This window comes from Glandiceps talaboti, chromosome 5 (genome assembly GCF_964340395.1).
Source record: "Glandiceps talaboti chromosome 5, keGlaTala1.1, whole genome shotgun sequence".
Taxonomy (NCBI): Eukaryota; Metazoa; Hemichordata; class Enteropneusta; family Spengelidae; genus Glandiceps; species Glandiceps talaboti.
The window spans coordinates 20,789,815-20,933,993 of NC_135553.1; the positions used below are offsets into that span (position 1 = coordinate 20,789,815).

Sequence of the window (144,179 nt, forward strand, 5' to 3'; positions counted from 1 at the left end):
ATAATTTCGCGTTGCACGTCTTCTGTAATATCACAATCCAATTCCTGGTAAAAATCCGTGTTTAAAAGTTGTCTCTCTGCCTCAGCCACATACAGATCTTTATACCATACAACTACTGCTCCGCCTTTATCTGCAGGCTTAATAACAATATCATCGCGCTTTCTAAGGGATGAAATAGCATCGCGTTCTTCCTTAGTGATGTTACTGAAAGGGAACTTGTTATTAAATTTAATAGTATAAACCTCACGCCTGCAAACATTGATGTAATGGTCAAGAGTACTATTGCGACCAGCTTGAGGTGTCCAATGTGACTTAACAGGGAGGGCGCCAAACAACATACATACATCCATACATCCATACATACATACATACATACATACATACATACATACATACATACATACATACATACATACATACATGCACACATACTTAATCCATAGTGTAATACTTAATCCACATAGTCTAAAGCTTAATCCACATGGCCAATTATTCAATCCATAGCTTAATACTTAATCCACAGAGCCTATTGCTTAATCCTTTCAGCCTATAAATTAATCCATGTAGCTTATTACTTAATCCATAGTGTACAACTTAATCTATATAGCCTAATGCTTATTCCGATCAGCCTATAACTTAATCCATGTAGCTTATTACTTAATCCATAGTGTAATACTTAATCTACATAGCCTAATGCCTCATCTGATCAGCCTATAACTTAATCCATAGTGTAATACTTAATCTACATAGCCTATTGCTTAATCCGTTCAACCTATAACTTAATCCTTGTAGCTTATTACTTAATCCATAGTGTAATACTTTATCTACATAGCCTAATGCTTAATCCGATCAGCCTATAACTTAATCCATGTAGCTTTTTACTTAATCCATAGTGTAATACTTAATCTACATAGCCTAATGCTTCATCCGATCAGCCTATAACTTAATCCATGTAGCTTATTACTTAATCCATAGTGTAAAACTTAATCCACAGAGCATATTGCTTAATCCTTTCAGCCTATAACTTAATCCATGTAGCTTATTACTTAATCCATAGTGTACAACTTAATCTATATAGCCTAATGCTTATTCCGATCAGCCTATAACTTAATCCATGTAGCTTATTACTTAATCCATAGTGTAATACTTAATCTACATAGCCTAATGCCTCATCCGATCAGCCTATAACTTAATCCATGTAGCTTTTTACTTAATCCATAGTGTAATACTTAATCTACATAGCCTATTGGTTAATCCGTTCAACCTATAACTTAATCCTTGTAGCTTATTACTTAATCCATAGTGTAATACTTTATCTACATAGCCTAATGCCTCATCCGATCAGCCTATAACTTAATCCATGTAGCTTATTACTTAATCCATAGTGTAAAACTAAATCCACATAGCCTATTGCTTAATCCTTTCAGCCTATAACTTTATCCATGTAGCTTATTACTTAATCCATAGTGTAATACTTAATCTACATAGCCTATTGCTTAATCCTTTCAGCCTATAACTTAATCCTTGTAGCTTATTACTTAATCCATAGCCTAATGCTTAATCCGCTCAGCGTATAACTTAATCCATGTAGCTTTTTACTTAATCCATAGTGTAATACTTAATCTAGCTATATAGCCTAATGCTTCATCCGATCAGCCTATACATACATAACATAACATATATACAGTCAAGTGATGCGGAGACCACACACAAGTGGCATGGAGACCAAAACAGGTGACATGGAGACCACTTACAAGTGACGTAGAGGCCAGAGGGACCCTAACCCTAACCCTAACCCTAACCCTAGCCCTAACCCTAACCCTAACCCTAGCCCTAGCCCTAACCCTAATCCTAACCCTAACCCTAATCCAGATGGCAATGAGATTTGGAATCGGTGGTAGGAATGGGATGACAAAACAACCAAAATAATGCAATGTTAGACAATACAATGAGTTGAAGTAAAACGTGACCCTCCCCAATCCCATTTTCTAAACTAGATTTAAACTGAATGCCTTCCGTAAGGGTAATATTGAGTTTTTTGTTCCTACACATAATAATTGCTGGAATGCAACAATCTTTGTTATAGTACGATTAGTAGGCTATTAGTACATGACATACCACTGAATTGGCAAAAAGGTGTGCCAAAACTATAGAAATCTGAAAGTACTTTGTGATATCAATCTATGTATGTACATGTAGTGGAACAGGTGAAATGGCTTTTGAAATCAAAGTATTCAAATTTACAGGGATACACATACACCCGACATACATACATACATACATACATACATACATACATACATACATACATACATACATACATACATACATACAGACATACAGACATACGTACATTTGATGAATTTTAGCTCTATATCTGTGATTTTTGCAGACCTAGTGAAAGTTAGTTGTCGAAAAAGTTATTCAAATATCCGCTACCTATTCTCAATACAGGGGGGGAGGGGGTACCACTGGCCAGGTCTGGTAGGGGTGTGTGGCCAATGCTGTCAACCCCAAATCGCAGACCGCATTTTAGACCAATTTTGACCCAAAACCAATACCCCGTTTTAGACCGTTCAAGTCTTTAGAAGACCCTTTTAGACCTATGTTGGGCGCATGGTTGAACGATGGATGTTAACGTAACTAGTACTACAATACATCATGGGCGATATTTAATATAAAAAAAATTTTAGGGGGGTGTGCATGCTATCTCAACCAGTGAATTAGCGGGAGGGAAATTCCCGAACTCTTCGAGAATTTATTAAGTAGCTCCTTCCAGGACCCCATTTTAGACCAAACAAAATATAAAATTATGAAATGTGGACCCCATTTTAGACTCATTATCTCTCAAAAGACAGTACCCATGTTAGACCAGAGAGCGAAAAACCCTACCCCAAAGGGCGGCACATATGCATATATCCAATAGGTGGGAGTACCCCCCGGGACATGAGCTTCACTCGACTTAGAACACTCCGACGTTCGCGATCCCCTACATACCAGAGATATGTACATTCGTTTCCACGACAAATAATAAACAAAATTCAAACCGTCGTATTAAACATAGCTAGTACGCATCAGAAAGTTTACATACTTTATGGTAAGCATGATACCGCTCTATACTTTTATTCTCGTTTACGACAATATACCCTTATTTATGTAACACTCAGTTCAAGAATTTCGCGATGCACGCCACAATGAGGTGAATTTCCATGGCTCTCAAGTTCGCTTGGTTTCTCAAAATATAAAATTCAGATCTGAACAAAAACTTGTCGATATGTATTTCGATATAGGTACATTTCAATAAAAGCAACTGAATACTTTGAATGGTCTAGAACAAAGCCAATCAATGTCGGAAAATTGGGGAAAAATTGACCCAATTAAACCACTTTGAACACTGCCCAACATTGCAGCACAGTAACAGCGTTTACTTATCTCATTTGCATTGTTAATTTGTTGTGATAATGTGTTAATTTTTACGAATAAATGCACGCATTCTGGCAGCAAACTCGCCCTTAGTATCGAAAGATTTACATGTATATTAAAACAAAGAGAGAAGATTTTCAATCTTGTTCGAAGAGAAGATCGTACGGATATACCTTGGCCAAGAAATACTACGCGTCATATACCTCTATAGGTGACGTTGCTTCATTTATGTTGTCATTGTGTATTGTGCTTTTTGTACGTTCAGGGCCGGGTTGGTATATAAACTTCAGCAAAGCAAATGTCAAGGCCACTTCCGACATTGATTGGCTTTGTCAGCTGCGATTTCACTTAATATGCTCTGATATTATTGTACAACTGATGCAGTGGTGGAAGGTGACAATGGTGGTATGCGAAATACACAAAAACTATTCAAAGTAATTACATAGTAAAATTGGTCATAGTAAATTGTGACTGAACCGTCATTTCATTTTGAAATTCTTAAATGTGGCCCTCTCCAAATAACCTGTTTGTAAAATCTGACTGCTCCCAATTCCTACGGAGCTCCCTCACACGTAATTAATGAAGGCTCCATTTGTTAGTCTCAGCTTAGTCAGTAGTCTCACAATTGCTGAACTGAAAATTTCTTCTGATCTTGTCTCTTAATCTATAATATGCAACAAATTTGGCTACATTTTAGATTGAGTTGTCGGAAGTACATGACGCTAGAATTGAAATTGTGTTATGGTGGTGGTGGTGGTGGTGGTAGTAGTAGTAAGGCCGTCTATTTTAAAAGTGGCAAACTGAAAGTGTACTTTGTTTTCATGACCCGGTGAATGCAGGTACATACTCTTACAAACTGTAACCTTAAAAACAGGTCTTATTCATAGATTGCTGTGAAAAGAAGACATTTATAGGGCAGAAATAACGTTCCAATTAAAAAAATGATTAGATCATATACAGCATTTAATGTGTCTTTGACACTCAATAAAGGATAGGGTCATGTGGTACACTAGACTAAGTACAGCTGTACGTCATGCGAACCTCTAAAACTAATGTTAATGAAACATAGAAAGGTAAACTACTGACAAAAACAGCACACGATAATTGTGAGAATTGAAATAATGGGTCACTTACTTGTTTGAAAATCGTTTAACCGAAAACAGGTTCCGAGTCAAGATCCGAATGTGTCTAAAGTTATAGAACAGAATTCAAACTACAATTTGTATGACATCTGAATTCTCGAATTTAGTGTTGTGGAGGTCATTTGTCGGTAATCACGTGTTCGAATGTCCACGACAAAGCGAAATATTGGGTTCCATATGAAAGCAGACCCTCTCCGAGTTAATAGTCTTAGCAAAAACCCAAATGAATAGTCCCACCAAATCGAAGGCATGTGTTTGTAACAAGATCATAAATGAGGTTAGAATCTACTTTGATATTCTGAAACGACATTTTATTCCTTTTACTTTCTAGCTCCGCTGTCAGCGAAAGCTTCAAATCCAAATTCTGCACCCCTTCTACATAATCAGCCAGTCCGCAACATCCTCATTTGCATACTCTATCCTTCAGGTTTTTTTTGCGACTCGTATTATTACACTTTGAATGGCTGCTCACGGGCCTTATTTTTTGGTATTTTCAACTCGCCATAACTTTCACTAGAGTCCACCATTTTAGATACTGTAAACACCTAAACCTCAACTGACATCTCTTCTTTCGTACCAGCAACATAAAAACATGTGATGTGCATTTTCTGCGAGTAACAGTAGTCCTGAAAGTCTCCTTCATTTGAAGATAGCAAGTCGCAATTATAATATCAGCGAGTGAAACTCAAAAAAAAAGACGGAAAAAAGTCGTTCAACGTGAGGTCGCCTGCTATGCTGCATGCAGTGACTCCGAAGATGCGCTCGATCTCATTTACATCTTGTTCCTTATATATATTAAAACATTTCATACTGATAAACCGGTAGATCTCTTTTTGGAATATTTGTTGGCCCTGAAAAACTATTAAACTAGGTACGCAGTTTAAGATCCACTATTTGAAGATATTTCTTTCAATAATTGTGTTCGACGTTGTCTTTGGTTAAAATGTTGTTTGATATAATTATATCATTGCACACCGACACTAGCGTTATTCCGCAATTCATTTTGAAGCTTTAATTTCCTATGGAAAGAATGGCCCTGAATTTGTAAAGAGAGCTGTACCTTCGACATCAAAATACAAACTTCAGTTTCCATTATAATGATAATGACAAGGAGAATTCACTGAGTTCACCTTGGGTTCCAACATAAACGAGGCCATAACAGTTTTGGGAGTTGGGTAAAGAAAATAATCATTTTGTTGTTATTTGAGAAAGCACCATCCATTTTTTTTTTTACTTGGAATGTGACATCTTTTCGGCAACTACTTTGAAAGATACGACATTAGGCCAGAAAAAAAATGAAAAAAGCTGTTCAACCTACCCATATATGTTTTTCTGGTGATGGGCAATATATCCTCATGCGGGATTCGCATTTTTTTTTTTCAAAATTAAGAATATTTCTTTATATTTTCTGAATAGTACATGTAATAATATACATTTGAGTCTATTCCAACTTATTATATAATATCTTATACAGTGATTTACTTGGCTCTGATGTTGCATACAAGCATGAATTGAGATTAAATATCCAATGTGCACTAAAAAGAATTGAACAAAAGTTTACGACCATTAGGCCATCAAAAGTCTGAAAGTCTTGAATGTTTTGCTCTTTATTCGGGAAATTAAACTTCAGGAGAAGTCATTTACCATGTGCACATCTGCATAATATCGTTCAGCTTTGCCACAACAAAATACACTTTCAGATAATATGTAATACATAGCATAACTGTTTCAATTCTGGTATTTTATTATGTCTATGGTTTGATATTTTATGCCTCTAAATTGCCTCCTACACTGTCTTATTTTCAATTTTTTTCACCTTTGGAGTTGTCTCCTTCCAATGCATCATTGTACCATATGATTTTATATCTCCACTGTAGTGTAGGTGACAGAAGCCTGAGAAGGGGTGGCTAAAATAATGTTTGAGTTACAATTGGCGGGGCTTAACACTTTTTGAGAAGAGAGGGTGCGAGGAACTACACCATTTGTTTAACCGTAAATTGTGCACATTTCCTAACTGTAGCTATGCAGACAAATTGCATGAGATAGTATCAAGATGACTGAATAAGTTCTATCTAAACTGGACCTGAAATATTTTGCTGTCAATATATATAGTTTGTTTTATCCTTGTCAAGCATTGTGAAATCGACCTACTTACCCAATGTGATGGGTTAGGTTACCCGTTGACAAGCATTTTTTTTATTTTTTCTGACCTTACATATGATATTTAATTGCGTATGCTAAAATATATATTATGTAAATTGCACGCAAATTTATGTAAATTAGCACTTTTCTAAATTTTAAATGCATGATTGCACCAAGACAAAGTTCTGCCCCCCTTGCACTTTGGTCAGGCTACGGCCCTGAAGTCGTTCGTGCCTTTTTTTGCTACGCTTCATCTAAAACAAAGTCGTCGCCTCGCTCCGTAGCACTGAATACTAATGCCTACCGATAGGAACTGCGAGTGCCGAAGGCACGAACGGCACTCGCTGTTCAATCAGTACGTGGTTATAGTATTGCTCCGGATCGGAGCGAGGCGACGACTTTTAACCGTACGGTAGATAAAACGTAGCAAAAACGGCACGAACGACTGTCGACAGTCTAGCATGCTGTGTGTCAAATGATAAGTAAGGTATTTGGCTGCTAGAAATGTTTCCCTGGATTACACGGACGATCCCGGTAGTGAACCCCGTCACGCATCAGTTAGTATTTGTGAACTACTGATGCATCAGTAGTTCACAAATACTAACTCCAGCACTAAAATAGACGATGACAACAGTTGTAGCATCGAAATCGCAGGCGCCCATCTCCGTGAAAACAAAAGATAAAAAAGATGCGAATTATGAGGGCGCCATGACATTTCCTCCTTCAAGATGGCGACTGCCAGCACAGTTTTCTCAGGTTTCGTCGATAAAGTAGCTTTTATGAATAAGGTAAGATTTAAAAAAGTTCTAGACCCAGGGGAAATTAAAAGAGAAGAATGTTGGACTATGAACCGACTTTACAATGGATATGCATTTGTGTGGCGAGGGAGTTACTGTTAGCGTTAGGGTTACATACATAGAAATAGATAGCTTGCAACTTGCAAGTTGCAGACGGAGTCATTCGGAACTCGATTCTGACAATTGTCCTGAGGAACATAGTCAGTATCACACCCCGTACACCGTATGCAAGCAGGACTAATAGCGATACAATTAGGAAGGAATACAACAATATGATTATGAACGCTCAGGGGTCCTACTAATTACTGCCCGGGACTGCCCGGGAGCAAACTGGTGGCCAAGTGGCATTCAAAAGTCAATATTTATGTGCATTGGCCCACTTCGAATATATATTGACCAACATTTAGTGGATTCAAGCCCCTGATTGCTGCTTTTCCAGTCTTACATTTTCTAGCGTGTTACAGACATTGCATGGCTACCACACATATTACTGCCCGGGACACATAGTCCTGTTTGCAGACAGAGTAAGACGGGACTCTTTCTGACAACTCCCTTTCCCTCTTGTAAGTTCTAGGGACATTCTCGGAATCACGTCCGATACTCTGTCTGCAAGCAGGACTAAGCACTTGTGATATAGCTTCTCCTGCTTGCAGACGGATTAATTCGAGACTCAGTTCTCACAATTGTCCCCCCGGCCTGTTACGGTGTTGAGGGACACATATCAGTAACTAGTCCTGTACACATCGTCTGCAAGCAAGACTAGGATATAGCACAACCCTAGCCTGTTTTACTGTGCTGACTGTGACTCCGATAGCTATAGCTGTGAGAAGACAACAGCTATGGTAGTCACAGTCAGTGTCATAAACAGGCTAGAATGACACTAAAACTGCCTGAAGAATGTGTATCTTCTGCAATGAGCGTACATGTATTGTGTTCGGAAATGAAAAAAAAAACAATATATCTAAGCATAGTTCTCTCTATTTTATAGTTACCGTGTTGTATCATCACCCACAGGGGAAGATATGCTTCACTACATGCACTGTAGTATTTTCAAGGCAAAAAAAATCTGCTGTGGCTGGAACAAACACAGTATGATATATTCTCACATGTTTGCTGCATTCTAACATTCCAAGTACACCTCAATGGCTTGGAATTTGTCATTTTTGTTTACAAATATTTACATTTTTTTTTGTTTATTGTTTACTATTACAGGTTTTTTTTCTTCCTAATTTCCCTGCAAGGTTCCATGTAATAAAGTATTGAATTGAATAGCTGGTGGTTTTTTTTGTTGGTTTTGATAAATGCATCTCTTTTAATGGTAAGAGGGGAGAAGGAGGGGTCATCGGTTGAGGGCGCTCTGTACAACTAACTCATAAATAATTAATAAGGTAATGATAGCAAAGCTGGTTTATTCAAGCCAACAAAAGAACAGTTAAAATTGATTTAGAGAAAACCCCACAACACCAACCTTTTCAAATCATTACTTTATTACATGGCACCTTGTAGCACACAAAAAAGTAAAAGTAAACAATAAGAAAAAATATTTGTAAACAAATATGGCAAATTCCAATAGGGAACTTGCAAACCTGCCATGTTGAATGTTGTATCATGGGAAATGTGATAATAAATACTAGTCAATTAGCAATGTAAACAATGCTGATACATTGTAACCACAAATAATCAATTCATAGTCACACTGACCATTGTGGGAGGTTTATTTTATCGGTAGCTCCAGATTGGGTATTACGATAACCACAGATAGTCCCATAGTCCTTTGCGTCTGAGCGTGCTCAGTCTGGATTGCAAGTTCCCTATTGCCCCAAGCCTGTGTATCAACTTGAAAAAAGAGACCAAAGGGTGTGGTGTATGAAGGCATTCATTATTTTCCTCTTTTACTACACAGCTGCCTATATTACTGAAAGCAACTTCTGATGACAATAATCCAACTCCAGGCTACATGTACCAAGAGATTACGAGTATCCTTTATAGAGTGTGTAATATAGACTGCAAGATACGTCGAGTCGTTCCGCCCTCGCCGCCCTCCATGCCCTCCTCTCAGGAGGGGTTGACCCGATGTGTGAAGGTGCCCCCCGTCACGGCGTACCTTACAGACTAATCATAATACTGTAGACCTAGAAATTTTCACCACTAGAAAATTGTGTTGTTATATTACTACAATCTTCAACTAGTTCTCAAAGACTAATTTTTACTAATTACCAAAATGGGTACATTGTGTCAGGCTATATACAAAGAGGTATTTTAGTCACTACTTTTTTTTTTTTTTTGCATTTTTCTTTTCCAGCGAAATAAGCGAAAATAAGTCTTGAGTGTAAGTAAATGTCCAGCATTACGGTATTCCTTCCATGTTTTCCTTTATTTAGTTAAGAGTTTATAGAAAATATGACACAAGCATCAGTAACATTAGACAATATCATAAGAAGGTGAAACAAGTTATTAACCCATTTGGCATGCTGTTTTAGTGGAGATAACTATTATTATTTTCAGAGATAATGTTTTCAATGTAAGTTTGAAAGAGATGATAATTAAATGCAGATAGAGAGACCATTGGTGTTATTTGACATGGGGGAAAAATGAAAGTTAGGTACTGTACAATACAAATCTGTTTCTCAGTTAGGGTTCACAAGATTGACGAAGAGGTCTTCAGGTTTTTTTTAAATTATTTTTTTAAAGGGCCATGTTTCAATCCTAGGTCATCACATTAGGTTAGCGTAATAGAATTTACATTGGATTATTCTTTTGTTCCGTACCAACTTTTTCTATGTCTCTGCCAAACAACTGTTTTTCACACCTGGATTTTAATCGTAATCTGAACTGGGCCTTTAATGAGACATATTATTACATGTATATCAAATACTATTAAAGTAAATAGATGGTTAACAGTTAAGAAAACTACCATTCTAAAAAAAAAGTAAATAGGATCAACACACGTACAAACTGTGAAACACTAACACCCACCACAAATGCATACACACAAGTACACACTCACACGCATGCATGCACGCATGCATGCACGCACACGTGCACGCACACACACACACACACGTACACACACACACACACATACACACACACACACACACACACACACACACACACACACACACACACACACACACACACACACAGAGTTTCAAATATCTAGGGTAACTGGTCTTGACCTTAACAGTGTATTCATAGATATTTCCTTTGAGTCAAATGGATACTGTCAGTGTCTTCTTGACTACTTGGTTGACAGACTGGAAAAGAAATCATTTCATGTCAAATTGAAGGCAAGTGATAATTTCAGATAAACATATCATAGAACACAGTTCTCACAACTTACCATTGGCACACACACACACACACACACACACACACATACACACACACACACACATACACATACATACACACACATACACACACAGACACACACACATATACATACAGTTCTCACAAGTTACCATTGAGACACACAGTTCTCACATCTTACCATTGACACACACACACATACACACACAGTCACATACACACACACACACACATATACATACAGTTCTCACAAGTTACCATTGAGACACACAGTTCTCACAACTTATTGACTAAAGTGATGCTGTAAGAAGTTTGTTTGACATTGAAGTCATGTGCCGTTACACTGTAGATGTAAGCATCAAAATCATAACTGTCTTTTAAACATAATAAAAATACAGCTCACTGCATTCACTGTATGCAAAGTAGTGATTTGTTTGTGTCCATATCGAATGTACTCACAATTTGTACACTGACTTACTGGGCCCATATCATATGTATTGTCAGCGTTATACTTCATTTTGAATGTTCACTTTTTGTATAATATTAGGTACTAAGAATCATAAAACACGTTGTTGTTAATGGAAATCAGATGTTTACACTTGGCCTCAGAAGATCAGCCAAAGGAATCAAGGATGCAACCAGTAAGTTATTTTTCACACAATGTTATTGCAGATTTTTAGATAAGTCAATGTAAATGAGTCGGTAGTCGGCAAACATGTAGAACAGTGCATCATCTGTACAATATATAGACATTTGTATTCAAATTTAGGATTTAGGTCAGGGTTAGGATTAGGTCAGCTGTGATAGAAATGAGATTTAACCTTAGTGTAAACTTGCCGTGTATCGTCTGCAATGAGTAGACACATTTTGCATGGCAACAAAATAGCTCCACTGTTCATACAATTTGCAAGGAAACCATTCAAAATGAATCACATTGTCATGATATGTAGTCATGATATTTGAATGGTTTGAGTGGTTGGCTTGGAATCTTCAAGTTGCTGGTTTCAGCCTTGTCACTCCAATATATTTCTAAATGGATAAAAGTCCTTGGACAAGATGTTAACCACAATTGTACCCAAGTCAAAGCGGATATTCTTAAGTAAATGACAAGTGAGTCATTTATGCAATTATTTCATGTATTTGAATTACTTTGACAGACTTCACTGGTCCACCAGATCCATTACATGGCAACAGTCCATACATTGCTGTCAGGAAAGCCGCAGAGGTAACACAAAAAATTATCTTACAATTAGAATATGCAAAGTAATATGGATATTACACCTAACCCCCCCCCCAAAAAAAAAACAAAAAACAAACAAAACAAAAACAAAACAAAACAAAACAAAAAAAAAATACAAAAAAAAAACAAAGACAAAAAAACAAACAAAAAACATACACACAAACACAAACACACACACACACACACACACACACACACACACACACACACACACAATATTTTCTTCATTTGGCACTGATCCATCAACGCAGTCCAAACATTTGCATCATGTTGCTGCTTATATAAGTGTTACTGAATGATTGCCATATATAGTGTGAAAAGTTACTTTCCCTCAATATTCCATTATTCAAGTCACTGATCATAATCTACTAGTTGAGAAAAGACTAGTATCATTCTCGAGACTCATTCTAAGAAAAATTTATTTTCCCAGGAATTATCTGAGATTCTATTTGATACTGAAAGAAAAGGCAAACAAAGTCAGGATTCACAGACATCTCTTTCTGGTGAGTTTAATAACATTGTTGTCACTATAGTGGAATAGTTGGTTCTTTTTTCACTTGTGCTTCTATTTACTACTACATACTTGTTTGGGTTTACGAAATCCACCACTACAGAATATTACATTCATTTTAATTGTAGTGAGTAACGGAAGTTTACGCTAGGTGCTCTAGTCAGTAACTCATCAATGCTGGCAACGACTCCTGAGAGACCACAGCAAGTCTCACAAATGTATACACCATTACACCACACTGTATTTTGAACAACAGTGTCTGTGAGAATACATTGTTACCATCACACCACACTGCATTTTAACCAAACTCTCTGTGAGAATACAGTGTTGCCGTCACAGCACACTGCAATTTGACCAAAATGTTTGTGGGAGTAAGGTATTACCATTGCACCACACTACATGAAGGAGGCAATGTGCTTTAAAAAAATCAGTGTGTTGCTAAAAAGGAAAGGAGAAACATGTGACATCATCAAAACTTGAATTTTCCTTTTAATATGTGTCACATGATGAGGACTAACTATCACTGTAAATGGAGTTAGCATTGATACATACATTTTAATTCCTCAGTACCTGCAATAGCTTTTTACATCGTACTAGAGGGTCAAAATGGAACGAGAAGGTCGACTTCTTCTCACGCACACCTATACTATAGTAATGCATGTGAAGTGTGTGGAGCAGAAGTTATGGTGTCGACCAAGAAATCAAATGTTCGTTATTTTTATGATGCACCAAGGTAGTAATATTCTATTTCAGATACTGAGAATTTGTCAGTTGTTCACATATCCTATAAAAGATTTCAAAAAAGTTGATTTCTGCTAATTTTTTTTTTTTTTTTTTTTTTGGGGGGGGGGGGGGTTAGTCTGGCCAAAAAGCAAAGTATAACAGACTTGCATAGAGATATAATTTGAACTCTTCTAACTTTTTCTAAATCTTCTTTATTCATGATCAGTAGCTCCAGGCATTGGATCAAGTGGAAACTTATCAACAACAAGAATGGAAGGATTTGGTAATACAGTTGATGCTCCAAAAAGTAAGACTTACATTTATTAGCACAACTGAACTGGTTTCAAAGTTAGTCTCCAAGTTTACTTCACTTTAATACGGAAGTGTACAGTGAAGTACTCAACGGTTGGATACTGATCATAAGCAGTCAATGGATTTGTATGAATGAAGAGACATTCAACTTTACACAAGGAGTTGTCTGCTTTTCCGTGACTAAATCTTACTTTCTTTTCAGAGGTATATGATCACCAATTTTGTGGTTGAATAAGTCCTTGTAAATACCTGCAAATTGTGAAAGAATGCATATGTTCAAAGTAGAATTACTCATTTTTGTGGCAGCCATATTTTTCAAAAATATAATGGACTAGCTAGTATTTCCAGATAATACAACTACTAAATGTGTGCACATTGGTGTTTACTGCTGATATTATCTCTAAGTTTTAGTGTAACTTCAACAATGTCTGTCACTGTTGTAGCAAATGTAGACACAAAAATGGAAACCAAAACCATCGTCGCAAACCACGGCCTGTTTTACGGCAACGTTCTTAATGAGCCTCCCACATATTTGAAAATGTAGTGGTAGAAATAATAAATGGCTTGCGTGAATGGTAATCTATCGAAATCTGTGTAAACATGTTTGTTCTTGAATTTTGTCAAAAAAGCTGTAACGGTTTGTGTTAATAGTGATAGACTTTGTTATTTGAAATGGAAGAACTCATCACACAGGTAGGTAGTTTTAGTACAGCTTGTGATGGGAAAACTTAGTAGCTTGGTAGAATTGTGTTGTAAAGTTAAAAGTTATTTTTTTTACAACAGAAACATTCAGTGAATCAGTGCTTGAGAACATAAAAGATTTTGCTGAGAATATGATGGATCCCTATGCATTAGTAGCATCTAAGACCCAAGATGAGAAGTTAAGGGAATACCAACTCATAGAAGACATCGACAATGAAAGTAGTAATGTATCAACAGCACCAAAATACACATTGTCAAGTAAAGGAGAATATAAGGCTGTTGATGTCACCCAGACTTCAGTGCCAAGTAATCCAGATGTACAGAGAGTTCAACAAAGTGGAAAGCTGAGTTCAAGTAAATACACAAGAATTTGTTATTTGGGCAGAAAGATATACATTTTATATATTGTTGCTTTTGTGAGCACAAATCAGTGAAAAATATAACTCTGGTAGTGGAGCAAGTGGGTGATAGTGGTTCCTCTGTTGTGCAATTCTAATCACCCTGTGATCAAGATAGTGTAAACATTGGAAGTCCCAAAACAGCTACACTGCAAGTTCATGGAACTCTGTCAATGAAACTCTGCAATGCCTCCCTACTGAGACTATAATTACCACCAATGTCCATTCAATAGCTTATCACTGTTGTATCAACAAGTTGCAACAATAGTTTTAATTTGTGTTTATGTTAGAAAACCGACGGCTCAATTACCAGAGTAATAATAAGTGTATAACATGGATGAGTACAGTAATTGATTCTATTCAATTTAGATTACATACCAGGTAAAGGTTGAGGTAGACGATAAGATGAAACCTGTGTGTTACTGATAATTTATTCTTGTAAATTCAGATTTATTTACGACTAGATAGGATTCCATATATGTGATACTAAGTTGAGATTCTTGTAATTCAGATTACAAACCAGGTAAAGCTGGAGGTGGCTGGGAAGAAGAAAGAGATGGAAGCAATGGAAGAACATCGAATGGTAGTGAACAAAAGAGTAAAGATAGTACAGATCTAGCAGAAAAGTAAGTTTTCTTAAGTATTGATTTATATTATAGATGAGAAATAGTTTACACCAGGCAAACATAGCACATGCAGGCGCCGTGTGAGTAATCGCCCCCGACTATTCAAGTCATTACTCCAGGAGTCCCCCCAAATTCAGACTCGCAGTGTAAGGGAGACATGCCTGAGTGATACAGCCTACCCAACAAGTCTGTAGAACACTCATCTTGTGTTTTCGTCAGTCACAAAAAATACCCTGTCTACAGTGGGATTCGAACCCATGACCCCCCTGACTGCTAATCCTGAGCTCTAATGACGAGCCAGCCATATGTTTATTTGACCTTTTAACCTTCTGGGTCAAAGTTTAAAAATCAAATAAAGTACATCCATTTTATCCATGATTAGTTACACGAGCCCCCCCCCCCCCCTCCCCCCCCCCCCCCTTGTGTCTTCTATGGATATATTGTTGACATGATTGTATTGTTTTTTTCATAATCCCCTCATAGACTTGAATCTGTATCTGTCACCGATTGGTCTCAAGAAACACAGCTTGTCGAAGAGATCACTTCACCAGGGGGTGTCAAACCTATTCCATCAAGAGATGCTCTCACAAAATTTACAAAGAGGTATGGTGTCCTCAGTAATGTGCATTTTATCTACTTTACTTGACTTATATAAATACTGAGAAAGGGCATAAAGCAGGTAGTTCCATAGCATGTCATTTATGTCTTATCTCTCTCTCATGTTTTGTCACAGGAGTGCAACTCTCAACTGCGTTAAAATAGTGGAGTTACTAAATGACAAACTGACCGACCCATCAAGCCAAGTTCAGTTGGTAAGGAACTCCTAATATTACTACTCACTTAGTTGATACAATGATTCTTATTATTATTATCCCCCATTGGGCAAAGCCAGAAGGGGATACTTAGATAATATTATTCCCAATATTTTTCTTCCTTCAGCCAAGGAAAATATAAGTGACCTGAGAGGCCTTTGTCACTACAGGTTAGTAGACAAGTAGTGACAACCCTTAGGTCACAACGATTTTGGGGCATAGTGTAATTATACCATCGCCACTAACATTTTTAAAAGATTGGGCAAGTAATGGCAATTTTGAATATTTTGAGTCATATTTTGAACACAGCAGAACCAGCTGTGACATAGACACGTGTTGTTGTGACATAGACACGTGTTGTTGTGACATAGACACGTGTTTGTTGTGACATAGACACATGTTGTTGTGACATAGATGCGTGTTGTTGTGACATAGACACGCATTGTCGTGACATAGACACCATTTTTGTGACGTAGAACGAGAGTATACATTCCATATTTTTTGTTCAACTTGATTCGTACATGGTATAATTTGCTTATGGACAAAGCCAGAAGGGGATACTACAGAAGGTTCCTTGTGTCCATTCGTCCATTTTCAGCGTATCTCTGACATGTTTCATGGGTATCATGTGCTTTGTGATATTTGAATGTGGCTGATATCATTTACATAGGTAACATTAGAAGCATGAATTAACCTGAAGTACATTTAACTTTTGACTGAAGGATGGCCATATTTATGTGAAAAAATATGCTTTGATCATACACTATTTGTATGAGGACGTTTATGTCTTTGACAAAGACTTGTTTCTAACCAAATCCCATGGCTTCAAATTACTTGGCCGGGAAAAGTATGTCAAGCTGTTACTAGTGTAATTTAGATGTTCTTCCCCTATAATTATCTTTGTTCAGCCATGGAAAATACTGGTGACCTAAGGGGCCTTGTCACTTTGAGTCGCCAGGTGAGTAGTGATAAACCCCCTAAGGTCATGAGTATTTTCTGGTTGAATGAAGAAATATATTGGAGAATGACATAATTATACCACCACCACTAGTAATATCAAAGAAAAATTGGGGGAAATAATGGCAATTTTGAACGTTTTTGACTCATGATATTTTGGACACAGCAGAACCAGTGACGTAGGCATGTGTAGTCCTGACATGGACTTGCGTTGTCGTGGTGTAGATAGAATGACCATGAGTATATATTCCATATTTTTGGCTTATGCATGGTATAATATAGAATGCACTGTCAGTTATAGAAGATAACGTAGTGACAAGATTAATGTTTTCTTTTCTCTCACAATAGAAATCTCTGTGTGTTCTTGAATACCTACTGAAAGCAGACCTAGTCAGTACGGAGGACATGTCATCGTGTTTGAAGACTAACTTACAACGTCTAAGCCAAGGATCACAAGGTTCAGCACTAACTAAAGCTAAAAAGGTATAAGTGATTTTGGTTGAGTTGTTAAACAAACAGTCAAAGTTGCTTGTTGTATTGTTCTCATAAGCTCTGCCTAATCAATCAATCAATGAATCAATCAATCAAATCAAATCAATCAATCAATCAATCAATCAATCAAATGAATTTGTTTAGTGCCAAAATTCCAATACGATGTAATGTTCTATGGCGCTGAACAGGAACAATAGTAGATCAGTGTAAAAAGTTGGAGAAAGCTGTTGCAAACGGATGTGTCTTGATGTCCTTCTTGAATTTATCGACAGTTGACGAAGAACAAAGTTCAAGTGGTATATTGCCTAATATTGCCTTACGAAGGGAAACATTGAAAATGACATAATTACAATTTCCGGACTATGTTGAAAAAAATAAACCTGTTAACATCTGATATATCATGAAAATGAGAACATATCACGAAAAAGACTTGTACCAGGTGCATGTACTTTGTTACAAATTCTTATGTCTGTGTACGTGTGCCATTGAATACCTAAGGAAAATTTTGTATGGTAAAATTTGACGATAGAGAAAGACTTCTATATGTAATAAATTGTCCTTTTTCTTTCTCATTAACTTGTTCTAACAATCTGATTAAAATCCGATGTGGTAAAAGCAGCCGATTCCTTTAGTTACCTCTATTTCCATCGCTTAATTTGTTTTCGATTTTGCTGTCCTGGGTGATCAACGTCCGTGGGAAGGTGGCAATCATTCCTGGAACTAAATCGAAAAACAAATGACACTAAGCAATGGAAATAGAGGTAAGTAAAGCAATTGAGCCACTTTCACCACATCGTATTTTAATCAGACTGCCTAACAATGTGCAACATATTCTTTCTTCCATAAGATTCTTCGTCAACTCGAGAGCATGGAGAAGACAGCTGTATCTGTTCCCTGTGCTATACATAGTCAAAGCAGTAATGGAATATTTGTACCAGATTTATGTACTCCCTGTACAATACCACTTAATACACATAATGATGACATACTGGTACCAGATTTATCAAGTCAAGAATTTGATGCTTCAAGTCGCAGTACATCAAGTGAATCTTTTGTTACCTTGGCAACAGATCATACGGAAACAGAGGCACAGTATATGTCGATGCCAGTAGTGCCTGACAGTACTGTTCAAATTTCTACAAAACTTTTCAGTGGAATGAATTTGCAAAACTCTGCTAAAACAGAGCATGTACCTGTTAATGATCAATGCAGAAATTTGTCACAATCAACTGACTTTTCACTTTTAGGTAATACTTTTGAGACTGCGTATGTTGACGAAAATAACAGACCTGCGAAACAGGTAAATAAAGATGCTATGCCAGTAACTGTAGAAAAACACTCGGATATGCACACGTACAAAAACATGAAATGTCTATCTAAAGAGGATGAAACAAACAGGACACAAAATCAGAACCCTCTGATGTCTCGAACTGCTAATATGAATGATTTATTAACATCTATGGGTATGATAGACATTGTTGAGAGTAGTTCATCGTTATACAAAGGACAAAAGAAAACTTCAACGTCATCCATACAAAGTCAGTCTCAAATGACAACACCACAACCACCAAGTGTGACTGAAGCAAGACCACAGAATCATCAAATATTAGCTGTAAGTACCCATATTATTTGATACAAAGTATTTGCTTGAAGGACTGCACTGTGGTTATTTGTTCTTACTTTTTTGTTTTATTTTGTTGCCATTTAAACTAGTACATGTTGAACAATGCATAACAACATTCATCATGTACCAGTACCTGTCATTAATTTCTTGATGGCATGCATTGGGAAATATCACTTCTGATACGAGACGTTAAACGTCATGATATTCACGTGAGATGTCATAAATTGCTTATTACCCGATATCACCTCTTTGTTTAGTATTGCCATTTATGAATCATGCCATTTTCATGGACATTGGCACTCACAGTGATATGATGAATAAAGAGGTGATAATTAATAACTTCATAAACATGCTCTTACTAAAAGTTCGCATATGACCTGTTAATGACATGATGACATAATTTGCACCAAAAAATTCAAAGTTTCATTTAACCAAGCCCCCCACCCCCCTCCCCTTGTGTCAAACTGAAATGTTCATGACATATGGCATAATTGACCCCAGCAACTACGAACACAGCTTTTAGTAACATCCAAGTGGCATTACACTTCGTAAAGATAACTATTATTGGATAGGCAAGTGAATAACATTCAAAAATGTATGCAAATATGCCTAGCAACAAGACCACCCCCCATAGTATTAGCCAAATGATGGGTGTATGTCGTGAAGACAACAACATGGATGGGTAGGCAAGTGGATAAAAATTCCAAAAATGTAAGCAAATATGCCTAGCAACAAAAACTACCCCACAGCATATAGCCAAATAATGGATGTATGTTGTGAAGACAACAACAGGGATGGGTAGGCAAGTGGTTAATATTCCAAAAATAGACATGTACACATACCAAGCAACAACTCCATACCCACTGATCAAACCCTTGGAAAAATACATCTCCAATCATTGCACTACAGTGCCATTTTTTTTTAGTTTTTAAGTCTGATTTTTGGCTTTGCACAAAGATATTTACATGTCAGGAAATCTGTGCAAAGACTTTCGATCAAGTAATAAAAAAAAGTAATCTTACTGACCACTTTTATTTTGCAGGCCTATCCACAATTGTCAAATGCCAAGCTGAGTGCCAATTCTACAATACCAGTAAGACCACAACAATGCCAGAAAGGATCATTCTCATTTATGACTTCCGAGACTGACAAAACAACAAAGAGTTCAGATGCCTTCAATTTTGTACAGGATGCCATGAAAGCCAGTAAAAAGTAAATTAACATGAGGTGCGATGATGTGACGGAAATGTCATTGTGAACTAGCTGTCCAGCGTTGTTTAATTCCACTTGCGAATTTTGAAAACACTGTGGTGATTTTCATGTGTGTGGTAATATGCTCCGATGTCACCAATAAATACAATTATCCTACAGTTTATTTTCCAATCAGAAATGTCCTTTTATACCAGTCACTTTGGAGTACAAGAAAATATATAACAGTAAATTTACTGTATCTTAATAGCCATGCCAGGCAGACAAACAAGAATGTGCGACTGGTTAATCAAGTGGTTCACTGCAGCTCAACAGAGTAATTACAAATGCCTACATCAGACCGTGGAGCACGGAATCTGACACAAAAACAAATGAATTGGATTAATAACACTTTGTTCAACATGTTAGAAGTACAGAAACTTGTATTACATTTCATGGTTTGATAAGTATAGTTTTATGGCCTCTTTATGTGTACATGAAATGCCAGAGAACTGGAGATTTGTTTGTGAATGTGAACTATTATGTAAAGTGGTCATAAAACTGTTATCAAATGATGGAATGAAATACAAGTCTCTGTACTTCTAACATGCTGTGCCAAGTGTTATTAATCCAATTAATTTGGTTACTTTCCCTGTTCGTATCACCTTCCGTTCATCCAAGGTCTGATGTCAGCAGTTGTCATAACAATATACACACAGCTGAAGCAGATAAAATTGAATGATGTAAGATTACAAGATTTGACATATAAAACATAATTGAGTTTGCCAAGGCCCAATAAGCTACATCCTACTAAGGATGTGCCAGTCACCTGCACTTTGGGGCTTCTATACTCAGCACGTACAAATGTTCACAGACTCCATGCACAAACTAGATACAGTATACTCAGCTCTCCATAATCAGGCACGAAGACAATTAAACAAAGTTAGGGCGTGGACATAAGGTAACAATGCATACTCGCATTAAAAATTTCCCCAACAAACTACATAAACAACAAATAGACACTGCCATGTTGAATCTTGAAATGGAAGCCCACATAACAATAAATCATGGTATTGGGAAATGTGTTGAAGACCCAGTCAGATTTAGGCAAGCTACAAAATAATTTTAGTGTCTTCAATTGTCATGATTCAAGATGGCTATCTTCATAATGGAATGTTGTCCTCAGCTCAGAGCCAGTTCTTTAGAATTACTTGATATAATTATGAAACATTAATGCCTCATCAACTCCCATTGGCCTTTGTTTTTGCACACTAAGGTCTGTGTGACACACACACACACACATTTACCTGCTGTTATTGGCATTTACTAGTAAGTGATATAATTTGGTGTAGAATGTATGTATAAAGATATTGCCTGCTGTTAACATTCACACATTCACACCAAAATTTTACCCAGTGTAAGTGTCATTAATAAGTGAATACAATTAAATGTATATACCAAGATATTACTTAGGCGTGTTGTGCATGCCATACAGTTCTAGGTGAATATACCAAGATATTACCTGTTGTGCATGCCATACAGTTAGGTGAATATACTAAGATATTACCTGTTGTTCATGCCATACAGTTCTAGGTGAATATACCAAGATATTACCTGTTGTGCATGCCATACAGTTAGGTGAATATACTAAGATATTACCTGTTGTTCATGCCATACAGTTAGGTGAATATACCAAGATATTACCTGTTGTTCATGCCATACAGTTAGGTGAATATACCAAGATATTACCTGTTGTTCATGCCATACAGTTAGGTGAATATACTAAGATATTACCTGTTGTTCATGCCATACAGTTAGGTGAATATACCAAGATATTACCTGTTGTGCATGCCATACAGTTAGGTGAATATACTAAGATATTACCTGTTGTTCATGCCATACAGTTGGGTGAATATACTAAGATATTACCTGTTGTTCATGCCATACAGTTCTAGGTGAATATACCAAGATATTACCTGTTGTGCATGCCATACAGTTAGGTGAATATACTAAGATATTACCTGTTGTTCATGCCATACAGTTAGGTGAATATACTAAGATATTACCTGTTGTTCATGCCATACAGTTAGGTGAATATACTAAGATATTACCTGTTGTTCATGCCATACAGTTAGGTGAATATACCAAGATATTACCTGTTGTTCATGCCATACAGTTAGGTGAATATACCAAGATATTACCTGTTGTTCATGCCATACAGTTAGGTGAATATACTAAGATATTACCTGTTGTGCATGCCATACAGTTCTAGGTGAATATACCAAGATATTACCTGTTGTGCATGCCATACAGTTAGGTGAATATACCAAGATATTACCTGTTGTTCATGCCATACAGTTAGGTGAATATACCAAGATATTACCTGTTGTGCATGCCATACAGTTAGGTGAATATACCAAGATATTACCTGTTGTTCATGCCATACAGTTAGGTGAATATATCAAGATATTACCTAGACCTGCCATATAGTTAGGTGAATATACTAAGATATTACCTGCTGTTAACGTCATTTTAAGCAAAATGTTGAACAGATGTAGATATCGATTTGCAAGATATTACCTGTTGTCAATATAATTTCAAATATAATTTGGTACATGTACCAAGATAATACCTGCTAATATCATTCAGATGGAGCAATCAATGTAACCAATATTAAGGGATATACACTGCATTGTGTATGTTATTTTGCATTCTGATAATATGTGTTAGCCTTGAATCCAGGCAATCTGGGATTTTGAATTCTCTCGGCAAAATTCTAAATCTCTGATCGCCTGGTTTCTAGGCAGGAACAACAATCTGAATGTTTACTATTTTGTACTTTCAGAAGGATTTCAGCTTACCCCTAGAATTTATATAATGCACTGTCAATCTTTCTGAATGTGAAACTAATATCTGTTTTGTTACTAGGCAAGGCATATCTGTACATTCTTTGTTTCATTTTGATATCTAGCTGTATTTACATTTCATGTGTTGTCCTTGGTCTTCACAGGAGGATCATTTTCAATATCTTCAGCTGATTTTTTTTTATTCATCACAGAATAATATGTACATAATATTGGTTTATTGTTCTATTACTGTTGTCCAAATGAACTTTCTATGCATGTTTTGCAGCAATAAATGTTTAACATTATGAAATGCTGATTTTACTCTGGACATTTTACGATTCAATATTCCATCATGAAGTTAGATTGCAGTGTCCACCGTTTTGTGAAGAGAATCTATGTCACTAAGGGACGATCACACAATGTCACACAAACTCAAGAAGTGATCTTCATTCATGTGTCTTCCAACCGGGCTCACAACTGTATGCCATTGTTTGCGATGTTAAGTTTAATAGGACGGTATGATGTCATGCATTCTCAGAATGACCACAAGAGGGCAGGTCAAAATCAGCAATTATATGGCGATCTACACGAACTTGAAAAATTGAACATTAACATAAATCAAAAGTTATACATATGATAATTACATGTAATAAGTGGTATAAATCAGTAGTCAAAACATTTCATCAATCAGAACAAGTCAACTTGTTCTTTTGGTGGCCTTTACATTGTAAACACATACATCATTAGCTATTCATACACCTCCTCGCCCTCACATCCTCAGCTTGTTTTGAGACCATTTTCAAAACAGATAACATATTGAAAATTCTCGCCCAATAGCCTTGTTCATCAGTGTGCAGTCCTCTCAACCATGGCAACTAGTCAGACTATTATTATTCAAATGAAGTCATTACATGTATGTAAATGTACACAAGTTACCGAGATGCAACACAGGAAGTTTATGTGTAATAATTTACATGTTATTAACATATATTTATGTGAAATTAACATATGGAGGTTTTGATAACGACTTTTAAGGGTGTGGCTACCTGAATCGTTTTGAAAATGGTCGTGAGACTAGCTGACGATGGAGGGCTAGGAGGTACGACCAGCTAACAATGTATCCCACCCAACAGCATAGGGTACACGCATACACAAACTTCACCATGCCTAGAGCTCTACTGTAGCCTCAGTTCAGTTATTCTAACAAGAATGATTATCAGACAACTGTATGGTTGTTGTTAAAGATTTAATTCAATATCACCACTCTCTGCTTTACAATCATTTATAACAATACATACTAGGGAAATAAACAAGAAATGGGAATCCCATGCACAACAAATTGTTAAGAAACACAGCAATACAGTATAATCCATGTCTGTCGTGGGGGCGACAGAGATGTTATGTCACTCCACTAGGACAGTTGTCAATCATTCATGGACTTCTTTATCATATAACACAAATCCATACCAAATTACTACCAATGATATACTCGGTTACGCTCATGTTCTGAAATGAAACATTTACAAGCTTGTTAGCACTTGTCCAGGCAATTACAGGATTGGCCAAACAGAATAAATGTATATTGAATGTTTACTGTAGATAGATGGAGCTGAAGCTGAAAAAAAAGATGTTTATGATGAGTGATAAATATCTCTCTCCCCCTCCCTCCCCCCCCCTCTCTCTCTCTCTCTCTCTCTCTCTCTCTCTCTCTCTCTCTCTCTCTCTGTCTCTCTCTCTCTCTCTCTCTCTCTCTCTCTCTCTCTCTCTCTCTCTCTCTCTCTCTCTCTCTCTCTCTCTCTCTCTCTCTCTCTCTCTAATTCATTATGTGAATCTATAGGAAAGTATGTGCCACCATTGCCATAAAAGTCAAAGGAAATACACATGTCCAACATTGTGTGTTACCTTTGCACCAAGTATGGTTGAAATTGGCTGATATAAGTCAGGGGAATAAGGGTGCCCTAATGGACGGATGCACAGACAGAACTCAATATAATAGCCACCTCTGGCTGTTGCCCAATTGGAGGTAAATATATAGATGAATTTCTATCCCCTGAATAGCATGGACATTTTCCCACATATTAAAAAAAGGTAGTCCATTACAATCTGGGTATTAATGTAGCACTACTGCTTGACCACTACTGTAACCCATTAGTATCACACAGCAGTGGCTCAAATGTAGTGCATGCTATACAGTATATGTTTCTGCTGCAGCTAGCTAAAGAGGCTGAATTTTACTACCGGCAAATTTATATTTGCAGTGATCACGTTGTGAAAAGATTAAACAAAAATAGAGACTATTACAGTGTCATCATCTCAGACCACAATAACAGGTCATAGCGCAGATAACAGAATTTCTACCTGAATGATGAAAAAATATTACTTACTATATTACAAACTAAATCTCAGAAAAAAAAAACATGATTCTATTAAAATCAGTGTGTTGAGGTATGAACTGATGCACAGATAAAAGTACAATTTCTATCCGATACATATAAATATTGGTATTCCTATGAATAATTATCAAGTCAAACTACACTCATAACGGTAACTAATGACCAACGGGATGTATATAATTTTATATGTAGTGTAAGCTTTTCATTTCAGTTTGTTAGAACTGTGAAAATAAGAAAAAGTTAAACACAATAAAAAAACAAGAGCAAAATCTGTTTTGTTGGACGAGAACTGAAATGGTTCAATCCCCTCCCTCCATAAGCACACGTTTTTTTTAATTCAACATTGGGAGAACTGTTAACTTACTTGCTTCCTCGTATCTCCAGGTGTAACTATACAGTGTGTATGCTGCTATAAACATTCCCAGTGGTGCTACACCTCCTCTCCTGACATTGACATATTTCAATACAAATCTAGTATGAGCTGTAGGAAGATGAGATGGTTTCGTTAAAAGAGGAACACCACTCCCAGAAAATAAAACACATTTTTGTAACCATTTGGTTCTGGAGTCATCTCAGGATTTCGCACAAGGTAAGTCATGCAAACAGACTAGCTCAGTATTGCACATGCACACAACCTTGTGTATGCTTATGTTGTGGTCATGTCATGCATTTTGTGGCACGAGCTGATGTCAGACAAAAATTATAGACAAGTCATAGGTTGAATTTAGTGACTTAAAGTTCATTTCTGTATATTTTAGTCATTAGCAAGGGTATGGGTGTTTTTTTTTATTACTAAAAATTTGTATGCATGAAATCTGTATGCAATCTCATTGTTTTATCTCTGAGGAACCACACTGAGCTAGGGTGGATATTACTGCTAAGTAAAATCTTTGTTGTCAGTTGTACAACAGTGGTTTTCAAGTGTACTTACCCCTGCCAACAGCAGCACCAATAGCCTTTGGTGTAAAAGAGCAGCTACTTAGCCAGGCTGGCAGCTGACCCAGCTTGACCTCAGTAAGTTTGACTGGAACTGTATATATGTATAGAATGTAAATAAGTAATTTGTATATTATCGTGACACGAGGTATTAAATTTATACATCCCTTTAGTACAATCTCGCAAGAAAGTGAATATGAAACCTCCCAGCCCAATGCCATGGACTTTATATCATGTCACTTTTAAACGTGAACTAACAGAAAAATACAGAGTGATACAAAGAGAAAGGTGATAGTGCAGAATGCAATTTGTGGGAAGTGTGTTGCTGGGGGTACTTTAAACGTAACAGTTGAGCAGAACTGGGTGTCCTGACATTTACCAGGGAAAAATTTTATCAGATCTCATTAGTATGCAAATATCTCTTTCCTGATCAGCAAAGATGATAAAATCAGTGTACGTTTTGGTCAAGATATATTGGCGCTGATCAGATGAATATATTATATCAAACTGTAACAGTTTTGGAACGCTAGTTTTATCTAAGGTAGACTACGGTCTCGAGCAAACGGGCCCAGATTTGGTCTTTGAAGTTCGAGGGTGTTAGGTCATGTGGCTTAATATGTAGCTTTTACATATTTCAGGAGACTGAAGTTTTGAGTTACAAAGGAATATTTTACGTCTGATCTATGGTGTCCCTACATTTCGTTATTAAAACTACCACATCGGCTTCCACACAGACGTTCTGGTACATAATGAAACTTAGATTTCTAGTCAAGCGTGGGTACTTACGATTTTTGGCAGCCATGTTTGGTACCGGCAACGTAGTTCCGTTACCACGCGTAATACTACAAACAATTGAGTGCTGCTTCAAATTCGATATTGGGAAAAACAAGAACCAAATTTAACCAAAATTATTCCGAAAACATTTCATCCCCCAAAATTTGGTATCTGAAGATGACAAACGAAGTCGAAAAAAGCTTTGTTCTTAGTATGTAACATTTGTGCTTCTGGTGGAAGAATACATAATGACCTTAGCAGTAATTAATTACGAATACCTTTTCTCCGTGTCGGCGTGTGGGGGCGGTATCACTTTGAGAACAGTTTTCCTGAAAGTTGAATAGAACTGTAAACCTCCCACTATAAAGCTGCGGTTATTTTTATTAAAGTGCACAGCAAGATGCATTCACAAAATCATGGAACACATTTTGAATGTCAGGAATTAGGCTCCTGAGGCTGACTGCCACACTTAAAGTCAAACATAAAGAAGCCACAATATATACATGATGTATGTATGTATGTATGTATGTATGTATGTATGTATGTATGTATGTATGTATGTATGTATGTATGTATGTGTGTGTGTGTGTGTGTGTGTATGTATGTATGTATGTATGTATGTATGTGTATGTGTATGTATGTATGTGTATGTATGTATGTATGTATGTATGTATGTGTATGTATGTATGTATGTATGTGTATGTATGTATGTATGTATGTATGTATGTATGTATGTATGTATGTATGTATGTATACGTGCACACACACACACACACACACACACACACATAAACTGTTGCTCACACTGGTGATTGTGTGGAAAAAGAGACAAGATTCTAAATAACAGATTTCCCAATCCCTTTGTACAAATGTAGACACCATTTTATTATGGCAATAAATTATTTAAAACACAACAATATATTGTATGGCCAATCTTTTACTTCACAAGGACCATGACAATATTCACAAGATGAAAATATGAGTAAAAAACAAAAAACAATATTATAATAGTGGCCTTGTATTATCTGACATGCAAAAAAAAAGCTTCTGTTACTGATGAATGTGCAACTGTTAACTGTTACACTGTGAGCTGACAACATAAAAATAAGACACAATAAAAGTAAAGTTCTTCAATGATTTATTTATTTTCAAATGGAAGTACTATCCAAAACATGTGACTCATAAATAGTATATTACACTATAATCAGGCAAGCAGGCTTTAATGCAGGGCTTTAATAATATATAGTATATTCATATTATTTGGTAATATTATTACACATCAAAAGACATGTGCATGCAGACAACAACAAGCAAGCAAATTTAAACACACTAAATCATTACACAACATCAGCAATATGTTAGCCTACCTGTAGACTCTCAAAGGACTAGTGCTACTACACTATTTGACATCCTCACTGACATTTTGATTTTGAATTTCACTGTCCTTTCCTCCTCTACAATCTTAATGCTCAGTATGCGTTCCACTGGTCTAGAAGCCCAGCCCCACCACTATATAACATGTGTAACATGTTACGCATTAGCATACATTTGAATAGAATACAACATACGTAATTTGAGTGAGGTCGAAGGGTCGCATTTCCACGATAACACCTAATTGTGGATTCAGCATATGAGCTGATGTAAAATGTGTCTTATAATAGGTATTTGACCAAACCAAACTGTAAACAGAAAGACCATTCAAGACCAGTGGAACACGTGATCATAGACGAGAAAAGGTCGAGCAAATTTAATAATCAGAATGTCATTTAGGATAGCAGATAGCGTAGTAGAGCTATAGTCCCACAGGTAGGCTAACAACATGTGTGATTAACTTAAAATAATGAGTTGACTTTGGTAGTACAAGGTCAATGTCATACAAGACAACAGAGTCTGTACCCCTCAAATAGTTTAATTCTGTGTGGACAAATAGAACCCATCGTAATGAAAATTGTCATTTTAGGCAAATATGCCTAGCAACAATGGTTGTCAAACGCGGTCAAGCTTTCACCATGGCCATGTGCGATGATGTCGAGAACAATAGTGTTGCTAAGCATTTGACACTTTCAGCTTGACCACCCTCAAGTGGTTACTATGGCTGCAATGGCTCACGCAAGATCTCGTGAGATCTACCGCAAGAAATGTTGGTGTACATGTAAACTATGTGTGCTGTGTGGAGAAAACATTTTTAGTTAAAATCTTCTCATAATCTATATATTGTTCCCCTGTGCTAATGTATATTACCCTTGTTTTTTTGGGTTTTTTAAATGTAAAATTGACAAAATTGCTTGTTTTTCAGTCAGATAATTCAACAGAATTCTACCAAGCTACCATGGTTGCTTGTTACATCTATGCTAAAACTATACCCACATGAGTTTCTCATTAAAATAATAAAGTCTACTGTCATTATCAGTACAAACACAAACTGTTAATCAAACATGTCTGATTATAGCTTAGACTCTCTCACAGCCTCGGGAGTGTCACTAGCAGAAAGAGGCTGTTTTTTATATACCAATAGACTCTCTCACAGCCTCGGGAGTGTCACTAGCAGAAAGAGGCTGTTTTGTATGTACCAATAGACTATCTCACAGCCTCGAGAGTGTCACTAGCAGAAAGAGGCTGTTTTGTATGTACCAATAGACTCTCTCACAGCCCCGGGAGCATTGACGCTGGCAGAAAGAGGTTGTTTTGTATGTACCAATAGACTATCTCACAGCCCCGGGAGCATTGACGCTAGCAGAAAGAGGCTGTTTTGTATGTACCAATAGACTCTCTCACAGCCCCGGGAGTGTCTCTAGCAGAAAGCAACCGTATTGTATGTACCGATATCTACCGCATCCTTGTACTCTATCTAATGTTCTTGTACTGTGCGCCTTCATCGACAACATAGAATATAACCATTCCTTGACGCGTTACTGTGAGCCACCTTGTTATGGCAACGCTCATAACACGATGGGTCGCATTAACATGTCAAGGAATGATTAGTCCTATGTAGTTGATGAGGGTGCACAGTACGAGGATATTAGACAGAATACAAGTATGCAGTATAAACAAAACAGTTGCTTTCTGCTAGCAACACTCCCAAGGCTGTGAGAGAGTCTAGCTATAGCTAAACACTCACACATGGCTTTGTTGTTACATACCGATACTACAGAATGTAGAGCATGAACTGAATTCACAATTTTCAGTGAAATCTCCAAGTTTACTGCATGATATGTGTGCATATGTGTAGTAGAATAGCCAGCCACGGTCTTGTCAACAATTTAATTAAAATGAAACACTAGAGAGCGAAAGATAATAAACACATGATGCCAGAGCAGAGAAAATTGCCAAAAGTAGGTAGTTTTGGTGAGAGCTTGTGACAGGCAAACTGTATAGCTTGGTAGAATTCTGTTGTATATAGACACACCACAGACAAGACAATGTCATAGTTGGAGACACCTCTTGCTTTGAAACACTGTAAATCACAGTTTGGTTTAAAGAAAATTCAATGAAGCACAATCCCTCTATCGGAGGAAGTGTGGAGGAACTAAATATACAACCACCACAGAAAAGTTATGTGTACAAATCTGTTTGCTTTTCAACTGGATAACCGTAACTGTAGAGACTGAGCTTTCGGCTAACTATTACTATTAAAGATAGACATAAACTAGAACTATTGTCGCAACATGTTGACATAAGCTATTGAATGGCTATTAGCTTAACTGTACTCGCAGTAGGGTGGTGTTTCTGTTGACTTCCATGATCAGTAAGTTATATCGTCTTAATTGGAAAGGCTTGTTAATATTCATTTAATGTCAGAAGGCCATGTAAAAGTAGCTAACATGAAATCTCTATAGGAAAAGTTTTTGAAAATTTGCATATGAGGTCCCCTAAGACTTTACCAAAACATATCTGAAATGGAAGGAAGGTCACCTATTAAAATCGCATGTTACATAAGTTTACCATGCTACATGATCCAAATCCAGCATATCTCTAATATCACAGGTGGACAACGCAACCCACATGGTGGAGGAGAAATTGTCTACATGTTCTCGAAATATTGTAATTTTCTTCAAGCTCCTTTTACTTTGATAAAAGTTTCTAAAAGACCATAATCAGCAGCTGGGCCTGCATCAGAATATTGAACAGACTTGTATGTGGCATCGTTTACATTCGGAAATTATTAAATTTTAGAGATCATTAAATCGTTATAAATCTCTTAAAAACAAAACAAATATTGTAAATAATGGGATAAACTCATCTAATTCTGAGTTTTTGGCACGGTGTAAAAAAATCCAGAAGCAAATTTCAAATGGTCTTGACTGTGTGTGTAACACATTGATTGCTTATTTGGACTGTGCGCAGTGGAGACAGGCAAAGCACATAATTACATATGCTAACGAGTGATATATGCGCTGCAATATCAAAAACTGGTTTTGCAGTGAGTATATAGATTGGGGACTTCTAGAGTTCACACTACATCTATCTTGATTACAGCTGCAAAACAAGGGCACTGCTATCACCAAGTTCAATTTGTCTACCACATCGAACAACAATGGTTTTAGTTTGTAGCTATCTTTGTAAACTGAAAGCTCAGTTTCCCCACAGTACTATTTAGCTCTCAATGTTATCATACAATATAAGCAAATAGTTGGACACCCAAAATTTCACTTTAGATCTCCTACACATATTTGTAAATTAAAATCTAGCCCATCTCTACACACTTTTCTGGTAGCAGCTCTTTAATATCTTTTTCTCTTATTACTACAATTTCTGTTCACCTTTCCGAGTTTAAGACACCCCTGTGGGTTGTAAATACATTTCTCACTTTTAGTATAACTGTAATCTACCTAATTAACATACATGTATACTCATAACTTCTACACAAGAACGAATCGATACAGGCTTTAAGTGTGAAAGATGTCATCAAATTACAGACTCAAACTGTGCTATACATGTTAGTAGCGCCAAATATGTCAATTAACTATCTCTGAATTTTTTTTTTGTATGTAATGTCCACAATCTATCGGTATGTAATGTCCACAATCTACTGGTATGTAATGTCCACAATCTACTGTATAAATATACAAGTCAGTAATAAACGTCTAAAGGTTTGGCATGGAAGATGAACATAATTAACAAAAGTGTTTTTGTTAAGGGTGGTAAGCAGGTAAAATCTACTCAAGTTCCCCCCGGTCATTTTACTGGGGTTCCCCACTAACATTATGGTACAATGTACTGGCAACTATGTCAGTTTTACCATATTCCCACTTTCTGTTACCGTGGTTCCCCAACCTTAGCAAAAAACACTGTTTGAGTTCCTATCTATGGATTGTAACGTGTAACATATGTGGATATAACCAAAATACTGCAAATGTGGATTTCTTTCTGTTGACATGAAGTATACATCTAGCACTATTAAAGTGGTTCCAGATAGAAAACAAAACTCTTAACAAATGTTTCAGACTCAGCTATATTCATAACTACTGTTGTATGAGCCTGTCTACAGGTAGTCTGTAAGGTACGCCATCACAAGGCGCCCTCACACACCAGTCTACCCCTCTCACAGAGGAGGCCAGTGAGGGTAGAACAAACACAGCATATCTTACAGTCTACAGGCATTGTAACTCTGTGTGTGTGTGTGTGTGTGTGTGTGTGTGTGTGTGTGTGTGTGTGTGTGTGTGTGTGTGTGTGTGACTCTACTGTCTTTCTGTCGCAATCAATGACAGAAGCCATGCTGGCACACACATACACACTAATAGACAGGCTAGTGTTTCATGTACATCTGTATAATGGATAAAGTTAACATGTAAAGGTTCTCATTCAGTGCTATATCACTAAAAAAAGTTTTCCTAAAAATTATGAATATCCATTGATATGAATGTATATCGTTGGATAATGTCCTAAAATATCATAAAATGGTCAATCAAATTGCTACGATCATTTTGTCCATACTACAACATGTTCCACATCCCATATGTTTTGAATTAACTTCATCTTTGGAAAATCTGAATGGTTCCTCATCTCTACTACATGAATATCATGCACTTACATTATTTCTTTACACAAATAAAATATATTTATGTTGTTTCATTTTTGTTCGTGCATGACTTACTACCGATATCTGCCACACTGTAAATGACAGGATGGATACACTGTGGACTATTTCCTCTACTATTAAAACGTCGTTTGTTGGCAATATGTTGATTTTGTAGCAACCAGATTAGTAACAACACTGAAATTGCACTAAAAGCTTTTAGAGTTGGTGTTTTAGGTGAACAATAAAATCATGTCCTCACAAAGCCTCTTTGCACTGGCCTTTGGTACCATGACCAGATTTCTTTCCCATATCCTTACATCCAACCCCTGGTAACAAGTTAGTAGGTTACATGTATATATGCAGTCTATAATGCAGACAACCACACTTCTGTGACCTAGGACACCTTGTATCTTTGCCGAAAATTGGACTTCTGCAAATTTCTAGGTCCGCTTTCAGATGGATTCAAATTGTTCCTTTATCCCTAATCCCTGTTTTGCAAATGTCCTTACCATAGTGTATAACCCCCTAGGCCATAAACCCACACCCCCACCCCTATAACTGTACATGCCTAAATATACACATGCTATCTTCTTTTTGTTTTAGATAAGAACATCTGGGATAGTTGGAACTTGCTGGGCAAAGTATTTTACATCTGGGATAGGGGCATGACAAGTATTGCATCTGGGATAGGTGCTGGGCAAGTACAAGTATGACCCACATCAATATATATATATGAAAAGTAGTATCTCATCTCCAAAGACCACATGATTCCCTCACTGTGAACAGGAAAGCATGGAGTCCTGGGGGTAAATTTTTTTTTTACAAATTTTCACTGAGTCATCTCTGACAGAAAAGAAAATACAAATTCCAGATGATAATCAAAGAGTTTAACATATTCAGTCAATGTATGGGTGTAATTTGACCTTGACAATACAGGTCAAGGTCAAAAGTGAAGTGAAGCGGAGACTATAAATACAGTTATAATACTGGGCACTCAGCTGAGACAGGGAGAGAAAATGCTGATAAAAATTCTGGATATTGGTTAATTACTCAACTACTACTACTACTACTACTACTACTACTACTAGAGTTGTAATTATACACTAGAGATGGATAATTTATGTAACATAATACTGTATATAATCTGACAAGAGAAATAATACACTGTATACACATATCGACAATTCACATCATCCAACATACACTTGATGCTATGTGTCTTCCCTTGTATCACCATCATGTCTTTCTAGTCTAGCTATCCTAGCAAAATGTGCTTCTCTTAAAATTTGATTAATTTGTCCATAGTGTTGATTTGCTAATTCGGAGTCTCCTGGATCGTGACTGGTTGATGCCACACTTAGAACAGGTGGGCTGTGCAATATACTGGTGTGACTGTGTTGACCACAGGCATCTAGGTGTGAGGACCCTGGTGATTTCTGAACTTGGTACGGATGTGCAATTCCATTATGCATTACACTGTTACTACCCTGAAATGGAAGAAATTTTTTGTATTAATTACAAAGGAACTACTCACCACTGCGACAATTGACACACAATATGAAGAACAAACCTATGACCATATCCTACGTGCATGTTACCACACACACAGTAAATACAACTGCCGACATCAGACCATGAAGGAATGGAAGCTGTTACAAACAGGGACAGTAAACACATGAATTGGATTAATAACATTTGGCTCAGCATGTTGGAATAGCAGAGACTTGTTTTACACACCATGGTTTGATAAGATCAGTTTTACGACCTCTTTATGTGTACATGAAATGCCAGGCGAACTGGAAATTTGTTTGTGAACATGAACTATTATGTAAAGTGGCCATGAAACTGTTCTTATCAAATGATGGACGGTAATACAAATCTCTGTACTGCCAACATGCTGTGCCAAGAGTAATTAATTCAATTCAGTTGTTTACTTTCCCTGTTTGTAAAGGGTTCCGGTTGTCCATGGTCTTATGTCAGCAGTTGTAGTAGTAGTTGTAGTTAACAGGGTTCTCCATAAAGTGGTGGGTTTAACTTATGGCTTCTTGAAAACACTATAAACTAATTTTATTACACAAATTTCCGATGACTATATATATATATATTTTTTTTTGGACTGAACATGACCAGACACTGTTTATGATTCTCTTTTATAGTAACTCATAAGAATGTTCATATGAATGTATTATATATAATATACAAATAAAACTTTGGATTTGAATGAAATGTGATCTAGTACATCCATTCGATTTGAATTAAAGAAGATCTAATACATACAGTTGTTAAGTATGAAAGCTTTGAGTTTCATATAATTAAATTTTAATCCATGTGTAGTGCCTATAATTATGAATGGATTTTTTTTTGCGTGCGAACAGTTTTTTCTAGTGACTTCTTCAAGGTTTTTATGAAGTTTTTATATTGAAATTCAACTGACGCTCTAGCCTTTACCGCTACCTTAATTTGTAGAACTTAATTCAATGCGACAAATAATACATACATGTAACATAGACCTAAGCATAGATACTCCACCCACCTGTGGGTAGAGGGTCTATGACCTAAGCAAGCAGATTTCAATCGTTGAGTGTATACAGTATTAGTATCAAATCTATCACTACATAACGTTATGAATGTCACATTGTCACATTCATTGGCTCTCCTTTGTTCAAAATTATTTGGGATGACAATATGCAGTGTTTTGAAATGACAATACATGCATTCACAGTCCCTATAGAGCCTAGATAATGTATTGTACTCTTCTGAGGAGTTTCTGCTGATATAACTCTCTACTAGACAATAGTTACTATATCTGAATGCAAAAAGTGAATACTGTCAACTGTTCAATACAACTGCCGACATTAGACCGTGGACGAACGGAATCTGTTACAAACAGGGAAAGCAAACAAATGAATTGGATTAATAACACTTGGCACAGCATGTTGGAAGTACAGAAACTTTTATTACATTTCAGTATTTTGATAAGAACAGCTGTATGGCCTCTTTACATAAGAGTTCATGTTCACAAACAAATTAAAAGTTCCCCTGACATTTCATGCACACATAAAGATACCATAAAACTGTTCTTATCAAACCATGATCAAACCATACAAGCCTCTGCTGTTCCAAGCTGCTGTGCCAAGTGTTATTAATCCAATATTCAGTAGTTTACTTTCCCTGTTTGTAACAGGTTCCTTTTGTCCATGGTCTGATGTCGGCAGTTGTACATAGACATGAACCTCCATATACAGATATCCACTACTGTCAAATTCTTTGCATGCAATTTGGTTTTGTCAAAGTGCAAAACACAATGTAACATTAATTCAAGTTTCCACTTACATACATCTAACATGTACTTTACATCAGGGATTAATGTCATCCATCCTATTTCCACCGTATAGACTTGTAAGCAAAAATATACTATAATGACAGTCTATCAATTTTTAGACTAAAATTTATGAAGGCAAATAGTTACAACTACATGTACTCTTTGTACTGCAAAGCTCGAAGTTCAAACATGACACAATTTGAATTCATTAATGTAACTTTAATTATTTGAAGTGTCACTTTGGATATGGTTTTATCAATAATTTAAATAATGAACCTTACTTGTTAGAAAGTATGATGCTTGTTGTACAGGAACCTACAGTAAATTTCACAGTACTGTTCAGCTTTTCTGTGTTTGATACAACCATGCAGAAACCAATAAGAAACTGGACATGCCACACTTCAATAGCAAGATTGTATTTTTGCTACATTTTTTGCTACATTTAGTCTAAATGAAATAAATGTATTGCAGCAACTCCACACAGACATTCAGATCAAACACCTGATGAAGGGTGCATAAAATGTCCTTTGCAGTGTTCATTTGATGTCTGTATGGTGGCATGTGTGGTTCATTTCATTTAGACAAAATGTAGCAAGAAACTGTACTCACCCAATCTTGCTATCTATAAAGTGTAGCATGTCCAATTTCTTGTTAATAATAATAATAATCTTTATTTATACTGGATAGTTCTTTAAGCATATAAACACTTGTCTCCCAAGAAGTCCAGTGAGGGCCATCCCTCATGGGTTCAGTGTTAATGCAGGAGGAAACCGGAGTACCCGGGGAAAACCTGCGTTGTTCGGTAGAGTCAAACTGAACGACACTCTTCTTACTTACAGCGTGGTAAATTTAACCGAACCCTGAATGGGGTTCGAACCCCGACCGCAGTGGTAAGAGGCAAGTGGTTTAACCACTCGGCCACCGACAACCCACGTTACTGTTGGTTTCGGTGTGGTTGTATCAAACAGAAAACGTTGAACGGTATTGTGAAATTCGCTGTAAAGTTTGAACAATTGAAAACAAGAGTAATAATTGGAAAAGAAGTATGAAGGAACTCACCATACACTGGCATTGGCCTTGATTCTGGACTCCATTGAAGTCTACATCATTACCATTCAATAAAGAACTGCAGAAAATGACAACAAAACATTGAACAATAAGTACTGTTATATCTCTTGTCATTAAAGGGGAACACCACTGCAGGAAATAAAGGCATGATTTTTTGTAACCTTTGGGTTGTAGAGAATCATTTACGCTACACACAATTACCAAGAAATATTCAAAGTACATGTGTTCCATACTCCTGAATATGCACTGTTCAACCATTCCATATTTTAGGCTAGACCCTATGAGACAACACACGACCGCTATATATAATAAGGGCTGCCACTAAACAACGGATGGCCAATAATTTTCACTTTGTATTTCTCGGTAAATCATGCATATGTAAGTGATGTAAAATCATAAAACGACTCTCAACATAACACCCCAATCAAAGTTGACAAAAATGCCATTATTTCCTGAAGTGATGTTTCCCTTGAAATATATCTAGTACATACACTCACTACAATTACATGTTCACTCCAGGGCAAATGGTCACATCTACAGTATCCTTGGACGAGTTCAGGATATTAGCTAGCAACTAGGTCAATTCTCATGTTAGATGACTCACTAGAGCTGACTAAGCAGTCACAGATCCAATGCCATGGACAAGCTAGCTAATGGAATACTAACAGTTTTTACCCCTTGTAAGTAACTTAGTTGTAGGTGCACTTTGTAAAATTGTATATTTGTTTGTTATATCTTTGCTATTCACAATGTGTTAAGTCATGGTGATGGTATGTTAAACTCTTACTGTTACATGTAACTCAGCATATTTGTTTGTTATTTCTTTACTCAGTAACTTTTATTGCATGTGGAATTTTCTTTAATACAATCCTAGGGCTACCAATGCAGATGAATGTTGTTTAAATTTGGGTTCAGGTTTTTTAGAAAATGGCAGTTGTTATGTCTGCTTTGAAATCCATTATGTTCATTGACAACAGCCTTCACTCTTTTATCAGAGAGACAGTGGAGAGCTCTCCGCTATGTATGGTTTTTACAAAAAGAAACACGGCCTACGGTATTCAAATTTTCTGCCAAACTTGGCAAATAATGTACTGTAAAGGTATTTATGTTTGCACATGAAAAATCTAGCAGTATGGCAATTCAACAGGATGTGTCAGGAGTATTTCAATTTGGCAGACAGTTGCAAGGAGATAGTAGACACTACTACAAGCAAGTACTTGTAAATAACTCATTACATCCAGTTGACCTGTTGTATTCAGTGCAACTATTGTTGGCACCTTTAGCAAAACCTGAGTATAGAAATAACAAACTTGGGAAAAATATATATACAAGACTTGTATCCTCAGCTCCCCCCAAAAAAATTGTGCTTACTCAGCTAAAATAAATCCAGCACCGAAAAACATGACTGCATTACTCAACCAACGTGTGAACCTAAAGGCATGTAACTATCTCCACTTACATTAATGGGACGTGAATATTATACATATCTAGAAATTCATGTTTTTCTTAATAAACCTAGGCCACCTGACCTCCTCACAAAAATAATAATACAGTGAAAATGTCTGTGTCAGTTATTTTGTAATCGGAAAGGTTATATGCCAATACACGTCCCCCCCCCCTCCTCCCACACCCCAACTACCAACATCTCTCTACATACCCAAATGCTTTAAGATATGAGTATTGATAAAAGACAACAGTCTGTGAATCAATTAATGATAAAATATTTGATTGAAGAATTTTAAAAATATAACTTCTGACTGTCATGTGACCTGGATCTCGATTAAAGGGTTCATCCACCTCAAAACAATCAATTCAGATAAAATATATAATTGTAGAGTGGAGAAAATGTAGCTTTAAACTGAACTAAAGCATAGCTTCCAATGTCGAATGACGTCCTATAGCCTGAGTGAAGCTGTGTGGATGGGTGGATAGGGGCAGTTTATAAATGTATGCAATGCCATTCATATACAAAGTTGGAACGTTTCCTGCTTTCTTTCGTTTTTGCATAATAGGTTGTTTCTTCTCAACTACACCTACTACAGCACTATGTCGAGTCACATTGTATTGACGAAATGGACGGTACCCCTTTTGACCCGATTGACGAACTGAAGGAACACGGAAATATGGGCTTTTTTATATTCACCAAAACAATAATGATCTGAAGTGGAGAAGCGCATTAGAGACGGGAGGGATTATGGCTGGATATGCCCCATGTTCTGTGGGCCCGGGCCCGGACATGGACAGGCAAATCTCACCGACTACGAAATGTAGCACCGTCATTGTTTGGCCTTACCTCGCGACGTTAAAATTGTCCAAACCATTGTGAAGTCTCTTGGCTGTTGGCACAAAGTCCACATCTTCATCTATACCCCTCGATCTTTTTCGACTGAAAAAAAAAATATGGGGGATAATAAATTCGACATCCAAAGCTAGCACAGCTGTGAATGGACTCGTCGGATAGCCTTTTTCGTAGCAGCTGACATTCCTCAGTATTTTTCTGCATTTCAGCAATATGTATAACTGAATGTCCATGAAACTCTACAAAAACGTCCTTTGTATATCGAAATATGTGTAGATGTCATTGTCCAGTGTGTATTACGTTCAAATATTGTGATTTTTCACCATTTACCTTCCTTTTGTCTGTGTCATCTTGTCGCCATCTGAATTCCTCGATGTCTGATTGTGATCCAGGTTTGTTTACGTACTTATGCGACTGCGCAGTCATCAGTAAACAATTTAACGCCCTCAACGACAAAGTTGTAAAACCCTTTCGTTTTGTGATCTGTGATAATTAAAATCTATGTTATAAATATTCCCCAATATTATTCTTTGTTCAGCCTAGGAAAATACGCGTGACCTAAGGGGGCTCTGTCACTATGAGTCGCTAGACGAGTAGTGACAAAACCATTATGTTAAGAGTATTTTCTGGCAGAATGAAGAAAAATATTGGAGAATAACAAAAGTATACCAGCGCCAATATTTATCAAAGAAAAATCGGGGAAAGTTTGGCAATTTTGAACTTTTTGACTCAAATTTCGAACACCGCAGAACCAGTGACGTTGACACTCGTTGTCATGACATAGTCGTGCGTTGTCGTTGTCGTATCCATTCCATATTTTTTGTTCAACTTGGCATATACATGGTATACTAATAGTCAATTAATAGCATTCGTACCACACTCGAGCCATTGCAAGTTATTGTCTTTGAACAGAAAATATGACAACCCGTGTGTATATATCACTGGTTTTGCGTTAACTGTGGCGACAAGATCTACTTGAGGCTGTAGTTTACATACTCACATTTACTTAAAGTGAGACAGGTTGTAAACACATATCTATTAAGACGCTACATTCCCAAGGTCAGCAGAGACGGGGTATCGAAATATCTAATATAAGGGAGCGATCACTTTTTACGGCCGGGGGTGGGCCGTGACTTCTTGTTCGTGTTGTACTTAAAAAAAGTGAACCCCCCCCTGCGATTCATCCACAAAACAATCCCCCCCTGACAAATAAAAAAACACACTGACCCCCCCCCCCCCCCGACATCTGTTGACAAGAGACATTCTTCTTGTTCTTGCAAAAGACACTCAAAAGATTCTCAAAGCACAATACAGCACACATACAGTAATTTTAACTGTATCTGGTAAATTGCTCCCCCAAATCCATTGTTTCACATGTATAAAGCTCTTTAGACAGGAACCCTATGAGAAGTATGGTTGTCTGTTCATGGACATGCAAAATATTCATGGTTTAGTAACCAAACTTGAAGTTCTAGGATATCTCTTAGATTTAGTGAACTATTACCATGACTATACAGTGTAGATTAATTCAGCTAATTATAAAATACAATATTAGAATTGGAGTTAATATAATTGTAAACCTAGGTGTTTCAGTAAGTTTCAAAGTAGGGAAAGAACTGGAAAAGTATGGGAAGAAGTGTGTGCCTGCTATACAAGCGGGGGTTGGGGGTTGGGAGGGCGTGTCCCACTCCCATGGTAAGAGCTTTTTGAAAAATGAACACCTTTTGAAGGCCATTTAGAGCACCATTCAGAAGTAAAACACAACTTAGTTATATAATAAAAGTATCACTAATTTTAGGGTTTCAAAGGTTGAAATCATTTCAAGTCATACCCCACCTGCTATGCAGGCGTGGGTGAGGGTTTGGGAGGGGTGTCGCCCCTCCCATATGGTAAGAGCTTTTTGAAAAATGAACACCCTTTGGAGGCCATTTACAGCACCCGTTCAGAAGTAAAACACAACTTAGTTATATCATAAAAGTATCACTAATTTTAGGGTTTCAAAAGTTGAAATCATTTCAAGTCATATTGACACAAATAATGATAAAAAAAGATCAAGTAGAAAGTGAGAAAATCTGGGGAAAACATGCACAGTGGAGGTCAGTTACCATTTAGAGATACAAATTCATTAAATTATTTGAAAGTGTGTCTATATTGGCTATGTTTGCGTGCAATTCAACATGTTCAGGTCAATGAAAGCACATATTTTAGAGTCAGTCCATCCAGTAAATTTCAAGGTATTTCATTTCTTATGTGTTACGTGTACAGCTACACATGCAAGTTTTTATACCACACGATGACACAATGCAACTAATGGCCTGCAATATTGAGAAGTCATTTCTAACAAAACTGTTGCTTAAAAGGTGCAATGTTAAGACTCCATGTCATATGCTTGGGATATATCAAGAGACAGAGTTTATGTTATATTTGAACGTATATTTATAGCCATTGTTTATGGTTTATTGGATGCACATACATTTGTTGTATGGTAATTTAAGTATAGCATGGTGGTTCATGATTTCGTTTAGTTGTTGAAAATAAGGTGACCACCCTTTATTCACTTTGTAAAAATGATGACCCCTTCTTTGAGTTCCAAATTGAGGTGCCCCCGCCCCCCCCCCCCGGCCGTAAAATATGATCGCCCCTAACATCTACAATCGGCCGATTATACCGTCACCTAGTGGTCAGCTGTGACTATATATGGAATTTGTCATTCTGATGAGGATTGTAGCCCATGACATATCGAAAGCCAGATAAGCTCAATGCTAAAACACTTTGAACGGCTTAACTTGTGTGTTATAACTTTTGTAATTCATTTGATCTATCGAGCTGATGCACATTTTTGGTCATAAAAATTATACTCTGGTAATTGCCAGAATGTTCAATAACCAATATTATAGTTGGTTGAAAAGCGAAATAAAATATTTGAATAAATTCAATTCTTGAAAAAGCCCACCGAGGTGCGAAACTGGTAGAAGATTTTAAAAGTTTTTTTTTTGTATTCGATTCACTGCTGAATACACCGTATACAATATAATAGTAATAAATTTTTGTTTTAATCGATAAACCCGTCTTTGAAGAGTAATTATCTATTTACAGCTTGGCAGAGTGAAGTGTGCTCAATGGATAAGTTATCGTTACACATTTCAAGGTTTCCCTCGAAACTGACAAATACTTGTACGTTTTAAATATACCCCTTCATTTATAAACGTTGGCACGTTTTTGCTGCTCTTCTCATTATCTCCAAATTTTAATTTTTTTGTCAATGTGTTTAAACTTTTGTGTATATTGTATTATGGGCCGATGGCCTAGAATTATTCCCAGCAACCACTGGATTTTTGGGTTCGATATTTGCCATATACAGCTTATTGACCGGGCTATGTTATTGGTTCTCTTGACACTTTGAAATTCAGGTATCATTAAATGCTACAGATTGATCATAGCATACAGGCAATGCGTTGCATAGTCATTAGATCATGATGGATGGGAGACTCAGAAGCATTTTCTGTGAACGACAGCAGGACCATATTCATCGTATTCTTGTTTGCTGATCCACATCTGTTGGAAGGTTGAGAGTGAAGCTAAGATGGAGCCACCAATCCACACAGAGAATGTACGTTCAGGTGGAGCTATTACTTTGATTTTCATTGTGCTTGGTGCCAGAGCCATCATTTCTTGCTGCATTCGTTCTTGTATACCAGGATACATGGTAGTACCACCGGATAATATAATGTTTGCGTAAAGGTCTCTACGGATGTCTATATCACATTTCATAATACAATCGTATACCATTTCATGGATACCAGGACTGTCTATGCCTGTAAATGGATTGAATGGAAAGACGTTCATTTCGAGAAGCAAACACAAACACAAACACAAACACAAACACAAACAAACACACACACACACACACACACACACACACACACACACACACACACACACACACAAACACAAGCGCAACTGAACACATACGCATCATCGTCTGCGCATCCGTAAGTCAAACTAGTTGATTATTACGATTTCAGAATGGTTCAAATTATTATGACACCCCCCCCCCCCACACACACAACTGTTCAAAACATTCCCTTATGATAGAAGGTAATTCTTTTTAAAGAAGGGATGTACAGTAAAAATTTCCATACCATATAATGATGGCTGAAACAAAATCTCAGGTGTACAGAACCTTTCGTTGCCAAGGGTGATTGTGATACCGTCAGGTAGTTCGTAGTTTTTCTCCAAAGACGAACTGCTGGCAGCAACTTGTAATTCACTTTCAAAGTCCAAGGCTGCATAACAGACTTTCTCTTTCATTTCACGAACTATTTCCCTTTCAGCTGTGAAAGAACATAACACATATGTATAAATATATGTTGTGACTGGACGGTGCCTGGCTGTGTGTGTGTATGTGTGTGTGTGTGTGTGTGTGTGTGTGTGTGTGTGTGTGTGTGTGTGCGTGCGTGTGTGTGTGCGTGTGCGTGCGTGCGTGCGTGTGTGTGTGTGTGTGTGCGTGTGCGTGCGTGTGAAGTACTAGTATATCATGGGAATTTTGTACCACCCACAAGCCAAGCACAAGTAACAGAAATTGACCTTAGACTAAATAGACTTTATATGACTTTGACAAGTTACCTCTGCTCGAATTCTGGGTGGCGAAACAGTTCTATATTCTATAGTACCTAAGCTGTGGAAAATAATTAAATACGCGAATCACGGAGTATTTGCAAATGACATTAACCGTCCTGAAATATCTGAGTCACAAACACATCCCATATAGACATTGTCGTGTTGGGGAGTCTTTACACAGGATAGTTCTTATAATATATAGTATTCATAAGAAGTCAGCCGGTGAGGACGGATTCTCATAGATGCGGTGTTAATGCAGGAGGGTACTGGAGTGTCCAAGGAAAACATTGTCTTGTTCGAGCTGAACAACACTCTTCTACTTATTACAGAGTGGCAAACTTAATCAAACCATGACCAGAGTTTGAATTCAAACCACAGAATTGAAGGTATGAGGCACATGACATGTGCACTGCTGTCATATCAAACAAGACAGTTGGGTACGTGAAACTCTCAGAATAACAGGCGGCGCAGTAGAAAACTCACCTGTGGTAGCGAAGCAATATCCTCTCGTACGTAGTAACTTTGTAAGGTAGTCAGTCAGATCACGACCAGCCAAGTCTCGCCGAAGTCTAGCATGTGGTACGCTGTACCCTTCGTATATTTGGAGGACGTGTGTAACACCGTCACCGCTATCTAGCACAACGGCAGAGCCACGACCAGAGGCATATGTAGACAGAATGGCTGGGATAGACACGTACATTGCAGGTATGTTAAAAGATTCAAACATCATCTGAAAGAGATAAAGTTGGGGTCAAAAAGTTGCAGAAAAAGAACAGGTCAGAAATATACTGAACAACGCGTATAATGCAATAATTAAACCATGACCACTATATTTCGTTATAAATCATGCAAATAGCTCATCAAAATTAAAAACTACAGCCGGCTGTAGAGGACATAAGCACTTTACCGTCATTGTATATACTAAATTGTATGAAACTGTAAGCTTGCATTCTTCAGATATTGCCTTATAACCTAAAATGGTTAATATATGCAAATGACTTATTATATTAAAAATTACATCAGAGCGTTTTAGAGGATATATGTGTTTGTTATCATCAATGAATGTATTAAATTGCTTCACACTTGAAGCTTATATTGTTAGAGGGGAACGCCACTCCAGGAAATGAAGTCATTTCCATAAACTATGGATTCTGGAGAGTCACTTCATGTTACAACTTACATCATCTACAGTTACATCATTACATAGGGTATCTTTACTATGGGCTATTGCATCATGAGAGTCAGCAGAAATAATGTATTCAAGCTCAGACCACTATTATAGTGACCTGAGATTCAAGTTGAACATTCATGAGAGCCATTTTACACTGAAGAGTATAGGCAGTCATGGGACTCAAGCTTTGTTGTCCCCCTCCCCATTCCCTGCCCCTTGTAAAGGCTCACCGGAGACTTTTTTATCAAAATTCTATACCTGTACCGACATTATATTCATTAAAGGGTATGCAACGACAAGTTAAGATGATGTACGAACCCGTAAATGTAATGAAACACTAGAGGATAGCTCGACTATTCAAGTTGGTAAGCGATCTATTTATCTCACCTGTGTCATCTTTTCTCTGTTGCCTTTGGGGTTCAATGGTGCTTCTGTCAGCAGAACTGGATGTTCTTCAGGTGCAACACGTAACTCGTTGTAGAATGTGTGATGCCAGATTTTTTCCATGTCATCCCAGTTTGTTACAATTCCATGTTCGATGGGATATTTTAGATTGAGGACATCTCTCTTGTTCCACGCTTCCTCACCGATATAAGTGTCTTTGAGTTCCTTTCCAACCATAGTCACCTAGGTCGAAAAATGAAAGTTCGATGAAAAATATCTTAATATGTAACGAACATGAGAGAGAGAGAGAGAGAGAGAGAGAGAGAGAGAGAGAGAGAGAGAGAGAGAGAGAGAGAGAGAGAGAGAGAGAGAGAGAGAGAGAGAGAGAGAGAGAGAGAGAGAGAGAGAGAGAGAGAGAGAGAGAGAGAGAGAGAGAGAGAGAGAGAGAGAGAGAGAGAGAGAGAGAGAGAGAGAGAGAGAGATGGTGTATGTACAGTTTCAAACAGTGTACACTGTACTTTCGGAATGTGGAAATAAAAATAAAAATAAAGATTTTAAGAACAAAATGTTGCAAGTATCCAAATTAACCTTGTAACTCTTGAGTATCATGTTTTGACAATTAGCCTGGCAGATGTGGCATCTTAATTAACCCTCAATCCTTTAACACATTTCACCTAACACTCGTAGTATCTATACCTCATGCGATATAATAATATAAACCTTTACATCATGCTATTATGAACCTCATTGCTTTAATTAGTAAACAGATTCCTAAGTTGGTGACCCGTAGTACGAACCCTGAGAATCCACTATTATACTAAATATAAATTATACTATTGTACAGTAGATGTTTTGTATATATACTGAATATAAGCTTACTAGTTCACTAACCATATGTCTCGGTCTGCCGACAATTGAACGAATTACAGAACGGGGGGCATCATCACCTGCAAAACCAGCCTTACACATACCAGAACCATTGTCGATGACCAAAGCAGGGATATCTTCGTCCATCATGGTTGTAGGTTGTTCAATTTTTAAGGTTTAATTATTGAAGTGACAGGGTAATTGTCGTGAGAGCTGCGGTAGAGAAGAGATTACGTGTTTAGAAGATTGAAAATTCAAAAACATTATTAGGCAAATTTATTCAAGGGGAGATTCACTTTCAACATGTTGCGATGTACATGTATTTGTTTTGGACATCTACCTACATCATTCCATTACCAAGAAGCTCACCTTCAAATATTTTGCTATTGATTTGTGTCTATTAGGAACAGTCTAGTCGTTTACCTTGTATGTATATTTTGACATTTTTCCCAAACATGATAATGTGCACTTCATTTCCTGTAAAGAGAGAGAGAGAGAGAGAGAGAGAGAGAGAGAGAGAGAGAGAGAGAGAGAGAGAGAGAGAGAGAGAGAGAGAGAGAGAGAGAGAGAGAGAGAGAGAGAGAGAGAGAATGATATAGCTTTCTGAAGTAAACAATGTTGTACATTGAAGATCCATTTGAACCACGATTGTGCCCTAGTCAACCCAGCTGCATAATTAGGGACCTTTTAGGATAGAGGTTGCAATGTGAATGCTTTAATACTATGTGCTTATAGAGGCTGCAATGGATTGTATGATCCCCAGGGAGTTGAGGAAGTAAAGGGCCACTGTGCTGCTATAGATCCGTGCCAGGGGTAATAATAAAGCGCTTTGAACACAGAGTGGAAAAGCACTATATAAAAACCAATATTATCATTACTATTATTGATATGTAATTTTGCAATATGAACAAATAAAAACACACGAAACCAAAATAAAGGCTTTCAAAAAATAGCATTGTTTGCTTTAATAATCCATGTTGAATGTTTACAATTACAGTATGACATCCAAGCTTTACACGTTATCTAGTTACAGTAACAAATCAACAACAAATGTTCTAAGTGGATTGTTTCAGATTGCTGTTTTTGTCAGTATTTTGTCGTCATAGTAGGTTTCGTGTTGTTGTAAAACACACCCTCTTTTACGGCACTAGTAGTCCCATCTACACGGCACTAAAATCCTAGCTGGGATAGGATTCAGGATTGTTTGAAGCCCGTGTAGACGCAAACAAGTCCTGAAACCGTCCTGACTTAGGACACCTTTGAGAGGTTTCCTGAAACCCTCCTAACTTCGTCCTATGTACTGTCAGGACGAAGTCAGGAGGGAACGCGCGACATCTACGCCGCAACCTTCCTACGTGTAGACACAAATCTATCCTACCTCTGGTTAGGACTTGGGACTCCCTCAGGTAGGATGACCTACGTGTAAATGGGGATTGTATACATTGTAATTTAATAGCGTGAAGCATAGACCCTCCGTGGGGGTCTATGCGTGAAGTCATGCATTACTATATTGTGGAAGTCTACCTTCAAATTAACACTGTGTACTTCGAAGGATTGTCATTACAGTCTATTTCCAAGTGAAACTTCAACAATTACATTGCCCCTTTTAGGCCAGGTGATTGGCAATGCCCATGTCGTCGCTATATTATCAAATCATACATTTTCCCTATTATCAGCCTCGGTTGCAATTGTGAATTGAAAGTAATTACACGCATAATTCATACTTATCTAGCTTTCTAAACCAAATGTAAAGCTTTCATGGAGAATAGTTTTAACTTTAATGTAAGGATATGTAAGTCTCCAAGTTGAATTTAAGATTTTATCAAATGTATGTAAATATATATACGATTGTCACAAAATGAAAGTTGCACTACTTCAGAAACATTTTCTGTGAACGATCGACGGACCATACTCGTCGTAATCCTCCTTACTGATCCACATATGCTGGAAGGTTGATAATGAAGCTAAGAGGGATCCACCAATCCACGTGGTGATGTTACGATCTGGTGGCGCAATCACTTTAACCTTCATTGAGCTTGGTGCTAAAGACGTCATTTCATTCTGGAGCCGGTCACCAATACCTTGGTACATGGTATTACCACCAGACAGCACAGTGTTGGCGTACAGATCTTTATGAAGGTCGACATTGCACTTGTTTATGCTACTGTGCAACGTTTTGTGAAAACCATAATGTTCGATACCTATGGACGAAATAAGAATACACAACTATAGAATCGCAACACTGCAAAGCAATATTTTGGGATTTTGTGAATACAGCCTTTCTAGAAACAAATGATTTACATACAGTGAATGCTGTCTACTTTCAAGGTAAAGGACGGTCACTTGATACTACAACCCACTTAAAATTAATACATGTGCTTGAAATAATAGATACTCTATTTCTGTTGGGTTACACGTGGTTAGAAGTTGAATAACAGACAGCGATCAAACATGTTAGTTTGAAGATCTTCTACGATTTTTTGATCCGAAAAATCAACCATACCATTGATAGAGAAGCGAATTAGTTTGTGGAGGTGGGAGTGATTTGGGTGATGTTAGACTTTAGTTCAATTCTCTGACGTTAACCTCGCTTACATTTCTACTGTTAGTTATTTGCTGGTCTCCATTTTGAGATGGTGGCGTGCATATCTATGGAAAACCTTTTTATCCGTGATATGTTCAATTCCTATGATGTTCATTGACCTCGATTGACCCCATTTAAATGTACAGCAGACAAATACATAATTTCAAACATAGAACAATTCACTACAATATATTAGAACACCTGACAATACTAGACGTTTTCTTACCCATCAACGTTGGTTGAAACAAAACCTCAGGTGTCCGAAAGCTCACGTTGCCAATGGTGATGGTGGTACCGTCTGGTAGCTCGTAATAACTTTTCTCCAATGATGAACTGCTGGAGGCAACTTCCAATTCACGTTGGTAGTCCAAAGAAACGTAACAGACCTTCTCTTTGATGTCATGAAACAGTTTATTTTCCGCTGCAATAAGTAAATATATGTAAATAGTATAATAGGTGTACTCGATACAAGTCGTATATAAACCGTGATATTTGTTTTCAGATATTGGTATGTGTTTCCCTCTTTTAACAACCAAGTATTCGACGTCATCGACGAATCATGTCATAAATTTATTTCTTGATCAAAATTTAGAGCTCGAAAGAAACTATGGATCCGATACAAAGAAAGAGTCGAATGTCACTTTGTTATGGCATTTCTGTGAATCAAATGATACGTTCTTTGTGATACTACACGACTCTGATATAGTCCTACTTGCAGACGGTGTACGGGACGCCATATTGACAACGTCCCTCAACAAGGTGAGGGACAATGTCAGAATCGAGTCCTGACTTACTCCGTCTGCAAACAGGACTAGTGACACTTATGGTCAAATAATATTTATGCTATGTTCCGTGGTCACGTAATCTGATTATATCTAGTAGGTCTGACCTGAGAAAAGTACTGAGTATCCACTCTCGCTAAGTAACTTCACAAGATATTCCATCAAACGTCTGCCATTCAAGTCCAGTAATTTAAGCGTAGCGTGTGGCAAAGAATATCCTTCGTATATCGGTACAAAATGTGTGCCACCATCACCGCTATCTACAACGATACCAGTACAACGACCAGAGGCATATAAAGACAGCACTGCTCCGATGGAAACAAACATTGCTGGTGTATTGAAAGTTTCAAACATGGTCTGAAAAAAAATGTTAAAAGGAACGATTAGTGAATATTCATAATTACGACATACTCAAATGTTTGGTCGTACGTACGTCCATGTTGTCATAATTTACTTTACCTGTGTCATCTTTTCTCGATTTATTTTAGGAGTCATCGGTGCTTCTGTCAGTAGAACTGGATGTTCTTCTGGTGAGACCTGTAATTCGTTGTGGAATATGTGATGCCAAATTTTTTCCATGTCATCCCAGTTTGTAATATTCCTGAATTCAATGGGATATTTAATTGACATAATACCCCTTTTACTTTGTGCTTCGTCACCAACATACACATCTTTATGATTACTACCACCAGTCACCTATAATTATAAAACATACGAATTAGGGCCAATGATACTTCAGATGTATAAAGTTAGCTTCTCAACGACAATAAATACAAAGTCGGTTACTTTCACAAATCAAGGTCGAATATATGACATTTTCTCCTTGATAATCGTAATTTCATATTAATCTAATAATACGTGAAAGAGGAACACCATTCCAGGAAATATAGGCATTTTCATATACTATGGGTTCTGGAAAGTCATTTCATGATTTCACATCACCTGCAATTGATCTTGTGCCCTTATATGGGGTTTCTTTGTTTTGGGCGATTGCATCATGGGAGTCATCAGAAATAATATATTCACGGTTGCACAATGAATATTCATGACTCCTGAGTGCTTATTCGCTTCAATGAACAGAATTTTGAGAAGCTATAAATATGGACTTACCTGCTGTTTAGGCCTGCCGACAATTGAAGGAAACACAGCACGGGGAGCATCATCGCCGGCAAAACCTGCCTTACACATACCGGACCCATTGTCTACAACCACTGCAGGGATATCTTCGTCCATAGTGAAATTCGATTTTTATAGCTTACTATGTCTATGACCACGTATCTGTAATTTTTTTCTGCAATCAAAGGGGAACATAGGTGCAGTTGAGTCTATCATGGAGGTAGAATCACTTCTACCTCCATGAGTGTGTCTATTTTGGCTGTTTTTTGCGTAGGGGACTCAAAAAAAGGTCATTTTCGGCAATCCTGTATATATCAATCGCGGAACCTCTCTATAATAGAGTATAGAATATAGTTATATGGAAATGGGTTACTAGTAATCTGGATTAGAGGGCTGCTGTACACTGAGGCAAGGCATTGTGGGAAATATACAAAACTAGAAGCTTCACACCTATTTAAAAAAAATGACCATCCAATGCTGAGGCAAGCTCCCAACATTGGTTATTTCTAATAATGCCATCACCTAGTGTCAAACAGGCCTCTTTATAAGCTAGATTTGTCAAGTATTAAAACTATATTTTAGATTTAGGATATAGGATATTTAGGATTCTTAAAATGTGAAAATACTTGACTTGTTGGGGTATAAATTTAAGAAAGCAGTGTCGTCTTTGTTCACAAAAAGATATGTAGGCTTAGGTGAGTAGCCTACTGAAAATGAATGCTTGTTCGCTCAGACAACCACAATATTTTCACTGGAAATAAATAATCAAATAATTAGACTGTTACATATATTGTTAACCAGCTCAGTGGTCGATATTATTAGTATCAATAATTATATACAGTACAGAAACGTTGAAATTGTGATTACCGTTGAGGGCACTGATGTTTGGTTGCGGACCCGAAATCGTGTATACAAGAACAACAAATATGTGTACCAACAGGTAATGCAATACTGGTTCACGGTGAACGATATTACGAGTACGTTTTTGTACTAACGTTCCAGTTACAGCTTTAATATCATAAAAATGCTATCGATGGTTAGGTCAGTTTGTCATTATTGGAGCGGGACATTGACCCGGAAAATAGCCTCGGGATAGTCACGACACTAATTATGTCAACATGCAGTTACTGCTCCATACAGACAGAGTGTGGGACTCGATTCCAGTCACAAACAATCGTCGTAAACCTCGGCCTTTTTTACGGCATCGCCCAAGACGTACCGCCAAACGGCGTTATTTCGTTGTTTCGCAGTGTCGCGGAAGAAATAAATAGCTCTGCTTTGCGAGAATAGTCCCTAACGAGACGTAAAGGGTCATTCGAGGCCCGATTTACACCGCGATGGACAACAAGACCCAATATTTTCATATTGGTACGCCCACGGCTTCGGCACTGGACATATCAATGTCATGGAAGTATAACCCATACTATAGGTAAAAACTTTCCTACCTCCACCATACTTTCGTGACATGATCGATGCAGTCAGGAACTATACTGTGTTCTGGGAGGTAGGAAGAACTGACTGTGTTTCTACCTAGCCTCCATGCTATGTTGTAGCACAGACGTAATTGTCTGTGGTTATAGTTTGTACATGTACATTTTAAGATCGATAGTCACTTACCATTCTTCGACTTGACGTGGACACTATGACTGTAATTACTAATACAGTACTTCGCACGTTACGTCGTGGTCGCATTTTATGTGCTATCTTGCTATGACATAGTTTCCCTTTCCGCCAATGACGACATTTCAGGGTGGTGACTCAGTCGTGTTACGTACTATACCATATAGGCGTCTATGGCACTGCCACTACAGTCGGCAAAACCCCTGAATCACGTGATCTTATGAAAAGGCATTCAAATTATTTCGACCTTGTTTACATTATGCAGTGTGTTGTGACACTAGACTCTCTCACAGTCCTCGGAGCTTCGCTTTACTAAAATTGACGCTAAATGAATTATTTTGTATTGTACCGATACCATCTACATAACGTACGCCATCGTACTCGAACAACCTTGTACTGTGCGCCCTCATCGACCACATAGAGATATCTGTTCGTTGACGTGTGACTGCGACGCTCCGTATTTTCGCGAAGCCCGGGGCTTCGCGATAACACGGAGCGTCGCAGTCACACGTCGACGAATGGTTATCTCTATCATGGTCGATGAGGGCGCAAAGTACAAGGATATTCGAGTAGGGTTTATAATTAGCTGGCATCGGTACATACAAAATAATTCGTTTAGCTTTAATTTTAGTAAAGCGAAGCTCCGAGGGCTATAAGAGAGTCTAGTTGTGACACATACTAGACAATGTACCGTCACTATTTGATGATTTATTGGGGTAGGGCCGGATCGAGGAATTGCTATTACATTAAAAAAATAAAATAAAATAAGATTCTCAAAAGTTAATACTAATTAATTGTTGACAAATGTTGAAACAAAACAAAACACTGATATCAATCAAATTACTTAGATTAATGACCTGACTAAAACAAAGACATTTCCTTACCCAATAATGCGGGTTGAAATAAAACTTCAGGTGTGCGGAACCTTTCGTTGCCAATGGTAATAACGTTGCCGTCTGGTAGTTCGTAACTTTTCTCCAATGATGAACTGCTGGCGGCGACTTGTAATTCACTCTCATAGTCTAAGGCTGTGTAACAGAGCTTCTCTTTGATGTCACGAACGATTTCTCTTTCAGCTGTAAAAAATAAATGTTACATTTATATATACAAATGATATCATATTTTGCTTGATATTTGTGTACTCTTAATAATCTGGTAGTTGTAAGAATTCAAACACTGATGATCACATGAATTACATTCTACGGTTTATATGAAAATCTTTCTTTATGCAAATGACCCGTTAATGTTTGTAGGAGGTGTAACCAAAACCTTATAATTTCGTGCGATCCTCATCGTAAAGGAAAATTTGCATCAATCAATTCATAAGAATTGATGCAGGAGTATTATCCAAAGACAGACACCACAAGCACACAGATACAGACACAGACACAGACACAAACACAAACACAAACACAAACACAAACGCAAACGCAAACACAAACACAAACACAAACACAAACACAAACACAAACACAAACACAAACACAAAGAACAAAATTATGAGATTACCCTTCGTCACTGAGGACAAAGATGTCTTGAATAAACTCTCACTATTTTCTCATACGCACAGCGTGGTAAAACCAGCTGAACTTTAACCCCATCCAACAAATACGTATGCCATGGCATGGTATTCCTACATTGATATTTCTAAGAGTATACAAATACAAGTGCTATCTGGGTTTTTGAACTTGCTTATAGTGCCCAAAGTTATCAGTTACTAGTATCTTCAACAACACTATCACACTAAACTAACCTGTCGTAACGAAACTGTATCCCCTCTTACTATCCTCATCAGATAGTTAGTCAGATCACGACCAGCCAAAAAAGTCTAGTCGAAGTAATAGCATGTGGAAGAGAATAGCCATCGTATATTGGTACAACGTGTGAAACCGGCACCGTCACCGCTATCCATCACAATACCAGTGGTACGACCAGCTGAGTACAGAGACAGCACGGCTTGGATTGACACGTACATAGCTGGCGTGTTGAATGTTTCAAACATAATCTAGAAGAACGAGAAATGTAAACCGGTTCACAATGTTGTGGCAAGTACTTTTGACTTTTGAACGAACAACTTCAATATAACGTTATGTATTCTTTGACGATGCCAGATAAATAGAACACTTACAATTATATATGAAGCAAACACGGTATGAACTAAACTAGTTACAAGTCATATACGTCCGTTTTTTTGAATGTGTGATGCCAGATCTGTTCCATGTCACCCCATTTTGTTACAGTTCCATGTTCGATGGGAAGACCGGGGCCGAGACCAAATATACGTCTGTTGCTCTGTGCTTCGTCACCGATGCTAGAGTCTCTGTTTTGCATACTAACCATGGTGGGCTAGAACAAAAGATAAGGTCTAAAGGAATTGTTTGGTTCCGGTTACCCAATCCCACCTAGATTTTTTTCACGCCAAGCCTACACTTTTTAAAAGTATTCTTGAAAAAAATATAACATCGCGCGAAAATTGTGGTCTCGTAGGAAATAGTGGATGCAGAAACTGACATAAAACTGTTCTTCCAATCCGTATTCGCTGTACATCTGTTGAGAAGAAACCAATAGCCAGAGACCAGAGACTATATGGAAAACAACGGAAAACATAACTACCTGAACTAGCTAGACAGTCACATATAAAAAAAAAATATAATAAAAAATCTACCTACCCTACCTATTCTAAAATTGAACGTAATCGGAACCAAAAAATGTTTTTATTATTTCTGGAAGATTTTTGAAAACTTTGCGTAACCTTAAATTTGTGACGACGAAGCGAATGGGAAACTGCTATTGCTATACGACATGATGTTTACAAGATCATGTTACAAATGCACGGACCAAATTGCAAACAATTGCAATCGTGGTCCCCCTCCCCCATTTCATTTCATTTCGATTAGTGAAGTCTACACAAGGCAATTGACTGAGAACTTGACACGGCTGGTTCGAACAGAATGTACAATGCACTAGATGTCACAATATCGAAACATAAACACATTCACAGTGTTACTGGAGGCAACCGAGCTTTATCAAATTCATTTATTTAATTAGGCAACTGGCCTCTTTATATCTATATATTTTTTAAAAATTAGTTATGAATAGCTATAACTTGTCGTAATATTGATGTGATAGTATAGTAATACTGTTCATTGGCCATTTCTGAGCCTAACTAATATCTCCTAGTCTCGGTTACCCAGACTCTCGCCGCTGGGGGCTCTGCCTACGAGACCTCCCCCAAGCGAGAGTCCTAGGGAAACTATTTTACTACCATTATCACCATCATCATTATTAGTGTTATTATTAATAGCTGTTGTAAACTACTACTACCACGATAAACACAACGTACGCCAAAACTCAGGTAAGTTTTTTTTTATAATCTTGTGGTGTGAAACCTTCTTTTATACATGTCAATAAGAACGACCAATAATAGACAAATATTTAAGGCGAAACTAAATAAAACATTATTTTTTGAGCGGATAGCCACATCTTCTTGACCCTTTATACTGCCTCTACAAGTTTTGTTTATTTCTATTCATTTCATTTTCTACATCGATGGATCGATCCATCGATGTAGCATGCGGAGTTTCTGTATATTTATGATTAAAGTTTCCACCGACATAATCTCCATCACTATTCACAAAAGATGTTGTTATATCTCGTACCCCTAATTCAAATTAGCCATAATTTTCATGAACGTTTTGTCCATGGACTTTGATTAGTTCATCGGAAACTATTTTCACTTAAAATCAGATTGTGGAAAGGCGGCGAATACCCGAAACAAAACACACGGCACAAAACGATGGAAATAGCGGTAAATAAAGATCTGACCTCTTTCACCACATCAGATTTTAATCAGATTAGGACCACAGCGCACAGCTGCTCATTCGCTTTTTCGAATGTAGTCGGCACTGCGACTCCTGCCACGGTCGCTGCTGCTGCTGCTGCTACTACTACTACTACTACTACTACTACCTTATATGTTGAAATGAGTACTTGACAATTAAATCACAGACTTTCAGGTATGGAACATTTGTCAATGACGGGGCGTTTATCAAGAGCAATGACTATTTCTTTGACAACTAGTAGACTTTTTCATCGGAAAATATGAGAAATACTGAGATTGTGACTCACGAACGGATGCCGGTTATACATAGAATTCGGCCATGGATACGCTAAAAAAATAACACTGGTAAAACGTCAAAAATATGGCGACAGTCATTCAAAAATTCTATCAATAATTACTAACCGTTTACCGTTTATTTGCCATAGAAAGAATGAATTTGTCAGTATGCCATACACATACAGAAATTGACAAAATAGAGAAATTGCACAACACATCTGTATAGAATACAATTGAGAGTTCTATGGCCGGAAAACAGGGAAAAGCTAAAGTGTAGCTTGTAAAAATCTGTTTCCCGAGTTTGGTACTTTACAATTCGTAGTACAATTAGAAATAATGAGGACTTTCTAAAAGAAGAATGTAAAATATCAATACAATTGCTCTACAGTAACTATGAAGTACGGAATAATTATAAAATACCGTATTTACACAAGAAAAAAAATTAGTTCAGTCAAAAGATATGAAACAGGTGGAAGGAAACATATAATAAAACTATACTTATACTTTGGAATGTTGCAACATCTGGTAAAGTTTGATGCATCCACAGGCCAAAATTTGATAAGACTGGTAATGTCTACAGAATATGCAGGTTTATTGTCTGATAAGAAAGTACTCTTTAATTGCTGATTTGAAAGCATTTCTGTTGGTGATGTTACGTATCGTTTGAGGTACGTCATTCCAGATTTTACCACCATGAGAGTACTGGCTAAGAGTGAACGTTTTCCTTGGTATGGAAATATTAAGTCAATGAGCGAGAGTTTGGTGCTATGTGATTTCCTAAAACCGTACTGTTCCCTATGCAGGATATTGAAACTGTCAAGAAAATGTACCAACTGCTTGTTTACAATTTTCTCAAAACGTTTTCTAAGAGATGGGAGGGTAGAATTGAATTATTTCACTGCGGTGCGGTGCGCAACTATCACATACGGAGGTTTTTACGATATCGATGTTAGCATGTTTACGTACGCTTAGCGGCTGTACAAAAGGTGATTTGTCCAAACAAGCTGTATTTGTTCACTTAGTCTGACTGTTTACACTCAGTCTGATGATGCTGGTCGATGTTCGGCAATCCATGAATTGAACAGGAAAGCATATGTCACAGTTCACACGTGTTTTCACTTTTTAAATGACACCCACAATAAGTCTAGTACTTGATGCAAACTATATATGTTGATGTACCTGTGTACGTGTAGCGGCGCATTGTTGTTGGTATGTTTTGTGCCAGAAAGCGATGGGACTGGGTGTGAGGATTTTTTATCCTCTGTTACCTTTGATGGTCATGTCCAATATTCGGAAAATGATCAATTAAACCGAAACCGTATTTCACATGTGCCTTATACATGTATATATCACAACAGCAACATCGTAACTGTACAGGTAGTCTTGCTGCTAGACGTTCGGGCTTTCTTTCGATGCTAAAACTATAAGCGAACGAAGTTCGCATGTGAGGGCCTGCCCATCCTCGATAGCGTTGTTCGGCTGTGTGTCGTATTTTATCGGAAGAACATCCGAGGGCTAGCTGATAGACTACTGTACAGGTTGATGTTTGCAAACAATTTCAACGTAGTTCAGAACATATACTATACTTCTGACGTCAGAAGTGTAGTAATATGAAATGTATCGATCGATTTCATATTACTGTACTTTGATGTCACAGCCTTGAAATATGAGGGTCTATGTATATAATAAATAATAATAATAATAATAATAATAATGATGATGATAATAATAATAATACCATGTTAGTATTATACCTGCGTCAACAAAATAACCTATGATCAGCATAACTCAGTCACAACTTAGAAATAGCAGCAAGTGTGTGTAGTAAAAGATAAACTACACACGAGACAATATGTTAGTATGTTGAACAAATAGACCACATACTTTATTCAGTCAAAGCCCTGATTTTGGCCTCACAGCCTCATTCCAAGCAAAATCCTGTGCTAGATGCTCACAAGTCCACGGTCAAAACCCAAGTATCTAATCTCCGATACTTTCGGTTGTTACAAAAATAAATCAAACTGAGCCAAGCATAGGAGATGAGCTTATAGGTCATTCACAGGCCTTTGCAAGATAGGCCATGGTGGCACTCTATTTCCTGTCTGTGTGTACTTTGGGGGGTATGCATGGTAAAGCTTACTTGATTAATCATAGAGAATTGCTGCTTTCCTCGATGTCTGAACAATACGAAAAACATCCCTGATTTACATTTCTACAGGATACCAAGGGACAAAGCGTTTAAGAAACGATACTGTAAGGTGATGATACCCCCAATTTGAGCGAGGGCGCTGTATTCCCAATTTCCTGTTTGCAGTCTGAAATGGTGAACGTCATGGAAACAAATGACAGTAAACTTAAATTTGAAGGACATGAAATATGAACTTGTATTCTTAAGATATAACCCACGAAGTGAAAAATCATTGGTTATGCAAATTCCTCATTAAAACTAAAAGCTACATCAGTAGGCATTAATATTCATTGGATATTTACCAAAATGTAATCATTTTTTTTTTGTCAGACAGACAGACAGACATACAGACAGACAAACAAACAAACAAACAGACAGACAGACAGACAGACAGACAGACAGACAGACAGACAGACAGACAGACAGACAGACAGACAGACAGACAGACAGACAGACAGACAGACAGACAGACAGACAAACAAATAAACAAACAAACAAACAAACAAACAAACACGACAAAAGTAAAAGCGAACGTTTTGTTGCATACGTTTATCTGTTTTACTATACTGGTTTGTGATATCAACCGGTATATGTATTGCGAAATCGATAAAAAAAAACATCAAAGAAACAAGTGTAAAATTATTTTCATAACTATAAGTGACCGATTACACATATTCAATTTTATAAATTATATTCATCGATCCTACCATTTGAATAACTTGTTCTGTGAGATGAATCAATTTCAGTGAAACATCTTTTAAAATTTACTAACCTTTTTTTTTTACACCAGAGATTTGCGATGAAACAACGGACATTGAATTACATGGTGATTTGTGGTACATTATTGTTGCTGGGGTGGATAGTGTTATTTCTGGTATACGGAGGTGATTCAGAAGCATACATAACACCGAGTGAGTGAGTTTTATTGCGTCTAAATGTGCATATATTATCTTCTCAGTGTTGGTTGGTTGGTGGTTGGTTGGTTGATTGATTGATTGAGAGACCGACCGACCGATAGATGGAATGGCACTTGAATAAATGAATGTATGTTTTGATTCGTAGATGGGTTTTATTCCGGTTAGTTGACAAATTACTAGCTAGATAGACGGAACAGTAAAAACAGTCTATCGAAAATGGTGAGTTGAGGCAGAATTTTTTCTTTATTCTCAACAAACACGTCACCCAGTCTACTATTTATGATAGTTACTGTAAGGCCAGAAAAAAATTTAAAAAAAGCTGCTGAACGGGCAATCTAACCCATCACATTGGGTAGGTAGGTCGATTTCATTTTTTCACAATGCCTGACAGGATGTAAAAACAAACCATATATAATGATAGCAAAATATTTCAGGTCGAGTTTAGATAGAACCTATTCAGTCATCTTGATTGTACTATCTCTTGCAATTTGTCTGCATAGCTACCATTAGGTAATGTACATAATTTAAGGTTAAACAAATGTTGTAACTCCTCTTACCCTTGCTTCTCAAAAAAATGTTAAGCCCCGCCATATGAAACCCAAGCAGTATTTTAGCCAGCCCATCTGTCACCTACACTACACAGTGGAGATAAAAATTATATGGTACAATGATGTATTAAAATAATAATGATAGCCAACTACACTAATACTCCGATCGAGATTACTTTACACAGGATGTGGATTTCACATGCATATTAGGAGATGTCTCTAATTAGCTCTAACCTATGTAGGGAGGTACTTAGCCAGCCACCTTCCATCTTGTTTTGGGAGAAAGACAATTATCACCTTGATTGCTACTGATTGGAAGGAGACAACTCCAAAGATGACAAAAATGAAAATAAGACAGTGTAGGAGGCCATTTAGAGACGTAAAATATCAAACCATAGACATAATTTAAAGTCTTACAATGCTTGAATATGGTAATAAAATACCAGAATTGAAACAATTATGCTATGCAGTACATATTATCTGGAAGTGTATTTTGTTTTGGCAAAGCTAAGATATTTTGCGGATGTGCACTTGGTAAATGACTTCTCCTGAAGTTTAATTTTGTTCCAAAAAATCCCGAATAAAAAGCAAAACATTTCAAGACTTTCAGAGTTTTGATGACCCAATGACTGCTCAGCCCACTCCCATGGTCGTAAACTTTTGCTCAATTCTTTTTAGTGCACATTGGATATGCAACAGTTTAATATCAATTTTGAAACAAAGTGTGCATTTTACTGACATGCGAAGCCCGCATGAGGATATTGCCCATCACCAAAACAAAAATATGGATAGGTTGAACAGCTTTTTCATTTTTTTCTAGCCTAATGTCGTATCTTTTAAAGTAGTTGCCGAAAAGATGTCACATTCAAAGTAAAAAACCCAAACCTTTAAATAAAAAAAATTGGATGGTGCTTCTCAAATGAGTAACACAACAAAATAATCATTTTCTTTACCCAACTCCCAAAACTTTTAAAGCCCTCCTTTATGTCGGGGCTCAAGGTGAACTCAGTGGATTATCCCTGTCATTATCATTATAATGGAAATTGAAGTTTGGATTTTGATGTCGAAGGTACAGCTCTGTTTACAAATTCAGGGTCATTCTTTCCATAGCAAGTTGTCGCTTCAAATGAATTGCGGAATAAACGCCAGTGTCAGTGCAATGAGATAATTATATCAGACAAAATTTCAACCAAAGACAACGACGAACACAACTGAAAGTTGATCTTCAAAGAGTGGATCTTAAACTGCGTACCTAGTTTTTCAGGGCCACCAAATATTCCAAAAAGAGATCTGCCGTTTTATCAGTAAATGATTTAATATGAGGAACAAAATGTAAATTAGATCGAGCTCATCTTTGGAGTCACTGCATGCAGCAGGCGACCTTACGTTGAACGACTTTTTCTGTCTTTTTTTTTAGTTTCACTCTCTGACATTATTGCGACTTTCAAGACTACTGTTAGTGTTACTCGCGGAAAATGCACAGTGCATGTCCTCACTTCTTTTGTACTTTCCCACACAAAGAATTTGTGCAAAAAGTTACAATTTTCAACAGGGCACATTTTTATTCAAAGTTAAGCCAGCGTACAATAGAGATGTAAGATACATATTAGCGAGGACTCAGTGTATAGTCACTTTTGATTTTAGTGAACCATCAATTTAAATCGCGCATGCGAGGAATCGTCAAGTAAATAACGATGTTAATAACATCGCTATGTATTCAAAGAGTTGCTTTTTTTCTTTCTTTTTTCCTAAAAATCTCGGGGGGGGGGGAGCAGCTGCCCTCCTGCCCCCCGAAGGCTACGGTACTGATTATCAAGGAGAAGTCCTAAATATTTGCATTTGCGAGTTCTTTCTACTACCGCACCGTCTATTACAACTGGGTCTGGATCCCTTAATCTTTTTGCGGATATCTATTTGCATTTCCCTCCGAGTCGTCTTTCCCACATTAAGGTGTAAATAGTTATCCTTACAATATATAACAATTTTTTTAAATTTCGCCAAGGTACTGAAGTAGGGAGGGTTTATCAGTTTATGCCTTGTTATTATAAAACTACTTTTTATTGTAAACTTACTTTCCTTATATTTGTAATAGTTCCCTACAAAAATAACCATGGACCATTCCGGCTTCTATCAAGTAAACAACTTCAAGAGAATTCTACAGAAGACGAAACGAAGGTAAAAAATTAGTGTGAATATGCCCGTATTGTTTAATGTGTAGGCCATTTAATAAAAACACACCAGGGCAATAAAACTGTAATCAAAGCATTAAGGCCGAAAACATGTTTTCTTTTATATGAGATCATACCCTATATACCTCTTTTCTCCATATTTTGCAAACCCATGTTCAGAACTCTTATCAAAAGGAAGTAAGCGCCTATAGAGTCATGAATTTGTTGTGTATCTATTAAATATGCATGTATGTGAAATCCACAATTCAAATTCAAAAGTGTACCAGTGAAAGAATAAAGCAGAAGGAAATTAGTTTCAATTTGGTGTTTTTTGGCAATCGAACAATATCTAAGTCATGTAACATCATAACAACACTTCAGAACCCAAAGTATATGAAAAAAAAGGTTTCATTTCGTGGAGTGGCATTCCCTGTTTAATAACTACCAGTGATGTAGGTGTCAACTGTATTCTTAGTCATTTTCAATACTTTGTGTTTGCAGGATGTTTACCAGCAACGTTTAGAGGTTTATAGGAATGGGTGTAATGATGCCAAGAGAAAGTTTCAGCTGAACTTATTAAAAAGTGGTACATATTTTGTGTACGAAGACAATACCAAACTTATTTACTGTTATGCACCTAAAGTGGGCAGTACAAATTGGCTCAAGCTTTGGCTAGTTCTATTGGGTGTTATCAATTCCACACAGGCTGATAATATGCACCACAGCGTCGTTCGCCCTAAATACTTCAAACATATTCCATTGCTAAAAAGGTTGAACGAAACTGAAAAAAACAAACGTTTGGAAAACTATCTTAAATTCATCTTTGTTCGCCATCCCTTCAAGCGTTTATTGTCGGCTTTCAGAGACAAATTCGAATCGGCAGATCGGTTGAAAGAAAACTTTGTTAAGATACATGGAACAAAGATCATACGTCGATATCGGGCAGGGGGACATAATATGCCAGAAGAGGAGGTAAACAACCTTCGTCAGTATGTACAGTTCAAAGAGTTTGTTCAATATGTCATAGACACGGCAGGTACATCAGAAGTTGACGGTCATTGGAAACCGATTAATCAACTTTGTTCTGTGTGCTCAATAAACATTGATGTCATTGGCAAGTTTGAGAATTTGGAAGAGGACACACTCTATGTATTAAAACGTGCTGGCGTCGATGATGACACTGTTTCATTTCCCAAATTTGATACACGAGCTACCAACAGCTCCACTACTGATTTACTTCGTCGATATTACTCCAGTATAAGCAAAGACAATATTCTGAATTTGTATGACGTATACAAGCGCGACTTTATTTTATTCGGATATCCGTTTCCTGATGAATTTATTCAGTGGTCAACTTCCACGTAGAGCTGTACGATACAACCAATAATAGCATCATTGATGTTGAAGTAGTACAATTGTAGTCATGTGTTAGATTTTTTTTTAAATGTCTATATACACCATAATTGTACAGTTGGTATTGGCAGTATCTGTGTTGCTTAGTCAACCACCTATGTAAATTTTTGAAGGTTTATCCACTTGCCTATTAAACTATCCATGTTGTTAATTTGCAATATACATGTACATTACCATTTCACTGTTGCTATGGGCGTGGTCTTGTTGATATGTGTGTATGACTGCATGTGTGTATGCATGTGTGTGTGTGTGTGTGTGTAAGTATGTATGTATGTATGTATGTATGTATGTATGTATGTATGTATGTATGTATGTATGTGTGTGTGTGTATGTATGTATGTATGTATGTATGTATGTGTGTATGTATATATATATGATTGTATGTATGTATGTATGTGTGTGTGTATGTATGTATGTATGATTGTATGTATGTATGTATGTATGTATGTATGTATGTATGTATGTATGTATGTATGATTGTATGTATGTATGTATGTATGTATGTATGTATGTATGTATGTATGTATGTATGTATGTATGTATATATATGTGTATGTATGATTGTATGTATGTATGTATGTATGTATGTATGTATGTATGTATGTATGTATGTATGTATGTATGTATGTATGTATGTATGTATACTTTGGTCTGCTCAGGGATAGGTACATACCTCGATATTACTGTACTCACCCAAATATGTTCAAATTTATCGATCTGATATCCACTGACAAGACTTCCATTGTATGACGACTAAGGCTTTATATTATTCATGATTAGGCACAATGGCCAATAATTGCCACTGGTGGCGTGTTAACATGTTAATATGTAATCACCAATTTGTATCTTCTCCACTAAGTTATGTAACCAATGTATAGTTATTGTCTATTTATTCTTGACTTCAAAGCTCATGGGTCAATTGACCTGATGCAATAAACCAACATTATGTATGTATGTATGTATGTATGTATGTATGTATGTATGTATGTATGTATGTATGTATGTATGTATGTATGTATGTGTGTGTGTGTGTGTGTGTGTGTGTGTATGTATGTATGTATGTATGTTTATGTATGTTTATGTATGTATGTATGTATGTATGTATGTATGTATGTATGTATGTATGTATGTATGTATGTAGTTATTTATTTATTTATTTATTCATTCGTCCGTGACCTACCTGGCCATTCATTCACCCATCCATCCATCCATCCACCCACCCACCCACCCATCCACCCACCATTCATTCATGCATCCACCCATCCATCAATCCACCCGCCCATTTATTTATTTATTTATTTATTTATTTATTCACTCACTCATTCTCTTTTCTTTCTTTTCACACTTTCACACTTTAAAGTATCTAGGTGGTAACTCTCAAACGCCACCGCAGTACTATTCTGCAAACTGCTTGACTACTGTGTGATATCGACGATAATAATAGGAATGTAATCATTGTAATCTTAATGTTGTATTTAAAATAGATACGTTTGAGTGTAATGACTACATGCACCCAAATGATAAAAAATACGGTTAACAATACGGTTGAACACTTGATATATGTTACATCTTAACTACTAGTAATAAATTGACAGCACATCATTGCTTGTAGTCATTTTCATAAACATATGTATAGGTACTTTCCCATTCTCGGACATCTTTATGAGAAACCGTTAAATAATCAATTAAGCAGGCCTTAATTAAAAGTGAAAATACATTGTAATTCATTTGTCAAGCGATCAACACTTGCAATATTTGTAAATGCAAATATGAAATGTTCTAAGTTGGTCCATCCAGCTCCCTTTGCAAATGTCAAAATGATGTGTCTTTAATTAAAAACATTTTCTGTGAACGATACCAGGTCCCGATTCGTCGTATTCTTGTTTGCTGATCCACATCTGTTGGAAGGTTGAGAGTGAAGCTAAGATGGAGCCTCCGATCCATACAGAGTATTTACGTTCTGGTGGGGCAATGATCTTGATCTTCATGGTACTTGGTGCCAACGAAGTCATTTCCTTTTGCAGTCTGTCAGCAAGGCCTGGATACATACTGGAACCACCTGACAACACGGTGTTAGCGTATAAATCTCTACGGATGTCGATGTCGCACTTCATTATACTGTTGTACAGGGTCTCGTGAACACCAGTATTTTCCATTCCTGTTAACAAATTAAAACAAAGTTGTTGACTTAAATTTGGAACCACATATTTACGAAGGAATTTTATAGCATTGAGTCGTAAGTGAAGTGATATTCTCCTAATAAAGTCACGTGATTACTGCAATAATTATGGTTGATGATAAAAACAAAGACATTTCCTTACCCAATAACGCGGGTTGAAATAAAACTTCAGGTGTGCGGAACCTTTCGTTGCCAATGGTAATAACGTTGCCGTCTGGTAGTTCGTAACTTTTCTCCAATGATGAACTGCTGGCGGCGACTTGTAATTCACTCTCATAGTCTAAGGCTGTGTAACAGAGCTTCTCTTTGATGTCACGAACGATTTCTCTTTCAGCTGTAAAAAATATATATTTATATATATACAAATGATGTAAGAAAGGATCATATTTCGGCATACTGTGCGTGATATATGTGTAGTCTGGTAGTTGTAAGAATTCAAACACTGATGATCAGATGAATGGCATTCTACGGTTTATATGAAAATCTTTCTTTATGCAAATGACCCGTTAATGTTTGTAGGAGGTGTAACCAAAACCTTCCAATTTGTTGACAAAGGAAAATTTGCATCAATCAAGTTTCATAAGAATTGATGCCGGAAAGTTTGAGATATGTATCGAAAGACAGACGCCACACGCACACAGACACAGACACACAAACAAACTCACAAACAAACAAACAAACAAACAAACAAACAAACAAACAAACAAACAAACAAACAAACAAGGTTACAATGAGACCACCCTTCGTCACGGAACAAAGATTTGTTGAATAAATTCTCACTATTTTCCCATACGCACAGCTTGGTAAAACCAGCTGAACTTTAACCCCATCCAACAAATGCGTATGCCATGGTTATTCCTACATTGATAATTCTAAGAGTATACAAATACAAGTGCTATCTGGGTTTTGAACTTGCTTATAGTGCCCAAAGTTAACAGTTCAACAACACTATCGCACTAAACTAACCTGTCGTAACGAAACTGTATCCCCTCTCATTTAGTATCGTCATCAGATAGTTAGTCAGATCGCGACCAGCCAAGTCTAGGCGAATTATAGCATGTGGAAGAGAATAGCCTTCGTATATTGGTACAACGTGTGAAACACCGTCACCACTATCCATCACAATACCAGTGGTACGACCAGCTGAGTACAGAGACAGCACGGCTTGGATTGAAACGTACATAGCTGGTGTGTTGAATGTTTCAAACATAATCTAGAACGAGAAATGTAAACCGGTTCACAATGTTGTAGCGAATACTTTTGAATTTTGAACGAACAACTTTAATATACAAGCTGTGTATTCTTTGACGATGCCAGATAAATAGAACACTTATAATTATATATGAAGCAAACACGGTATGAACTAAAATAGTTTAAAGTCATATACGTCCGTTTCGTTGATGGCGATTTAAAGCAGGTTTGTGGTACGTAAGACTAAAAGTTTCTGACGTCCAACCCAGTGACTCACCTGTGTCATCTTTTCTCTATTGGCTTTTGGGTTAAGCGGTGCTTCTGTCAACAGAACTGGATGTTTTTCAGGTGCAACACGTAACTCGTTGTAGAATGTGTGATGCCAGATTTTTTCCATGTCATCCCAGTTTGTTACAATTCCATGTTCGATGGGATGACCGAGGCCGAGGCCAAATATACCTCTGTTGCTCTGTGCTTCGTCACCGACGTAAGTATCTTTGTTCTCCATACCAACCATGGTGGGCTAGAACAAAACATAAGACCTAAAGGAATTGTTTGGTTCCGGTTAATCAACCCCACCTAGTTTTTCACGCCAACCCTACACTTTTTAAGTATTCGAGAGAAAAAAAATAAAATCGCGAAAATGGTGTGAAGTATCGCAGGAAATAGTGGATGCGGAAACTGACAATCTGTATTGGCTGTACATCTGATGAGAAGAAACCAATAGCCAGAGACCATACCTGAACTAGACAGTTACATATGAAAAAACCCTATACAAAATATACCTTCCCCACCTAAAATTGAGCGTAATCGGAATCACACATTTTTTTAATGAAGGATTTTTTAAACTTTGCCTAACCTTAGCTGGTGACGACTAAGCGAATGGAAAACTGCTATTGATGTACGACATGAAGTTTTCTAGATTACAAATGCACGGACCAAATTATAAACAACTGCAATCGTGCCCCCCCCCCCCCACCACACACATTCAATTCCATTTCATTTCGTTTAGTGAAGTCTATACAAAGTAATTGACTGAGAAATTAACACGGCTGGTTCGAACAGAATGTACATAAGTAGTATTTTGAAGAAAACTGTATGCAAGTACGTAACTCACCTGGTATCTCGGCCTGCCAACAATGGGTGGAAACACAGCACGGGGAGCATCATCACCGGCAAAACCTGCCTTACACATACCAGAACCATTGTCTACAACCAAAACAGGAATATCTTCGTCCATAGTGATTGCACTTCAAGTCGGAATTCGATGGTTATAGCGTACTTTGTCTACGACCACGCATTTGTATTTTTTTCTGCAATGAAAGGGGAACAAAGGCACAGTTGAGTCTATCGTGGAGGTAGAATCACTTCTACACCTCCATGAGTGAGTCTATTTTGGCTGTTTTTCTTTTTGCGTGGGGGACTAAAAAGAGAAGTCGTTTTCGGAAATCCTATACACCGCGGGACCTCTCTATAATCTCAGACCCTATAGTGGTCATTTGGAAATGGTTTACTTGTAATCTGGATTAGAGGGCTGCTGTACAATGAGGCAAGGCATTGTGGGAAATAAACAAAGCTAGAAGCTTCACAACTCCTACCCAATGCCGAGGCAAGCTCCCAACATTGTTTTATTTCCTATAATGCCCCGCCCTAGTGTCAAACAGGCTTCTTTATAAGGCAGATTTGTCAATTTTTAGAACTCTATTTTAGATGTAGGATTTGTAGATATGTAGGCTTAGGTGAGTAGCCTACTGAAAATGAATGCTTGTTAAATCTGCACTAGCTGCAACTGGGACATTATTATTGGTCGTTTACTTATTTAAAAAAGACACTGTATCTGTTAATTAGTGGTTAATATTATCTGTAGGTAGTGTAGTGGCAAGTTTTTCACCATGTTAAAACTGTAATCAAGGATTATCATTTTTTTGGATCAGCCAACCACAATATTTTCACTGGAAATTGTTAATATAGAAATAATTAGATTGGCATGTTACACGTTAACCAGTGGTCGATATTATCAATAAGCAGTACAGAAACAGGTTGAAATTGTGATTGCCGTTGAGGGCGCTGATGTTTGGGTGCGGACCCGAAATCGTGTTTACAAGTACAAAAAATATGTTTACCCACAGGTAATGCAATATTGGTTCACGGTGTACGATATTACGAGTTGGTTTTTGTACTAATGCTCCAGTTGCATTTAAATAAAAATAAAAATATTGTCGATAGTCAGGACAGTTTGTCACTACAAGGAGCGGTGGCCCGGTAAATAGCCTCGGGATAGTCACGACGAAGAGCGGCGTTATGATTCAACTACACTAATTACTAGTAAGTCAATATACGTACAGTTACTGCTTGCAGACAGAGTACGGGATGCTATTCCAGGCCTTAACGAGACGGAAAGGGTTTATCGAGGCCGGATCTTTACTCCGTCTGTAAGCAGGGCATGCGAGATAATAGCATTAGATAACAAGACCCCAATATTTTTCAATTGGTGCGCGGCCAACGGCTTCGGCAATGGACATGGCCATATAGGTAGAAACTTTCCTACCTCCATGCCCATGCTGTCGTGACAGGATCGATGCAGTCACGATCTATACTGTGTTCATGGAGGTAGGAAGAACCTTGGCGTAATGATACTGACTGTACGTGTTACTACTATACCTCCATGCTGTGTACGTTGTAGCACAGACTTGTCTATGATTATAGTTTGTAAGATCATGGCGGTATAAACTCCATGATCTTACAATATACCTCCATGGTAAGATCGACAGTCACTTACCATTCTTCAACTTGGCGTGAACAATATGACTGTAATACTGTATTTCGCACGTTACGTCGTGGTCGCATTTTATGTGCTATCTTGCTATGACATAGTTTCCCTTTCCGTCAATGACAACATTTCACAGTGGTGACTCAGTGGTACGTGTTACGTACTGTATCGTAAATGCCCATGGTACTACCTAACACAGTCGGCAAAGCCCCTTAATCACGTGATCTTATGAATGGGCATTCAAATTTCGATCTTGTTTACATTATGTAGTGTGTTGTAACACATACTACTAGACAATGTACACTATGATGATTTTTGGGGGAAGGGCCGGGGGATTTGCGAGAAAAAAAATTGCTGCAGGCTTAAGTAAAGTGAAAAAAAATCCTTGCAAACAAAATGCTTCCAAGGTACGTGTATAAGCTTAAAAAAACTGTTGTGATACACGTGCGCACACAATAAATGTGTCCCCGACGTACCCAAATGGTTTAAAGATTTTTGTCAAAAGTTAATATTAGCTTAGACCACTATAACTTGTAGTTCTCTGAGATACTAGTTAATTGTTGGCAAATGTTGAAACAAAAGAAAACACTGATATCAATTCAAATTACATGACCTGACTTCGTACATTGAATCGTGTAATTTTTCCACATAAATTATAAACCATTTTTGGCATGCAACAATATGCCATGAAAATGTGTTACTCTATGTTAGCTTTCTAAATTCGAATTCCAATAGTGATAAGGAGTCGCCATTATTATCATTTCGACGTGTTAAAATACACCAGAAAACACTCTTTTGGTCGCTGAATTTCAAAAATCGCGGGCGGGAGAGGGAAACCCTTACCCACTCGGCACCCCACTATGTCCCCTCTTACTTTGATCTCAGACCACTATTCTGTATAGTGGTTTGAGCTTTGATTCATCTTTTGACTCCTACCTTCCAATTTTACTTGCTACTTTTCAAATAAGTTACATCCATCTCATATTATACGAGGAAATTCAATTCGAGATGAAAACGGTATATCCGTCATATATGTATGTATGTGTATGTATGTATGTGTGTGTGTATGTATGTATGTATGTATGTATGTATGTATGTATGTATGTATGTATGTATGTATGTATGTATGTATAAATGTATGTATGTACGTCCGCAAGCACCTGTGTACGTATCATTGTATGTATGTATGTATGTATGTATGTATGTATGTATGTATGTATGTATGTATGTATGTATGTATGTATGTGTGTGTGTGTGTGTGTGTATGTATGTATGTATGTATGTATGTATGTATGTATGTATGTATGTATGTATGTATGTATGTATGCATGCATTTATGTATGTATGTATGTATGTATGTATGTATGTATGTATGTATGTATGTATGTATGTATGTATGTATGTATGTATCCATTCAACCGTGGCCTACCCGGCCATTCATTCATTCATTCATTCATTCATTCATTCATTCATTCATTCATTCATTCATTCATTCATTCATTCATTCATTCATCCATCCATCCATCCATCCGTTCATTTATTTAATATTCATTCATTTAAAGTATCTAATATGTACTAACTCTCAAACGCCACCGCAGTACTATTCTGTAAACCAAAGTTAATTAACTGTTTGACTACTGTGTGATATCGACGATAATAATAGGAAAGTAATGTTGTATTTAAAATAGATACGTTTGAGTGTCATGACTACATGCACCCAAATGATAAAAATTACGGTTAACATGTACAATATGGCTCAATAATTAATATTAATCAATAAAGTGACAACATATTGCTTGCAGTTATTTTCATAAACATATGTATACGTACTTCCCCATTCATCGGACACCTTTATTAGAAACCGTCAAATAAACAAGGTAGCGAAATAATCGTACAAAAAAATCATTCATCTTTATTGTACTAGATGTCAAATTGGATATCAATAATCTGAAGGAATAGAAAAGATGTGAGAATTTAACAACGACAAAAAAAGAAAAAGGTTGTTATATTACAAAGCTCATTAGTGGTCTGAGTATAAAGTAAATGAATTCCTTGGACTAACTAAGAACTTATGTTTGAGTATGCAGGCCTTAATTAAAAGTTTAAGTATATTGTCAAGCGATCAACACTTGCAACATTTGTAAATACAAATATGAAATGTTCTAAGTTGGTCCATCCAGCTCCCTTTGTAAATGTTATGATGATGTGTCTTTAATTAAAAACATTTTCTGTGAACGATACCAGGTCCCGATTCGTCGTATTCTTGTTTGCTGATCCACATCTGTTGGAAGGTTGAGAGTGAAGCTAAGATGGAGCCTCCGATCCATACAGAATATTTACGTTCTGGTGGGGCAATGATCTTGATCTTCATGGTACTTGGTGCCAACGAAGTCATTTCCTTTTGCAGTCTGTCAGCAAGGCCTGGATACATACTGGAACCACCTGACAACACGGTGTTAGCGTATAAATCTCTACGGATGTCGATGTCGCACTTCATAATACTGTTGTACAGGGTCTCGTGAACACCAGTATTTTCCATTCCTGTTAACAAATTTAAACAAAGTTGTTGACTTAAATTTGGAACCACATATTTACGAAGGAATTTTATAGCATTGAGTCGTAAGTGAAGTGATATTCTCCTCATAAAGTCACGTGATTGCTGCAATAATTATGGTTGATGATAAAAACAAAGACATTTCCTTACCCAATAACGCGGGTTGAAATAAAACTTCAGGTGTGCGGAACCTTTCGTTGCCAATGGTAATAACGTTGCCGTCTGGTAGTTCGTAACTTTTCTCCAATGATGAACTGCTGGCGGCGACTTGTAATTCACTCTCATAGTCTAAGGCTGTGTAACAGAGCTTCTCTTTGATGTCACGAACGATTTCTCTTTCGGCTGTAAAAATATATATTTTACATTTATATATAAAAATGATATCATATTTTGCTTGATATTTGTGTACTCTTAATTATCTGGTAGTTGTAAGAATTCAAACACTGCTGATCAGATGAATTAAATTCTACGGATTATATGAAAATTTTTATTTATGCCGTTAATGATTATAGGAGGAGTAACCAAAACCTTCAAATTTCTTGCGATCCTCACATTAAAGGAAAATATGCATCAAGTTTCATAATAATTGATGCAAGAGTGTTTGAGAAATATATCCAAAGACGGACACCACACAGACACAGACAAAACAAACAAACAAACAAACAAACAAACAAACAACGAACAAAGTTATGAGACCACCCTTCGTCACCGAGGGCAAGATGTGTTGAATAAACTCTCACTATTTTCCCATACGCACTGCTTGGTAAAAACAGCTGAACTTTGACCCATCCAACAAATGCGTATGCCATGATTGTTCTTGCATTGATAATTCTAAGAGTATACAAATAATAGTCCTATCTGGGTTTTTGAACTTGCTTATAGTGCCCAAAGTTAAGAGTTATCTTCAACAACACTATCACACTAAACTAACCTGTCGTAACGAAACTGTATCCCCTCTCACTTAGTATCCTCATCAGATAGTCAGTCAGATCACGGCCAGCCAAGTCTAGTCGAAGAATAGCATGTGGAAGAGAATAGCCTTCGTATATTGGTACAACGTGTGAAACACCGTCACCGCTATCCATCACAATACCAGTGGTACGACCAGATGAGTACAGAGACAGCACGGCTTGGATTGACACGTACATAGCTGGTGTGTTGAATGTTTCAAACATAATCTAGAAGAACGAGAAATGTAAACCGGTTCACAATGTTGTGGCAAATACTTTTGATATTTGAACGAACAACTTTAATATAACGGTATGTATTCTTTGACGATGCCAGATAAATAGAACACTTATAATTATATATGAAGCAAACACGGTATGAACTAAAATAGTTACAAGTCATATACGTCCGTTTTCAAAGCAGTTTCAGCCTCGGGGACTAAACGTTTCTGACGTCCAACCCAGTGACTCACCTGTGTCATCTTTTCTCTATTGGCTTTTGGGTTAAGCGGTGCTTCTGTCAGCAGAACTGGATGTTCCTCAGGTGCAACACGTAACTCGTTGTAGAATGTGTGATGCCAGATCTTTTCCATGTCATCCCAGTTTGTTACAATTCCATGTTCGATGGGATATTTTAGGGTAAGCATACCTCTTTTACTTTGCGCCTCGTCACCTACGTAACTGTCTTTGTTTCCCATACCGGCCATGATAATCTAGATAAAAAAAAGAAAATTGAAATGCTTTTATGCTTTCTTAATACCAGAGGACAAGGTGAAATGATCACGCTTCAATATGGAATGGGTGTGAGGAAAGAATTTACAAGTTTATTGACGCATAATACTAATCGGTAGAATCGTTCTAGACTCGACTTCGTTTACTCTAGGGCTTACGTTTTGAGTATTCTACTAAACACTGAGAATCCGTGATGCCTCTGAAATTATCCAGTGCATCACAGTCGGTGAAACTCCAGTCAAATAAATGTACACCAATAATCACATTAATGTTTCTTTCTTCTTCAAATATATAGATAAATAAACTCATCTACTGACCTGGTGTCTTGGCCTGCCAACTATAGATGGGAACACGGCACGGGGAGCGTCGTCACCGGCAAAACCAGCTTTACACATACCAGAACCATTGTCTACAACCAAAGCAGCGATATCTTCGTCCATCATGGTTGCAGTTTGTATTTAGTACTAGTATATCAGTTTTAGAATGTTGATATGGACTGGTAGAAGTATGAGAGGAAATACGTGTACAATGTTGGATTGGAGACGCTAATACAATCTGGCTGAACTATTAAAGTTGGGAAAAAATCGAGACAGTGATTTCTGATATGTGGATATACTGTCGGCCTTGTGAAATTCAGATAGATTGTGGTTGATCACACACACTGAGATACCGGTACAAATATTTCCGTCTGGTCGTTCGGAGTTGTCTCTTGCTGATGGTTTTTCGAAGTATGAGTAGTCGTATCCAAGTCACCTTCTTTTATACCTGCTGCCGCTTTTGATACTTCGATGATGTTAACTTTCAAACATGCAAGGTGATGAGTCATGACAATGACCTCATGTTATATTGTCTCCTATGTCACGTGACACCATGAATAATCATTACGTTCCACGCTGACGATGTTGTGATCGTTGTGGTGACACTTACAGTACATTTATAGGTCGAATTCATTTCTTGCAATGTTTTATGTGTAGTTAAGAATGCCTTATAAGGAAAAGCGTCAGTTAATATCTATAATTTATACATTAAATCTCGATTGCCATTGTCTTTCAATTTGACAACTGTTATAGTGACAGATCGTAGCAACCCACAAAATGTTTGATTTATTAAATGTGTGTATGTATGTATGTATGTATGTATGTATGTATGTATGTATGTATGTATGTATGTATGTATGTATGACGTTAAACCAAGCAGTTTGAGCGAAATCATGACACTGTATATATTATTCAGTTAGATTAATATTCCTTGCATTTTGCGCAACCCTCAGGTCACTCCATGTATTGTGTAGACAACAATTGGTTTTGGTCGTTTATACATCTAGATAAGGAATCCCTGATAAGAAATCGAGTATTATAAGTGCAAAATCATGGTATAGATACATGGTCTGTCACCGTAGCTACATGCCTGACATTCAACAGGTGGTCACGGCCTAAAGTTGACGGTGACGTACATACGGGGAACTTAACAGTGAGTCACCATAATGAAGGGGTCAGAGGTCACGACAGACAGGTAAACAGAGTATCTCTGTGTACTCTGCAGCTGGTCGTGTTTGGATTTGGATTTCGAAATCAGCGCAAATGGTATATTCACATCCTATAAAGAGAAAATGCGACATGTTTTATTTCAGGTGGACATTATATCTCCCTGGTTATATATATAAAATTATACATATGTATACATTTTTAAAAAAAAACTAGTTTATAGCATGTCATTTTATTCAGCATGACTCAACGGTCAACTATCCTTATCATACAGTGTAAAGTGGCGATTAATTGTGAACATGGTATTCTTTTGATTTTATGTATTTATGTATATACCTTATTTCATTTTAGTCCCTTGAAAGTCAAGGTCCTTTAGGAACCCCTTAAATTTTAATCTGTAAATGCTTTAATAAGCTAAGCATGGTTAGAGATGACTACTAACAACTTCATGAAAGGTCCAAGAGACGTATACAAACTAATGTTTTCAAAAACTGATGACCAGATACATACCGGAGCTATGACTTCAAGTTACTTAACAATGATTCATCCATTGTAACAATTGATCTTGTAGATGAAGGGAATATTCACTAGACGCTGTAGCACTGATGTCAGTAGTCACGCTGTGGCACTTTTTAACTTGAGAGTGCCATGTTTTATTATTGGTATTTTGTACGTACAACGTGCCTAGTTTACTGGGGGCAGAGAGGGGGGTTTATACCCCTCTTGGATTACTATTCACCAGGAAGTAAAAGCTCTAATTCACCATTCACCAGACTAATCGAGTGTCTCCAGATATCAATTCACGTTTACCAAATATGACATGTAGTTCACCATTCACCAGTAAATCGTGTGTACATTCACCAACATCAAACGTACAATTTTGTCATAGGGACCGGTCAGTTTCTCCAGCCTGGGGAGGGGTGGTGGCGGTGGATATTTCTATCGGGCTGACAAAAAGTCACTGACCCCCCTGTAAAACCAAAAAGGCTGACACTCTATGGCTTATTTCTAAAAAATGATGTCACCCCCCCCCATATCATATCCACTTGCCAAGTATTTCATCGTGACTCGCCGGGAAGGGGGGGGGGGGTTGCGACGATGATCAAGTGAGTCCCAACACAGACATAGCGTGAACAGCAAACGTTGACAATTAACTTCCCTATTAAAGTATGAACAATCTAAACTCTATCTAGTGTTGAAAACATACACAAAAACCTACCAATTACGTTTTAAAAACATATTTCCTTACCGCAAACATTCAAGTACTGTTTGCCATTGCAAATATATTACCGTATCACACACACACACACACACACACACACACACACACACACACACACACCTGCCCCTACGTAGCTATCCATCTGATAAAAGTTATAACTATGCAAAAGTATGATGATTTATTTCTGTATACTCTGTATATTTCTGTATATAAGTTCTAACTACTGTATACATGTATTTAGATTCACCTTTTATGTTTCCTCAATTATTTCATATGCGAAATCACAGGCACTCGAATCAATCTGTATGATTAAAAAAAATGTATGGTAAATATGACTATGACATATACATTTTAAAAATAAAATCATACAGTTGAGTGCGTGTGTGCGAAATGTATGACTAGTCAGTAATTACTTGGAATCAGTATAGCGCCACCACGTTCTTAGGTTTTATTACTACCCTTTAGGTTATAACAACACGCCGAGGAAACTATAATAATAGGTAATTATAATCTTATGCGTAATTTAACTAGGAAAATTGTGTGTCTCTGAAACTTACATCATAGACTGTAAATCACAGTGACAAACCAATGGAATACTATCAATATATACGACCATACCATATACAGTCCACTGGGGACAACCTTTGACCGATTACTTCCAGTCACGTGATTTAACTGTTGACCTCCCAATGGGCCCCGTCGTATTGACGGCATAACCACCTGTTGAATCTCACTTCGGCGTTCGCTGTTACCCTGCACAGAGATTGTGTTGCAATTGTATAAAAGAGTTACGTCATCGTTTGGCGAGTCTATGCTTTGAATCAAGACAAGGACAACGGCAAGTGTTCTTTGCAAATTACGCCATGTCACGGTACAAGACGAGAATATGGAGTAACCTGGGGTGTAACGCTCAAGGCTAGAGGAGACGTCAAAACACTTTCCCCAACACGCTGGTAAATTATAGACAGACTGTATTTACATATGGCTGATACTGTTTTGGAGAATTCCTTCATTTAGCTTGAATAACAGTTGGCAACGTAACTGTAGCTAGGTATAGTCGCTTTATAGTGCTCCAAATTATTGATTTGCCGCTTATAAAAGCCATATGTGTGGACAACGACGAGGTAGTTTAATAGTGTAACTTCTACGTGTAATGCAGTGTACATACAAAATAAGACGATGTCTGGTATTTTTATAGTCTTATCATAATAATATACAGATATGTTTTCAATATGTTTTTAATTCATTCAATATTACTATACAATACCGCTGTACTCTGTACGAGTCATCGGCACATCTCCTCAACATGTATGATTCGGCGACCGAAGACGAGCAGAACGCCATAGTCCTTGATAACGCCATAGTCCTTGATAACGGATCTGGTAGCATCAAAGCTGGTTTTGCCGGAGATGATTCGCCACAGGCGGTTATTCCAACCATGGTGGGATACCCGAGACATGAAGTGAGTTACGTACTATTGATATAGTCAGTAAGGTACGCCGTGACGTGGCGCCCTCACACATCGGTCGACTCCTCACATAGAGCACGCCGGTGAGGCCGGAACGACACAACGTATCTTACAGTTTACTATTGATATTTCTCAAAAAAAGCGTTTCAGTTCTCACGACTTAACGTAGTATATGTTTATGATATGGGTAGCAGACAAAATATGGGTACTTATAGCTGGGAGATCCAAGAATTCAGTATTCATGTGATATTTGGATACATATAGGCTATGATCGTTACTGTACATGTATTGCAATTCAGCATACTGAGGAATCTTCCTTGAAGAAACTATACTCAGACTACAGAATGTGTAACTCGAATGACAAATGATCAGTGTAATCGTAACGGAATATTTCAAAATTGGCCCTTCGTTTAGTGTGGTGGGGTGGGGTGGGGGTGGGGGAGTTTGAGGAGATGGGTGAAGGGAAAGATTATTGGAGAGGGGCCGCTGGAAAGTTTGAGGCAGTGAAGGAGTAGATAGACATGAGAGAAGAGAGAAGAGGAAGGTAGAGATATTATAATGTCGTTCATATCCATCATTCTACAATACCACGGTTTTTTTTTTTTTTTTTTTTTTTTTTACAGCGTTTTCAAAAGGGACTAGATAACCTCTATATCGGCGACACAGCTCAAGCCAAAAGAGAGTTTCTGTCGTTGCGGTATCCCATCGAACATGGCATTGTAACAAACTGGGATGACATGGAAAAGATTTGGCACTATACACTTGAAAAAGAATTACGTATACAACCTGAAAATTACAGGGTATTACTGACAGAACCAGCACTGAATCCTAAACTTAACAGAGAAAAAATGACTCAAGTAAGTTTGATTTTATGTGAATAAATTATATCGGTAGCTGCAATTAATCGTTGTTTGTGTGTCTTAGTTACTTGTCGGACAGGATAAGTAAAGTAAAGTATTGTGCATCTCATTCTGTCTTCGTACTCTGCTGTGATGTTCTTTATCTGTCTGCCAGCCAGAAGATAACACTCACTCTCCTATCTCTTTTTCTACCCTCCAATCTTTGTCACTCGTATTCATTTCGTCTTTCTATCTCTATTCATTATATCTTGTTCGATTCGTCGCAGGTGATGTTTGAATCATTTAATACACCAGGCATGTACGTGGCGATACAAGCTCTCTTATCCCTATATGCGTCCGGTCGAACCACTGGTGTCCTTCTAGAAAGTGGTGACTGCGTTACAAATGTCATACCAGTATATGATGGATATTGCCTACAACACGCTGTAAGTCGACTAGACTTGGCTGGTCGTGATCTCACTGACTATCTAGCAGACATGCTTTGCGAAAGAGGATACACCTTCGCCACCACAGGTTAGCTGCATAGATTACTACGATTTATTTAAGACTTTCTTTTAGCCATTCGGCCATTTCTAGAAGTGTTCAAACAATGAGAATGCACAGACTCCTTGATTCGTAATGATGGAGTTTCGGTTTTCCACAATTGTTTATAGAGCCAGTTCTTTACAACTATTAACATGTCATGCAGTCAATATGTTTACCGATAGAACCTACACGAAAAGGAGAGTCTATGGTTTACCTAACAGTTCTGATATCCACACACTTACACACACACATATAACTTTTACCTTGCCAACCACATCAGAAAACCCCCATAGGAAGTAGATTCGTCCGACCATCTTGTTACGCCAAAATGTCATTTGAACTAACAGATCCTGACAATTAGAACCAGTCGTCTAAACATTGCAAAACCTCCGAATTACGGGTTGCGAACGGCTAATTCCTTTAAGTATATGTATGTATGTATGTACATGTATGTATGTATGTATGTATGTATGTATGTATGTATGTATGTATGTATGTATGTATGTAATACATATTCTGACATTAATTATCGTATCCTAGCCGAGAGAGAAGTTGTCCGTGAAATCAAAGAGAGACTGTGTTATGTTGCCACAGACTATGATGCCGAATTACAAGTCGTCAACAAAAAGGTGGAGAGAAACTACGAACTACCAGACGGTACTGAAATCACTATTGGCAACGAGAGGTTCCGAACTACAGAGGCCATGTTCAAGCCTGCATTGTTAGGTTTGTTTTTAAATTTGTAATGATAAAAAGACGACAGACTGTTAGCTACACCGTGTCGCTCCACCCTCACTGGCCTCCTCTCCAGTGAGAGGGGTTGACCGATGTGTGAGGGTGCCCCGTCACGACTGCGTACCTTACAGACTAGAAAGACGGAGAGGCAACTGTTATATTTGATACACATATTTCATACAACAACACGGTCACGGTGGTCCACAAAGACAAAACCACCATGTGTACATTTTCTCTCTACTACTTTTTGGAAAAAATATTATTCACTCATTTAATTGAATTTCGCGCCTAAAATTAAAAGTTACACAAAAATGAGCAAAGTCAACACCATGCAATATTTGCATATGATATGAAACAGTCCATGAATAAAAAAAAATCGAGGCGGAGGGAAGGTGGATGCTGAAGCACGCTACATATAAAATCGTGCCCTTTTTAACAAAATGTATTATAACTTTTTTAATAGATAATATTCACATGACGTCACAATTATAATACTATCTATACCCACTATGAACACTTCTAAATAACATCATTTAAAATAAGTAAAACGTGAAATATATGTGAAATCCAATGTCACATATTCACTTTTTATTTCAATTTTAAGGACTTAAAGAACCTGGTATTCATGAAATGATGTACAGGACTATCATGAAGTGTGACGTAGACTTGAGAAGGGATCTCTATTATAACTGCATACTAAGTGGTGGGAATACAATGTATGTAGATATCCCTGAAAGAATGAGAAGAGAAATAAAGGCACTTGTACCAGATACCAACTTGATGGTCAAAGTTAGAACGTCACCAGAACGGAAAGCTAGTGTTTGGATCGGCGGTTCTATTCTGGCTTCGCTGGCGACATTTCAACAAATGTGGATTACCAAACAAGAATACGAAGAATGTGGTCCGACCGTTGTACATAGGAAATGTTTTTAATGATCCGAACAAAATACGCACAATTTATGTGACGATGCCACATGATGAGAGACAAATGGCCAACAAAACTGTTAGATTCTATATGTTAATTCGCCAGGGTCATCACAAACCGTGACTAAGACACTCGCTCTTCAATATATACTATGGATCTGACCGTACAGCCAACTTGATCAAATTGAACACAAATTTATTAAAAGAAACCATAAGTGTAAGGGAAAAAGATGCAGTCTCGGTATGTCGACATGTCTTGCATTAACACAGCGTTTGTTGTACACGCAGTCTGACCATAGATTAATGGGAGAGGGGAGGGAGGGAGGAGGGAGGGAGGAAACTGGGTAGCGAGGGATTTACTTGAAACTTTTCCTCAATGTTTTAATCCCGCAATTCAACGTTTCATTATGACAACAACACCTACTTCACTAATCACAAAACTAGTCTACCTGTGCACTTGAGAACGGCTATCGCTACACTATTCCGCTATCCTAACTCATAGCTAGGCTATCACAAAACAGACAGGACAGACTATCTAAAATATTACTTGTGGAAAGGTCAAGCTATAGCCGTTATCAAGTCATGGATGTCTCACTAATACATCCATGTTCAAGTCTACAGGTAGGCTACCATGCAATGATAAACACAGTTATCTAATAATAATAATAATAATCTTTATTTGTCCAAATAAATTCGGAAATTTGTTGAATGGTCGCCGCAGAGCAGCGCCTAGTGCCCTAGTGTTGAAGAAGCAGGAGGAAACCGGAGTGCCCGGGGAAAACCTGCGTTGTTCGGCAGGGTCAAACTGAGCATCACCCTTCTTACATGCAGACCTAGTTAAATTTTAAATCAAACCCAGCTAACACCAGGCGGGTTCGAACCCAGACTGCAGAGGTAAGAGGCGTACGAGCTAACCGCTCGGCCACCGACAACCCTAAGTTGCTGTATAGAGTACGATACAAGCCCTTACCTACGGCAGTATACTGCGTGCGTCTCTAGGCCTTACGTTTACGGACGAAGGTACACTGTGTACGTCTCTAGGCCTTACGGACGACGGTGCAAGTCTTACCTAATAATACATGCAATAATATTTTGTCGAAATGCCATTCTTGACAACATAACAAATGGAATGTGATCACGACACAGTCACATCCTGAAAGTAAATTTTCTATTTATCCTCAAGGAAAGCCATCAATCAGGTTTGAGTTTTTCTGAATTTGAGTGAACACACTAGGCCAACGAAATATCTGAACAGTAGGAATAAATACATTAAACTAATCTAACAAATGACGTAATGAAGTTGTCTCGGACAAACAGTGTCATGATGAATCTAATGCCAAGATCGACTCACCTCCATATAAGGTAATACCATACGAGATCAAAATAGTTAATTTCAAACCGTGAACACCTTTGATGAAAACACTGTGCAGAGATATTTGCATAAATTAACATGATTTATACAAGAGTATGGGCAGCACGTGTTTGCTGTTTAGATATGTAAATAGATCAGGACTAAAGGTCACCGTTATCGATAAATCATTTGACTATCCGTCAGTTGCCTTATTTGGTTTTTCTGTTTGGTTTTAAATACCCAGGCGGCAGATTTCTAAACCCACTTAGTATTTTGTAATATCAAAGTTTCTTTGTATGACTAATGACATACCATTATTAGTAATTCATAGTGTCAATAATTACAATAGCCTCCATGTTGGTTTTTCCGTCTATCAAAATTACATAAAATCTACCAGACTGACTGAGTGCACTTTCCTGATATTTCTACTGCATAGACCCGTATAAAGTCCGAGTTTTAGACTCACTCACAAGACGAGTGCGAATTTGGGGGGGGGGGGTTCCTGGAGTAATGACTCGAAAAGTCGGGGACGATTACTCACACGGAGCCCGCAGGTGCTATGTTTTCCGGGCCTGGGTGACTCTGGGATAGCATGTGGACTGACAGGGAAAGCCTCGACAGTACAGTTCCACAGCAACGTGGTATAGAGCGCGCAACATAGCCCTGTCACATAGTCCCAAACCCGAAAGGATATCTGTAGCATTTGTGTTTGTTTGTTTGTGTGTATTTGTCTGCATAACAGTAAATCGCTGGGAGCCGCTTGAATTCCCAGCACAAAAATTTATTTTTAAAAAGCCGATATAACTATTATTTTGTGTCGTGTTCTGCCAAGTGCTCATGTCGGCTTGGCATCAACTTCTTGAGAATTCCTAACCTTTAAATTTTTGGCGCGTAAATATTTTGTGCTGATGCAGTGATGGTCGTTATTTTCAGTTCATGGCCGAATGGAGGAATCGAGAAAATGCACGTGTCCCCATTTATTTGATATCCAATCCATACCAGACGTAACATTAACACTGTCCATAAATATCACAAAAGAGAAATTTACAGCGATATTAAAAAACAGACAACACACAGTGTGTGACATATCATATTGACAGCATTTCTGACCTCGTTCTGAACTTGAATTTAAATATGTAGATTACCATCATCGATTCATGTTGGTGAATTTTTGCACTACCATAAATGGATAGAACAGATACCTCAGAAAGCTGTTTACAACCAGAGATAGATAGTTGGCGATAGGTAGCTGTTTACAAACCGAGACAAGTAGTTGGTGATCGTATGCTTTGTAAAAAAAATAACAAAGTTATGCAAATGTACGTTAAGTATGACCAAATATGGCAACAAGAAATGGAACTACAGTAGACAGGCAACGACATATGGAATCATACACCGGCCATGGACACTTTAAGTATAACGGGGGACGGGGCAGGCAGGGAGGGTTGGGTAAAAGTTGATCGGAAAATAATCGACGTTGCATAAAAATGGATAATCTAAAAATGCAAATGTGTATCAGATTAAAAATGATGACATTTTATGAAATTAGTCTTTAATAATTTGCACTTACAAGATTATTAAATATAGTAACATAATCGCTTTTTACCAAATTTGACACGTCGCCACAGATGTTCTTTTAGTCTGATCGTACGGCGCAGGTTTGGGACTCGATGACTAATGTAAGACACAATAGAACTTACCTTACCGTCTTAATATGCGAATAACACAATTCATACTACAAACCGAAATCCATTCGAATTATGTCAGTCTTGTAACGCCTAAAGACTTGGCTCTGCGCCAACGGTTCTATCAAGTTCATGACAATCGTAAATTTAAACTCCTTTAAATTTATTTTTTAGGTATTTCATTTTAAGTCTTATAATAAGTAATTAAAAAGTTGAACGCTGAGATCTGAAACTTTTTAAATGAACAATAACACTTTAATGTCGAGTTGATAACGTAAAGAACAAAACATGTTACGTAACATATGAATGAGACTTTAAACCAAGGTCCGCAAGGTATTATGGATCATAATAGAGAAAGTCACGTGTCACGAATTTACGTTTTTGTAAATACCGCTATGTTCATCATTATTTGGCAATATCAGAAAGACCATCTCACAATACAATGCCACAAGGGTACTGACAAAGTACAGAGACAAATAGTCATGTTCACCTTTGTAGAGACTTCATTGGTGCATGGTGCTCGTCTATCTCCATTGCGGAATGACACCATTTTACATTGATTCCCGAAAGTCAATTAAAGTCGAAACGCGTTGTGATAACTACAGGGAAAGCCACATTAAAATATACTTATTCGCCATACCGTGTACCGCAGAGTACCACTGAGAGCCCGACCAGCAAACCAACTTGAACAAACACAGGTAAACGCAGTACTGTTCTGATAACCTGTAGAAGATGACCTTTGACCTCAATCATGATGACTCATTGTAGTTGCCCGTATGTCATCGTCTAATTTAGACTCTGACCACTTGTTGATATCACTTCTAAGGTGTCTCTTACACACCCAGCAATATTAGATACGTTCAATGAACATATGTACTTGACTTGATAGAATCCAGCAAATAAGTGGCATCTGACAAACAAAATCACTTCAATAGAAAAATCAAGTTTTAAAGTATGAAGCAGGTATTTGGCGAATGCATTGTAATTTACGTGACACACAAGACCATTGGTGATTGCACAACTACTCTGCAGTTTCACATACATGTAGTGCACCATTGACACGCGTACGTGTGGTTAGAAATATCACAGGAAAATTTACAAAGTGTAAATTTATATAAATAAGCGTAAAGCAACTTATAATTATTCTGATGAGAAAAAACAATCATCTCTCACATGCATTTCAGATCAGCAGAACAATCTGTACACTTGAATATGACACAGTCTGAACTACAGCTACAGTGTGAAATATCGGCCACAGTTGCTTTCATTCGGAATAAATTTACTTACTGTAAGACACGACCGTGGTGAACAAAAAAGTTCAATTTCCAAACAATAGAATGAGACCTGTAAACTCCAATATTTTGGTGCTTCAATACCAAATATGGTAAAGACATTTGCACAACTCGCGCGGTCCGACATACACACAAACATTGCATTACTTGTTGTGAAATAAAACCCTGGGAATAAATTAACAAAAGTTCTACCAGATCAATATAGTGATCATTATTTTTTCCTAATATGGTAACATCACCCTTGTCTATCCTCGCATGCACACAAGCGGGTATTGGAAAAGGTGTAAACAAGCCATCCAATTTGGCGCATTATTCATGAGGTCACGTGACTAAAGAGCGCTCACATGAGTCATTATCCTTCGTGTTTTAAAGTCACCATCATCGATAGAAAAAAAAGAGCCATGGGTATAAAAGTAGGCGATTTCGATACGGTGTTTCATTCCCTTGAAGGTACAACAGCAAGAGACCACTCTGAACAAGAAACACTATTTGGTGAGTATCTCAGTCCGTTGTCAATGCTATTGACTAGTGTATGTGGCATCACGCTACAGTGTATGCGATTTCAAATAACATGGTGTGTAGTGTCTTTTTAAATAACTATTTCATATCATTGCTTACTTTTATCTATATCTATATATTTGATTCCCTTCACAGTACTACAGCATTTTAAGTTGATTACCACATTTCTGTTACTACCACACGAACTGCAATCATGATGGACGAAGATGTCGCTGCTTTGGTTGTGGACAATGGTTCCGGTATGTGTAAGGCTGGTTTTGCCGGTGATGATGCTCCCCGTGCAGTGTTCCCATCCGTTGTTGGCAGGCCGAGATACCAGGTTAGTTACGTACTTGCATGTAATACGATCAGTTATCTTCAAAATACTAATATATACATTATGTTCGAACCAGCCGTGTTAATTTCTCAGTCAATTGCCTTGTATAGAATTCACTAAAGGAAATGAATTGAATTGTTTTGGTGGTGGTGGTGGTGGTGGGTGGGGGGGGGGTTGCGATTGTAATAGTTTATAATTTGGTCCGTGCATTTGTAATCTTGAAATCTTCATGTCGTACAGCAATAGCATATTCCCATCCGCTTCGTCGTCCCAAAATTTTTAACAAATCCTTTTTATGTTTTGTTCTAGACTGCAATGGTCGGTATGGGAAACAAAGACAGTTTCATCGGTGACGAAGCACAAAGCAAGAGAGGTATGCTCAGCCTCCGTTATCCCATCGAACATGGAATTGTAACAAACTGGGATGACATGGAAAAGATCTGGCATCACACATTCTACAACGAGTTACGTGTTGCACCTGAAGAACATCCAGTTCTGCTGACAGAAGCACCGCTTAACCCAAAAGTCAATAGAGAAAAGATGACACAGGTGAGTCACTGGGTTGGACGTCAGAAACTTTTAGTCTTACGCACCAGAAACCTGCTTTAAAGTGACTATCAACAAAACCTGAAGTAGATGACTTGTCACTGGTAGTTAAGTTCATACCGTGTTTGCTTCACATATATAAATATAATAAGTGTTCTATTTATCTGGCATCGTCATAGAATACACGATTTGTATATTCAATTTGTTGGTTCTAAAGTCAAAAGTATTTCCCACAACATTGTGAACCGGTTTACATTTCTCGTTCTTCTAGATTATGTTTGAAACATTCAACACACCAGCTATGTACGTGTCAATCCAAGCCGTGCTGTCTCTGTACTCATCTGGTCGTACCACTGGTATTGTGATGGATAGCGGTGACGGTGTTTCACACGTTGTACCAATATACGAAGGTTATTCTCTTCCACATGCTATACTTCGACTAGACTTGGCTGGTCGTGATTTGACTGACTATCTGATGAGGATACTAAGTGAGAGGGGATACAGTTTTGTCACCTCAGGTCAGTGGATATTTGAATATAGTATAGATCTAATTCAAGTTTAGCAAATTGACAGAAACATCGGTAAATACCATGATTACATGTACAACTAAATACTGAAAATAACAGTTTCACTGAGTTTTAGTTATCAACCTAAAAAAAATTATGACGTTAGATTAAAGATTTTTTTTTTTGAAATGGAAAACTTTCAACTTTTTTCCTTTGAAATAATCTGAAATACGTTCATCTTAAATGATCAGTGTTTGAATTCTTAACTTAAAGGGACACAAGCTGAGTTAACACGTGTTTGGGCGTAGGTTTATGATGCATATGTATAAGGTACTTGAAGTATTGTACTTACTGGAGCACATTCAGCTACCACTTGCAATTAACTGGACTCAAACTCCGTATTTAGATTTAATTCATAAACATCCGATGACATAATTTATCATACGTATCAAAATGTCCATGACATCCCTCCTGTGCAATCAACTGTTTTAACAATGCCATAAGACAATTGTAATGTCATGGAAAACATGCTTCGACATTTAAATCGCTTTTGAAAGAGGTTATGTTGAGTACTTCCACTTGAGTAAAAAGTTTATATGAACTCAACTTGTGCCAATTTAAGCTAATTTGGAACTTTTTTTTCATAATACACATATACCATACACTTTATGCCGAAATATGTTCCCTTTTTTTTTTTACATCATTTGTATATATATATATAAATGTAACATATATTTTTTTACAGCTGAAAGAGAAATCGTTCGTGACATCAAAGAGAAGCTCTGTTACACAGCCTTAGACTATGAGAGTGAATTACAAGTCGCCGCCAGCAGTTCATCATTGGAGAAAAGTTACGAACTACCAGACGGCACCGTCATCACCATTGGAAACGAGAGGTTCCGTATACCTGAGGTTTTATTTCAACCATCCGTAGTAGGTAAGTAAAAGTATATTGTGCGGCTTGGGATTATGTGTCGTGCATTTATTATCTTCGGGGAGGAGGGGTGGGACTGTGGATATAATGGTACGAGGGGGGGGGGGGGCTCCTCTGAGACCTTCAAACCAAGACTGTTCCCATACCAAAAATCCAAAAAAAGAGACGCTTTCTCACACCAACTGTATCGCATAAAATAAATACCGTGGATTGCTTTGAAGACCTAATCGACAGGCTTTGTCACACTGTCCGTTTCCTTGTCATACCGCTTGGTGGCGTAGTGGCGATAACATGATTATAAATGTGATGAAGTTGATACACCCATTCGTCTCTGTTGATGGTGGATGCCCCTTGTCTTCTGATGTGGATGGATACCAAGCAGTATGACAAGCAAACGGACAGTTTGACAAAGCCGTTCGACTAGGTCAGGCGAAACGTTACTTGCAGGAAACTAGAATGCTTTGGTCGTGCCAAAAGAACCGTTATAGTACTATGTTTAATTTTACCTACCTGATGAACATTTTCAATTGTGACTAATCGGTTGTACTATTCAATATAACAGGTATGGAAAATACTGGTGTTCACGAGACCCTGTACAACAGTATTATGAAGTGCGACATCGACATCCGTAGAGATCTATACGCTAACACCGTGTTGTCAGGTGGTTCCAGTATGTATCCAGGCCTTGCTGACAGACTGCAAAAGGAAATGACTTCTTTGGCACCTAGTGCCATGAAGATCAAGATCATTGCCGCACCTGAACGTAAATACTCTGTATGGATCGGAGGCTCCATCTTAGCTTCACTCTCAACCTTCCAACAGATGTGGGTCAGCAAACAAGAGTACGACGAATCGGGACCTGGCATCGTTCACAGAAAATGTTTCTAAGGCAACTGAACTTTTTTCTTACCATTCTTTCGAACTTTATGAAGGATACTAATAATACTACATTATGTATATATTTAATGCAGTAAAAGAGGAAATGCATGCTAAACCTATAAAAAAAACTACAACAGTTTTCGCAAGTTCATTCTTTATAAACATACTTTTTAAATGTTGATTACATAGAGAACAAGTAAAAATGAACCAGTGACTTTGTGATGTATGACATAATTGGCACGATTCACAGCGTTCGTTGTCAAGGCAACAGGTTTGATACATATATTGGTTGTCAAGATAGTTGATCTAGTAAATCAGATTCATTTACATTAGAAGTATTATTTTAATTGTGATGTTCATATTTTTATCCTAGGATTTAAAAACCATTGACTGCAAATGAGATACGTCCACACATTGTACATACAACGTGCCTCTCGAAAGTTAATTTCATCAATTCATGCACTTATATATACCAGACGCGCACGCTTGCAATATTTCGATGACTGACGACCATCTTCATCTGGGAATGAGGTCATGAGCCATAAAAAGTCATGACCTCAAGCCTAAGGTGTTGAAAGTGTTAGAACCGGTTCCTCCGAGTCTCTCTCCGCCATAACTGTCGGTAAAGGTCCCCTAGAGAGGATCGGATCCATGATAAATTCTACTTTTTCCCCTCAATTTGATATGTATGGACTTTTCACCTGAGGCTTTCACCTGAGTTTTGGTCATGGCTTCAATCCCAGTTGAAGATGGATGTCAGTCGTCGAAATTTTCGAAATATGAGATGTTTTTTTTTTTAAATTGTTAGAATTATACAGTGAATGAAATTATTCAAATATATGCAACTGCTGAGTTTTACTGTCATATTGTTCAAAAACAGAACGAGGGACATGACTTTATTGAAACTAAGTCGAATGGACTGTTTTTACACTTAGTGAAATTTTGATTTTCAAATAAAGAATATTTATATGTACAAATATTATCTGCGTCTATGAATATTATGACCAAGCTATATTAGAGGAATGATAAACATACATACGGATTGCCATAACTCCAATTTCCAAGTTATGATTTATGTGTCCAAGAATATTAATGATAACATAACTGGAAACACAATAACCTTTAATACAGGATTATCGGAAAGGACACGATTCGATAGCAATCTAGTTTGACACAGTCCTTTGGAGTGGTTTGTCTCATAACCCTCAAACGGTTTTCAGTCTGTTGTTCATTTCCAATATTTGTGAAGGAAATTGTGTTCATGCACTTTGTAACGAAGTCGACTTCAACTCTTCCATAGATTCTCACTAGAATGCTACTTGGATCTTACTATCGTCAACACTCTCGACACAGCACAACTATACATAGACACTTGCACAGAACTTCTCAGAGAAGGAGATGTAGCTTTATTGAGCTCTCTTAGCTCCCAAACCAATTTAAATCTGCTAGAACTTACAGATCACAAGTCAATTATATCCTACCCCATTTCCCATAAATCATCTGTGCTCCAGCCCGCTACACGTCATTGGATAAAAGCAGTCACATGAACCTACATTGAACCATAATAGGGAGTTTGCAATCCAGACTGAGCATGTTGAGACGCAAAGGACTATGGGATTATCTGAGGTTATCGTATTACCTAATCTGGAGCTACCGATAAAATAAACCTCCCACACTGGTCAAGGTGACTATGAATTGATTATTTGTGGTTACAAACAATATAACAATATTGTTCAAAGTACTAATTGAGAAGCATTTATTATCACATTTCCCATTATGCAACATTCAACATGGCGGGTTTGCAAGTTCCCTATTGGCCAAAGATATGGGATTATGCAAATCCACTATCAAATTAATGCCCTGTTTGGCTTGTTCCAAGTGTAAAGAGAGTTATATGTTTCCACACCTGCATCCATTTACTAAACAATAGACTAAATTAATGCCCTGTTTATATCTGGCTTCTTATAAATTCCTTTACATAATAGGATTACACCATCTTTAGGTTCACGTTCAATGTTTTCATATCATTAACTGAAGTTTGACCTTGATTATAAAACTTAACCACTACTCTATGACAAACTTATTTTTATCGTTCCCAGTCACAAATAGTCTCCCAATGGGTTTATTGATCACCCGACATTTTCCAAGCAAGCAATCACTCACCCACCCACCCACTCACTCACTCACTCACTCACTCACTCACTCACTCACTCACTCACTCAGGTCATTATTTCACACACACAAAAAAACGTTTGTATTAAAATAAAATTTTATTCAATGAAGAGTGACAAAGCCCAGAGACTAATTCTGCAAGTTTATCATCAATCCTAAAACGTTATATTGATAACATGTAAAGCTTGAAAATTATTGCCTGAAAAGGTTTGAATTGTAAAAAAAAAATGCCTTAAAGAGTAAAAAAAAACACACAGAGCTTCTAGGAGGAGACCCCCTAGAACCCCCCATGAGAGATGTACATATTCCCATCCAAGCTTCCCCCTACCTTTTACTGCCAAGATGATATTACATGTAAACCTTAAAAAGAATATTTCATCCCTATATATGTAGTCGCTAATTACGTGATATTAAATATTTGCGAGACATAGGCAAGCAGTCCACTTTGATTCACGATGAAATACCCGGTATGTGAATATGATATGGGGTGGGGGGGGGGTGCCATCGTGTTTTAGAAATAAGCGATAGAGCATCAGCCTGTTTGGTTTTACATGGGGGGGGGGGGGGTCAGTGACTTTTGTCGGCCCGATAGAAATATCCACCACCACCACCACCACCACCCAGGTCGGAGAAACTGACCGGTCCCTAACTCATATGTACATGTCCCTGGTCTACATTCCAAAACATACACTGGACGCAACGTTCACATTCAAACCATGACAAAATTGTATACGTATGATCGCTTTTGGTGAATTTACACAAGATTTACTGGTGGTGAACTACATTCATATTTGGTGAACGTGAATTGATATCTGGAGTGAATGGTGAATTAGAGCAAATTTTACTTGAATATTGATCCAAGAGCGGTATAAACCCACTCATCCCTCTCCCAGTAAACTAGGCACGTTGTACGTACAAAATACAACTGCCGACATCAGACCCATGGATCAACGGAACCTACTTCAAACAGGGAAACTAAGCAACTGAATTTGATTAATAACGCTTGGCACAGCATGTTGGAAGTACAGAATGTAGTCAATCATTTTGATAAGAACAGTTGTGTGGCCATTTTACTTTAACAGTTCATGTTCACAAACAAATTTCAAGTTCCTCTGGCATTTAATGTATATGTAAAGACACTGTTCTTATCAAACAATGGTGTATAATATTTAATACAAGTCTCTGCTCTTCCAACATGCTGAGCCAAGTGTTATAATCCAATTCATTTTGTTTACTTTTCCTGTTCGTGACAGTTTCCGTTTGTCCATGGTCTGATGTCGGCAGTTGTACCAAAAAACGAAGTATCAAATTATAAAACATAGCTCTCAAGTTAGAAGTGACACAGAGTGACAACTGATATCAGAGTTACAGCGTTCAGTGAATATTCCCTTCATGTACAAGATCAATTGTTACAATGAAAGTAGATGGGTTAAAGTGGTGCAAGTCATTTGCTTGATTCAAGAGAAAATACTTCAACGTTAAAACCATAATTAAACTTTACTACTATAATGTTATTAGTGTCGATGCAGTCCTTCAATATCACGGAAATCGTCGTCTGGCTTTGATAGCATATCAGTGATTTCCTCAATATTTCACTCTACATATATACTAAATTAACCCATCGAATCGCTTATGTGTAATGCTTAAAGGTATGAGTTCTGTCAATAGTATAGCAAGTGATGGCCAAACTAATGTACCTCCGGTGGAATCTTTTAATCCACAGCAGAGATTGTGTCCCTTTAACCAATATGTAGGGTAAACATATTTTATTCGTTTACCATAAAAGGTATTATAAAGTATTCCACAACGGGTGAGCGCAATGTCAACATCCGGGACACCAAAGTAGAGGTTTCGTCAAATGTAAAAAGTATAGAAATGAAGGCCATAGAGCTCTGGTTTCCATGCATCCTGTTAGTCTCGGTTACCCAGACTATCGCCGCTGGGGGTTCTTCTACGAGACCACCCACCCTCGCTTGGGGATGTCTCGTAGGCAGATAGAGTCCCCAGCGGCGAGAGTCTGGGTAACTAAGACTATGCACGATGTACGCATTTTTGTTCCGATCATTAAAAACATTTCCTATGTACAATGGTCGGACCACATTCTTCGTATTCTTGTTTGGTAATCCACATTTGTTGAAATGTCGCCAGCGAAGCCAGAATAGAACCGCCGATCCACACACTAGCTCTTCGTTCTGGTGGCGCTATAACGATGACCCTCAAATTGGAGTCTGGTACGAGTGCTTTTATTTCTCTTCTCACTCTGTCAGCGATACCCATGTACATTGTATTCCCACCACTTAGTATGCAGTTACCATAGAGACGCCTTCTCAAGTCTATGTCACACTTCATGATAGCCCTGTACATCATCTCATGAATACCAGGTTCTTTAAGTCCTTAAAAAGTTTGAAAAAAATGAATATGTGACATTGGCTTTCATCTACATATATTTCACGTTTTACTTATTTTAAATGATGTTGTTATTTAGTTCATATTGGGTATTAAAAGATGTTATATACATTATGTTAAAAAGGACAAGATTTAATATCTACTTCCGCCTCGTTTTTTAAAAAAGATTCCTGGACTGTTTCATATCATATGCAAATATTGCATAGTGTTGACTTTGCTCATTTTTGTGTAACTTTTAATTTTAGGCGCGAAATTTAGTTACATGAGTGAATAATAATTTTTTCCAAAGTAGCACAGAGAGAAGATGCACACATGGTTGTTTTGTCTTTGCGGACCATCGTGACCGTGTTGTTGTATGAAATATCAGTCAAATGTAACAGTTGCTTCTCCGTCTTTCTAGTCTGTAAGGTACGCATTCGTGACGAGGCACCCTCACACATCAGTCAATCAATCTCACTCGAGAGGAGGCCAGTACAGTGAGGGCGGAGCGACACGATGTAGCTTACAGTCTGTCGTCTTTCTATCATTACAAAAACAAATTACCTAACAATGCAGGCTTGAACATGGCCTCTGTAGTTCGGAACCTCTCGTTGCCAATAGTGATTTCAGTACCGTCTGGTAGTTCGTAGTTTTCCTCCACCTTTTTGTTGGCGACTTGTAATTCGGCATCATAGTCTGTGGCAACATAACACAGCCTCTCTTTGATTTCACGCACAACTTCTCTCTCGGCTAGGATAGGATAATAAATATCACAATATGTTTATGTATGTATGTATGTATGTATGTATGTATGTATGTATGTATGTATGTATGTATGTATGTATGTATGTATGTATGTATGTACGTACGTACGTACGTACGAACTCGTCTTTCATTTTTATGTATGTATTGCTCTCTAAGCTGATTGAGCAATGTACTTGGCGAAAGAAGAATATATATATATATATATATATATATATATATATATATATATATATATATATATATATATATATATATATATATATATATATATGATCAAAGGAATTAGGAGTTCACAACCCGTAATTCGGAGGTTCACGCTTTTGCAATGTTCAGACGACTGGTTGTTGTCAGGCTCTGTTAATTCAAATGACATTTTGGCGTAACAAGATGGTCGGATGAATCTACTTCCCATGGGGGTTTTCTGATGTGGTTGGCAAGGTAAAAGTTATTGTTCTGTGTGTAAGTATGTGGATATCAGAACTGTTAGGTAAACCATAGACTCTCCTTTTCGTGTAGGGTCTATCGGTAAACATATTGACTGCATGACATTTAATAGTTGTAAAGAACTGGCTCTATAAACAATTGTGGAAAACCGAAACTCCATTATTACGAATCAAGGAGTCTGTGCATTCTTACTGTTTGAACACTTCTAGAAATGGCCAAGTGGCTAAAAGAAAGTCTTAAATAAATCGTAGCAATCTATGCAGCTAACCTGTGGTGGCGAAGGTGTATCCTCTTTCGCAAAGCATGTCTGCTAGATAGTCAGTGAGATCACGACCAGCCAAGTCTAGTCGACTTACAGCGTGTTGTAGGCAATATCCCTCATATACAGGTATGACATGTGTGACGCCGTCACCACTTTCTAGAAGGACACCACTGTCTCGAGCTGACGCATATATGGATAAGAGTGCTTGCATCGCCACGTACATGCCTGGTGTATTAAATGATTCAAACATCACCTGCGACGAATCGAACACGAGATAATGAATAGAGAGAGAAATGAATAGGAGTGACAAAGATTGGGGGGGGGGGGGGTAGAGAAAGAGAGAGGATTTGATTTTTCCCGCCCTGCAATTATTAAAATAATATCTTGACAAAGTGACGTTGGTGTGCTGTTGATGTTTATATATAGCGTGTGTGTGTATGTATTATCCTCAGTAGTAAATAATGGTTCCTTTTAGTGGGATATGATACAACAGTTACAATTACATAAGCGTTTTACAGAAACGGTAAGAAGAAAAAGACAATGTAATAAAAAGCAAAATTTTCGATTCATGATTCCGGAGTCTGCAATTTCCATGCTATCGATGAAATGTATTCTGACACATAAAATCAAACTTACTTGAGTCATCTTTTCTCTGTTAAGTTTAGGATTCAGTGCTGGTTCTGTCAGTAATACCCTGTAATTTTCAGGTTGTATACGTAATTCTTTTTCAAATGTATAGTGCCAAATCTTTTCCATGTCATCCCAGTTTGTTACAATGCCATGTTCGATGGGATACCGCAACGACAGAAACTCTCTTTTGGCTTGAGCTGTGTCGCCGATATAGTGGTCATCTAGTCCCTTTTGAAAACGCATACGCTGTAAAAACACGTGGTATTGTAGAATTATGAATATGAGTGGCATTATAATTTCATTTCTACCTTCCTCCCTCTCTCATGTCATACGGCCTCTTTCCAATACTCTTTCCATTCACCCACCTCTTCATACTCCCCACCCCACCCCCCACTAAACGAAGGGCTAATTTGAAATATTCCGTTACGATTCAGTACACTGATCATTTGTCATTCTAGTTAGTAAAAATGCTGTACACATTCTGTAGTCTGAGTATAGTTTCCTCAAGGAAGATTCCTCGGTTTGTTGAATTCGAATACATGTATAGTAACGATCATAGCCTATATGTATCCAAATTTCACATAAATACTGAATTCCTGGATCTGCCAGCTGTGAGTACCCATATGTTGTCTGCTACCCATATCACAAACATATGCTCCGTCTAGTCGTCAGAATTTAAATGTTTTTTTTTTGAGAAATATCAACAGTAAACTGTAAGATAGGTCGTGTCGTTCCGGCCTCACCGGCGTGCTCTATGTGAGGAGTCGACCGATGTGTGAGGGCGCCACGTCACGGCGTACCTTAATGACTATATCAATAGTACGTAACTCACTTCATGTCTCGGGTATCCCACCATGGTTGAAATAACCGCCTGTGGCGAATCATCTCCGGCAAAACCAGCTTTGATTCTACCAGATCCGTTATCAAGGACTATAGCGTTCCACTCGTCTTCGGACTCCGAATCATACATGTTGAGGAGATGTGCCGATGACGCGTACAGTGCACAGTGGTATTGTATAGTGATATTGAATGGATTCAAAACATATTGAAAACATATCTGTATATTATTATGATAAGACTATAAAAATACCAGACATCGTCTTATTTTGTATGTACACTGCATTGCACGTAGAAGTTACACTATTAAACTACCTCGTCATTGTCCACATCGATGGTGTTTATAAACGCATATCAATAATTTGGAGCACTATCAAGCGACTATACCGAGCTACAGTTACGTTGTCAACTGTTATTCAAGCTAAATGAAGGAATTCTCCTAAACAATATCAGCCATATGTGAATACAGTCTGTCTATAATTTACCAGCGTGTCGGGGAAAGTGTTTTGACGTCTCCTCTAGCCTTGAGCGTTACATCACAGGTTACTCCATATTCTCGTCTTCTACCATAACATGGCGTAATTTGCAAAGAACACTGGCCGTTGTTCGTGTCTTGATTCAAAACATAAACTCGTTAAACGATATCGTAACTCTTTTATACAATTGCAACACAATCTCAGTGTGTAGGGTAGCAATGAATGTCGAAGTGATGTCAGATTCAACAGGTGGTTACGCCAAACCCTGTCAGTAGTACGACAGTGACCCGTATGGAGGTCAACAGTTAAGTCACGTGACTGTAATTAATCGGTCAAAGGTTGTCGCCAATGCACTGTATACGCAATCATATAGATTGATAGTATTTCATTGGGTTGCCACTGTTCCTTACAATCTAGAATGTAATTAAGTTTCTGAGACACAATTTTCCTAATTAAATTAGGCATGAGAATATAATTATCTATAGTTTCCTTGGCGTGTTACATATATCTGCCGTAAACATCGCCCTCTATGTTCATAGTCACAAGATTTCCTAACGACATCTGTGTTATGGTAAATATTGACGGCTGCAATTTTCAAGTGGGGAATGGTTAGGGATGTCGTTAGGAGTAAGAATATACAGGTTGTCAGGGATATTAGTAAATTTACACTGATATACAGGTTTCAAGTTCATCTCAGTGCCATAGTATGATTTAGAAGTAAAGCATTATATCGTCGAACCAAATAAATAACTTGCAGTGTACATGTGATTAACTCGGGTATGAACTCTTCTTTTGAGCTAGAAAGTCTGCACTTGTAAGCATGCAGTAAAATATCAGAGTTTAAATGCTCATTTAAAACACAAGACAAGAAAGACATGCGTATTCGATATATATGAAACCTATACCAGTAAAATACGTGTATCTACCAAAGCTTTCCCACACCCTGGCACACAAGTCTCTATAGAAAACGGTATCAATGTACAACTGCCAACATAAGACCATGGGCGAACGAAACATGTTTACAAACAATAAACAGCTGAACTGGATTATATAAAATAGTACTTGGCACAGTATGTTTAGTCTGCTGCATGCCAACGTGGAGGTGGAGGCGGTGTAAATCGTAACACTACCGTATAGGGACCAGACTACAGTATGTTCGAAGACTTGTATTACATTCCATCATGACAGGCCACTTTACTTAGTAGTTCAAGTTCACAAACAAATTTCCAGTTCCAATGGCATTTCATGTACACATAAAGAGGCCATGAAACTGTTCATATCAAAATATGGCGTGAACTACAAGTCTCTGCTGTTCCAACATACTAAGTCTGGTGTTAACGTTATTAATCCAATGCAGTTGTTTACTTTCGCTGTTTGTAACAGGTTCAGTTTGTCTACGGTCTGATGTCAGCAGTTGTAACTGAAAATCCAAACTTTAATAATCGATGGCCCACTCATATTAATACTTCACAAGTTAGTATTTATTTGTTTGTTAATACATTTACAAAATACATCAATCGATAAGTTATTTTCAGAACAGAATTTTTTTAATTCCTGTGTTATTTGTCCCTCCACTCATTTATTGTGGAAAATTTCAATTCCTTTCTCAATAATTGATAGCACTTGCAGATACAAAATCTTTCCTTGAATGTCTGTATGAATGGAGATATCCTTTGACCGGTTTATCACAGTAGATTGACAGTACAGTACCAGATACGATGGCTGCATAAGTGTTTGTCTTTTGCCTCGTTTGTTACTTTGTTTGTTTATGTGTTTAAGTTAGAAACATTTTCTGTGAACGATACCAGGTCCAGATTCATCGTATTCTTGTTTGCTGATCCACATTTGTTGGAAGGTTGAGAGTGAAGCTAAGATGGAGCCACCAATCCATACAGAGTATTTACGTTCTGGTGGGGCAATGATCTGGATCTTCATGGTACTTGGTGCTAAGACAGTCATTTCCTTTAGCATTCTGTCGGCGATACCTGGATACATACTGATATAAGGCTATTACCTGCGTTGAGATGTTATTTGCATACTTTGGCCAATCCACCGTGACGACATCATATTCCTTTCGAAACACTAGTCTTCTAGTCAGACTTGGGACTAAAGTCCCTCACTTCTCGCAGCTATGGAGCTCGCACCTTGCCAAGATATAAGGGACGATAGTCACGAGTCTGGCAGCAAGACTTCATCCTGAGCTGACAAATATACCATATTTGGACATTACATACCTGCCCCAATAAACGCTAACTTTATGAGGTACGATGTTACTGGTCAGAATTTTGTGATTGATTAACAAGACGTGATGTTAATGACTATACGGGTGGCTGTGGACGAATTTTAAATGTCATCTCATGCATCTCAGGACTTCTAGAGTAATGACTTCGACTATACTGTGAGTGGAGGTGTAAATGGTAACGATACTGACGGTATAGGAACTAGACAAATGTCGATACAGACCTTCATTGAATAGCACCGACATCGTCTTCTGGCATTGTTAGCACATCACTTGATAGCATAACAGTGGTTTCCTTAACATTTTACTCTACATATATACTAAATTAAACCATCGAATTGCTTATGTGTTATGCCTAAATACCAGGTGTGTCAGTTCTGCCAAAAGTGAGTGATGGTCAAACTAAATGTGCCTCTGAATCTTTTAATCCACACCAGAGATTAGGCCATAAAAACGTATAAGCTTACACTAATCTTGCGCCCCTTTAATCAATATGTAGGGTAAACATTAGTTTATTCGTTGACCATAAAAAGGTAAGTATTCCGCCCCACCGTAGCTGAAGACTCAACACTGGCAGGTGAGCGCATTGTCAACATCCGGGACACCAAACTAGAGGTTGCATCACTAGCACTGTGCAGTATAGAAATCAAGGCCATAGTACTCTGATTTCCATGTATTATGAACGTAGTTTGTTCGGATCATTAAAAACATTTCCTATGTACAATGGTCGGACCACATTCTTCGTATTCTTGTTTGGTAATCCACATTTGTTGAAATGTCGCCAGCGAAGCCAGAATAGAACCGCCGATCCACACACTAGCTCTTCGTTCTGGTGGCGCTATGACCATGACCCTCAAGTTGGAGTCTGGTACGAGTGCTTTTATTTCTCTTCTCACTCTGTCAGCGATACCTACATACATTGTATTCCCACCACTTAATATGCAGTTACCATAGAGATGCCTCCTCAAGTCTACGTCACACTTCATGATAGTTTTGTAAATCATCTCATGAATACCAGGATCTTTACGTCCTTAAAGTTGGAAAAAAAGTGAATATATGACATTGGATTACATGTCCATATATTTCACGTTTTACTTATTTTAAGTGATGATATTATTTAGAAGTGTTCATATTGGGTATTAAAAGATGTATTATACATTTTGTTGAAAAAGGACATGATTTAATATGTAGCGTGCTTCAGCATCCACCCAATCTGATTAAAATGTTATGTGGTGAAAAGGCGAAATGTCTTTATTTACCTCTATTTCCATAGTTTTGTGTAGTTTCTTTTGTTCCGGGTGATCGCCGGCGATCACCGGGAACAAAACAAACTACAAAAAACGTGTTAACGAGGGAAATAGGTAAATAAAGACATCTAGCCTTTTTCGCCACATTAGATGTTAATCAGATTGGCATCCACCTTATCCTCTCTCTCTCTCTCTCTCTCTCTCTCTCTCTCTCTCTCTCTCTCTCTCTCTCTCTCTCTCTCTCTCTCTCTCTCTCTCTCTCTCTCTCTCTCTCTCTCTCTCTCTCTCTCTCTCTCTTTAATTCATGGACGGTATCATAAAATATGTAAATATTGTATGGTGTTGACTTTGCTCATTTTGATGTAACATTTTTATTTTAAGGCGAGTGTACAATAATGTGTTTTTTCAAAGCAGTACAGACAGAAAATGTATACATTGTGGTTTGTCTTTGCGGACCACCGTGACCGTATTGTTGTGTGAAAAATCAGTAAAATTTAACAGTTACCTCAGTCTTTCTAGTCTGTAAGGTCGTGACGAGGCGCCTTCACACATCGGTCAACGCCTCTCACCAGAGAGGAGGTCGGTGAGGGCGGAGCGACACGACGTAGCTTAGTATCCCGTCTTTCTATCATTACAAAAACAAATTACCTAACAATGCAGGCTTGAACATGGTCTCTGTAGTTCGGAACCTCTCGTTGCCAATAGTGATTTCAGTACCGTCTGGTAGTTCGTAGTTTCTCTCCACCTTTTTGTTGGCGACTTGTAATTCGGCATCATATTTTGTGGCAACATAACACAGTCTCTCTTTGATTTCACGGACAACTTCTCTCTCGGCTAGGATAGGATAATAAATGTCAGAATATATAATAATCAAAGGAATTTAGAGTTCACAGGTCGCAACTCGGAATTTTACGCTTTTGCGATCTTCAAATGGTTGGTTCTTATCAAGATCTGTTAAGTTATTAGTTCAAATAATTAACACATTGGAGTAACAAGATGGTCGGACGAATCTGCTACTTCCTTATAGAGGTCTGATGTCATTGGCAAGGTAGAAGTTACATTGTGTGCGTCAGAGTGTGGATATTAGAAGTGATAGGTAAACCATAGACTCTACTTTTCGTGTAGGGTTTAGCAGTAAACACATCAGTGCATAGTGTCGCTGCCAGGCTCGTAACTATCGTCCCTAAGCTTTGTAAGCCGAGCGGCAAAGCCGCGAGAAGTGAGGGACTTTAGTCTATAAACGGTCCCTCACTTATCGCGGCTTCGCCACTCGGCTTACAAAGCTTAGGGGCGATAGTTACGGGTCTGACAACGAGACTAATCAGTGTATGACACTGATGTTAATAGGTGTGAACAATTGGCTCTAGAATATAAATACTTATGGAAAACCGAAACTCCGTCACTACCAATTAAGGAATCTGTGCATCCTTAATGTTTTCACACTTCTAGAAATGGCCAAGTACTAACTAAAAGAAAGTCTTAAATAAATCGTAGTAATCTATGCAGCTAACCTGTGGTGGCGAAGGTGTATCCTCTTTCGCAAAGTATGCCTGCTAGATAGTCAGTGAGATCACGACCAGCCAAGTCTAGTCGACTCACAGCGTGTTGTAGGCAATATCCCTCGTATACTGGTATAACGTGTGTAACGCCGTCGCCACTTTCTAGAACTACACCAGTGGTTCGACCTGGCGAATATAGAGATAAAAGAGCTTGCATCGCCACGTACATGCCTGGTGTATTAAATGATTCAAACATCACCTGCGACGAATCGAACAAGATATAATGTATAGATTAGAAGGGACGAACTGAGTACGAGTGACAAAGAAGTGTAAGATGGGGGGGGGGGGGTAGGTAAAGGGGATGGGGGGATGGGGGGGGGGTAGGTAATAGGGGAGGGGGAGTGTGAGTGTTACCTGCTTGCAGACAGCAGAAACGATCAAGACAGAGTATGAAGATAAAAAGAGAGACATAATATTTTACTATATTACTTATTCTCTCCGACAAGTAACTGACACAAATCATGACACCCCCCCCTCCAAGTAAAATGATAGATAAGTTTAGCATGGAAACCAAGGCAGAAATTGATAATCCGGGACACATCTTAGAAAAAGTGATGTTGGTGATATATATATATATATATATATATACACAATATGTGTGTGTGTGTGTGTGTGTGTGTGTGTGTGTGTGTGTGTGTGTGTGTGTGTGTGTGGTGGGGGGGGGGTGTGCGCTTGTGTGTAAAATAACATCCCTCAATACTAAAAATGATAATAGCTCCTTTTATTGTAATGTGGCCAAAAAAAAGAATCGTTTCTGGTCAGGACAGTCTAAAATGGTGCGACGACGCGATTTTTCTTTTTAATTCTCAATAAACCCCGGCGTCACTCAGTCTACTATTTACGGCAGTTACTGTTCTTTTTATTTAGTACTTTAGAGCAAGTGCAGGGTTCTTCACGATTTTAACCAATAAAGAGATGGCCTAATTTGCATATTAATTTGCACATCATCTTTAGCATATTTTTCAGATCATAATATTAGAGAGTGAAAAAATGTTTCCAACATCACAAAAGGCCTACACAATTCCTATTTTATCCATTCAGCAAACTAGAATACACAGAAATTTGTTCAGATCAACAATTTCCAAACCTTTAACATAATTCACAAGGTAAGAATTTCAGGAGGGAGATTGACAGTTACACAGCTTTGACGCTGTTGGCAAGCACACCACACATGCTTCACATTGCATGCACCTATTAGGCTAGTTATCAGTTAGTTTTGAGTTGTTGGTTTTGCCTGGTAAACTTGCATGTCATTCCTAAAAACAATCTAAAAACAATTTATTTTATTTTATTTTTACAATTTGATATCCTTTTTATTTATATTAATTTGCCACAAATATATATATATTTTTTGTGACATATTTGGGCTATGAATTAGAGAATACGTTCAGTGCTCATGTGACTGACAAACATGGCCGCCGCATCGTGCTACGGCAATCGCGATTCCCATCCATTTAGGACAGTAATTCTAACACGGAACCGTACCGGAGTAGTAATTCTTTAAGACTAAGTATAAATTGGAAGTTTTCAGTCGTATTCATCGACATAATAGCAAAACAGGTCATGCCGTCGCATGTGTACTATTACGCGTACGGGAAGGCTTGGGAAAGCTGGGTTGATTTACCCGGCCACGTGCGGAAACTAACGACATACCGTGTTCGATCTTGCTGTACTTGTACTACGCCACTACGGTATTACTGGGGAATCGTTTAGGGTGTAAACTGTTTTAAATTTGTTTCGACTACCATCGTTATTATCGAGGCGATACACATTGAAGTGTGTATGTGGGGTAGATACCCGGGTAGATATCATTTACTGGTTCGTCATTGTTGGCTGATTTTTTTGGCCATACAATTACATTAGCTATCAATATACATTTTGCATTTTATTCACATAAAATCAAACTTACTTGAGTCATCTTTTCTCTGTTAAGTTTAGGATTCAGTGCTGGTTCTGTCAGTAATACCCTGTAATTTTCAGGTTGTATACGTAATTCTTTTTCAAATGTATAGTGCCAAATCTTTTCCATGTCATCCCAGTTTGTTACAATGCCATGTTCGATGGGATACCGCAACGACAGAAACTCTCTTTTGGCTTGAGCTGTGTCGCCGATATAGAGGTCATCTAGTCCCTTTTGAAAACGCATACTCTGAAGAAAAAAAAGGAACCACGTGGTATTTGTAGAATGATGGATAAATTATAATATCTCTGCCCTCCTCCTTCTCTCGTGTCCATCCCCTCCTTCATCGCCTCAGACATTCCCACGGGCCCTCTCCAATCATCTTTCCCTTCACGCATCTCCTCATACCCCCTATTCTAGTTAGTAAACATATAAAATGCTTTACACATTCTCAGCCTAGTCTGAGAATACTTTCCTCAAAGAAGATTCCTCAGTATGCTGAATTGGAATACGTGTACACCGGGCGTTTAGAGTATCGTCGTAGCCATAGGCTATATGTATCCAAAGTTCAGATGGATTATCAGCATTGAAACGCTTTGTTTGAGAAATATTAATTGAAAAATCAATAGTACTAGACTGTAAGATACGTCTAGCCGCTACGCCCTCACCGGCCTGCTCTAGGTGCGAGCTTGACCGATGTCTGAGGGCGCCCTGTTACGGGGCACCTTTATGCTGACTACTGGTATATGTCAAAAGGAACTCACTTCATGTCTCGGGTATCCCACCATGGTTGGAACAACCGCCTGTGGCGAATCATCTCCGGCAAAACCAGCTTTGATTCTACCAGATCCGTTATCAAGAACTATGGCGTTCCACTCGTCTTCGGACTCCGAATTATACATGTACAGTGCACAGTGGTATTGTATAGTGATATTGAATGGATTCAAAACATAGTGAAAACATATCTGTACATTATTATGATAAGACTATAAAAATATCAGACATCGTCTTATTTTGTATGTACACTGCATTACACGTAGAAGTTACACTATTAAACTACCTCGTCGTTGTCCACATCGATGTATTTTATAAACGCATAAAGTTAAGTTGGACGGAGCACTATATTGAGCTAGCTAGCTATATCAGTTACGTTATTCAAGCTAAATGAATGAATTCTCCTAAACAATATCAGCCATATGTAAATACAGTCTGTCTATAATTTACCAGCGTGTCGGGGAAAGTGTTTTGACGTCTCCTCTAGCCTTGAACGTTACACCACAGGTTACTCCATATTCTCGTCTTCTACCATAACACGGGGTAATTTGCAAAGAACACTGGCCGCTGTCCGTGTCTTGATTCAAAGCATAAACTCGTCAAACGATATCGTAACTCTTTTATACAATTGCAACACAATCTCAGTGTGTAGGGTAGCAATGAATGTCGAAGTGATGTCAGATTCAACAGGTGGTTACGTCAAAACCCTGTCAATACCACAGTGACCCATAGGAAGGTCAACAGTTAAGTCACGTGATTGCAATTAATCGGTCAAAGGTTGTCGCCAATGCACTGTATACGCAATCATATAGATTGATTGTATTTCATTGGGTTGCCACTGTTCCTTACAGTCTAGGATGTAATTAAGTTTCTGAGACACAATTTTCCTAATTAAATTAGGCATGAAAATATAATTATCTATAGTTTCCTTGGCGTGTTACATATATCCGTCTTAAACATCGCCCTCTATGTTCATAGTCACAAGATTTTCCTAACGACATCTGTGTTATGGTAAATATTGACGGCTGCAATTTTCAAGTGGGGAATGGTTAGGGATGTCGTTAGGAGTAAGAATATACAGCTTGCCAGGGATATTAGTAAATTTACACTGATATACCGGCTTCAAGTTCATCTCAGTGCCATAGTATGACTTAGATGTAAAGCATAATATCGTCGAACCAAATAAATAACTTGCAGTGTACATGTGATTAACTCGGGTATGAACTCTTCTTTTGCTAGAAAGTCTGCACTTGTAAGCATGCAGTAAAATCTCATAGTTTAAATGCTCATTTAAAACACAAGACAAGAAAGACATGCGTATTCGATTTAGATGAAACCTATACCAGCAAAATACGTGTATCTACCAAAGCTTTCCCACACCCTGGCACACAAGTCTCTATAGAAAACGGTATCAATGTACAACTGCCAACATCAGACCATGGACGAACGAAACATGTTCACAAATTTAAACAATAAACAACTGTCCTGGATTACATAAAATAGTACTTGGCATAGTATGTTTAGTCTGGATACCAACGTAGAGGTGGAGGTGTAAATCGTAACAATACCGTATAGGGACTAGACTACAGTATGTTGGAAGAACAGAGACTTGTATTACATTCCATCATGACAGGCCACTTTACTTAGTAGTTCAAGTTCACAAACAAATTTCCAGTTCCAATGGCATTTCATGTACACATAGAGAGGCCATGAAACTGTTCTTATCAAAATATGGCGTGTAATACAAGTCTCTGCTGTTCCAACATACTAAGTCTGGTGTTAACGTTATTAATCCAATGCAGTTGTTTACTTTCGCTGTTTGTAACAGGTTCAGTTTGTCTACGGTCTGACGTCGGCAGTTGTAACTGAAAATCCAAACTTTAATAATCGATGGCCCACTCGACACATATTAATACTTCACAAGTTAGTATTTATTTGTTAATACATTTACAAAATACATCAATCGATAAGTTATTTTCAGGACAGGATTTTTAAATTCCTGTGTGATTTGTCCCTCCACTCATTTATTGTGGGAAATTTCAATTCCTTTGTCAATAATTGATAGCACTTGCAGATACAAAATCTTTCCTTGAATGTCTGTATGAATGGAGATGTCCTTTGACCGGTTTATCACAGTAGATTGACAGTACAGTACCAGATACGACGGCTGCATAAGTGTTTGTCTTTTGCCTCGTTTGTTACTTTGTTTGTTTGTTTATTTGTTTGTTTGTTTGTTTGTTTGTTTGTTTGTTTGTTTGTTTGTGTGTTTAAGTTAGAAACATTTTCTGTGAACGATACCAGGTCCAGATTCATCGTATTCTTGTTTGCTGATCCACATTTGTTGGAAGGTTGAGAGTGAAGCTAAGATGGAGCCTCCGATCCATACAGAGTATTTACGTTCTGGTGGGGCAATGATCTTGATCTTCATGGTACTTGGTGCTAAGGCAGTCATTTCCTTTAGCATTCTGTCAGCGATACCTGGATACATACTGATATAAGGCTATTACCTGCGTTGAGATATTATTTGCATACTTTGGCCAATCCAACGTGACGACATCATATTCCTTTCGAAACACTTCTAGTCAGACTTGGGACTAAAGTCCCTCACTTCTCGCAGCTATGGAGCTCGCACCTTACCAAGATATAAGGGACGATAGTCACGAGTCTGGCAGCGAGACTTCATCCTGAGCTGACAAATATACCATATTTTGGACATTACATACCTGCCCCAATAAACGCTAACTTTATGAGGTACGATGTTACTGGTCAGAATTTTGTGATTGATTAACAAGACGTGATGTTAATGACTATGCGGGTGGCTGTGGATGAATTTTAAATTTCATCTCATGCATCTCAGGACTTCTAGAGTAACGACTTTGACTATAATGTGAGTGGAGGTGTAAATGGTAACGATACTGACGGTATAGCGAACTAGACTAGTGTCGATGCAGACCTTCATTGAATATCACCGAAATCGTCTTCTGGCATTGATAGCACATCACTTGATAGCATAACAGTGGTTTCCTCAACATTGTACTCTACACATATACTAAATTATACCATCGGCGAATCGCTTATGTGTTATGCCTAAATACCAGGTGTGTCAGTTCTGCCAAAAGCGAGTGATGGTCAAACTAAATGTGCCTCTGAATCTTTTAATCCACAGCAGAGATTAGGCCATGAAACGTATAAGCTTACACTAATCTTGCACTCCTTTAATCAATATGTAGGGTAAACATTAGTTTATCCGTTGACCATAAAAAGGTAAGTATTCCGCCCACCGTAGCTGAAGACTCAACACTGGCAGGTGAACACGTTGTCAACATCCGGGACACCAAACTAGAGGTTGCATCACTGTGCAGTATATGAATCAAGGCCATAGTACTCTGATTTCCATGTATTATGAACGTATTTTGTTCGGATCATTAAAAACATTTCCTATGTACAACGGTCGGACCACATTCTTCGTATTCTTGTTTGGTGATCCACATTTGTTGAAATGTCGCCAGCGAAGCCAGAATAGAACCGCCGATCCACACACTAGCTCTTCGTTCTGGTGGCGCTATAACCATGACCCTCAAGTTGGAGTCTGGTACGAGTGCTTTTATTTCTCTTCTCATTCTGTCAGCGATACCCATGTACATTGTATTCCCACCACTTAATATGCAGTTACCATAGAGATGCCTCCTCAAGTCTACGTCACACTTCATGATAGTTTTGTAAATCATCTCATGAATACCAGGATCTTTGCGTCCTTAAAGTTGAAAAAAAGTGAGTATGTGACATTGGCTTACATGTACATATATTTCACGTTTTACTTATTTTAAGTGATGATATTATTTAGAAGTGTTCATATTGGGTATTAAAAGATGTCATATACATTTTGTTAAAAAAGGACATGATTTAATAAGTAGCGTGCTTCAGCATCCACCCAATCTGATTAAAATGTTATGTGGTGAAAGGGCGAAATCTCTTTATTACCTCTATTTCCATAGTTTTGTGTAGTTTCTTTTATTCCGGGCGATCGCCTTGTTTTCTTTGTGGGAAAGCGGCGATCACCCGGTGAAACAAACTACAAAAAACGTGTTAACGAGGGAAATAGGTAAATAAAGACATCTAGCCTTTTTCGCCACATTAGATTTTAATCAGATTGACATCCACCTTATCCTCGCCTGCCCCCCCCCCCTCTCTCTCTCTCTCTCTCTCTCTCTCTCTCTCTCTCTCTCTCTCTCTCTCTCTCTCTCTCTCTCTCTCTCTCTCTCTCTCTCTCTCTCTCTCTCTCTCTCTCTCTCTCTCTCTCTCTCTCTCTCTATTTAATTCCTGGACTGTTTCATAAAATATGTAAATATTGTATGGTGTTGACTTTGCTCATTTTGATGTAACTTTTATTTTAAGGCGAGTGTACAATAATGTGTTTTTCAAAGCAGTACAAACAGAAAATGTACACATTGTGGTTTTGTCTTTGCGGACCACCGTGACCGTATTGTTGTGTGAAAAATCAGTAAAATTTAACAGTTACCTCAGTCTTTCTAGTCTGTAAGGTCGTGACGAGGCGCCTTCACACATCGGTCAACCCCTCTCACTGGAGAAGAGGTCGGTGAGGGCGGAGCGACACGACGTATCTTAGTATCCCGTCTTTCTATCATTACAAAAACAAATTACCTAACAATGCAGGCTTGAACATGGTCTCTGTAGTTCGGAACCTCTCGTTGCCAATAGTGATTTCAGTACCGTCTGGTAGTTCGTAGTTTCTCTCCACCTTTTTGTTGGCGACTTGTAATTCGGCATCATAGTCTGTGGCAACATAACACAGTCTCTCTTTGATTTCACGGACAGCTTCTCTCTCGGCTAGGATAGGATAATAAATGTCAGAATATATAATAATCAAAGGAATTTAGAGCTCACAGGTCGCAACTCGGAATTTTACGCTTTTGCGATCTTCAAATGGTTGGTTCTTATCAAGTTAAGTTATTAGTTCAAATAATTAACACATTGGCGTAACATGGTCGGACGAATCTGCTACTTCCTTATAGAGGTCTGATGTCATTGGCAAGGTAGAAGTTACATTGTGTGCGTCAGTGTGTGGATATTAGAAGTGATAGGTAAACCATAGACTCTACTTTTCGTGTAGGGTTTAGCAGTATACACATCAGTGCATAGTGTCGCTGCCAGACTCGTAACTATCGTCCCTAAGCTTTGTAAGCCGAGCGGCAAAGCCGCGAGAAGTGAGGGACTTTAGTCTAACGGTTCCTCACTTCTCGCGGCTTCGCCACTCGGCTTACAAAGCTTAGGGGTGATAGTTACGGGTCTGACAACGAGACTAATCAGTGTATGACATGTTAATAGGTGTGAAGAATTGGCTCTAGAATATAAATACTTATGGAAAACCGAAACTCCGTCACTACCAATCAAGGAATCTGTGCATCCTTAATGTTTTCACACTTCTAGAAATGGCCAAGTACTAACTAAAAGAAAGTCTTAAATAAATCGTAGTCATCTGTGCAGCTAACCTGTGGTGGCGAAGGTGTATCCTCTTTCGCAAAGTATGCCTGCTAGATAGTCAGTGAGATCACGACCAGCCAAGTCTAGTCGACTTACAGCGTGCTGCAGGCAATATCCCTCGTATACTGGTATGACGTGTGTAACGCCGTCGCCACTTTCTAGAACTACACCAGTGGTTCGACCTGGCGAATATAGAGATAAGAGAGCTTGCATCGCCACGTACATGCCTGGTGTATTAAATGATTCAAACATCACCTGCGACGAATCGAACAAGATATAATGTATAGATTAGAAGGGACGAACTGAGTACGAGTGACAAAGAAGTGTAAGATGGGGGGGGGGTAGGTAAAGGGGGGGGGTGGGGGGGTAGGTAATGGGGAAGGGGGAGTGTGAGTGTTACCTGCTTGCAGACAGCAGAAACGATCAAGACAGAGTATGAAGATAAAAAGAGAGACATAATATTTTACTATATTACTTATTCTCTCCGACAAGTAACTGACACAAATCATGACACCCCCCCTCCCTCCAAGTAAAATGATAGATAAGTTTAGCATGGAAACCCAGGCAGGAATTGATAATCCGGGACACATCTTAGAAAAAGTGATGTTGGTGATATATATATATATATATATATATATATATATATATATATATATATATATATATATATATATATATATATATATATATATAGTTTTGTTAAAAAACTATTACGCTCTGCCACTGCGGTATAGAGCACTGTCTTAGCAGATTGATACTCACCGAGTTATATATATATATATATATATATATATATATATATATATATATATATATATATATATATATATACAATATACACAATATGTGTGTGTGTGTGGGGGGGGGGGTGTGCTTGTGTGTAACATCCCTCAGTACTAGAAATAATAATAGCTCCTTTTATTGTAATGTGGCCAAAAAAAAGAATCGTTTCTGGTCAGGACAGTCTAAAATGGTGCGACGACGCGATTTTTCTTTTTAATTCTCAATAAACCCCGGCGTCACTCAGTCTACTATTTACGGCAGTTACTGTTCTTTTTATTTAGTACTTTAGAGCAAGTGCAGGATTCACCAATAAAGAGGTGGCCTAATTTGCATATTAATTTGCACATCATCTTTAGCATATTTTTCAGATCATAATATTAGAGGGTGAAAAAATGTTTTCAACATCACAAAAGGCCTACATCACAAAAGGCCTACAAAATTCCTATTTTATCCATTCAGCAAACTAGAATACACAGAAATTTGTTCAGATCAACAATTTCCAAACCTTTAACATAATTCACAATGTAAGAATTTCAGGAGGGAGATTGACAGTTACACAGCTTTGACGCTGTTGGCAAGCACACCACACATGCTTCACATTGCATGCACCTATTAGGTTAGTTATCAGTTAGTTTTGAGTTGTTGGTTTTGCATGGTAAACTTGCATGTCATTCATAAAAAACAATCTAAAAACATCGTATTTTATTTTATTTTTACAATTTGATATCCTTTTTATTTATATTAATTTGCCACAAATATATATATTTTTTGTGACGAATTTGGGCTATGAATTAGAGCATACGTTCAGTGCTCATGTGACTGACAAACACGGCCGCCACATCGTGCTACGGCAATCGCGATTCCCATCCATTTAGGACAGTAATTCTAACACGGAACCGTACCGGAGTAGTAATTCTTTAAGACCAAGTATAAATTTGAAGTTTTCAGTCGTATTCATCGACATAATAGCAAAACAGGTCATGCTGTCGTATGTGTACTATTACGCGTACGGGAAGGCTTGGGAAAGCTGGGTTGATTTACCCAGCCACGGAAACTAACGACATACCGTGTTCGATCTTGCTGTACTTGTACTACGGTATTACTGGGGAATCGTTTAGGGTGTAAACTGTTTTAAATTTGTTTCGACTACCATCGTTATTATCGAGGCGATACACATTGAAGTGTGTATGTGGGGTAGATACCCGGGTAGATATCATTTACTGGTTCGTCATTGTTGGCTGATTTTTTTGGTCATACAATTACATTAGCTATCAATATACATTTTGCATTTTATTCACATAAAATCAAACTTACTTGAGTCATCTTTTCTCTGTTAAGTTTAGGATTCAGTGCTGGTTCTGTCAGTAATACCCTGTAATTTTCAGGTTGTATACGTAATTCTTTTTCAAGTGTATAGTGCCAAATCTTTTCCATGTCATCCCAGTTTGTTACAATGCCATGTTCGATGGGATACCGCAACGACAGAAACTCTCTTTTGGCTTGAGCTGTGTCGCCGATATAGAGGTCATCTAGTCCCTTTTGAAAACGCATACTCTGAAAAAAAAAGAAACCACGTGGTATTTGTAGAATGATGGATACATTATAAAATCTCTGCCCTCCTCCTTCTCTCTTGTCCATCTTCACCGCCTCAGACATTCCCACGTCCCCTCTCCAATCATCTTTCCCTTCATGCATCTCCTCATACCCCCCTATTCTAGTTAATAAACATATAAAATGCTTTACACATTCTGTAGTCTGAGAATACTTTCCTCAATGAAGATTCCTCAGTATGCTGAATTGGAATACGTGTACACCGGGCGTTTAGAATATCGTCATAGGCTATATGTATACAAAGTTCAGATGGATTATCAGCATTGAAACGCTTTGTTTGAGAAATATTAATTGAAAAATCAATAGCAGACTGTAAGATACGTCTTGCCGCTACGCCCTCACCGACCTGCTCTAGGTGCGGGCTTGACCGATGTCTGAGGGCGCCCTGTTACGGGACACCTTTATGCTGACTACTGGTATATGTCAAAAGGAACTCACTTCATGTCTTAGGTATCCCACCATGGTTGGAACAACCGCCTGTGGCGAATCATCTCCGGCAAAACCAGCTTTGATTCTACCAGATCCGTTATCAAGGACTATGGCGTTCCACTCGTCTTCGGACTCCGAATTATACATGTACAGTGCACAGTGGTATTGTATAGTGATATTGAAAGAATTCAAAACATAGTGAAAACATATCTGTACATTATTATGATAAGACTATAAAAATATCAGACATCGTCTTATTTTGTATGTACACTGCATTACACGTAGAAGTTACACTATTAAACTACCTCGTCGTTGTCAACATCGATGGCTTTTATAAACGCATATCATTAATTAAGTTGGACGGAGCACTATATTGAGTTAGCTAGCTACATCAGTTACGTTATTCAAGCTAAATGAATGAATTCTCCTAAACAATATCAGCCATATGTAAATACAGTCTGTCTATGATTTACCAGCGTGTCGGGGAAAGTGTTTGACGTCTCCTCTAGCCTTGAGCGTTACACCACAGGTTACTCCATATTCTCGTCTTCTACCATAACACGGGGTAATTTGCAAAGAACACTGGCCGCTGTCCGTGTCTTGATTCAAAGCATAAACTCGTCAAATTAAACGATATCGTAACTCTTTTATACAATTGCAACACAATCTCAGTGTGTAGGGTAGTAATGAATGTCGAAGTAATGTCAGATTCAACAGGTGGTTACGCCAAAACCCTGTCAATACCACAGTGACCCATAGGAAGGTCAACAGTTAAGTCACGTGACTTAATCGGTCAAAGGTTGTCGCCAATGCACTGCATACGCAATCATATAGATTGTTAGTATTTCATTGGGTTGCCACTGTTCCTTACAGTCCAGAATGTAATTAAGTTTCTGAGACACAATTTTCCTAATTAAAATAGGCATGGGAATATAATTACCTATAGTTTCCTTGGCGTGTTACATATATCCGTCTTAAACATCGCCCTCTATGTTCATAGTCACAAGATTTTCCTAACGACATCTGTGTTATGGTAAATATTGACGGCTGCAATTTTCAAGTGGGGAATGGTTGGGGATGTCGTTAGGAGTAAGAATATACAGGTTGTCAGGGATATTGGTAAATTTACACTGATATACCGGTTTCAAGTTCATCTCAGTGCCATAGTATGACTTAGATGTAAATCATAATATCGTCGAACCAAATAAATAACTTGCAGTGTACATGTGATTAACTCGTGTATGAACTCTTCTTTTGAGCTAGAAAGTCTGCACTTGTAAGCATGCAGTAAAATCTCAGAGTTTAAATGCTCATTTAAAACACAAGACAAGAAAGACATGCGTATTCGATATAGATGAAACCTATACCAGCAAAATACGTGTACCTACTAAAGCTTTCCCACACCCTGGCACACAAGTTTCTATAGAAAACGGTATCAATGTACAACTGCCAACATCAGACCATGGACGAACGAAACATGTTTACAAACAGTAAACAACTGAACTGGATTATATAAAATAGTACTTGGCATAGTATGTTTAGTCTGGATACCAACGTAGAGGTGGAGGTGTAAATCGTAACAATACCGTATAGGGACTAGACTACAGTATGTTGGAAGTACAGAGACTTGTATTACATTCCATCATGACAGGCCACTTTACTTAGTAGTTCAAGTTCACAAACAAATTTCCAGTTCCAATGGCACATTTCATGTTTACATAAAGAGGCTATGAAAATGTTCTTATCAAAACATGGCGTGTAATACAAGTCTCTGCTGTTCCAACATACTATCTAAGTCTGGTGTTAACGTTATTAATCCAATGCAGTTGTTTACTTTCCCTGTTTGTAACAGGTTCAGTTTGTCTACGGTCTGATGTCGGCAGTTGTAACTGAAAATCCAAACTTTAATAATCGATGGCCCACTCATATTAATACTTCACAAGTTAGTATTTATTTGTTTTTTAATACATTTACAAAATACATCAATCGATAAGTTATTTTCAGAACAGAATTTTTTAAATTCCTGTGTTATTTGTCCCTCCACTCATTTATTGTGGGAAATTTCAATTCCTTTCTCAATAATTGATAGCACTTGCAGATTCAAAATCTTTCCTTGAATGTCTGTATGAATGGAGATATCCTTTGACCGGTTTATCACAGTAGATTGACAGTACAGTATCAGATACGACGGCTGCATAAGTGTTTGTCTTTTGCCTTGTTTGTTACTTTGTTTGTTTGTTTGTTTGTTTGTTTGTTTGTTTGTTTGTTTAAGTTAGAAACATTTTCTGTGAACGATACCAGGTCCAGCTTCATCGTATTCTTGTTTGCTGATCCACATCTGTTGGAAGGTTGAGAGTGAAGCTAAGATGGAGCCACCAATCCATACAGAGTATTTACGTTCTGGTGGGGCAATGATCTTGATCTTCATGGTACTTGGTGCTAAGGCAGTCATTTCCTTTTGCATTCTGTCGGCGATACCTGGATACATACTGGTACCACCTGACAACACGGTGTTAGCGTATAGATCTTTACGGATATCCATATCACATTTCATAATACTATTATAGGTTGTCTCGTGGATACCAGCATTTTCCATACCTGGTGTGTAGGGAGAGAAAATGATAGAATGTTCGTGTAAGCTTTAAGTTACGAAAGTACCCGACACTGCTCATTTGATTTCATCTCAGTAACCCCAATGTTCTCTATAGTGAGGTTGACCCCTACACCACTTTACCAATCCCGGTGTTCTCCGCAAGATTTTGACCACATTACCAATGCCCCGCCAACCCCTAGCGCTCTCCATAACGTGTAACCATTATACCATCATGGCTTCTGATTATATTTAGTAGCCTTAGAGACATAACATGCCCTACATCACTGAAAGTTGAATATTCCACGTTGAAAAACGAAAAAGCTACTGTTTTGATTTATTTTTACAAATATACACCGTAAACTGCACAATGTCATCTACAGAAATTGCAAGGGATTTGAATGTCTACACAATGTCATCTACAGAAGTTGCAAGGGGTTTGAGTTTCTATGTTGCAATATTCAAGCTAGAGAACACTGCTTTGCCTATCCTGCTGGTAACCAATTTAAACGGACCTAAGACAAAGAAACATTTGTTGGCATATTTCATCACTAAGTCTCATCATGTTCTCCTAGAACTGCAAGAAATATAATAGATAAGCAGTCCTACCGAGGAAAGATGGCTGGAATAGCGCTTCGGGACATCGGAAACGTTCGTTGCCGACAGTGATCACTTGTCCATCTGGAAGTTCATAACTTTTTTCTAGGGAGGAACTAGCAGCCGCAGTTGCCATTTCCTGTTCAAAGTCCAGAGCTACATAACACAGCTTTTCCTTGACGTCACGAACAATTTCTCTCTCAGCTGCAAGAGTATGTAAACGAATCACGTATTACTAAAAATAATGTGATTTGGTATAATTCAATGATAATATATATATATATATATATATATATATATATATATATATATATATATATATATATATATATATATATATATATATACATAATATGATTATATATTATATAGTGTGTGTGTAATTGAGCACCGATCACTGTCTGTCTGTCTGTCTGTCTGTCTGTCTGTCTGTCTGTCTGTCTGTCTGTCTGTCTGTCTGTCTATCTATCTATCTATCTGCTGTCTGTTTGTCTGTCTTTGTGTATGTGTGTGTATGTGTATGCGTGTGTAAATAATTAACACATTGATGTGTACTTGACGACACAATGATACGGTGCCAAAGTTGACTAGTTTCTGATAAATAACACCAATTATCTACAGCCGGTGGAGTTGATGACAGTAGAACAGGTTACAGATTTATATCATTGGGAACACGTTGTACTATAACTAAACCACTGATAACATATTGACATGTTCATTCACACACGCTATGCTAGTTTTTTTTTGCATCTTACCTGTTGTGGTAAATGAGTAACCTCGTTCAGTAGCTACTTTCATGAGATAATCAGTAAGGTCACGGCCAGCTAGATCCAATCTCATGATAGCATGTGGCAGGGCGTAGCCTTCATAAATCGGTACAGTATGAGTAACACCATCACCACTGTCCATAACGATACCAGTGGTTCGCCCTGAGGCATACAGCGATAGCACGGCCTGGATCCCGACATACATAGCGGGTAGATTAAACGTTTCAAATGAAATCTGCCAAAGAGGAAACAATAATTATTTCTTTTAGTTATTTTTATAGGATACTCGCATTGGTAACAATGAATTGAGCCTGGTTTAGAATTATCAATACCACGGAGCATGAAATGCACCAAGCCTTGCGAAAATGTTTAAATTCATACATGTGTACATTTAGAAACATTCAATACAAAAAATACAAAAATCTACAACTGCTAGTCTGTCACAATTTTGGTTTATCGTTTATTTTAACATATCATTGATCTTTGGTCTCCAATGGAGACTCTCCATGTTAATTGAATTTGTATCCCCATGTACAATAAGCGTTCATTAATAAATAACGTGTGTGTAATGTGAAACGTCAATCTCACCTGTGTCATTTTTTCTCTGTTGCCTTTGGGGTTCAATGGTGCTTCTGTCAACAGAACTGGATGTTCTTCAGGTGCAACACGTAACTCGTTGTAGAATGTGTGATGCCAGATCTTTTCCATGTCATCCCAGTTTGTTACAATTCCATGTTCGATGGGATATTTTAGGGTAAGTATACCTCTCTTGCTTTGTGCCTCGTCACCTACATAACTGTCTTTTTGTCCCATACCAACCATGATGCCCTGTGAGGAAAAAAATATAGTCAACATCTTCAAAATAGTGCACTACCATCTTTATAACTGTCACCTAGTAACTGAAATACTTCTCATCTGTGTAAGTAATGTTTTGTCTTTTATAATGCCACAGGCAAAACTAAAGATAAACAAACTATATCGATGTTATATTTCTTTTTTTTCCGCTCAATAAAGTTATATACCTGATGTCTCGGTCTGCCTACTATTGATGGAAACACTGCACGGGGAGCATCATCGCCGGCAAAACCAGCCTTACACATACCGGACCCATTGTCGATGACCAAACCAGCAACTTCTTCGTCGCACATGATGAATAATCAAAGTATTGGTTCGTTCTGCAAGAGATGGATATATTTGCCGTGGCTGATCAAACTTGTTGTATGCGTACAGTTGGAGTTTGAACTATGTGCTACTATCTTGTCGTACGGGTCCGAGCAGCAATGTAGAGGGTATTTATCACAAAGAAATGGGGTCACCTGGGGTCAACTTGGTACAACATGCATACTTAACCAAGGCGTGGTGAAGAGGAAGATCGCCAGCGCAAAGATAATGGAAAGAATTACCAAAATTTGTGGGTTATAGTCATAATATAAGCTGTGAACACATATCATCATAATTTGTCCTAAAACTTGTATTATTATCGTAAAATGACTATTTTCTGTTTTTTTTCTACGTTTTGACAGAATAAATAAAATACTTTATTTTTGATCTTACAAATGGAAATGTTTTTTTTCTCTATTCCAACAAGGCGTCATATGAATATTTTCATTTCTTTGTAACCTCGTTCGCTTGATTAAAATCTTAAGCTTATAAAATATATTTTAGAGATAGATTACTTCTATTTTTCGGAACTTCAGTACTAGTATTACTAGTATCCCGCGTATTTGCATCAGATAATTTCTCTGGTAATCTTGTAAACAAAAACACCACAACAAGTTTACACATCCCTGCAGTATTAAGACAATTAGCAAATCATATCGTGTTTTGTAAACATTTTAAAAATATTTTTACTGAATATATACAAAAGTTTTGACTTACTTCAACTGTGAAGGCAGACCTGTGAAGGATAGGAGTGGTTTACTCGCTTCTGAGATGAGGCGACTCGGAAAGATGGACCCCTGTTATGTACTTACCTTTAGCAGGGAGAGTCCATTTATAGAAAAGGGATCGTCAGATAATGATCAAATAACTGGGCACCTGGGTCCATGATATAGAAAAAGTATTCTTTTAAAAAAAAATCGGGACTTACTTGAAATAACTGTTTTTTGTGTGATTTAGACCACTTGTGGGAATGATGTGTTTAAAAAGTTAAAATTTAATTATTCACAACAACCGTGAAGTCATCCTGAATATAACATAGAATCGTCCAAACCATAGATATAAGTTGCAGTTTACATGCCCTTATATGGTCAGTCAAAATTTATAAATTCAAACGGTTAATCTCATCTGTGGTTACTCATTGTTGCCATGGAGTTCAAAGGTTATGACAGTCGGTGAACAGATAGTCGCAATGAGTTGCTGGCGGTACCATGTTTGCTCAGGGCAGGGAACCATGCACGTTGATGACCAAATAAAGTTAACCAACGTAGAAAAACAGCCAACATTAAGATAATTAAGTAGGTGCGTGTTATCGTTTAGGGGGAAGGCAGGTATTTGGGAAGTTGTGAGAGAAAACACTCGTCATGTGTACGCTGGTACACTATAATATTTGATGGTAGGTTACTTGTATAAAGGTTGGTAATGTGTCATTTCATTTCATGAACCCTCTAACCCCCCCCCCTCTCTCTCTCTCTCTCTCTCTCTCTCTCTCTCTCTCTCTCTCTCTCTCTCTCTCTCTCTCTCTCTCTCTCTCTCTCTCTCTCTCAACTTGTAGTAAAGTCAAATTGTATTAGTAATGATGATGATGCTTATTATAGTATCTCAAAAGGCGCACAAATCTACGTCTCGGCGCTCTTTACATAGAAGCTAAAATTGTACATGCATGGATAAAATGACAATAACAATTACAAAAAAATAATAATATGATAAACATTACAAAGTAAGTGAGGCAAAAATGATTAACAATTACATGAAACTTCGTGGCTAAAACGATAATTAGTTTACGAGTCCAGGCAAACAAAATGTCAGTCAGAAAACCCCTTCTATGATAGTTTGATGAAATGTGTACAGACAATCGCTGGGAAAAGAAAACAGACATGCATGAATTCGAAGGTCAAGAAGACATAGATTTTCTTAGTTTTTTGTTTCAAATGTGTAAAAACATGTTTAGGGTCGGACACTTAAACTAGGGTCATCAGTCGGGTTAGACAAAACAGAAAAAAAGTGTGTTTCTGATAACCCGTCCGACCCTAGTTTCAGCCGCCGACTCTAAATATTTTTAAATTTTTAAGTCTTCTTGACTTTCATGCACGTCTGTTTTCTTTCTGCAGCGATGGCTGTACATATTTCATCAAACTGTCCCAGAAGGGGTATTCTGACGGACATTTCGTTTGGCTTTGGGTCGAAGCGATGTTTTAAATTTTAAAAAAATAAAATCTCAACCTACACAGGGAATTTTGCACAACCCTGTAACATTCACATGTCTAGGACTGGTTGGGCACATAGCTGTATCAGCTCAGTTGAGCCACGGGGACTGTACCAGCTATGTGTACAATATCCCTGTAACAGCTCTGGCCAACACACTAGGTGTAACATACCTAGATTTGACAGATGTGTATTAAACTGGTATGCCAACACCAATGTAACATGGATGTGAAAAATAGCAATGCAGCATAGGTTTTTACAACATCCATGTACAAGAGCTCTTTCCCACAGCCATGTACCAGCTGTGTGAGCAATGCTAGTCAGATATGAACAAAAAGGGTTGTTACAGGGTATTATTCCACCATAGCTGTTACATGTATGTGCATAACTGTGTGCTAGGTGTGCAGTACATAGCTATGGTACTGGGATGTGCAAAACAGTCATGACACAGAGGCGGTATTCCACATCCATTCAACAGGCTTATTTTTCACAAACATGTACCAAGGCTGTGGAAAAATATACTCTGTAACGGGCTGTGAGGCACACAGCTGGTACGTAGCTGTGCTTTCCTTCCTAGCACTAGGATGTGGCCACATCCTAGCACTAGGATGTGTATATCCTAGTGCTAGGATGTGCAAGGTTCCCTGTGTACCTGCCCTATTATCTGAAGCCATGTTATCGGAAACACACATTTTTTTATTTGGCCTAAACAACTCGTCATTTAGAATGGTCTCCGAATTGTCATTATGTCAGGGACATCATTGTGAAATCCAGTTCCATTTTTTTGCAACAAATGTCTTAATTCATTACTGTAACACAGTTCATTACTGTATCTCAGACCACTTTGTCCGAAATTGAATGTAGCAACCAAATTGGATAAAACGGACAGTCGTGGAAAATCATCATCTTGAATATCGCGATGGTGAAATAAAGTGTATCAGCATTTCACAGCTCCCTTATAACAAACATTTGTCTTCCCTATTTTTTTTATCATTCTCGTCGTCGTTCTTCTCCCACTTCTTAAAAACTTCGTTCAGTGCAACGTATACATGAAAACTAAACTTTACCTTGCAGCGCCACCAACGGTATAACAATGCATTTAGTTGATATGAGCAACCAATGTGTAATGTACAGTTATCAAATAGCATTGATGTCTGTATATCTATATGTCTGCCAATATTTCTTTTAAATTACATCCACAGGTAATGTAGAAGAAGAAAAATAGACACAACAGGCCCACTTTTAGTGCTCACATCACTTTTTACTGAATGGTGGCCATATTTGGGGTAACAAATCAATAAATTACTGCATAACTAAAGAAACTTCGATACACAGAGTCCATTCAAGTGTCTAACCCCATATAATCACATTCAAACTTTCTTGTAAGAAAGCTAAAGTAACCCTGTACCCTTGACCTCGACCCGAGTCAAAACAAGCTATCTATGCGGTCACTAAGTATTAGTGTGTTGAATTACCATGAATATGGCTTTGATATGCCTTGATATCCAATGCTAGCATTAACTGTTTGTGATCTGACGTACTTGATATATATATTTAAATTCAAATTTGAACGTATACCAGTGATACTATCCTGACATCAGTTGTGGCTATGAAATGCTGTGTGCATTCAAATGTCAATCAAATCATGAAGATAATCCATACGCCTAGGTTCAAGTTGAATCTACCGATTTTTGCTTAATTTGTATCTACTTTTAGAAGGTCGATTTTGTCACTTTTGTGTTTTTTTATGACCATTCAATTGCCGCAAGTGTAAATTTTAGAGTATCAGTGGAACAGTCTCTCTGTGAGGATAGGATTTGGGATTATCTCCTATGGTAAAATACCCAGATTTACTTAACTCATGTCAATAAGTTTAAGGATGGGATGACCTTCAGGGCCAATTATCAAAATCCAACCATTTCTTGCACATAACAGACACTTTTTTAGTATTTATTTGTTGCTACTAATTTCTTTTAAATCATGTCACCATTCACATATAGAAGTAAAATATTTGGGGCATGCGTCTTTTACGAAGACTTGTTTAGGGGTGAACAAAACTCAACCTTGATTTCTGTACATCATGTTTTGGGTGTTTCTGTCACATTGTGAAGTGTTTTACATTGTTAAATTTAAAGGTGTTCAGTTACTTTGATATGTATGAATGACAAGTACGATATAATTTGTGAAAATCTACTCAATGCAATGGTATTTCCATCGTGAAAGACATGCAGATTTCTTGTTTGTGTTTCCAGCATTCATCGACGACTATACTTATGCTTGACCACGACGACTAACACATTTTTCTCACGTAGCTTCTGAGCATATTTACTAAAATTATTATAGGCCATTATTTTCTAAATACCTGTGCAGGTGTACATTATCACTCCGAGTCGTTTTTTTTCAAATTCTTTTCTTTGACGTTCGTTATCACTCGTTTTTTTTTTATAGCAAAATCCTTTTCTTTGACGTTGTCATGTCAACTTTCTTTTATTGTTATCAAATATTTATTTTTAATTTTCTACGGGAAGTGTGTACGATAATCCGCGACAAACTAACTCCACTTGTCTTCGTTATTCACTGATTAGATTTTCCTTCAGAATGTGTCTGTTCATCTCTCGATGTGTATGATGCACTAAATGCCAACCGAATCATAACGTAATCTGTAAGCATAAGTTGATTTGGCGTCTTTATACTAATCTAGTTTTTCGAAGCCCAATTTTGTAACATTCGTAATTTTTTATGACCATTCAACTGCCGCAAGTGCAAATTTTAGACTATGAGTGGAAAGTAGTTCCTTTGTGAGGATAGGATTTGAACATTTATTGAACCAAGCGGATTGTATATCTATATAAATACATGTGTAATTGGATTTATTTTACTCCAGGCCTGTCAGTGGATCGGAAACTTTGGTTTCGATGATAATCCATTTGTGTTTAAATGGTTTTCCATTTCAAGTTGATGTTGGATTGTTTTTGAGACGACGTTGATAAACTTTTTGACGATATTATACTACATTTGTATTGATCACGTACGTAGATTTCACTAGTAGTTATATACTACAGGTTGTGCCGGTGCGACCGACATTTTCCTGGGCTAGCTACCCACCCCGACGACTGGCGAGTTTGTAGATACAAGCTAAGAGAATCCGATATTAAATACTGTTTTTTATGTTTGGAGATTTTGGTTAATTTTTTGAGTTAGAATTTTGCATTTTAAGTGAACTATCATAGATAGCCCGTTCATGCCGTTGACGTCATCGTTTACTTACATACACTCATATACGAGACAATAACACACACGCACACACACACACACACACACACACACACACACACACACATACATACATACATACATACATACATACATACATACATACATACATACATACATACACACATACATACATATAAACAAATAATGTGAATGTACCGCCTGCTCATTTGATTGATTGATAAATAAACTTAGTGGTATAAATTATAAACAAACAAAATTTTAGCTATGGGCTTTCCTAACCACTAAGCTATTGGTGAGACCTTTGAACTGTCTTCGGTGATTGTTATGTTCTAACTACGTGTATAATCATCCAGGGTTTTTCGAGTCGGAGCCTGAGTTAAATTTGATGTTTGTTTGTTATTTAGCATTCACATTCCTCCAAACATTGTCCCCATGATACTTCGCCAACACATACTGTACTATGGAGGAAAATATGGGGGGGGGGGGCGGTGATAAATGGAATGTGTGAGATGTCGATATTCTGGCAGTGATATTTGATCAAGGAGAAATGTAGACAAAGTACATAGGAGCCGTGAAAGATTATCAACATGTGTGGAGTGATACCTAAAAAGGGAACATAATTTACTACGAGGAGGGGAGGCTGAGGAGAAAATGGGGGTGGGGACACAAAAAATGGAGAGGCATTACAATTCTGATGGTCCGAAAGGAGGGAAACGAAATATTTTGCTCATGATTTGAACCAAATCAAACCTTGGGAAAGTTCGTTCACTAAGTACATTTGAAAATTTCTTGCAGCTTAATTCGCCACAATAAGTACATTTACAGAATTCACTTACCTACCATGATACATTTATTATTATGAGACGGTCGATAATTAAGTGAACGTATGTGTCTGCCTTATTATCTTTTTTATACACCTTTATAGGTTGAATTCATGACGTGCGTCGTTTTACCCAGTCTGTCCCTTCAAAGTATTCTGTCAGAAAAACAGAAATGTGATTTCATTGACCAAGTTTGACATTTTGTTTGTCATGTCTCATTTTACCCATGCTGTTTGTCGAGAATCATCCTGTCAGAATGGCATTCCGCAGTCATGTATTCTGAAAGTAAACTAATTTATCTGCAGCTGTATGGCCACCCATGTCCTTTATATATCACCCTACTACCATGGTAGTTGTTCATATGCATATATGTGCACCTAAATTTTCTCAACTCTCTTTTGCAACATATCTGACTCGACTAGTCATGTAAATCATGACAGCAGTCAAACTGTTTCATTCTTTCACTGCTGGTTGCCAGATAACTATGTTGTTTTTCTGTAAGTATACTTCCAGGTTTCTCATGTAATCATTTCCTTAATCAACAGACTTTGGATTCTTTGACAGAGTTCAGGTTACCTGTTTCAAATATACTTTGATTTTGTTCACACATTGCGCTTGTTCCTGTTCAGTCATGATTGTGACCAACTGTTATGCAGTCCTAGTTGGTGGGGTATTCACTCCAGACATGCTGCTAAATCTCTCACACATCCAATTTCCTTTGTTTTTCATACATTTCTTGGTAATGAAACATCACTGTCAAGAGATCTAAATTTCGAAGTTCCATTTACCATACCCCCCCCCCACCCCATATTTTCCTGCGTTGTCGTAAATACTCGTTTTCTTACTGATTACTGATAGGTCTTTTGCAGTGTCAATTAATTTCATACTAATTGCACACTAATTTCATTTAAATCCCAAACACTGCATAGAAACTATTTATACAAATAGAAAGTGCAAAGCTTACACGGTATTGTAGAGGAGTAGAGAAATGACCTAGTGTCTGTAAATAAGGACACTGTCATACGTATCATGCAATAAATCAGTGATAGTGGCGTGCATGTCACGTATGTCCTACTTACGAGGCAGAGAGCATTGTTTTACACTACACGTATAAAGTCAGCCAACTATGACGTGCTACTACATGTAATTCTCGTTGCCTGCATTGCTACTGACTACGTGCTTGTCGTGGTCTCATCGAGTACAAGCTCAAGTGTTCGTTGAAATCACTTATTCTGTAAGCCACAGGTAACCACCGAACCTGTGCACGTCAACGTATATAGTTCATATATCCAGCAAGATAGAGTGATCTCTCAGTTACAGGTTCAAAGGAGTGGCAACAAACTCGGATAGTTGTGTTAAAAAGGAGTGAATTAAGTGATAAGTGTACAGATTTGCGTTTAAACATGCCGGATATTGGTACATTTACTGGTAATGACGACCAGGTGGAAAAAACATCCATGAAAGGTAAGATTGGAAGTAACTTCTAAAGCAATTCGGGCTATCGCCCTCGCTAGCGACCTTCATTCGCCTTCGCAGTGAGCAGAATAGCCCGAGTGGTGTAGCAGCAAGACTATATGGTAGAGTCTACATACGTACAAGACGTACTGGGTTTGTTTATTGACACACACAAAAACAACTTTCAGATAATAGAAAAACATTGTTTTTTTTAGAGCTGATTTTAGAACAGAAAAGTCATTGTCATGTCTACTGAGACAACGCACGTGTGCCCTGCAAACTGGAAGTACTACAGTGAACAATGAGTGAGGAATAAATTCAACTCAGTTTTTGCCAGACCCCCTATAGAGAATTTTCCACAGTGGTCTGAGGTTTCTTCCCCAGAAAACGAGTGTATAAGTTTAAGGGGTGTAAAATACTTAGATGACTCTCCAGAACCCACAGTTCACACAAAAATCCGTAAGTTGCAATAGCACGGGAAGGGGGGGGGGGGGGTCGTTTACTTTTCCAGCAATAGCTAAAGTTGTCATGCAGGGAAAGCATGGAGTTTAACAAGCGTGCTATACTAATGGATGTGACAGGTAATAATCAACATATGTGTCTAATTCTAAAGACAGCATTTTGTGCCACATTTTGAATTGATACTGCACCTTAGTGAACTTTGATTAAATGACAACACTAGTATAGGGTTATAACATAGAGATATCGTCAGTAACTCTTATCTGGATACTGTGGTATTCCTGGACCTATATTTAGACACGACCTTTTTTTTATCATCACAATGTGACCCTAGCGTGCTACTAAATTACTGGACCTAGGATGACTTGCAGGTCTATCCACAGAGAGGTTGCGCTATTGAATATGAAAATTCACGGTTTTTTATATTGCTCACTTTGGCTTGATGCCTGTGGTTTCGTTTATCGCTAAACTAAATCGCACTTGTGATATCTGTAGTTGGGATTTAACAACAACAACAACAACAACAACAACAACAACAACAACAACAACAACGACGACGACGACGACGAGAACAAAAACAACAACAACAACAACAACAACAATAATAATAATAATAATAATAATAATAATAATAATAATAATAACAACAACAACAACAATACAGTTTTAAAAACTTCTAGTAAGATTCAAGTTGATAAGGTGTGGTAACTGGCGTAATTCGCAAACAGTAGGTAGGGATGATGGAATTACACTGTAACAAAATGGAGGTTGACGTCGTATCTATGTACTACTTTTCAACCTCTCACGTCGACCTCTCTCTGGTACCAGGATCCTCGAACGTTAGGGGAATAACTCAGACTACATAAAATGTTCATGGTTAACTTGGAACTATTTTAGAAATAGCCATGGAGCAGATTGAAAATCCTTGTCTAGGCCTAGCTTTTTTGCTTCAGCTTGCTCCCTCCTAAAGCGAATCCATACTTATAGTCCAATTTTAAATTCTTTTAAACATAAAAAATTATACAATGCAAATAATACTGACAAATATGAACACAGTTTGGTCGCGTCATTGCTCTTGCAATTGCCTGTAATTAGTCAGTATTTGACACTGATGACCTTTCGTGACTCTTAATGTTGTCATCTCAGAATATTCGCTAAATGCAAACAATGTTGTAAGTATATTAATTCGGGACAGCTGAGAACGGTTCACGGTGACCTCGTTTCACATCATAAATTGTTGAAAGTTACGAATATCGGAACGTTATGTTCTGTCACCCGTAACAATACCATTATCCATTACATGTATTTTGATCAGTAAGACGTATTTGAAGTGCCTTTTCCATAAGAGTTGAACGTTACCTGGGCAACGCGATGAAATTGAGATATCTATATCATACATTCCTTTAAAACTAGGGAGATTGACTTCACATTAAATCATACCACGTTTATGAAGTATTCATAACGTCAATAATTAAGAGAGGAGTTTTTAGCGTCTTCAAAACGCCAAAGGATATGATACTATTTTTAGAGTGTCCTCTGGGTACATGTTGAGGCCAGTGAGTAGTCGCATTTGTCTCTTCCCATTAGCAATAATATAATCGCTTTTCAACAACGAATGACATAACATTGTGGACCCTCTCGCCTTTATCCCTGTCTCTTTCATTTTACCAAAACAATCGTGTTGTAATACCTAACAAAATCTTTACGAAATAATAGTAAAAGAAACTCTATAGTTACATTTATAAGCTAACCTTGTTTTAAAGTAGGCAATTATTTTGGTACAGTTATGTTACAATTGTACTGTTCAAACTCATTATCTCGATATTTCAACTTACCATTCGTATGACAAAGAGCGACTGTTACTGATCTACGACGTACATAACAGAATAGAAATAAACCGATATAGCACGGTATTCATTTGCTATTATATAGACTCCCATAACTGTCCGTGGTAAGCACGTTACGGCAGTGTATTATTTTACACAGAGTTGAAATTATAATGAAAGTTTTCGCCTAGCCATCTTCAGTATTGCGTCACTGGCAACTCATACAACTGCATTGTAGTCGTGGATCGATGACTCAGACTTAAGATCAATAGACTCACAAAGGCTGCGTTTGTGCTATGAAAGCAATTTCAATCGTCTTGATAACACTGCGTGTGGGTTTTCGATACTTTGAAATGTCGTTATTTGAGAAAGTTGAAAAATGCTGAAATGATGAATTATCACACAAACACACACTCTCATCACAAAATCAACTATCCGGTAGCATAAGCTACCAAACCACTAACATGATTAGAGGAATAGCTCATAGAAAGTGTCCTGTTTGCTGACCCGAGTGCTGGCTCACAACTCGGCCGCAATGGTAACAATACTTGTGTGTCGTGAAAGCTGTTGTTACTACAGCAGTTTCTCATTTTAAAACCAGCGTATTGTTCCTGCACTGCCGAGTTAACGATACCTCACGCTATGAAATTTCCAGTTCCAAAAAAGGGTCTACCGGGAACTCTAACTGAAAGGTTTCGATACAAATATCATATCATATCAAGAACATTAGCAACTAAAGGTCGGAATTACAATACAAGTTGTATATCTGTACTAAGGGCATTGAACTATAGAATAATAACTGAGCTGTTCAACCACCGATTTTTGTTTTAGAAATTGTAGTCGATTGCACAGCTGGAAGTGAGTTGACATAGAAATTAGAATGTACATTCGGCATGATCGTGAATTGATTGACATAAGCATAAACAGTATACTATGTCTACCAGTAATGTCTACGGGATATGTTTGAGAGGGAGCTACTTTCAATTTGAAGTTTCTTAGCCACTAATCGGTCACTGTGACACTGTTTATTTTCGTCTGTGGCTTATGTCAGTTACAATAATGTTTTATGTATGCCTTTCTGCCTTTCCCTGTGTCGTCGTAACTTTTGTCATTTTCTTCCTTGTCTGTGCTTTTGTTGAACCTTAGAGAGCCTTCGGTAATTACAAGGGGAGGACCGGGAGGGGAAGAGGGTGCGTGGTCAAGCTCGGTCTGTTGCGTAAACTGTGACCCTCCCCGATTTCGTTTTCTAAAATATGACCCACGCAGCTGAGTTGTGTCTAAAACATGACCCTCTTCCGTTAAAATACTTCAAAAACATTGGGTTGTCAGACGGCAGTGGACACAAGTCCCAGAATCAGTGACAAGGACTCGATCCCACCGTTGCTACCACATCCATCATTTTAATTGCATTGGTTGTTTCACTATCGCCACAGTGAATTTGTGTGAAGGCACTGCATAACTGAAAGTCATGGCTCCGAAAGACTAGATGGGTGCTCTGAGTATCTTACCACACTGTTATATTTCACTCCTGTGAGACCCACTCCTCTCCTCACACTAACAATATTACAACCCATAACACCAAAGTAAAACGTTTTCTGTATGTTTATAGCATTCATATCAAGTGTTAAAGTGCACATTTTTATTTGCTAATTGACCACTATGCCACATGCTCGCCAGGTAAATAAACCAATTGAAACAGTATATAATTTTGCACTTGATAGTAATGCTATAAACGAGTGTAGCACACAGAGAAAGTGTTTTACTTCACTGTTACTCGTTGTAATTGATACACTGTAATTTGACTGGTATAGTGTGATATCACTGTAACAATACAATGTTGGCAGTAGTGGGATCTGGCAGCTGTGGGATGTGTGACGTCAAACAATTTGTTTGACAAAGGTGTCATACTCCTCCTCCTCCTCCTCCTCATCATCATCATCACATCACATCACATCACATCACATCACCATCATCATCATCATCATCATCAGCAGCAGCAGCAGCAACAACGGCAGAATTTTTATAACCATTGCAACACGGACGCTAAGACCAATGATGACGACAACAACAACAACAACAACAACAAGAACAACAACAACAACAACAACAACAACAATTACTACTATTACTACAAACACAGCAACACACAAATTATACGACATTCATTTATTTTAGGGGAATGTTGCAACAGAAAACAGTGCTGTATAACATAGCAAGTATAAAAAACAATCTAAACAGGATGAGGCTAGCTATGGAAATAGCAGTAACACCCACTAAATGAGAACAAACCTCACGTCAAATTTAAATAAACAACTAGTCTAAAGTGACTTTGTAGGTATTAGAATGTTAAAAGTCACCCCAATCACTTATCCGTTTGTCATTTAAATATTGATCCGTTGTACAGTAAACTTTCCCTGTAACTTGGTACAGAAGTCTTGACCGTACGTAGATTGAATTCCATTCAGCAACTCGTTCATAGCAACCGTTTGTCTGGCTACAATCCCGCCTGGGAGCTATTTCCACTACTGCCAACCCTCTCAGGCTAATATACAATCACAGTGGTCATAAAACGAGAAAGAGAACATTGGTCCTATCTCGTACCATTATATAGTCGCCACAGGTCATATTGACCTTGGCATTGGTCACATCAAAGGCAAGACAATACGTACCTAATTAAGGTATGCTATGTATCGAACAAAGCCATTTGATATGAAGGTACCTAGCTATGTTGTGTTTGACTATTTTTGCATACCATTTGTTGATGTGCTTATAAAACATGCACTAATTGTAATAAATACACACATGTTCATCTAATATTGGGCGTACGACTTTCCAATAAATGTTTTTTGCGCTGTCGCGATATTACTTCGTGAAAAAGACATGCGCTATATTATGAAGGGAAAAAATTACATATTATAACTATTTAACGTTGAATAGTTAAAATATGTACACAAATATTAAGATATACACCGTTAGAGATTATATTAGAACAACCGTTAGCATGTTGATGCCATTGGGTTATCGTACCCGCAGGATGAACTAGTTTCGGGGCAGTCGCAACACTACGTCACGTGACTTAACGCACGAATGGCGTGCTTTGTATTAGAGGTATAGGTAGCAAACTTTAGCCAGTCCTTGGCCCTAAATTTCATGTCACCAGCAATGTTGTTAAGCGCATGATACGAAGTTGGAAACCTGGGCTCATACAAATAATTGGAAAGTAGTTCGGATGGCGGGACACGAAAACTCTAACGGGCATTCAAAGCCAGAACGATTTTGTAATTCACCTATTACTCGTGTTGCTTGGACAGATACTGCTCATACTGACAGCGGCAAGATCGATGAGATACAGAATGGTAAAACCGAAAAAGGCAACGGTACGAACATTCTCTTTACTGATAAGTGCGACCTGGAAATGGGAAACGGTAAAGGAGGCAGAGAGGTTGTAGTTATTGAAGTCGGACAAGAGAAAACGCAGTGGTGGCGAGTGTTGTTGAAATTGTGTTGTTGTTTTCTGGCTGGTATTGTTTTTGGTATTGCCCTGGAGAAAAGCAGAGGTGAGTTAAATTATTAATGTTTTTGTTGATGTTGTTGATGTATTTTAGAACACTTTTATAAATGTTGCGATATCTTTAGATGTACGGAACAGTTATCTAGTACGTGTATTGGATTCTGTTCTTTGGAGATATGCAAGCTTGAAGGGTGATGAGAGAACGCATTATTGACGTAAGTGTTTTCACTCTGCGAAGCCACAGTTACACTGATCGGCCAAAATCTATTGAAAGTTTAGCCACTAGTGGCAACAAAGCTTGTTTGTTAACAGATCGATTTAATTGGGGAGCAAGAATGACACTGTGCCCGGTGTGAGTACACGTACGTACGCATGGACGCAGAAGCTAGCTTCGGTATATACTGAGTTACCGAGGTTTCTGCTTTATCGGACAGGTGCGCGATGTTAGTGGTGGTCGTCTACGAAAAAAAATGATGATCCACTCTACTTTAACACTAACTGAATAGTACCGTAACTTGACAATTGACAGTTTACAATGTGGCCAGTGACCCGTGTGTTGTACAAATTACACATCTTCAATTCATTCTGAATTTACTTGATTTAAATCGACTTGCACTTGATGGAAGCTCACTTAATGAGTTTACTTAGGCGTGTTATCAACCCCAAATCAGCTTTCGACACGCGAACCTGTAACGCGGTTGAGTGATCGTATATTCCGTATTTAATCGGCGATCCGTTGGATATACGTGTACTTTGACAGTATCCTAGACACTGATCTATTTTGATTAATATATACGCATATACATCTGCCACACCTTGCCCTGCACCCCCGGTATGACCTTTGACACGCTATGGTGAAACCTGATTGCTGATAGTGATAAATGACAATTGTTTTCGTACTCGTCCGATCTTTAGAAGATATACCCTTGATCGTTTCAATTCCGAATCGGTGGACTACAAATAAATCATTGGTGGTGCGCCGTAAACTGCACAGTCATCACGACGATTTCCCATCATGAGTTCAACTAATGTAGGGATTCTTCAGTATTTACAAGGGGGAGGGCCGGGGGAATTTATGGGGGGGGGGGGTGAGGTCACTTGTTATAATCGGCTCTTGTGGGCGGGCCATATTTCAGAAAATGGGATTGGGGAAATTCAAATTTTACTTTGAGACTTTGTCTAACATTTCACTATTTTAAGAGGTTTTGCCATCCCATCCCATCATTGTCACGTGATCAACATATGTTAGATTATGATTACATTTGGTGTAGTGACCGGTTCCAAATCCCCATTGCTGCCACTTGGGGAGGATGAGGTATCATGCTATCCACTTAATCATCAAATTGCTGCTGACAACCATGTAGTGAATTAATAGTCACTTGTGGTGTGAGGAGAGAAGTGGGTCTCAAAGTAGTAAAAAGGAGAACAGTTGGCTAGGATACTGGGGATAATGTTGCGGAGTTGTTGACCTCGATCCCAACAATGGGAGTGTGCCAGACTGAGGCTAGTCGTTGGGAGCTGAGTTGTGGCCTTTAGCTCAGCCAATGAGTTCCAAACACAATGAAGTGCCTTCACATTCACATGGCGATAATAGTGGGCAATAAACCAACTCCTTTGAAACTGTCAACATAGTGGCAGCGGTGGGATTAAGTCCTTACTATTGATTCTGGGGCCACTTTTTAGCACGACAGAATCGGGGGACAGTCACATTTTAGGTAACAGCGCGAGCATGACACCCCCTCAATGTAATTACTGAAGGCTCCCTCAACAAAATCAGTCAACTAAACTGTACACATCAAATCTCCGGTACACATTCAAGCTTAAGTTTGTTCTTGTTTGCCTTACACCATCCCGTTATCACCAGCCGTTAATATTGTCTTGTTCATGCTCTCTGTCCGTTCGTCACGGTCCACGGTCTGGTGAGTTTTCATATGCCATATATGATGCTGCCCTACACATGTACAGCAGTGTGACGGCTTTCGTATCTGTTTTACTGTCAAAACATATGTTATGAGTACGGTCTTGTTTATCGAAATCACTAAATCATCAAACGCTATAAATAACTGCTTTATAAACAATTTGTCGTGCACATTAGTCACTTGATACTCGTAGATGAATGAACGGAAATATTTCAATCAATGTACAGCGGCATATCATGTGCTATGTGAGATAATATTGTTAAAGCATACATTTTTTAGTTTGTAAGACAAACAAGTATCAGTCCAACTACAATAGTAAACAATCACCAATTATTTTAAAAGGAAATAGGGCTTGAGGGTATTTTTATAGGTATGAAAGTAAACAAGCATGAATTGCTGCCATATCGGTTAAAGTTAAGGTTCAGGTTCAGAAGTTATCGATCAAATCATTGCTAACAAACCATGCAGTGAATGAAAAGCCATTCGTGACGTGAGGAGAGGAGTGACTCACGGAGTAATCGGGAACAGTTGGGTTGGGGATAATGATGTGGTGTGGAGATGTTGACCCCAGTCCCGACTATGCCGGTCGGGAGCTCGAGTGTTCACATCTAGTCTTTTGGAGTTCTAGTCTTCTGCTCGCCCACTTAGATCCAAAAACAGGTGTATTAATGCAGGACATGCTCACAAATTAAATTCATTGTGGTGATAGTAGTGGGAAACAAGCAATGTCTTAAAAATTATCAATGTGGTGGCAACGGTGGGATTAAGTCCTTACCAGTAATTCTGGAACTTGTGACCTTTTTCATGTCTGACAGCATTTTAACTAATGTTTAAAACAAATTAACGGGCGGAGGATTTTGTTTTTTTTAGAAAGGAAATTGATGAGGGAGGGCCACGTTTTAGCACGACGGAATCAGGGGAGGATCACAACAGACTGAGCCTCGTTTCCCTCTGCTAATCCTAACTACTGAAGGCTCCCCCAAAGGACTCGATCCCACCGCTGGCACCGCATTGCTAATTTTAACGCCATGGTGGCAACGGTGGGATGTGGCAGCAGTTGGATGCCAAACTCACAAAATAATGCAAAGTTAGATAAAACAATGAGTCCAATTAAAACGAGGCCCTCCCACAATTCCATTTTCTAAAATAAGGCCCCCCCCCCCCGAACCTATTAGGCAAAAGTGATCCAGTAATCCCCCCTCCAAATAACCGAAGGCTACTTTCGACTAGAATCATTCAAAGCACCAGTAAAAAAAAGAAGTCTCTGCATGTTGTACCCATGTGTGACTGACTTTGAGTTACTGCAGGTCTCCGTAAAAAATAAACCAAGTATGAAATCATTCATGATATCTTAATTATCACTTACAAATATTCAAAAGAACTATTGTACCTGAACATCGGAACGTATTGTTCGGACAAAATCGCCACTCTAATTTGCATATAATTTTGATTGTTAAAGCTAGTATGATGACGTTGCAAATTTCTTTTGTTTTCTTAGAAAATTCCACCAATTGTAGTGATTCTCTACTATAATATCATAAACCTTCAAAACTTTGACTTATTTCAAAACGATTTGCTAGTTTTTTTTTTCAACCTGCTGAGTGTTATCGTCGTGGTGGTATGCCATGTATATGTAACATCTTTAGGTTGCATTGAAATCACAGTGCATACTTCTTTGAGTAATACTTCTGGCATATCACTTGGACAACGCATATTCTTTTCTCACGTAACGTATTTTTTATTAAACATTTCCCTTGTTAATTGTTTTCTTTATTGACGAAAACAAATTCGCAAATCAGAAAGTTGTTTTTGGTTTGAAGACACTTTTACGTCTATCCATTTTTGTATATATACCAAGGCAATAGACACCCCGGTAGAAATGTAGATGTACAGTGACTGTAATTTTGTGTTTTGTTGTTTTACTTTACTTTCAAAGCATCGTCCAATTCACGGTTATGCAAACTTTATCTCATGGTACATGTAATGCTATATTGACTAATAGCAGTCAAGCGACACACATATTGTCTATCTGTCAGATCTCGTATTGTCGATGTCACCATATATAGACCCTCCGCCCACCGTTGGTGGAGGGTCTGTTGTGTCACCGAAGCCGCTGTAAAAACCAACCCAAGCAACCCTTTGCTACATTGTGTAACAATACTCCGAATCTACAGTTTGGTTCTTTACAATAGTTTTGAATACTTGTACGTGCAAAGCACACTTGATAAAGTTATACCAGCTAGTATTATTATTGTAGTTGCCGCTACTGCCTTTCTGGCTTTGAATTTGTGTTGATGTTTTCATAGTTACTATTTGAACAAGGCTTTTGTAAATAAATTGATGTTTTCATGTGTTTTAGTTACTTCTGTTGTAAGTGTTGATATTTAGCTAGATTGTCAAATCACTGTGATTAGTCAAGCATTTCGATCGGATTAAACCGCTTACATTCCTTTGTATATGTCCTGCTATGTAGTTATGTCCATACAGGCGGTGTATGATTTACACATTTTGCCAACTATGAGAAGTTTTGACTTAAAAATTCGACATTAAATTTTACAGATAGTTTCGGAGAAGCTTGTCCAAGCTGTTTAAACGAACTATCACTGATTGCAAGATCAGTGAGCCTGATGACAAGGTTTCGTGTTGAGATAGACACAATAAAGATAACACACAGACATCACATACACAGTGTGGACTCTTTATTTAGTTAATGATATAAACAGTAACTGCATGAAAGAAACTGAGTTCAGTTGGCTGCTGACCATGGATTTTGTTTGAACTTCAAGAAATTATACCTCATGTCTATTGTAATTGTAGTAGTGTGCTTGCTGTTACTGTTTATATCATTAACTAAATAAAGAGTCCACACTGTGCAAGTAATATTTGTGTGTGTCATCTTTATGGCCGTGTCTATCTCATCATGAAACATTGTGATCAGGCCCACCGATCTTGATAGTTTGTTTAATATCTTGGGCAAGCTTCTTCGAAAAGAGCTGTAGACGCAACCCAAAAGGTTTCACAACTCCAACTAACTTTCGTTCTGCTATCAAAGCATCATCGTCATCAAAGTCAGCTAATTTTAGCAACGTATTTTTTAACGACGCCATGTTGTTTGCGGTGAGTGCAGATTTTGTCTAACTTTTTACTCTTCTAACTTCATTTTCAGTATTTGAGCCGACTTCTATTCGATACCAGTTTCTCTATCAAAAGTGGATTATGTTAAAAGTGTTTCTAGCTGCCATGGGAATGGGAACTCTTTGTTTTGCCCTCATAGCTCACATACCTGCCACAAAACCACTTTTCGAAAGAGCTCGACTGGCGTACTACATATGTTTTTCCACAAAGGGGGTGTTAGTTGTTAGCGTCGGTGGATTCCTACTCGGTGCTGGAATGGATTTGTCAGCCGCAGTAAGTGATTCGTACCATTTACCTTTAGTGACCGAGTCACTCACAGGATATCTTTTGAAGCGTGTATGGAGTGGGTATCAGGCAGTTTGAATTCTACATCACATTAGAGTTGGTATGACAAACCAGCCAACTAAAACGTCGAAAAATGAGTCAAACTTAATTTGATTTCGAATTTGAAATTGACTGTTGCATCAACTATGAATGTTTATCAATTAATTTTTATTAAAACATTTTAAATCTATATTTAAAAATATCAATTTAAATTTTTTTCTAGGGTCGTCTTTGAATAAAATTAGCATTATTTATTATTGTGATTCAATTCTCGATACTTTGGAAAATATATAAGTTCTGAATATAAAATGCCTGTAAAATGGCAAAGTAAATACAATGTACTAAGTCTAAGATATAATAGTCATGCGTGGCTAAAGTACAGTTCCAGTGAAATACATTGGAATTGTTGTGACTAGATAAGTTATCTCATGACGGATATGGCGGGAACCCATTTTGACTAAGTTCGACGGACGAGTAGCTTGATCTGCCATGCACACTTTATACTACAATGTGAATATCTAACACGTACACTTGTATTTATTCACAGTGTCCAGCCATGGTGTTAGCTCAGGTCGGTGCATGGGTCGGTAACGGACAAGCATGTAAGTAAACAATACAAATGAGTGATAGTACAGACATACCGACAGACAGACAGACAGACAGACAGACAGACACACACACACATACAGACTGAAAAAAACATACATACATACATACATACATACATACATACATACATACATACATACATACATACATACATACATACATACATACAAAGCTCGAGAAAATCAAGCATACAGCACTGCTTGAGATGAAAAAAATTATATGATAGAAGGTGACAAGGAAGTGGAGACCAAACCTTTTTTTATTTACACCCATCAATCCTATCTTCACAAAAACGGATTCATTAGTTTCCTATTTACTAAACGGAACATACTGCAATATTTTGCTTTACAGTACGAATATGATATAATGCCACTCATTAGCATAATATTTAAATATATGATTCAAGAAGCCCACTATTGAATATACTTACTTTAATTATACTACTTTCACTTAGAATAAACAGGTACCAGTATGTGCATATAGGTGAATAGGATTCCATGATACTCGATTCATGAATTTAGTACATTACACACACACACACACACACACTCACGCAAATTATATTATACATAATATACATATTATATATGTAAATACAAACACACACACACACACACACACATATATATATATATATATATATATATATATATATATATATATATACATATATATATATATATATATATATATATATATATATATATATATACCTATATACCTATCTCTATTTATTCCTGCAGTGATGACGGTATTTGGCTGTATAGTTGGTGCATTTTGTTACGGTTTCTGTGTTCCACTCGTTGATACGTTCATGGCCCCAAAGAAACCTTACGAAAAAAATTTGTAAGTACATTTATTACATTTTCACCATCGACTTCTTTCGTGTTCAGCCAAACGATGTGGTTCACGCTTAGATAAACCATTATATGAATTACACATGAACATGAGATTGAAATTCAGTGTTTGAGAGCTGGAATCTTTTGTAGTTGTAGAACTATAGCCCTGGAGTGAACACTAGGGTGTATTCATTGGCAAAAAGAAAGAAAGAAAGCCAAGCGTGTTGAGGAAATCTGAATTGTTCGGTTGGTCGTCCCAGAGGGACGCATTGCACGATCGAAAGTGGAGGGGTGGGGACTGGGCTAATTGCAAGTAGATTGCAAATAAGTAGCAATGAATTTCTACTCACAGAGTCAAAACATTTCTTTTAAGCAAGTCCCAAAATTTTCACCGATGTACTTCACCCCTGACGATGCTGACGAGACGTCGGCGAAAATTTGGGAATTGCTTCCAAGAAAATAATCTGACTCTGTGAATTGAAATTCATTACTAAGGATGAACCTAGAGTTCATGAACATTTATTCACACAGCAAAATATATAGTTTTATAGTAAAAAAAAACCCAACTCAAACATTTTTTATATCGACAGAGTGGATGACTATATCAAATGGCCATTTGGTGTGTTTTCTGCCATACTAGCAGTTATGTGTGCAGTTATCATCTTTATTCTTGAATGGTTCTATCCATGGGAAACAGAATTAGAGGTAAATACTAAGATATATACAGCACTGCGTCTCATTTTTAAATCGGTGGTCGAGTTTGTTATTAAAGTTAAAAATTAACGATAATGGGTCGGGGGGGGGGGGGGAGTGGTGCTTGTGTTCTACGCCCAGTCCGTCAGTAGCAGGTAACAACAAATGCGTAAGGGCGTGTGTATTTTTTCACTGAAGACGTATGCGTATTTATGTTCATTTATTCTACTTTGCCCGACTAAATGTGTATATTTATAGTCATTGATTTCACTTTACCCTATGAAGTGTGTATGTTTATGGTCACTTTTTTTTACTTTACTCGACGAAGTGTGTATGTTTATGGTCATTTTTCCACTTTGCCTAACGGAATTATACGTATTAAGGTGTTTGTCGCTAGCCGCTGTTTTAATTCATAGATTACATAGTAACCCCTGTACAGTGTCCTTTCTGTGTCAGGAGTCATATAATACAGATGGTCGTATGGAGACAACTTCCATACATTTCGATACATTCTCTTCCATTTACCCCATTTTTGTTCACAGTATATGGGATAGCCAATCGCAGAAAACTTAACTCATTTTACTTTTAATGATGATATGTTATACCCTACGTGTTAAACAAATCACGGGATTCACTTGTTCCCCCTATTATAGGAGCACACGAGAAATAGGACAGGCGAAGGAATATTTATGACGGCGATTGCATGGCCACCATATGTTGGAGGTACGTATGTTGGCAATTTGTCCAACGTTCCGAACAGCTGTTTGGCCGAATTCAGTGCATAGCTGATATCGTGATGGCATTGCAAGAACACAAAAAAGTAAAGGGAGAACAGAAAATAGCAAAGCTAGTCCAGTGCAGCATTTGTACATTTGATTTTTTTTTTTTAGTTTTACAGAGTGCAGTATACATGTAGACAGAAATTTACATTATGAATAAATAAGATTCAGGCATTACTCATAGCTTATATTGTAAAAAGTAATTCCTGAAGTGAGTAGTGAAAATCACTCGTAGAAGACTTAACTCTAAGATCAGAGATAAACTGTTTCCAAAACGCATCACCAGTATAGGTATAAATAGAGCACTCCTTGTTCTAAATTGTAAACTATATATTATGGAACCAGGCTTGCATATTCAAAGGACTGATGTATGGAAAACAAGGATATACATATTATATTGTGATCACACAATATCGTTTTCATTCACAGGTATTATAATAGGCTTGCTACAGTTGGCCATTATATTCAGTGTAGTAGACACGATGGGTGGAAGTAGTAGCTATACTACTATCGCATCGCAAGTCCTTGTTACAAAACGCATGGAGTCATGGTCACCGTATTTGACAAAATTCAAGAGAGGGGTCGGAAATTGGTGGCAGGTAAGGTTTCTCTAGGATATCACTATACAGACAAACAGATAGTGTATTTCATGTGTTCCTACATTCTAGAATCGACTCGGTAGATTTTACAGCACCGGGTGTTCGTTGTTTCAATATTCTTGGGTAAATATCAAACCTAAGCCTCTAAAACTATCAATTTGTCACGGTTTGTGTTCTTTACATTGCAGGTGATGTACGTGTGTGGTGCCGTTGTAGGTGCCTTAATTTCGGCGGTTTGTTCAAATTCCCTGGCATTGGTGCCTGGTATTGGACTGGCGTCTGCTTTCTTCGGGGGATTCCTGATGCTGTTTGGTGCAAGACTTGGCGCTGGATGCACGAGGTAACTTTGATTCGCTCTTACATTCCGATAATAGACAAAGTGCTGAGACGTGCTGATCTACACGCAAAACTGGTTTATTAAAATTTAACAAATTAGAAATCTTTCTTCGAATTTACAAGATTTGCAACTCTCAAATAAGGTAGTATTTATACCAATATATAAGACCATAGTAGAGGCGTATGATATTCCGTTTCAGAGATTACAGGGATGATCCAAAAATTGTCACAATCACACTATTTTTGTCGCAAGCAGAAAGTGAAGCATTCGTGTGAACAGGTCAAATTATTGACGTCACACCATACGGGTCGTTTGATTTTCTCTAGAATTAGAACAGGAAAGACAAATAACTGGGGGATGAAGACGTACAAGAACTACACTCTAGAAAGAAAATCATGCTGTACAGTTTTCAGAATCAGAGTCACAGGTTAATAGGAGTTAGTAAAATCACGCCTAAAATAAACAATATTCACGCATCATCTTACACAGACAAGGAAGAAAACATACTCCGTGTTGCTAACATGACTTTCGTAGCCCCGAATTCGAAAACATTCAAAACAGAAACAGACAAAAGGGGGACGTAAACAAAAGTAGTTTGAGGAGTAGAAAACATCTAAGCCGACATTATTGTTTAGATAGCTGGAGGCTCTCTAGCTTTGGGGTTTGGAGTTGCGTAAACGAATGTATTTTGTAACAATCCTCGAGGTACAAGACAACCGTCGTTTCCTATCGTGACCGAAAGTCAATGGACTCTGTTAGAAAGGGGGTACAAATTAGCATTTTGTAAATGTTTCAATTGATTCGTTTTGGGACCAATGACTGTGCAAAAGAGTGATTTAAAAAAAAAAGGGTCTACATAATCACTGGATCAAATTAGAAACAGAACTCTACAAACCTTGTTTAGAAATTATTTCTTAAATTTCCCCTTTTCTGAGTTCATATAACACAACTGTGGCAAATGTTTGTATAAATCGTACAATACTTCATAACTACTTTTGCGACGTATGTTTAAAAATACGTCTATTTTATCATTCATGTGTATATATATGTGCGCCTACGTTCGAAGAGAAGCGGCGACGCGTACGCGTTCGCTGAGGAGAAGCGGCGACAGCAGAATACGCGTACGCGTTCGCTGAGGGGAACGCTACCCGGGGAACGCGTTCTCGGAGAATGTAACTAACATGTAAATACGGCATGTAACACGAAGTGCATAGAGGTACATCTAAACACTAATTCTTCAATTACCCTAAAGCTATAGTAATACACACACTGATTTTTTTTCACAGTTGAAATGCTTCGAACGTTGTTAGCCGCCTGTGATACATGTATATGTTGGTAGGCATACAAGTGTGCAATTCTTATTGAAGGTTGCAACTCATTCACTTATAATTATTTCCCCATATTTTGCTCTCAATTGCAGTGGTCATGGTCTGTCGGGGACGGGCGTACTGGCGTTACTGTCTTTCCTTGCTGTGATGATGATGTTCGTCGGTGGAACATGTTTTGCGTTTTTCTTTTATGCTCTTGACGTTGGAGCGGGAGTATTGGATTACAAGACGTTCTGATTGCGTACTAGTTGCCAAAAACCCACAAAAAACTAGCAACCAGCAGACAATGCATAACATAAAAATAAATAATAACACCTTTTCTAGGATAACATATCAATATGCTGTATCCGAATTGTGCCATAAAACGTTGCCAAGGTCACCGTTGGCATAGTAACCTTCACATGTCATATTTACAAAAACTACAAAAAGCAAAAAAGAGAGTATATATTTATATGAATATGAACTGATTAGCTTACCCGAAGACATTTGCGTGATTTTAGAGTTAGACCGTTACTTTAGATTCTTTATTGTTGTTATGTCAACGACAAACAAAAGTACATCCACAACGAAAAATCGTACGCCCTACTAATAAGCTTACATTTACATATACAATATATAACACAGTGCAATACAATACTATACAATAGGTACAACACTCTAACAGTACAGGACGAATTATTAACACGACAAACGATTAGTGTTGTTTAACAGAGCATGTTTTCAAGTAAAAGCCAACGCACAATTTTTTTGATTTTTTTTAGTATTTAAACTGAAACATACTGAATGTAGATTCCCTTATATAAA

General features: G+C 37.7%; 14 protein-coding genes and 1 pseudogene across 16 annotated transcripts; 5 read left to right on the top strand and 10 right to left on the bottom strand.

Annotated features, from left to right (window-relative positions):
• The first annotated feature begins 7,435 nt into the window (after positions 1-7,435).
• LOC144435478 (AP-4 complex accessory subunit tepsin-like) lies at positions 7,436-20,534 on the top strand. The gene is made up of 14 exons (XM_078124071.1): positions 7,436-7,495; positions 9,408-9,480; positions 10,703-10,794; positions 11,364-11,457; positions 11,974-12,041; positions 12,487-12,559; positions 13,520-13,597; positions 14,386-14,658; positions 15,214-15,328; positions 15,812-15,931; positions 16,062-16,140; positions 17,446-17,580; positions 18,437-19,201; positions 20,256-20,534. Exons 1-14 carry the CDS (start codon positions 7,436-7,438, stop codon positions 20,427-20,429), a joined length of 2,199 nt encoding a protein of 732 aa, XP_077980197.1. The 3' UTR covers positions 20,430-20,534.
• A 3,945-nt stretch (positions 20,535-24,479) lies between these two features.
• LOC144435280 (ATP synthase F(0) complex subunit f, mitochondrial-like) lies at positions 24,480-27,481 on the bottom strand. Its single transcript, XM_078123869.1, has 4 exons — positions 27,363-27,481; positions 26,572-26,670; positions 26,005-26,121; positions 24,480-24,753 (listed from the first exon to the last, which is right to left on the bottom strand). Exons 1-4 carry the CDS (start codon positions 27,376-27,378, stop codon positions 24,722-24,724), a joined length of 264 nt encoding a protein of 87 aa, XP_077979995.1. The 5' UTR covers positions 27,379-27,481; the 3' UTR covers positions 24,480-24,721.
• A 7,025-nt stretch (positions 27,482-34,506) lies between these two features.
• LOC144436019 (uncharacterized) lies at positions 34,507-40,527 on the bottom strand. Its single transcript, XM_078124692.1, has 4 exons — positions 40,389-40,527; positions 40,053-40,145; positions 37,751-37,817; positions 34,507-34,856 (listed from the first exon to the last, which is right to left on the bottom strand). The coding sequence occupies exons 1-4, from the start codon at positions 40,406-40,408 to the stop codon at positions 34,581-34,583; spliced, it is 456 nt and encodes a 151-aa protein (XP_077980818.1). The 5' UTR covers positions 40,409-40,527; the 3' UTR covers positions 34,507-34,580.
• A 1,590-nt stretch (positions 40,528-42,117) lies between these two features.
• Positions 42,118-53,444, bottom strand: LOC144434769 (actin-1-like). The gene is made up of 6 exons (XM_078123252.1): positions 53,200-53,444; positions 47,125-47,313; positions 46,237-46,476; positions 45,162-45,408; positions 44,201-44,392; positions 42,118-43,873 (listed from the first exon to the last, which is right to left on the bottom strand). The coding sequence occupies exons 2-6, from the start codon at positions 47,248-47,250 to the stop codon at positions 43,548-43,550; spliced, it is 1,131 nt and encodes a 376-aa protein (XP_077979378.1). The 5' UTR covers positions 47,251-47,313; positions 53,200-53,444; the 3' UTR covers positions 42,118-43,547.
• On the bottom strand, positions 48,084-55,542 carry LOC144434770 (actin, cytoplasmic 1-like; annotated as a pseudogene).
• Positions 55,543-58,012: 2,470 nt separating this feature from the next.
• Positions 58,013-64,526, top strand: LOC144435479 (carbohydrate sulfotransferase 11-like). The gene is made up of 4 exons (XM_078124073.1): positions 58,013-58,047; positions 59,538-59,572; positions 63,065-63,147; positions 63,642-64,526. The coding sequence occupies exons 1-4, from the start codon at positions 58,013-58,015 to the stop codon at positions 64,503-64,505; spliced, it is 1,017 nt and encodes a 338-aa protein (XP_077980199.1). The 3' UTR covers positions 64,506-64,526.
• A 1,755-nt stretch (positions 64,527-66,281) lies between these two features.
• LOC144435559 (actin, cytoplasmic 1-like) lies at positions 66,282-70,725 on the bottom strand. Its single transcript, XM_078124145.1, has 6 exons — positions 70,703-70,725; positions 69,041-69,236; positions 68,201-68,446; positions 67,699-67,945; positions 66,875-67,066; positions 66,282-66,711 (listed from the first exon to the last, which is right to left on the bottom strand). The coding sequence occupies exons 2-6, from the start codon at positions 69,161-69,163 to the stop codon at positions 66,386-66,388; spliced, it is 1,134 nt and encodes a 377-aa protein (XP_077980271.1). The 5' UTR covers positions 69,164-69,236; positions 70,703-70,725; the 3' UTR covers positions 66,282-66,385.
• A 2,172-nt stretch (positions 70,726-72,897) lies between these two features.
• On the bottom strand, positions 72,898-75,369 carry LOC144435584 (actin-1-like). Its single transcript, XM_078124171.1, has 5 exons — positions 75,244-75,369; positions 74,668-74,907; positions 74,179-74,425; positions 73,398-73,589; positions 72,898-73,234 (listed from the first exon to the last, which is right to left on the bottom strand). The coding sequence occupies exons 1-5, from the start codon at positions 75,367-75,369 to the stop codon at positions 72,909-72,911; spliced, it is 1,131 nt and encodes a 376-aa protein (XP_077980297.1). The 3' UTR covers positions 72,898-72,908.
• A 2,967-nt stretch (positions 75,370-78,336) lies between these two features.
• LOC144435238 (actin-5-like) lies at positions 78,337-82,434 on the top strand. Its single transcript, XM_078123820.1, has 5 exons — positions 78,337-79,094; positions 79,724-79,957; positions 80,227-80,473; positions 81,026-81,211; positions 81,825-82,434. The coding sequence occupies exons 1-5, from the start codon at positions 78,939-78,941 to the stop codon at positions 82,151-82,153; spliced, it is 1,152 nt and encodes a 383-aa protein (XP_077979946.1). The 5' UTR covers positions 78,337-78,938; the 3' UTR covers positions 82,154-82,434.
• Positions 82,435-86,923: 4,489 nt separating this feature from the next.
• Positions 86,924-91,104, top strand: LOC144435233 (actin, cytoplasmic-like). The gene is made up of 6 exons (XM_078123816.1): positions 86,924-86,964; positions 87,127-87,310; positions 87,617-87,856; positions 88,125-88,371; positions 89,105-89,296; positions 89,856-91,104. Exons 2-6 carry the CDS (start codon positions 87,185-87,187, stop codon positions 90,179-90,181), a joined length of 1,131 nt encoding a protein of 376 aa, XP_077979942.1. The 5' UTR covers positions 86,924-86,964; positions 87,127-87,184; the 3' UTR covers positions 90,182-91,104.
• A 3,304-nt stretch (positions 91,105-94,408) lies between these two features.
• Positions 94,409-97,817, bottom strand: LOC144435570 (actin-1-like). Its single transcript, XM_078124155.1, has 5 exons — positions 97,663-97,817; positions 96,837-97,076; positions 96,207-96,453; positions 95,294-95,479; positions 94,409-94,737 (listed from the first exon to the last, which is right to left on the bottom strand). The coding sequence occupies exons 1-5, from the start codon at positions 97,798-97,800 to the stop codon at positions 94,409-94,411; spliced, it is 1,140 nt and encodes a 379-aa protein (XP_077980281.1). The 5' UTR covers positions 97,801-97,817.
• A 1,973-nt stretch (positions 97,818-99,790) lies between these two features.
• LOC144435270 (actin, larval muscle-like) lies at positions 99,791-105,988 on the bottom strand. Its single transcript, XM_078123858.1, has 6 exons — positions 105,853-105,988; positions 105,098-105,337; positions 103,141-103,387; positions 102,278-102,463; positions 101,293-101,412; positions 99,791-100,128 (listed from the first exon to the last, which is right to left on the bottom strand). The coding sequence occupies exons 1-6, from the start codon at positions 105,874-105,876 to the stop codon at positions 99,923-99,925; spliced, it is 1,023 nt and encodes a 340-aa protein (XP_077979984.1). The 5' UTR covers positions 105,877-105,988; the 3' UTR covers positions 99,791-99,922.
• A 1,889-nt stretch (positions 105,989-107,877) lies between these two features.
• LOC144435287 (actin-1-like) lies at positions 107,878-114,935 on the bottom strand. 3 transcript variants are annotated; one of them, XM_078123878.1, is made up of 6 exons: positions 114,197-114,639; positions 113,462-113,701; positions 111,373-111,619; positions 110,525-110,710; positions 109,497-109,616; positions 107,878-108,340 (listed from the first exon to the last, which is right to left on the bottom strand). In XM_078123878.1, the coding sequence occupies exons 1-6, from the start codon at positions 114,332-114,334 to the stop codon at positions 108,135-108,137; spliced, it is 1,137 nt and encodes a 378-aa protein (XP_077980004.1). In that variant the 5' UTR covers positions 114,335-114,639; the 3' UTR covers positions 107,878-108,134. The 3 variants fall into 3 exon arrangements, with proteins under 3 accessions (XP_077980004.1, XP_077980005.1, XP_077980002.1); XM_078123879.1 differs by adding an exon at positions 114,661-114,935 and having other exon boundaries at positions 108,217-109,616; positions 114,197-114,319; XM_078123876.1 differs by having other exon boundaries at positions 108,217-109,616.
• Positions 114,936-116,459: 1,524 nt separating this feature from the next.
• Positions 116,460-119,289, bottom strand: LOC144435724 (actin-4-like). The gene is made up of 5 exons (XM_078124334.1): positions 119,164-119,289; positions 118,730-118,969; positions 118,130-118,376; positions 117,387-117,578; positions 116,460-116,785 (listed from the first exon to the last, which is right to left on the bottom strand). The coding sequence occupies exons 1-5, from the start codon at positions 119,287-119,289 to the stop codon at positions 116,460-116,462; spliced, it is 1,131 nt and encodes a 376-aa protein (XP_077980460.1).
• Positions 119,290-126,965: 7,676 nt separating this feature from the next.
• Positions 126,966-143,612, top strand: LOC144435480 (thiosulfate transporter TsuA-like). Its single transcript, XM_078124074.1, has 10 exons — positions 126,966-127,026; positions 132,614-132,859; positions 137,899-138,140; positions 138,739-138,793; positions 139,544-139,646; positions 140,230-140,344; positions 140,986-141,055; positions 141,541-141,710; positions 141,899-142,050; positions 143,468-143,612. Exons 1-10 carry the CDS (start codon positions 126,966-126,968, stop codon positions 143,610-143,612), a joined length of 1,359 nt encoding a protein of 452 aa, XP_077980200.1.
• Positions 143,613-144,179: the final 567 nt, after the last annotated feature.

Bases quoted from the DNA above. Each gene is read 5' to 3' on its own strand.
- LOC144435570 (XM_078124155.1), bottom strand. From the start codon at position 97,800: ATGTATGATTCGGAGTCCGAAGACGAGTGGAACGCTATAGTCCTTGAT. The intron at 97,077-97,662 runs GTGAGTTACGTA...GTGTTTTTACAG, and splicing joins TGGGATACCCGAGACATGAA to CGTATGCGTTTTCAAAAGGG. The intron at 96,454-96,836 runs GTAAGTTTGATT...GATTCGTCGCAG, and splicing joins ACAGAGAAAAGATGACTCAA to GTGATGTTTGAATCATTTAA.
- LOC144434769 (XM_078123252.1), bottom strand. From the start codon at position 47,250: ATGATGGACGAAGATATCCCTGCTTTGGTCATCGACAATGGTTCTGGT. The intron at 45,409-46,236 runs GTGAGATAAATA...TATCTCTTTCAG, and splicing joins ACAGAGAAAAGATGACACAG to ATGATGTTTGAATCTTTTAA. The intron at 44,393-45,161 runs GTGAGTTTTCTA...GTTCTTTCACAG, and splicing joins ATATTGCTTCGCTACCACAG to CTGAAAGGGAAATAGTTCGT.
- LOC144435238 (XM_078123820.1), top strand. From the start codon at position 78,939: ATGTATGATTCGGCGACCGAAGACGAGCAGAACGCCATAGTCCTTGAT. The intron at 79,095-79,723 runs GTGAGTTACGTA...TTTTTTTTACAG, and splicing joins TGGGATACCCGAGACATGAA to CGTTTTCAAAAGGGACTAGA. The intron at 79,958-80,226 runs GTAAGTTTGATT...GATTCGTCGCAG, and splicing joins ACAGAGAAAAAATGACTCAA to GTGATGTTTGAATCATTTAA.
- LOC144435479 (XM_078124073.1), top strand. From the start codon at position 58,013: ATGAGAGTACTGGCTAAGAGTGAACGTTTTCCTTG. The intron at 58,048-59,537 runs GTATGGAAATAT...ACATTTCTACAG, and splicing joins AAGAGTGAACGTTTTCCTTG to GATACCAAGGGACAAAGCGT. The intron at 63,148-63,641 runs GTAAAAAATTAG...TTGTGTTTGCAG, and splicing joins CTACAGAAGACGAAACGAAG to GATGTTTACCAGCAACGTTT.
- LOC144435270 (XM_078123858.1), bottom strand. From the start codon at position 105,876: ATGGTGGGATACCCGAGACATGAA. The intron at 103,388-105,097 runs GTAAGTTTGATT...GATTCGTCGCAG, and splicing joins ACAGAGAAAAGATGACTCAA to GTGATGTTTGAATCATTTAA. The intron at 101,413-102,277 runs GTAATTTGTTTT...TCCAACTTTAAG, and splicing joins GTTCAAGCCTGCATTGTTAG to GACGTAAAGATCCTGGTATT.
- LOC144435559 (XM_078124145.1), bottom strand. From the start codon at position 69,163: ATGGACGAAGATATTCCTGTTTTGGTTGTAGACAATGGTTCTGGTATG. The intron at 67,067-67,698 runs GTTAGTTTAGTG...TATTTTTTACAG, and splicing joins ATACAGTTTCGTTACGACAG to CTGAAAGAGAAATCGTTCGT. The intron at 66,712-66,874 runs GTAAGGAAATGT...ATTTGTTAACAG, and splicing joins ATTTCAACCCGCGTTATTGG to GAATGGAAAATACTGGTGTT.
- LOC144435280 (XM_078123869.1), bottom strand. The intron at 26,122-26,571 runs GTAAGTACACTT...ATCTTCCTACAG, and splicing joins TGGTGCTGCTGTTGGCAGGG to CTCATACTAGATTTGTATTG. The intron at 24,754-26,004 runs GTAAGTTAACAG...GTTTCATTTCAG, and splicing joins CTGGAGATACGAGGAAGCAA to AACATGAGCGTAACCGAGTA.
- LOC144435584 (XM_078124171.1), bottom strand. From the start codon at position 75,369: ATGATGGACGAAGATATCGCTGCTTTGGTTGTAGACAATGGTTCTGGT. The intron at 74,908-75,243 runs GTCAGTAGATGA...TTTTTTATCTAG, and splicing joins TTGGCAGGCCAAGACACCAG to ATTATCATGGCCGGTATGGG. The intron at 73,590-74,178 runs GTTAGTTTAGTG...ATATTTTTACAG, and splicing joins ATACAGTTTCGTTACGACAG to CCGAAAGAGAAATCGTTCGT.
- LOC144436019 (XM_078124692.1), bottom strand. From the start codon at position 40,408: ATGACACAGACAAAAGGAAG. The intron at 40,146-40,388 runs GTAAATGGTGAA...TTTTTTTTTCAG, and splicing joins ATGACACAGACAAAAGGAAG to TCGAAAAAGATCGAGGGGTA. The intron at 37,818-40,052 runs GTAAGGCCAAAC...CATTTTCTGCAG, and splicing joins GACAATTTTAACGTCGCGAG to TTCTTTATTGAATGGTAATG.
- LOC144435724 (XM_078124334.1), bottom strand. From the start codon at position 119,289: ATGTGCGACGAAGAAGTTGCTGGTTTGGTCATCGACAATGGGTCCGGT. The intron at 117,579-118,129 runs GTAAGATGCAAA...ATACTCTTGCAG, and splicing joins TTACTCATTTACCACAACAG to CTGAGAGAGAAATTGTTCGT. The intron at 116,786-117,386 runs GTAGGACTGCTT...CCTACACACCAG, and splicing joins ATTCCAGCCATCTTTCCTCG to GTATGGAAAATGCTGGTATC.
- LOC144435233 (XM_078123816.1), top strand. From the start codon at position 87,185: ATGATGGACGAAGATGTCGCTGCTTTGGTTGTGGACAATGGTTCCGGT. The intron at 87,311-87,616 runs GTTAGTTACGTA...GTTTTGTTCTAG, and splicing joins TTGGCAGGCCGAGATACCAG to ACTGCAATGGTCGGTATGGG. The intron at 87,857-88,124 runs GTGAGTCACTGG...TCGTTCTTCTAG, and splicing joins ATAGAGAAAAGATGACACAG to ATTATGTTTGAAACATTCAA.
- LOC144435480 (XM_078124074.1), top strand. From the start codon at position 126,966: ATGCCGGATATTGGTACATTTACTGGTAATGACGACCAGGTGGAAAAA. The intron at 139,647-140,229 runs GTAAGTACATTT...TTATATCGACAG, and splicing joins AAACCTTACGAAAAAAATTT to AGTGGATGACTATATCAAAT. The intron at 140,345-140,985 runs GTAAATACTAAG...CCCCTATTATAG, and splicing joins CATGGGAAACAGAATTAGAG to GAGCACACGAGAAATAGGAC.
- LOC144435478 (XM_078124071.1), top strand. From the start codon at position 7,436: ATGGCGACTGCCAGCACAGTTTTCTCAGGTTTCGTCGATAAAGTAGCT. The intron at 7,496-9,407 runs GTAAGATTTAAA...TTTACTACACAG, and splicing joins AAGTAGCTTTTATGAATAAG to CTGCCTATATTACTGAAAGC. The intron at 10,795-11,363 runs GCAAGTGATAAT...GTATAATATTAG, and splicing joins CATTTCATGTCAAATTGAAG to GTACTAAGAATCATAAAACA.
- LOC144435287 (XM_078123876.1), bottom strand. From the start codon at position 114,334: ATGTATAATTCGGAGTCCGAAGACGAGTGGAACGCCATAGTCCTTGAT. The intron at 113,702-114,196 runs GTGAGTTCCTTT...TTTTTTTTTCAG, and splicing joins TGGGATACCTAAGACATGAA to AGTATGCGTTTTCAAAAGGG. The intron at 110,711-111,372 runs GTTAGCTGCACA...ATCCTATCCTAG, and splicing joins ATACACCTTCGCCACCACAG to CCGAGAGAGAAGCTGTCCGT.